Consider the following 144,179-nt stretch of genomic DNA (forward strand, 5'->3'; position numbering starts at 1 on the left):
CCGAGATGGCATAAAACTTTATGTGGTAGCTCGAGCAATGACTTCCTCAGCCCCTGGTCGAGGGAGGGATTTTTCACTCTAGCATTCACCTTATCTTATCATGGTTGCTAGTTAGGGCTTCAACCTGATGCTCAAGAGAGACAAACCTACCTCCCCGATTCCAGGATCACTGCGCCAAGTCTATGGGCATAGAATTAGCCTAAGGTTGGGAAGATGAGTCCCGGTGATCCATAGACTATTCTGGCGATGCAAGGCTGGGCACAGCGGTGGTGGTCTAGGCTTTCTTTCTCCCTTTCACCATTGTTAACTTCATATAGGTGATGAGAACGACTTTTGATGTCGTTCCCATAGACGATGCCAAACTGTTGATGTAGAAATCTGAACGTCCTTCATAGACTATTTGAGACCTGCAAGAGAAGACAATAATGGAGACCCTGGTCGCTGCAGGGGACCCTCCAATGCCAAAGTCAAATAAGCAAGTTAGGTCTAGTAGAACGTAAGGTTTTGGGGTATTTATGGGTTGGATTGTATGTACCTTTTACCATTAGGATGCTCCTATTTATAGGTGAGAGAAGGTGGTGGCGCAAGTGGTGGTCTCCCTATTTAGTAGGGATGTATTATAGAGGGATTTGAATCTTAGGAGTATCGCAAGGATCTTCCGAGATCTACAGAAGATCTTGGACAGACCCGTGTTGTAGTGGTTTCCCGAGATCTTAGGCTAGATTCTCGGATAAAGTCGGTTGAAGCTAGGTCGGGACTAGCAGCCAGGTTGGAACTAGTAGAAGTGCATGGTGGGAGGCCGAGATGGAGAGTCGTTCCGAAGAGGGATTCAGCCGACCTAGGTTCTCGCTGTCAAATTCCTCTCGGCTTCGTGTAGATTACCGATTTACCGATCTGCCTTTGGAGATAGCGTTGAAGGACCGAGGTCGAGCTCCTTTCTTGCTCAGATTGGGGATGGGGCCAAGCTCTTTATCATAACAGTTGTTGACTAACCTCATGGCACACATGGATGTCCAACCTGACCTTATCTTATTGGTCAGTCCGTTTTTACCCATAACATAATTTATTGTTTAGTTTATATTTTATTTGAAAGCTTGTGATGAAATTAAAGTAGAAAGTTGTGTGAGAGACCTAATAGCAATATTGGATTTGGAGTTTGAATTTTATCAAGCTGAGTTTAAGATTTAAGTTAATTTTACTTGCTTTAAATGATTAGATAATGGTTTGGTTTAGATGAATGATGATTTGGAATGTCAAGTTGAGAATTTGATGAATGAATATATGAAACTTAATTTCCACTCAAAACTCTGGATCAGGGTCACCATGCTCAGATTCCAAATTTCGTAGCGTAATAAAATTTCTCATTTTCCTTGTCACTTCTCAAATAAAATTGCATTCTAATTCACACATCCTAGACACATCAAAAGTACACTCTAAATCTCTTACATATTTAATTATGCAATACTTTCTTCTTGTCTATCTTCTTTACTTTATTTTGTCTATCTAAGGTCTTAGACTTTGCGCAATAAGGCTAAATACTGTTTATCTTCTCTTCTTGCCGACCCAAAGTCTTAAATTCCATGAAGCACAACTAGAGACAATAAAGATAAAACTTTGTTGAGTACCCTAAAAAAAAACTGTAAAATCTCGTAAAGACAACACATCATGCAAGTGGAAAAGTGTTCATAATACCTTCATTTTTCGTAACCACGGTCCTTACTCAGAATCTACAGTTGTAGGCCAACCATGAGAGTCACTTGAGTTAGGGAATCTTACAATTGCTCGACTTTTAAGCGATTATATGGTTTCCAGCCGGCCATAGATTCCTAGCTTCATTTGGCTAGTAGTAACTCCAAATCAAATGCACTTTTACGTTTAAGAACCCCACATTTAAATCAAACCAAACCTCAACGACACAGAAAGAAAGCCAAGGAAACGAGGGTATTCCATGTGTCTTCGCATGCGGGATGACGTTCACAAGGCATGTAGAGACGTACGGATGACCGAAAACTTAAAGGTGGTCATTCTCCCCGCTATACATGGAAAACAAGCACAAGAGAAGCGTGCACATTATATTTTCAAAGACGTATTTGACGCCATGGTGACATCTATGACATATGTCTAGATATGATTAGTCACACGCGCCTGAAGATTGCAAAACAAGGTGTTAAGAGAAGGAAATCGTTTTCAATTGGAGATACACTCATATATGGAGGTATATTGTGTAGCTGGCCCATTTAAAAAAAGAAACATATCAAGCTAAAGCCATTAACTTGCCAATTACTTATTCTAAAAGCCCATAAATCATATGTAAGGCCATCGCCTCTCCAAAGTGGTATAGAATAAAGAGCTCTGAGCCATCGACAATCCAAATCAAACAACTGTTTTTAGCTCAACGATGTTTATCTTTTATCTCTCATGGGCACTTAGCTTAGCCTAGCTTAACTTAGTTTAGCCTCTTCTTTTTTGTCCGACATCATGCTACAGCAAGTTTAGATTAATTGTCTTAATTTAGTTTACTCCCTACTTCTATCTAGCACATTGTTACAACAAGTCGGTTTAATTTAGATAACATCCCCAACCTTATCATGGAATCCCCTCTGAATCCCTAAGTCCTTTGTGATTCCTCTGTCATATCCTATTGACTAAAACCATGACCACAAGGACTTTTCATGATCACCCAAGTTCGAAAGATTGTCCCGTCCATGATCGTCTCGTGTGCTCGAATAGTTGTCAATAAACATTTCTACTTTATTTTCTTTTACCTGCCAATTGTGCTATAGCTACATCCATATTAATACAATTGATATTTAGCCTTTAAATTCGTGTCTTAATTTTCTTAACTTATTTTTATGGACAAACAAGACCAAACTATCAACACTGTGATAAACGTATGTCTTTAAGATAAAAGAAATTCATAACTATTCCTTCACAAATTACCTAATCTCCTTGCTTATTAGTTATTGGGTAGTCAACTCAATTTTTACTGCCACTAACAAATTCCATATAAGTACTCAAACATGCATAAATAAGGTTGTTCGTTTCGCGCATGTCCTCGTGTCTGATTTGAATAGCAATAGTAAGCAATAGATGGACGGTTACAATAAATTGTCCAACATCCAAAATTCAATGTACTCGTTGTGCATCGCGATGATCTAATTGTTATGATTGAGGCGGAAAATAGAAAATGAAACACTTAAAGATAGGCTTAAGGCGCGTTACGATGTCACTATTTTTAAGGTGATATTCGCACCCTACTAGTGATTAAACCAATTTGCAAGAGGGTTACAGTAACTCTGCCTCCAAGATATAATAATTCTCTTCTCCAAGACCGAAGAAATGTAGGTTTTGGCCTGTAAAACTAAAAAACTGCACCCCGAACATACTTTTACAACGTACACCCCTACCTTCTGTGTTGTTGCAATTTACCCCCTGAAAATTGTTTTCAATTTACTTCCTAAAAAACTGTTTGCAGTTTGGCGCCTAAAAATTGTAACTTTTCAAAAACCATCCAAAACAAAAAATGGAGAAGAAGAAGAAAATGGAGAGGAGATTGTTGGAATTGTGTTTTCAGATTGACCCAAAGATGGGTTTATATAAAATCACAAGAGATGCTTAAGACCCTTTTCATGAAAAGACATATTTTTCCATGGTGTCTTTTCAACAATGGCATCCCTCTATTTCAAATCTAAATGATGCTCCCTTTACCAAAAGGCACCACCATTCACAAATGAATAGTCACCAACAATCACGAAAAGCCACAAACCTTATCCTAAAAGTTCTTTATATAAATTAAAATTCTTTTCTTCTTATTTTGAAAAAACTCAACAATCCCCCACTATTTTTCAAAATACAAAGGTCGTGGTATGTAAGGAAAATATGTACATACGAGAAGGTGTCTTATGAACTTAAACCTTCACTTAGTGTAAACAAATCAAAGTTGAATCAGAATTCTTAGTGACTATGGTCTTGAACTAAGCATTCTATATGACACAACCGGATATATTACACACACATATATTTCAATTGCCATGTGTTCTAAAAATTATAGCACATTAACGGCCTTGTGCTCTGTCATGGATTCATGAGTTCATGAGAGTAGTCAAAACTCTCAAACATCAGGAAGCGACCCCACTTCCAATACTCATATAGGTGAGTCCTTATGAATACCCCTTGTAACTATAGTACCCTTGAAAGGATTCATTAAGAGTAGCAGCTCATCCTCCTTTTTATCATTACAGGTACCTAGCACTATACATACATCCAGGAATGAGACAAATAGAAAACGTACAGTGCTACTTCAGACACTTCCTGTGATGTACTTTACCCATTGAACCTATTAAGTTAGGTTAGGTTTCCCTCAACCGGTGTCTGTGAAATTGACTTAAGTCTCATTCCTCTTGATGTTCTGCTAACAACATCCCTTGCCAATCCCTTGGTGAACGGGTCCACTAGATTATGGATAGATCGTACATACTATATTGTTATAACACCGTCACCAAGTAGTTGGCACACAAAATTATGCCTTAGACTAACATGTCTAGATTTTTCATTATAAGTCTTGTTATATGCCTTTGATAGTATCGCTTCACTATCACAGTGGATAGACACCGGTGGTAAAGGCCTTACTAATAATGGCATTTCTAATAACAAGTTTCTTAACCATTCTGTCTCTTTACTACTAACCGCCAAAGCTATGAATTCAGATTCCATGATAGATTGAGATATGTAAGTTTACTTCTTGGATCCCCAAGAAATGGCAGCTCCTTTAAGTGTACAAATTCATCCACTTGTAGACTTGGATTCATTAGAATCAGTGACCCAACTTGCATCACTATACCTTTCAAGCACACTAGGGTAACCAGAAAAGTGTAAACTATAGTTAATTATTTTTCTTAAGTATATGAGTACTTTAAAGATAACATTTCAATGATCTAAACTTGGATTACTTATAAACCTACTCAATTTACCTACTGCAAAAGTAATATCAAGTCGAGTAGAAATCATAGCATACATAAGACTGTCAATCACCTTAGAATACTCTAACTGATATACAATACAGCCTTCAGTTTTAATTAACTTAATATTAGAATAAAAAAGAGTAGAAACTAGGTTTTTATCATAGTGATCAAACTTTTTAAGTATCTTTTCAATATAATGTGATTGAGATAAGGTTATATCATCATTTTTTCTTAATAACTTGATACCTAAGATCACATTAGCTTTACCCATATCTTTCATGTCAAAACTAAATGATAACAAAACTAAATGATAAGAATCTTTTAGTTTTATTTATAACTAATAAACATATACCAAAGATTAACATATTATTTACGTAAAGACATATAATTACTCTTTTATTATTAGAGAATTTTGAATATAAACATTTATCAGATTCATTAATCTTAAATTCATATGAGGTGACTACTTTATCGAATTTTTCATGTCATTGATTAGTTGTTTGTTTAAGTCTATATAGCGACTTGATCAATTTAGATACTTTATTTTCCTATTCTGGAACTATAAAACCTTCTGGTTGTTCTATATAAATGTTGTCATCGAGGTCACCATTCAAAAAAGTTGTCTTTACATCTATCTGATGGATTTCTAACTTATACAAGTTAGAGAAACTAAAACTCAGATAGTTGATGTCCTTACTACAGGAGCATAGGTATCGAAAAAATTAATACCTTCTTTTTATGTAAATCATCTAGCCATTAATCTGGCCTTAAATTTTTCTGTGGTTCCATTTGGTCTTAGTTTTCTTTTGAAAATCCATTTACAACTTATTGGTTTTAATCATGGGGCAGATCAACAAGTTTCCATGTTCCATTTTACAATATAGAATCCATCTCATCGTTTATAGCTTCCTTTCAAAAAGAAGCATCCTGAGATCTAAGAGCATCATCTATTTCGGATCATTTTTTATGTTATATATCAACATGGTTTCTTTTGTTATGTTATCTTTATCTCCTTCTATTAGTAGAAGGTAAAAGTTGGGTCCAAAAGATGTAACTATTCTGATAATCTTGGTCCTTCTGGGTTCTATGTCATCTTTATCAAGACTGTTGATATCTTTATCAGGTATCTGAGAACTACTGTTTGTATTAGGATTTTGAGATCTTATCTCTTTTCTAGTTATAAAAGAGAATGAGTTTTCATAAAACTCGGCATCTTTATATTCTATTATGGTGTTTACCGGGATCGCATAATTAGATTCTACAACCAAAAATCTATAAGCCTTACTATTTTGTGTGTATTGTATGAACATACACTCAAGATATCTCAACCCTATCTTGAGTTTTTTAGGCTTAATAAGCCAAACTAAGGCTCTACAACCCCATACCTCGAAGTATGAAATATTAGGAATCCTATTCTTCCATAGTTCATATGGAGTCTTATGATTCTTAGAGTGAGGTATCCTATTAAGGATATGACAAACAGTCAATAGGACTTCTCCCCAAAATCCTGAACTTAAACCTGCATTATTTAGCATAGAGTTTACCATGTCTATAAGAGACTATTTTTTTCATTCTGTTATCCCATTTTATTGGAATGAATCGAGAGTTATAATTTAGTAAATTATACTATGAGTTTTGCAAAACTTCAAAAATTTCAAGGATAGATATTCTCCTCCCCTGTCCGACCTTAGAATTTTAATCTTTCGGTCTAACTGGTTCTCAACTTCTGCCTTGTATATCTTGAATTTTTGTAATGCCCATCTTTATTCTTTAATAGGTATACTAGGGTATAACGGAAGAAATCATCTATAAAGGTTATGAAGTACCTTTTTTCCCATCTTGTTATTAAACTACTCATTTCACATATATCACTATAAACTAGGTGTAAGAGTTGTGATTCTTTTTCCACCATTGGAAACGGTTTTCTAATTATTTTAAATTGTACACAAATACTACATTTGTCATTAAGTTTTGTATACCTAGGAATTATATTTAGATTAGGTAAATTATCCATACTACGTTAACTAATATGTCCTAATCTAGCATGTCAAACATAATGTGAATCAATCATATAAACGGAAGAAGAATTTTCATTCATAAGATTCAACTTGAATATTCTATTGGATACATATTCCTTCCCTATATATACTCCATTTTTAGACACAATCAATTTATCGGATTCAAATAGGAGTCTGAATTCAAACTTATTCAGTAGATTAGTTGATATAAGATTCATCTTAATATACAGTACATGCACCACATCATTCAGAGTAAGGACTTTTTTGAAAGTTAGATTAAGATGTACCTTTCCTTTTTCTACAACCTTGGATGTGGAGGCATTCCCCACATATAGTTCTTGATTATCCCCCATTATTTCGTAGGAATTAAACATGTTGTAATTTTTACAAACATGTCTGGTAGCGCCAGAATCTACCCACCATTCAACATCCTTATTCACCATATTAACTTCAAAGATGACAACTACCAGATTCATATATTCCGTCATATTGACTTGTCATTTCTTTTCTTACATTTTCTTTTTGTATTTTAGACAGTCTTTCTTAAAGTGACCAGGCATTTTGCAAAAGAAGTATGGACCCTTCTTAGATGTATTCTTTTTGAACCATTGGTTATTAGGTTTGATCCTATCATCTTTCTTGAAATGTAGTTTCTCTAATTCCCGATTTACACTATTCTCAATTACATTAGCGTTACTTAAGGCATCCTGTTGTTCTTCATTTTTGTCACGAAGCTTAGATTTTTTTTCTATTTGAAGAAATATTAGGAGGTCCTCTAAGGGCATTTTCACTTTTTTTTTTCTGTTTCAATGATTTTCTAGTATCCTTCCATTTAGGTCGAAGTTTAGTAATAATAGTGGATACTTGGAAGGGGATTCGTCGAGATTAGTGCCATCGGCAATAATCTGTTGGATGATGACCTGTAACTTATGTACTTGATTAAGGACACGTTTTTTATCCAACATTTTGAATTCTAAAAACTGACTTATAAGGAATTTTTTGTTACATTCGTCCTCTAATATGTATTTGGTAAGCAGCGCCTGCCACAAATCCTTAGTAGTCTTCTTTTGACGGTAAACAACGTATAACGAGTTAGGAAGAGCATTCAAGATATGACATTTGCATAGGTAGTTATTACGCTTCCAATTTTGTCTCTTTTGAATTTGTTCTAATGTATCATTGTCAGATGGTGGTGAAGGAGGATCTCAATTGAGCAAGTGATCTAACTTGAGTGATGTGAGGAAGAGATGGACCCTCGATTGCCATCAAAGAAAATTTGGGTCGTCGAATGGTGTAATTCGAACAAAGTTAGGATGACCCATAGAAGATGTCATAATATCACCTTAAAATTGTTATGATTGAGGCAGAAAATAGAGAATGAAACACTTAAAGATAGACTTAGGGTGCGTTACGATGTCACTATCTTTAAGGTGATATTCGCACTCTACTGGTGATTAAACTAATTTGCAAGAGGGTTACAGTAAATTTGCCTCCAAGATATAATAAGTCTCTTCTCCAAGACCAGAGAAATGTAGGTTTCGGCCTGCAAAACCGAAAAACCATACCCCGAACACACTTTTACAGCATATACTCCTGACTTCTGTGTTGTTACAATTTACCTCCTGAAACTGTTTTTAATTTATTGCCTGAAAAACTATTTGCAGTTTAGCGCCTGAAAACTATAACTTTCCAAAAACCATCCAAAACAAAAAATGGAGAAGAAAAAGAAGATAGAGAGGAAATTGTTGGAATTGTATTTCCGGATTGACCCAAAGATGAATTTATATAGAATCACAATAGATGCCTAAGACCTTTTCATGAAAAGACATCTTCTTCCATGGTGTCTTTTCAACAATGACATCCTTCTATTTCAAATCTAAATTATGCTCGCTTTATCGAGAAGCACCACCATTCATAAATGAATGATCACCGACAATCACCAAAAGCCACAACCCTTTTCCCAAAATTATTTATATAAATTAATTTTTTTATCTTTCTTATTTTGAAAAAACCCAACACTGATCATTACAAAGGCCAGTGCCTTTTAGGATATGCAAAATGAACGTCATGGATATTACACACGATGGTCCACGGCATCAACCGCCCCGATCAGCTACCATGTTTTTCAAGTGTACCACAGGGAGGGAAATTCATACATCTCATATTCAGCTACCTGCGTATTACTTGCAACCAAACTCGGGACCATGAGCTTAAGTCTGGTTAAATCCCACGCGGTTTTGAACCCTCGATTTAACTGCAGTTTGATAGGACCACGATCTCCAACCGTTCATCGACGGCCACATACATCGGATATGGGATTCTCAAACCGCGTGAAGAACTTTTCTTCGCCGGACGCCAATTGTGTAGTGAGGCGCTCGCCATCATTACCGTGAAAGACTATGTGGGACCCATGTGAATTATGTGTTTTATCCCCGCCGTCCATCTGCTTTTAAAAGATGATTTTACGGCGTGGAACCAAAATTAAAATATATCCAAAGCTCAGTTTTCGATCAAGCTGATACTTGTGTCCCCTTCATCTAGGTCTGTGTGGGTTGGATGGCAAATAAATATCACGGTGGGCTTTAAGAAGGTTTGAAAGATGTACGTTATTTTCCTTACTTTTTTTTTTTTGTAGTGTGCCCCACTCGACATTTATATATACTTTAATTTTGGTCTCATGCATTAAAATAAGAGTGAAAAACGGATGGATGGCTAGGATAAGACATATACATCACGTTGGGCCCCACAAATTTTTCACGCCACAGTAAAGACCGGTGGGCGCCTCTCTACGCAATCAGCTTCCTTCTTTGCCGCCCTCGTGCTCCTCCAACGTGGCACTCACGCAGTCGTGCTTTCACGATCGCGGCTAGGGAAGCGGACGGTATACTTGCTCGCGTGAGACATCGCAGCCTGAAGACAAACATCTCACACGTGTATTCAATATTGTCCATTAATCAGTAAAGTCTCAATGTAAGAACTTTATTTCCTAATAATCATAGTGATTTTCTAATCTTAATGGCAAGCATGGTAAAACATTCCCAACGGTCCAGATTCAAAGTATAAATGTATCCTAAGTGAATCGATATTAAGCTCTAATTTTAGATCACAGTATGGTCACAGCTTTATTACCTGATGAGTGGCCCTGATCTTGCACATTGGACGTGTATCTCTATGGCCCGGGCTCATTATCTCAAGCGAGCGAGTGCATTTAGCATTTACTAGCCGGATTTCGCCGTCCAGGTGCGGTTCCACGTCTAGAAACGCCACGTGTCGTTCAGAAATCCGTGCCGGACGTTTTGGTCCCCATCGGAGAAAGCAAGCTGGTAAGCTTAACCCAACGGCAACTTCTTGGATGCGTCATCGCAACGTGCCCGACGGATAACGGCTGAGGTCAGTTTTATCAGCCGAAAGGGTTTTGCCAGAAACATCCCAACGTATTTTCATAAGATACGTCGGATCTATAGCCGTTGGATCTGGATCCATGTTCAGTGATCCAAACTGTTCACGAGATGGGCCTAACCTTCGACGGTAGAAGCCTGATAATCACACTCTGGGATTGGAAAACATCAGGACTTTGATCACGTTACATTTTTCAGTTGAATATGAACCGTCTCCTTGATAGTTCCCTTGTGGCCATTGATTTGAAAGTTCAAAGATTTTCCAATCTTAAATACTTTTGAGGCAGCCCTCTTCTTTATTGTATTTCGTCGAATCAACGGTTTGGATCACTGAATATGGCCGCAGATCTAACGGTTATAGTCGTAGTCCCGACAAATTTCCGGCTGAAATACCATAACCCATTTCAGATACTACTTATTTTTAGCCGTTTCCATCGTTTATTCCGAGAATGCCCTCATCCGTTGTTTGGATAGATTTGTCCCGTGATGGCTGAATCTTGCAAAGGGGACATGCATTGCAAAGAGGCGATCCGGTGTATCCGAACGGCTACTTCGCAGGCTTATAAGAAAATCTAGCCGTTACTTTCCTTTATCATTGAATTCCAACCGTCAATCCCCGTTTTCGGTTGTTACCCATTTGAGGGGCATCACTGGGATGTGCAGTGGGACGCGGATTAGAGAATTGAATAGCGAGACTCGCTGCTGAAGTGACGTCACCAAATTCTTTGGGACTCGCCATGATGTATGTGTTGTATCCACACCGTCCATTCATTTGGAGAGATCATTTTAGGGCACGAGACAAAGATACTTTCAGATCCAAATCTGGAGTGGAACCCACCATAGAAAACAGTAGGGAGAGTGACGCTCACCGTTGAAACCTTCCTAAGGTCCATTATAATATTTATCTGAGATCAAATGTGTTCATAAGTTAAGACAGCCATGAAAGAAGGGAAAACACAAATTTCAGCTTGATTGAAAACTTTGGTGGTCCCTAGAAAATTTTAATAGTGGGCGTCACTCTCTCCACTGTTTTCTATGGTGGGGTCCACTCGAGCTTTGAATATTACTAATTCTTTGCCTCATGCCCTAAATTGATATCTCCAAATAGATAGACGGTGTAGATACAACACATTCATTGTTTTTTTTTTAGCTTGTTTGTACACCCCACTTCAGTTCACACTTCACTCTTAGCCACCCCGGAAGAGGATTGGCTGGTGTACCTCACACCAGCTATATAGCTTGCTGTATTGATGTCAGCAAGTTCCGTGGGTCTGACCAAGAGGCATGTGTTATATTCAAACCAAGAGGTATGTGTTATATCCAAACCGTCCATCCCTTTGGCAAGCTCGTCTTATGGCTTGAGACCAAAAATAAGATAGATATAACTACCAAGCGAACCACACTGCAAAAAGAAGTGGGGGATTGAACGTCTACCATTGAACCCTTTTTGGGGTCATGAAAGTTTTAGATCAATATGAAATTTATTTTTCCTCTTCATTCAGGTCTTTACATTATGGTCGGCCTTACGAATTGTTTAACGGTGAAAATCATTATCTCCATTGCTATTTTCAGTATGGTCCAGATGATCTCTGGATATGATTGATTTTTTGCATAATTCTCTAAAATGATCTCTAAAAATAGATGAACGGTGTAGATATAATAAATACCTTACTGTGGGGCCCATGTAACTTTGATCTCCTTTGAACTGTTCGTACAACTCGGAGCTTGAGGAGCGTCAGTGCTCGTCTTTGCACCACACGTACCTATAGCAGCTATATAGCTAGTGTGTGGTACACCAGCCAATCTGCTTCCTAGCCACCCCCACTAGGGATCGATACCAAGACCTCGGCGTTGAAACGAGGTATTTTTCACTAAGTCTACCACTTGAGCTATGGATCAGGGTGTCAAGTCTCGCTACTTAACCTGTTGGTAGCTAATCCGCGTCCTCGCAGGTGTAGACACCCCACCTCAGGCTCATAAGTTGACTGAGTTCCAACTAATGGATGGTCAACCAAATTTCAACTAAAATTTCAATTCCAAATCCTAAACTTAACCCAGTCAACCTAATCTTCAACCTTAGGAACTTAAAACCCTATAATCTTAAGTAAGCTCGATGAGTCAATTCACCTAATCAACTCACTAAGTCAAGTTGCTCGGTTAGCTTGGGATGTCCAAAAGCCTATTCAACTCACATACTTAAGCCCAAAATCAAGACCAAATTAAAGGAAAAAAAAAAACCAAGCCCAAAAAAAGCACCATACAAAACCTCAACATAACGTCCTTCACAGCAAAGCCTCCACACATTTGAGAGAAATTGTCTGCCGAAGCAAGAAGTCTAAGTGGGGACCGGAGTAGCCACGACGCCGACGCTACCTTGTTGCTGGCCACGTGTCACTCTCCCTCTTTAGGGTGGGGTCCCTCAAGCATGTGGGATATCCCTTTTTCAGACCCTAAGTGTGTGGTTGAGGTGTATTTACTCTGATGCTCATCTCCTTATTGAAAATTACCTTTTTACCACCTCATCCAACTCATGAGATGATGCCATGTTAAAATCTTCAATCATATCCCTTCAACTACATTTTGCTCTTAGGACTACCGATAATTACTAGAAAATCTGGTTTGGAGGATATAAATAGCCCCCTCCCCTTCTCATTTCAAACATCCAGAAGCATTCAGAGAAGCATTTATTCCCATTTTTAAATATCCCTTCTAGTCCCCTTTCATCCCTCCACCAAGGAGAGTGAGAGAGAGAGAGAGAGTGTGTGTGTGTGTATGTGAGAGAGAGAGAGAGGGAGAGAGAGAGAGTCTAGCCCTGGTCTAGCCTATCCTAGCCAAAACCTGAGTCACCTAAATTCAAATTTGAGTCACTCGATCTAGCCTTGCGATAGTACCGTCCATCCAACCGTTAAAGCTTCAATCAGTTTCATCAAATCAGAGCATTAGCATTTTGCAATATTCATCCACTTATCAATCCCCTTGCTCCTCAAATATATCAACATTAGATTATATCCCATCATTTTCTCATATTTAATTAGCTAACATATGCTCTGTGGCTTGCCGATATAATCAGAGCCGGCCCACCAATAACCTTAGCCAGTTAGTCGTCATTTTCTCATATACATTGCATTCCATCATTTTCTCATATCTAATTGGCGGGCATATGCTCTGTGCCTTGCCGATATAATCAGAGCTTTCCCACCAGAAACCTTCGCTCGTTAGTTGTCGTTTTATCATAAGCACCAATATAGCATCGAGCATCCCATATATTACATTTTTACATATTTTGCACCCTACACTTGGTTGATTCAAATGTATGCTCTACGGCTTGCCTATATAATTGGATCCTACCCATTAGAAATTCAGACCAATTACTCATCATCATCATTGCATTAAATCACATCTCCTGCACGTGAGAACTAATCGTATTCCTCAGAAATTAGTCATATCTTGTTAAGTAAAGACCGTACATTTATATGGCAAAGAAGATCCTTAACAGCTTCCCTCTCTGTAACTGCAGTCCCTTACTTGGAATCTCTGTAACGCAAACTCAAGAGTCATCTTAGGGTTAAGGATCTTCGGATTCTCAATCCTAATCATTTCTATAGAATCTAACAAACCGTAGGATCGAAATAATTGGTTAGTGACAACTCTGGTCAAATATAACACCTTCTTACCCCAAAATGAAAGCTCTCGAACGAGACAACCTATGGAAAAGCGAGTCAATCTCCCATCAACCTAGGAATCCTCCAAACGTCCATAAAATGGCAACTCTACTGGGGATCAACTAGTCACACTAGTCGCGACTCGACTTGAAAAGCAAGATCTTACAAATTCTTGAGGAATACCAATTCTCACATATTAACATCTACATCAACATTTGCATTAACATTCAATCCAGAAAACTAAAAATAAAAAATAAAAAAATTATGCCTCTACAAGTCAGGTGTCCTTAAAAAAATCTCTCTTATCGCAACATAATCCGTACTAGATCACAAGTGGCTATGGATAACCACAAGTAAGATGTTTAACACTTCCACGTTCTCGATATCACAGAAGCTTAGCTTACCTAGCTACAGTAGGCAGAAGCCGCATCGATGACCTACATCCAAGAATTGGCATAAGGTGTAAAAAAATGCATGAAATGCTTCAGCAATTCATGAAGGTGCAAGCCACCTCATCCAGAAACCAAGCTGGTCCAATTCATCAGCAACAACAAGCAGCTCATAGGCTCTTTCTAGCCTCTAGTTCAAATCAAGCACAACCATCGGAGTCTGCACAAGACCACCGACACCAACCAATGCAACCCTCGACCATGGGGCACTTCTTTCAGTACCCTCCTATAGCTAGGAGTCAATCTTAAAATAATCCCGAAACTGGGATTCCTAGTTAATTTCAGAATAGCCTCGTAGCCAGGGTTTCCAATTAATTTCCAGCCAACCTTGCAACCGAGGTTTCAAATCAATTTCAAATCGATCCCGAAAACATGATCTCTAATCAATTTCAGAACAGCTTCACCATTTTTAGCACATCCCGCAACCGAGATTTCAAATCAGCTTCAAACAGATCCTACAAATAGGGTTTCTATTCAATTTCTAGCACATCCCGCATACGGGATTTCAAATCAGTTTCAAACTGATCCTGCAAATAAGATCTCCAATCAATTTAAGAACAGCTTCACAGCTGAGGCTTCCAACCAATTTCCAACACATTCGACAATCGATATTTCAAATCAGTATCAAACCGATCTTACAAACAGGGTCTTCTGTCAATTTCCAACACATCCCACAATCGGGATCTCAAATCAATTTCAAGTAACATCTTCCGTGACCATACGCCTAGGGACAACATCAGTGTCAAGCCTAGTTTAATCAACGAAATGTGGTAAATATCCAACAAGGGGGTCACTTCCCATCATCTCAGCCTCCCCCAATCGGGAATACTTTTCAATTTCAATTTCCCACAAATGGGAACACGGTTACATTTCAACATGCTTCCCTCATGGGAGCCATAGGATTGAAAAAATCGATTACCATGCTGAAGAAACGAAACAAGCCTTGCCGCGAGAGACGTCGGACCCTCAAATGAGCCACACAGAAGCTCTAAACTATGCATAACCATCTTCAAAGACAACAAGAGGTCGATCTCCCCTCAACGAAATTCAGGTACTTATGTCCCTTTTCAGATACGCAAGTACCTCAGAACTTCAAAGTACTTGAATTGAAGAGATATGATGACAACGATGTCCTATGACACATCTTAAGGCATTCTGTAGAGAACTGAATGCAGTAACAAGAAATGAATGAGCTCTTAGCCACCTATTCTAAAAATGTTTGAAGGGCGATGCCTTGGATTGGAGCACTTGGATTGTCACTAGATTACGACCTACAAGCAACTCTCACAAGCGTTATCGATAAATTTTCCTACAACCTCAACATGGCTCCTAGGAGAGCAGACTTGGTAGCCTTGAGATAAAAAAGATGACGAAACATTATCTGCATATGTAGGGTGATAGCAAGCAATGGCCACTAGAATGTGCACCCTAATTGATGACAATAAGCAAATCTCCATGATCGTCCGTTCAACGAATCCAGGCATCTCTAGATATCTAATTCGCATCCGTATACAAACTTCACTTAACTCATCTGCGCTGGAGAGTAAGTAGAAGTAGGAATATGCGCGAGGATGATTTTCCCATGGCCTCATTAGGCCACTCCACCTAAACAATACAAGATTGAAGGAAGACCTGTAGGATACGTGAACAGAAATGGTAACAGTTCCACCCATCGCCCAACAGAAGCAAATAACATCATTGAAATAGCTTAAGGCACCCAACATGAGCTTCAACAAGGACGTCAGGAATGCCAACAGTACCATCCTCAGCATCAACAGAGATATCAACCACCACCTCCACTGCAGGAAAACCTACAACCACAACCTCTACAATAACAACAGTAGCAACAACAACCTAGAGGAAATACCCAGTAACCCCATTAGAACTGGTAGATGAACATGGATTTTAGGAGTTTCACTCCACTCACACAAACATGCAACTAAATCATGGCAACGTTAGTATAGAAACAAGTCCTCACTCCCCTGCAACCCAAACCACATTCAAATCCTTTACCGCTGAACTACAATGAGAATAAGTACTGTGGGTTCCATCAAGGCCGAGGTCACTCAACAGTAAGATGCTTCTCCCTAAAGAATGCAATCCAAGATCTCATCGACAGTCGGAAGATCTCTATCTCAACTCCTGGGATTGCTCTAGTGGTTCCCACAAAAATTCTTCAAAATCCCCTACCACAACATCAATCGAACCCCAGCTCATTAAGCGGTCAAGCCATCAACTTCATCGAAAAGGAAAGCATCAATTGTTTCTTCACTCCTTTACGGTTTATCCATGCCATCTTAGAGGATCACTCAAATGCACCATTGTTCATGCAAGGGGCATCCCAATTTCCTCTCCCAGGAACTAACCCAGTCATCCTTCAAGGGAGAAATACTCCCTATTTCCCATCACTATCTTCAATCAACCATTGGAACTGGTGATTTTAGAAGGTGCACCTGTTGAGGCACAAAAAATTATTCCATCTCATGGCATGTCCATTGCATTGGTAAGAGAATTCCATGGTGCGGATCCTTCCCAGGGTTGTGCACTCCTTATTTTGGTAAAAATGAGTGAATGGGGGTATTTTGGTAAAAATGAGTGAATGGGGTATTTTGGTAAAAATGAGTGAATGAGGGTATTTTAGTAAAAAGGAGCGGATATGGTTATTTTGGTAAAAAGGAGTGGATGGACACTACTTTGTATTAAGGAAGAAGTGAGTGGACACCACTATTTAAGGAAGAAGTTGGTAAACACCATTGTTTAAGGAAGGAGGTTGGTTGTTGCCTTAAGGAGAAGTGGTGGTGATCATCATGGTTTAAGGAGGGGAGGAGCTTGGGAGGCCTATAAATACCCCCTCCCATTCCTCATTTGGACAAGAGACAAGAGGGAGACAAGTAGGGAGAAGGAGTAGGAGAAATTCATCCGTCCAAAGTGTTGTGCACTGGAGGGGGTGTGCGGTACACAACCCATGTTCCGCACAACACTTCTATGGGATTTGCGCACAATGCCCACTTCCACATTCAAAGTGTGGTGCGCCACTTATTATGGGAGGTTGTCCACATTCAGTCTTTGTGCGCCACTTCTTATGGCCTTATGTCTGAAGGAACTTCATTGTGAGCCACTTCTTGTGGCCTTATGTCTTAAGGAACTTCATTATGCACCACTTCTTGTGGCCTTATGTCTTGAAGAACTTCATTGTGCGCCACTTCTTGTGGCTTCATGTCTTAAAGATAGCCTTTGCGCACAACCACCTTCAAGAGGAATTGCGCACAATGCTCTTCCAAAGGGACTTTGTCCCAACGCCACTTCTTTCTCTCTGTTGTCTTGACTCCCTCCATGTTGCACACACCGACTTTCTAAGGAGCATGTTGCGTACACCACTTCCAAAGAGATTTGCGCACACCCACTTCTCAAGGGATTTGCGCACACCACGCCGTATGGACTTACACACATTCACGTCCAAAATTGGCTTTGTTCCATGCGCCACTTTTCTCTCTCCCCTTGTCCTGAGGAGAGGCTTTTTATGTCTTAATGGATACTCCATGCACCACTTCTCTCTCCCCTTGTCATGAGGAGAGGCTTTTCATGTCTTGATGGATACTCCATGTGCCACTCCATGCGGAACAATGTCCAGACAAGAGGTTTTCGTTGTCTTAACAGATGCTCCATATGCCACCTCATGAAAAAGAAACATGTTCGCTCCACAATTCAAGGGATGTATGCTCCACATTTAAAGGGATGTGCGCTCCATATTTCAAGGGATGTTTGCTCCACAATTCAACGGATGTTCGCTCCACATTTCAAGGGATGTGCACTCCACATTTCAAGGGATGTGCGTTCCACATTTCAAGGGAAGTTCGCTCCACAATTCAAGGGTCGTACGCTTCACATTTGAAGGAAATGAGAAGTACAGAAAGAGAATTGCAAAAGAAAGAAGAATCTGTTCGTGAGACTAGAAGGATGAATGGAAAGACGATCAAGGCCTGTCATACAACCAAATTAAGGGCTTCAAGTTTGTACAACCTTTCTGCCTTGGCGATGAACATCAAAATTACCATTAGACTGTCTTATCTTTCATTCATTGCGTTGCATTGATTGTACTCTGTTTTCAGAATCAAGGGAATGCGAGGATGTAAATGAACTCAGAATGAATAGATATCTTGTGATCATTGTTCTCTCACTCTTTCTTTGTTATCATTGAATAAATCCCCCAAATCAAATGCATTTGTTTCTTGTTTGAAACAAAATGACGACTCTACTGGGGAATTCTTTTCAATGATAACTTAGAAAATATTTAGAGAACATTTATCACTTTTTGGCATCGTATAGACCCCAAAATGGTGACTCTCAATGGGAACATCCTCCCCTTCATCTCTAAAGATAAAGTATAATTTTATTTAATAAAAATAACTAACACTCTGTTCTGAATGACAGTATACCGTAATGACTTTTCTCTCAACTAACTTAACAGGAATTAACACTCCATTTAGAAGATTCCCAGATTGTTACTATGGAAAGCACTAGAAAAGGTCAAATCAGTTGCGATCAAGGACCGACATTGTCAGGTAATGTTCGGAATGATTTTTGCTTCATCGTTAGCACAACAAGATGATAAAGGACGGATGATGGTAACATCCAAAAGTTGAAGGGTTCGATCCTCTCTTACAAAGAATATCATCTTACCAAGTCTGGATAACAGGTCGATCATGCGCAATACTACGAGGCGCAGTTTTACTTCACTCACTCAGTTCATCCTCTTCGACGGCATCAGTAATACAGTTTTCACTTTCTCCTTTGATATCAGAACATTCGAAGTGTGCAAGAAAATAGGAAATCAGTACATTCGAAGTCTTCACTAGAAGAGCATGTTGTTGAAGAAATCCCCAACTTTCCAACAGTGACTACCATGAACAACAGTAAACTTTAAGGAAAGTCTTTAGATGAGAAGTTAGTGCGACTAAATTGGCCACTGCTTACCAACGAGAAGACGAATTAATTAACAAATTCATCAACCAATGGAGAACCCTGGGGGCATCGTGTTCCCAATCCGACAAAGAAGAAGAATATTTCAAGATTTAATTATAAAAAATTGCAATTTGAAAGGAGTCAAGGTGAAATTGTTCAACTCGCATATGGATCGGCTATTTCAAAGTCTTAAGAGAACAACAATAGATGACAGAGGCCATTCGCAATTTAACAGAGTAGAAGAGCAAGTAAAGTTACGTATAGAATGCATAAAACTAGACATTACATTAGAACTCAGTGATTCGAATATACAGATCTTTCAAGATTTAATTATAAAAGTTGGTAATTTAGAAAGAATGAAAGTAAAACGGTTCAAATCTCATATGAATTGGCTATTTAAAAATACTAAGAGAGTGGCAACAAATATTGCCAAAGAAAGAAAAGCAAGATGAAGAATCGTCAAAATGAATGAGAAGAAATTGAGAGAGAGAGAGAGAGAGAGAGAGAGAGAGAGAGAGAGACAACATGGGTGGTTCTACCATTGAGAAAGTAAAGAAAGGGCTCCGACAATTCAAGGACTATGGCAAATATACAGTTGAAGAAAATGATATACTTTATACAATGAATCAATTGCTAGCTATAGAGAAAATCAAATTGCTATGGCTAAAACATTCGAAGGAAAGAAAGCAAAGAAGGAAAGATATGTATTCTACAGAAGATGACCGATGATAGTAAAATTGTCACGAAGAAGATATATGAAATAAGAGAGAAAGTAATGACATATGATCCCGATTGAAGATATTCACTCTATAAGAGAACGGACGAGAAGAAAGCAAGACAAGTATATTCATCATGGGGGTAAATTTTCATCAATATACCTTCCAGTTCAGCGCAATATATCATCCCTAAATACCAAGAAGATTCATAGCATTTTGACTCAGAAGATTCACGACGTAATTATTCAGGGGGCAGACAAAAGCATACCAAATATGTTATCTTTGAAGATAATTATGGTTTTGATTTCAAAGATTATTAGTATAATACTTCAAAATCAAAAGGGGGCAAGATAAGCAGAATACCAAGAAGACCAAAGTTTCAGAAGGCCAAAGTCTCAGAATGCCAAAGTCTCGGAATGCCAATGCCTTATACCCCGTTCCATACATGAATAAAAGGTAGACTTTCAGGCATACCATGCAGATGAAAATAGACTTTCAAGTAACCATATCAAGCAGATGAACAGTAGCTATTTTGCCATCACCATATCACTGACGCAAGAGACTTCCATTATCAAATTATCGAAATTGCTATCGTCACCAAGCTAATACATTAGTCTAAACATGATATGGATGTTCTCAAAATAACAACAGCAAGGGCGATAGATCAATCATTGGTCTGTTATCTTTAATTTTCGATTTGTTATCTTCAACAAAGCCTATACGATTAACCATCACGTCTGCGACAGTAGTTTATCATTTAAGGCAGCGTAGCCAAGCCCTATACGGCCAACTACGCATAAGACCTATATTATTCGGGACAACAGTGTGGAGCCAGTGGCCCTAAAAAGCCCATATAGGCCACATCACATGTATACCCATGCGGGCAGCGGATGGAGCCAGCGACTAAAAGCCCTAAAGGCCAAAAAGTCATAAAATGGTCAGTCACGCGTGAGACTAATGCTGTTTGTGAGCTCTCAGACAGCGTCATAGACGAGGATGAAAATACCCTCCCACGAATGGGTCCGAACTCACAGACGAAGAAAAACAGGGAATAGAATAAGATCCCCTAGATCCCTGGTTTGATTTTAGTATTAACTCATGAGGAAGGGCTTAAACCTACTCATTGATGGACCGACGGCCTTAGATTTGGTACCAAAGATAGCCTTGTGTGCCACGTGAACTCTAGAAATTTACTGTGGCCAACCCTATGCGTAAATCCCACTGAGTTCACGGCTCCAATAGCTTCACTGGGCCCCTCTGATGGACCGCGGTTTATGAACTCTTCGGTCACAATAAGTCCAAAGAATTTACAAGAGTTAGAGAGACTATTCGCATAAGACCTGACTCCAACTACTTATGAGTGTAAAAAACTATGATTTGTTCCACTACTCAAGAGCCTAAACTGTGTGAAGTGCCCAGTCCAGTCAAGTCAAGTCAAGTCCAGTCAGTAAAGTTAAGTCAAGTCTAGTCTAGTCAAGTTAAGTCAGTAAAGTCATGTCCAGTCAAAGTATGGTTAGTCAAAAACATGCTAGCTCCACTGCTCAAAAGCATAAACTATGTGTGCATCAAAATACTACAGATATATATATATATATATATATATATATATATATATATATCACTTTAGATATGCTCAAATATGCAATTGCCTGATGAAAATCTCATATATTGATTAAACAATATACAAAAATGCATTTCTCTTGAATCAGGTTCAAATTACAACAACAGCAAATGTCATCAAAATATTAGCAGTTCTCTATTTGAAAGTTCAAATCTTCAGGATACACTACTAATCTTTAACTACAATATATCTATTCTTCTGACGAGAGCTGCGAGGTCTTTTTGCCTTCTTGATAATAAAGAAATATTATCTCACAAAATTCTCAAAGGCAGCAGAGAATAAAGTTAGCGAAGAATTATCACTCTTCTAAACCATTTAAAGATTCAAATATATTCTTTGGATTCGCTAAAAAGACAGCAAAGGTTATCCTTCTTTCAAGAGTACTAGCAGATTTTATTTCATGAATATTATCTTCCGAAGAAATCTTTATACAAAGATTAGCCCGGAGAGGGGGCATGATCTGATTCTTCAAAGTAATATATGCCTTGGTCTTTCTGGTACTTTCTTATGTGTGGCGAGGAATCCATATGGTATAATCTACTAAGCAATAATCATGCGCTAAATAATATTAATGAACTTATTCACGCATTCAATTATAAGAAGCATGAGCTAGATAATTACAACTGAGAATCATGATGCATGATTCAGTGAGAACGTTCAAGAGTTGCTTATATATCAAGGCCCAATTATATGGTCTGATGCCATAATTTCTTACTGTTCTAATGACGACATGACAAGTCTCTGAGTACTGAACCAGATGAAGATAAAGAACAAATGATTATCAAAAGAGATGGAATCATTATCAATAACTTCTATGGCTTTTGGAAAGCTATTTGAAAGAAGTCTTATCTATTTTTCTGAATCGGCAAGTGACCAAGAAAAATACACTCCTAGCCAGTTTATTAAGAAATGCAAAGGAGTACAAACTAGAAAAGACTTAGTGACTGAATCTCTAGAGCCAAAAATGACATCACCGAAAGCATGATATAATATAATGCGAAGCACGATGACAAGCGCAAAGAGAAGAACACTAAATATTTATCAAATTGCAAATATTAAAAATATTCTAAAAAAAAAATTAAAATATACTTCATGAAGCTAAATTGGAAAGTTATGATATCTAAAGATACTAATTCCAATTAATTTAGCAAGAAAGATTATCATTCGAAAGCATGAATTATGCAGATTACGAATAAAGGAGACAATCGAAGAGATTGTTACACTAGGAGCAACATTAAAGAACAACTCCCTAGACACAGTGTCATGCCCCAAACTTGAAAATCGGATTCACAGGAATCCCGATCGCCAAATTCGGTGCCGACAGCCTTCGTAGTACCCCATTTTCGGCTCCTAGCGCCCATATGCCAGGTTCCGATCCTGGGATCCTACAAGGAAGATTTTCCACCGTACATTTATCTCGTAAGAAGCATAACCACAAGTTTACCCAATTCATAAAAAGCAACATCATCATCACATATCCACTAATATAAACATTTAAATACAATGCTGAAAGGGAAATACATATGTCAAAATCAAAGCTCCAGAAGTCAGCTACATGCTCCAAGCTCCACGCTACTACAACCTAACATCACATGCACGCATCTATCGTGCATAAGCTTATAAAAAGCTTAGAGGGTGGTGTAAGTGTGTGCATAAGGTAATTGTCAAGTATTTGATATAATGTCATAATCATACAATATCGAAAATACTGGTAAGTTCATGAATCATACGATATCAGAGTAAGCGAAAATGAGTCAATCAATATCAGGATACACGATACAGATCAAATATGCAAATGAGGAGTCATAAAGAGCCAAATATCAGATGTCGATGATGCAATGCAATATACAATTCCTGATGAGTTCACGTATAACGTCAGCCATACCTAGACTATATAAATATAGAAACACAATAATCCAAAATGCCATATGCCGCGGATGTAATGCAATATGCGATGCGAATGGAATGACTATGCTAGAGTGTGAGTCGGGATGATAATACATGGTATCGCAGGGTATGGGGTCCATCACAAGGGACTTTTATCCAAACCAGTCCCATACCTAATTTGGATAGTCAGACTCAATGTGGTAAACTCTTGATCTCAGGTTAGTCGCGCGCCCCAACCAAAATCCTAGCCATTACGAAGGTACACGTAACAAATAGTTGCGCACCACCAGCCCGAGTGGATAGTGAATGAATGAATGAATGAGTATGCAACGCCTGCTCCACAAATCTATACTGTACATCTCTGGGATCATCACCAGGGTCTAGTACACTCTACATGCAAATCGCCGCCCACTGACGCACGACCATGCAAGTGGAAGAGACCTCACTATCCACCTGACCAATAGTCAATCAATATCTACCCGGCACGTCAATAGTGGACCCATTCACGAGCTGGTCAAACTCAGCCTATCTATGCCCCCTACTCTCGGGCGGGTAAGGCCACACCCCCTCCTAACTGATCACGACATAGTGTGAGACGTGGTCTCCTGGTATTCGGCACTCGGGCACTCATATATCCACTCGGTCTCAACGTTGGGGTGTCTCCTGGCCACGGAGGTTTAGGGACTTTCACCCATGGACATCCAAAGTGCCCAGATGCTCAAACTAAATATTTTTGGTGTCCTATCTAGCTATCTACGACATGCCTGTGGAGGTTACGGCCCTGATGTCGCTAGGGCGTACAGTAATCACAACACACAATGCAAGATACATGAGTTATACAAACCAGTCATACATCAATCCTGTGCATACCGTGCGCTCATGTGAGATAACCTCTGCCTATTAGGGAGTCTCATAACAACCTACCCAATGAAATATGCAATGGTCAACTACATCTCATAACAAACATGCAGATGATGCGTATATGCATGTATCATAATGCTATGCAGTCACATACTTATAATCAGTACCAATAACCGGCCTCGATAATTAGCATCGACAATCAGCCTCAACAATGTGGACATATAATCAGCATTGCCCCCAAGGAGTGGCCATATAGAGCCTAACGTATAGTGGACCCATGGCCTCACACAAGGATCAAATATACCACACCATGGGCCTCACTCACGAGCTTAATACACATCACGATGAGCCTTTTACATAGACCTAACATACATCATAATGAACTCCTTCGCCTGGCCCTCAAATGCATCATGATGGGCCTCATCACATAGGCCTTATGCACATCACATTGGGCCTTAAACACGGACTGAATACACTTCACAACAGGCCTCAAATACGGGCCATATATACATCACATTGGGCCTCGACAATCGAAATTGGCAATCGGCCACGACAATCGGAATCGGCAATCGGCCATGATAACCAGCCTCGATAATCAAAATCGATAATTGGTCACGACAATCAGAATCTACAATCGGCCACAATAACCAGCCTCGATCGATAATCGGCCTCGATAATCGAAATCGACAATCGGTCATGATAATCGCCTCAATCGCTAATCGGCAATTAGCCACAACAATCAGAATCGGCAATCGGCCACAATAATCAGAATCTGCAATCGGCCACGATAATTGGAATCGATCGATAATTACCTAACCCAAAGGCCTAAGGGAAGGTCACATGAGAACTTTCAACCATCATTACCTATCAATGTGGGCATTTAACCATCATTGTTCTTACAATGTGGACGTCAAACCATCATTGCTCCTAAGGCGTGGCCACTAAAACATCATTACATACATCGTGGTGGAATCTCACAACGCAATGGGCCTCATATACATCACAGTCAACCCACACAAAGGCTTCACATATGTCTCATTGGGCCTCATATACCTCAAGTGGGCCGCATCATGTGGACCACTCCAACGGGTCAATCATGCATCAAATGGGCCGAATTAAAGGGGCCGATTCAAATGGGCCGAATCAAATGGACTGATTGAATGGGCCGAGTCAAATGGGCTGAGTCAAATGAGCCGAATCAAATAAGACAAATCAAATGGGCCGAATCAATTGGGATGATTCAAATGGGTTGAATCAATTGGGCCGATCAAATGAGCCGAATCAATTGGGCCGATTCAAATGGGCCGAATCAATTGGGCAGAGTTAAGTGGGGCAAGTCAAATACACCATGCATCCACTGCTAGGGATCATTATAGTGCAATAAAAAAAATGAATCATATCCAAAGGATCATTTGGACCATACCACAAATGGCAATGATGATAATGATTTCCACCGTTAAACTCCAATGGGCCCACCATAGTCTTTATTTTCCATCTAGTCTATGCATAAGGTCACAAAGACCTGATCTTAGCGGGAAACAGATATCATATTGGTCCAAAATTTCTGTAACCCAAAGGGGTTGTGATGGTAGATGTTCAATCCCACTGTTTTTGCAGTGTGGTCCACATGATACTAGATTTGTCTTATTCTTAGTCTCAAGCCTTAAAATTATCTTTCAAATTGGATTGGATGTTGCAGATACAACAAATGCATTATGGTAGGGCTGTGCATGGCATGGGAGATGGGTCCCAAATCCCATGTGTGGAGGATCCACACAAATCATCCAGCCAGATGGTTGAGGGTTTGGATCCAATACATAGATCATGGGTGGGGTTCCACCCGTCCAGATTTACTGGACGGTGTGGATAAATTCCACAAACATGGCCCACCACCCACTGATGCATGTACAGTAGTTGTACATCAAGGGTCTCACTGTCCTGAGGTGGGGATAGTGTGGATCATGCCACGCTGGCCACACAGCCCACGACAATACAGCAACTATTTAGCTGATGTACTGCACTGGCCATTCGGTCATCAATGTCATGCCCCAAACTCAGAAAATGGGCTCACAAAATTCCCGATCGCCGAATCCGGCACTGACAGCCTCCGTAGTGTCCCATTCTAGGATCCCGGTACTCGCATGCTAGATTCCGATCCCGGGATCCTACAAGGAGGATTTTCAATATAATTTTTTTTATAATGGAGCATAACCACAAGCATAACCAAGCCACAAAACAACATTACCACATATCCACTATATTAAAAACTTTTAAGTACAATGCGGAAAAGGAAATACAAGGTGATCAAAAAGCTCCAAAATGATCAGATGCGCGCTCCCACCTCAACGCTGCTGCTGTCCAATGACACCTGCACGCAACGGTCGTATATAAGCTTACAAAAGCTTAGAGGGTAGTGTAAGTGTGTGCGCAAGGCAAGCGCCAAGTGTATAATATCAGAGTAATGCAGAGATATGCAGTAAGTCCATGAATGCTATCAGCTGTACCAAAGCTATATGATGTAAGGTATGAATGCTATCGACCATACTAAGGCCATGCGATGTGAGGCCTATGTAGCCGAATGTCATATGCAAGATGTAAAGTAAGCATGTCAGTCCTCATCAAGTACACATATCAGTACAGTTCCTCTCTGGATATCACCGGGGTCTAATACACCTCACACTGACTGCCTCCTCCCTAGCTGCACAGTCAAGCAAGTGGAAGAGACCACACTATCCGCCTGACCAGTAGTCTGCTAATACCTACCCGGCTCATCGATAGCAGACTCATTTACGAGCTGGTCAAACTCAGCCTAGCTTATAGCCCCCTCACTTAGGCGGATAAGGCTACACCCCCTTCCAACTGACCATGACACAGTGGGAGACGCTGCCTACTGATATTCGGCACTGGGGCGCTCGTGTATCCACTTGGTCTACACGTTGGAGCATCTCCTGGTACCAAAAAGGTTCTGAAATTTTCACCCAAGGACATCCTAAGTGCCCACAATGCTAGAGCCAATATTTTCGGTATCCCATACGACCATCCACGATGTGCCTGTGGAGGCCACGGCCCTGATGTCGCTAGGGCGTGCAGTGAATCACGACACACAATGCGAAATGCATGAGTCACACCGTCAGTCATGCAGCAATCTTGCGCGTACCATATGCTTATGTGGGGCACTCATCTCATAAGGAGTCCCGTAAATGTCTGAGCCCAACGGCTTGTGCAATGATCAAACATTCCTCATATCAAGCATACATATGATGCGTATGGGCATGAATCATGGAGATATAGTAAGCATGTTACAAAGTGATGAACCATCAACAAGTATGGGCCCACCAATGGGCCCTAGGGAGAGTTATAATGTGGACATTTAACCAACATTATTCTTACAACGTGGACGTCAAACCAACATTGCTCCCAAGGCATGGCCCACCATAAAATATCATTACACAAACCATGGGGAAATCACACATTGCAATGGACCCTAAGGACATCCCGTTGGGCCTCGACCCATGGTCCTTGGATACATCAAATGGGCCACATCATATGGGCCTTATATAAATCAAGTGGGCCACATCAATGGGCCTTATGTACATTGCAATGGGCCATAACCCCTGGGCCTTGAAATACATCACAATGGGCCTTAACCCATGGGCCCTAAATACATAACAGGTGGGCCCTGCATATGGGCCTAATATACATAATAGGTGGGCCTTGCACCTGGGCCTACACCTTCCAAGAACGTCATGGATGAACAACACATAACTCATGGTATGGCCCACCATCTAGATCATGGTGGACCACAACAAATGGAGGGCCGGAGTAGGTACAATATATACATCACGTGGGGATCCAGGACCGTTTCCATTGGATGGACGGTTTGGATAACAGGTTAGCTGCACCATCCAGCACTGGATGATGCAGATAATACCATACAGCATGGTGTTGTCCTCATAGTGGCCCACCAATAAAATATTATAAATATATTATATATTATATATTATGTATCCTCACTGTGGTAGCAAACTGTCCTTACTCACAGTCCAGATGGATCTGGACGGTGTATACACTATGATAAAGGTGGGTCCCATGTAGCAGTGGCCCACCACAACAATTATATAATATATAATATAATTTATTATATGTATAATATACATATATATATATATATATACATATACGTGTGTGTGTGTGTGTGAAGCCGTATAGTGGCAGCGTCTAGCGTCCAGAGACGCTGGACGGCCTGAATGAAAGGAAAAATAAATTTCATATTAATCCAAAACTTATATGGCCCATAAAAGGGTTCCAAGAGTAGACATTCAATCCCACAGTTTCCTCTGACGTGGGCCATTTGAGACTTGGATTGGCCTGATTTTTGGAGGGGGCCCACTGCTGGAAGTGGTCCACCATATGAACGGATTAGATGACAAATATACATCATGGTGAGGCCCACAGCTGGAGCCGTGGGTCCTGCCTACCGTCCGCCCGCCGCTGGCGCAGGCGCTGCATGCACCTCTGACAGCATCCGCAGCAATGCTACTGTTGTATGTATTTTTTTATTTTTTTTATTTGAAAAACTTAAATTTTTGTGGTTTTTCAGAGGTAGGGCCCACATCTGCTGAATCCAGGTCCGCCAATGGATTCTACCATCCATAACAAATCCATCAAGCCCAATATTGGGCATTTTTCGGTGTGTAGAAAAACTAAGGTGAGTTTCAAAGGTGAAAATCACTATTTTCAAAGGTGTGGCCCACCAGAAAGTTGGATCAGCCCAATTTTACGGCTCAACGCCTAAAATAGCTCGAGGAAAGGGATTGACGGCGTGGATTAGAATCATACGTCAAGGTGGGGCCTACACAAGTGGTCCACCAAAATTGTTAAATCAAATGATATTTCTATTTTCCTAGTTTGGGTGCACACGTTGGGCCCTGCTCAGGTGGGCCACCAAGGGTGGATGGTGTGGGTACAACACACATAAAGTGGGCCCCCACCTATGGATCACTTGGATAAATATATGCCTTATGGTGGGGCCCATCCAAGTGGGCTACATGGCCACATCATCACATGAAAAGAAATGAAAAAAAAGAGAGGGAGAGAGAGAAAAAGAGAGTGGGACACGTGTGATGGAGGGACCCCGGCACTATGGGCCCTCCCTTTCATAATTTAAAACATACATCAAGTGAGTCCCAACACATGTGGGCCCACCAAATCAAGGATTCAACGGTGGAGATCCTTTCTCCACCAAATGTAAGGTCTAGATGACCCTATCCATACATGGAAAATAAACATCATGATGGGGTCCATGGAGAATGGCCCCATCATGGAATGATCATGAGGATCAAAGTGGTCCATCGGCCACATCAAGGGTCCAAAGTGAGATCCATACTATCAATCGGTAGGCCTCACTTGGCCCATCATCAAAATGTGAAAAATCTAGCCTAATGAGCACCCACCATCGATCTTCTTGGTCTGTTGGAAAGCCGATCTCCTTGTGCTTCACTTTTATGAAGGGAGATGAGGTTTAAATGGCTAAGATGAAGGTTAAAGGGATGGAAAAGTGAGCCACACAAATCACATTTTTCTCTCCATGGGAAGGCTTGGATGTGGGATTTTCCTTGCTTGGGACTGTGGGTTTGAGAAATGAGAGAGAGAGAGAGTAGCTTAGGTAGGTCATGATTACTTGTAAGAGAGGGTGGCTAGCAATAAATGCTTGTAAGAAGGGCTAGGGGTAGGGTGGCTAGCCATAAGTGCTTATAAGAAGAGCTAGGGGTAGGTAGGGTGGATATAGCTAGGGTAGGGTGGCTATAGCTAGGGTAGGGTGGCTATAGTTAGGGTGAGGTGGCTATAGCTAGGGTGATGTCATCCATCACCCTCATGATTACCTAGAGATTGGTGCCACATGGGATGGGTGGGTCCCGCAATATGCAATCCATGGCCATTATAATGCACGGTCCACATCTTATGATCTAAGCGTCGGGTTGGCGCACGAGATGCGGCGTTGGAACCGCGGCGACGGTGCGGTCGCAATGGTACATAGTTCGGATAAAGCTAACTCAAATCTACAAGATATGGCTTAGGATTGCCCACAAATATTGATTATCGGTCGCAGGTTGCCAGAATTCGACAGGGATCGCGGGATTCAACGGAATAGTACGGACTAGGATACGGGTCTTATAATCAATAAGGGTGGGTCCCACATGAGTGTGGTCCACCAAAATATCACATTTTAATATTATATTATATTATATACATTACATGCATAACAGATGGCAGCCTAGACCCACTGTCCAGGTTCATCTGGACGGTGCAGATTTTTCATATTAAAGGTGGGTGCCACGCACGTGGCCCACCTCCAGAGGGTTTAGATATACATGTAATATAATATAATGTAATATATTATAATATAATATATTATGTTATAATATAATATAATATATATATAAACTTTAAATAGTCACCATCCAGAGGGTCTGATGCTCTAGACGGTGCAGATCTGATGCATATGACATGGTGGGTCCACACGTGTGGCCCACCTCAATGCACTAACACTACATATATATTATATATATTATTTAAATATTAGTATCTCTCTCTTTTTTTTAAGCTAGCTGGATATTACACTTCCACCGTCAGTTCAGACTACACTGTTAGCCACAGCCCACTGTCAGTTCGCACACTCCACTGATGATATGGATTCAACACAGGCATCATGGTGGGTCCCATATGGACGTGGCCCACCTGTTTGGATCGACCTAATATTTGTATTTTTCCTTCCGTCTAGGCCCGCTAACGGACTGGATGGTGTAGATCTAACACATCCATCAGGTGGGTTCCATGAAGGTGAACGGCTTGGATAAAATATATACTTCATGGTGGGCCACACACACACACACCATCCTTAGAAGAGAGAGAGAGAGAGAGAGAGAGAGAGAGAGAGAGAGACGGTGGGATAGAGGGACCCCGCCACTATGGGCACCTCTCTACATTGCATACATCGATGTGGGTCCCACAAGTGGGCCCTAAAATTGAAATTAACGGTTGATCACCCATCTATCGGCATCCTTCTTTAGCTCCTTAGACTCCTATGCTCCTTGCCTTCAATTTTGATGGAGGTAGATGAATTTTTTATGGTGGGGATGAGAGTTTTTTGGGTGGTAGAGAAGTGGGCCACACTTGAGTTGCTCTTGGAAACTTGGGGAGCTTGGACGTTAGATTTGTTGCTTGGGAGAGTGTTGGAGAAAATGAGGGAGAGAAAGAAGTGATGGGATGATATGGGATGGGTGTTGTAAGGAAATGATGGTTAGGGTATGGGCTTAGTTGAAAATTGTGTAAAAGAGGGATGGGTAGGGAGAGAGAGAGTTGACTTAGGAAAAAAGAGTGATAGTTGTTTGTACTTGAGATAGGGTGAGGTGGCATTGAGGTAAGGGTGGTGTACTTGACTTGATTTGATGTGACATATTGTAAAGATTCTCTCGAAATAAGCAACGCGCGACATTTTTTCAGAATGAACGCAGGCCCACATCTCCTGGCCCAGATATCGGTTCGGTGCATGAGTCACGGCGTTGGAACCGCGGCAATGACATGGTCGCTAAAATACAAGTTTCAGGTCGAGCAGACTTTGGTATGCAGGACTCACTTAGGATCGCGCACAAATGTCGGATACAAGTCGAGAGTTACCGAAATTTGACTAGGATGACCGCGGAAGCCTACAGAACAGTACGGTATAAGATACGGGTCTTACACATGGAGTTTAGAGAAAGAGTCACCGGAGTTGATCAATAAGACCGTTACAGCAGCAGCAGTATTAAAAGATAGTTCTCTGGTCAAGTTACTTAAAGATGAAGTCGCCTCAACTGTTACAATGACGGGCTTCAATGGAAAGAGAATTTTATCCTCTCTAGTGAAGCATCCACTTGATACTGCTGGTAGGCGGCATTCAAGTCTTTCATCCGAACGCGATCATTTAGTGTTTTGTCCGAACGTAATCATTCAGTCTTCCGTTTGAGTGTGATCATTCAGTCTTCCGTTTGAGTGTGATCATTCAGTCTTCCATACAAGCATGATCATCCAGTCATTCTTCAATTACAAGACATTCGGTTCTTCGGACAGACAACTCTTCTTTGTTAAAGCAACTACGTTTCATTGAGAATCCTTCTCTAAAGCAAAAGGATTTTTGTGTGAAAGAAGATCGATCCTCCATTTGATTTCATAAATCAATCAAAGAAGGATCGAAGGGGCATCTATTGAGGTATAAAAAAATTTCATCTCATGGCGTGTCCATTGCATTGGTAAGAGAATTTCATGGCACAGATCCTTCCCAAGGTTGTGTACTCCTTATTTTGGTAAAAATGAGTGAATGGGGGTATTTTGGTAAAAATGAGTGAATGGGGTTATTTTAGTAAAAATGAGTGAATGAGGGTATTTTGGTAAAAAGGGATGAATGAGGGTATTATGGTAAAAATGAGTGAATGAGGGTATTTTGGTAAAAAGGAGCGGATATGGTTATTTTGGTAAAAAGGAGTGGATGGACACTACTTTGTATTAAGGAAGAAGTGAGTGGGCACCACTATTTAAGGAAGAAGTTGGTGAACACCATTGTTTAAGGAAGGAGGTTGGTTGTTGTCTTAAGGAGAAGTGGTGGTGATCATCATTGTTTAAGGAGCGGAGGAGCCTAGGAGGCCTATAAATACCCCCTCCCATTCCTCATTTGGACAAGAGACAAGAGGGAGACAAGTAGGGAGAAGGAGGTGGAGAAATTCGTCTGTCCAAAGTGTTGTGCGCTGGAGGGGGTGTGCGGTGCACAACCCATGTTCCGCACAACACTTCTATGGGATTTGCGCACAATGCCCACTTCCACATTCAAAGTCTGTGCGCCACTTATTATGGGAGGTCGTCAACATTTAAAGCCTTTGTGCGCCACTTCTTGTGGCCTTATGTCTTAAGGAACTTCATTGTGTGCCACTTCTTGTGGCCTTATGTCTTGAAGAACTTCATTATGTGCCACTTCTTGTGGCCTTATGTCTTAAAGAACTTCATTGTGTGCCACTTCTTGTGGCCTTATGTCTTGAAGAACTTCATTGTACGCCACTTCTTATGGCTTCATGTCTTGAAGATAGCCTTTGTGCACAACCACCTTCAAGAGGAATTGCATACAATGCTCTTCTAAAGGGACTTTGTCCCAATGCCACTTCTTTATCTCTGTTGTCTTGACTCCCTCCATGTTGCGCACACCTACTTTCCAAGGAGCATGTTGCGTACACCACTTCCAAAGAGATTTGCGCACACCACGCCGTATGGACTTGCGCCCATTCACATCTAAAGCTGGCTTTGTTCCATGCGCCACTTTTCGCTCTCCCCTTGTCCTGAGGAGAGGCTTTTCATGTCTTGACGGATACTCCATGAGCCACTTGTCTCTCCCCTTGTCCTGAGGAGAGGCTTTTCATGTCTTGACAAATACTCCATGTGCCACTCGATGTGGAACAATGTCCAAACAAGAGGTTTTTGTTGTCTTAACGATTGCTCCATACGCCACCTTGTGAAAAAGAAACATGTTCGCTCCACAATTCAAGGGATGTGCACTCCACATTTCAAGGGATGTTCGCTCCACAATTTAAGGGATGTTCGCTCTATATTTCAAGGGATGTTCGCTCCACATTTCAAGGGATGTGCGCTCCACATTTCAAGGGATGTTTACTCCACATTTCAAGGGATGTTCCCTCCATAATTCAAGGGTCGTGTGCTTCACATTTCAAGGAAAATGAAGGAAATGAGAAGTACAGAAAGAGAATTACAAAAGAAAGAAGAATCTGTTCATGCGATTGGAAGGATGAATAGAAAGAAGATCAAGGCCTGTCATACAACCAAATCAAGGGCTTCAAGTCCACACAACCTTTTTGCCTTGGCGATGAACATCAAAAGCGTCAAAATGTTGTCAAAATCACCATCAGACTGTCTTATCTTTCATTCATTGCGTTGTATTGATTGTACTCTGTTTCAGGATCAAGGGAATGTGAGGATGTAAATGAACTCAGAATGAATAGAATCTTGTGATCATTATTCTCTCACTCTTTCTTTGTTATCATTGAATAAATCCCTCAATTCAAATGCATTTGTTTCTTGTTTGAAACAACACCCTCCAACTTCGAACCAGTCATTCTGCAATGGGCACCCCAAGCTACAAATTGGTAGTCTTGGAGGGAGGTTTCTCCCCCATTTCAATCATCACTCCCACAAATTCAACAAGAGGTAGCTAACAGAAGAATACATCAGGAGTCGGTGGTCTTGGAAAAGGGCACCCACAATATATGAGCCAGCTGTCTTATAAGGGGTAGCCCGAGCAATCACCAATAGGTCGCTAGGGGCACCTTTCCGTATGTTGCATGAGCTAGCTCATGACAGGAGGCCTCCCCATCAACTTCCGGTAATGGAGAAGAGACCCTTCTTCATCCTATGACAGCCTCAGACCACAAGTGCAATTAAGCCAAAGCCTCACCCTTATATCATCTATGAGGATGAACCTCACCATATCCCATTTAGCATATGCAACCGAGTGATCCTAAATGTAAGAGCTCCATATAAAGAACAGACAATGATCATCCTCACAGCACCTACACATTTAGCAACTCCCAAAGACCAGTGACACTTAAGGAAAAGGAGCCTCTACGCTACAAGTTGGTCCCTTGGCATTATTTAGAGTGCAACAAAGTTAAGAACCTGAACCTTAACAAATGTTGTGTTCGAAAAGACAATGGAGACTCTAAAGGCGTTATGTTAGGGCCAAGACAGGAGACAACATACGATGTAACAACGTAACTCAAGATGATCCCAGAACAGATTTTTTTATGGGAACTGTTATGCACATCACGGATGCACTGAAAGTTGTTTGCCAAAACATTGATCGATGCTCATATTGCCTCGAACACTCCGTCGTAGATGATTGCGCTAATGATTAGGCATCTCCTCGCTCCCAGGGCCATCACCTTCATAGATGATAAGCTTTCTCCTGAAGGCTGAAATCATGGAAGGTCTCTCAATATCACTCGCGGTATGAGAACCTACGAGTTTCACTGGTCCTCAACAACGAATCGAGGCTAAAAGTGTGCCCTCTCAAAACTGTAATCTACCTCAAAATCAAATCATCATCTTTCCCGTTATGTGACATGAGCATTAGAGCCTTTAATAACTCTCACTGAACAATGGAGGGAGAACTAGATATGGAGTTACAAATTGGTCTAGATATCTTGATTATCACTTTCTAAGTCTTGTATATATCTGTCCTTCAACATGTTACTGGGAAGGCCATGGATTCCCAAAGTCAGAGACATCCCTTCTACTCTCCATCAATGGATAAAATATATCTTGGATAACATGGTAATATTTGTCCTGGCTGAATCCGAATTTATCATTCCAAGTTACTACAGTACACAAGAACTAGACGTCTAGGTCATTGACCTCTAACATTCAGTAGAAGACATTTATTGCCATAGTTTCAAGATCAAGACCGTGAATACAATTGCCAATCCATCACCGATAAGTGCCGAGTATGTCTTCTCACTGGCAGAGCAACAAAGCTTCAAGTACCATGCAAAGAATCACTTTAGGACAATGGTAGTAGAGATAACCTAGAACAAAAGGAAGTGAGGACTGGGATACAAGCCTGCTCTTAAAGAGAAATGGTGGAAGAGGAAGTTTTGATGCATGTCAATCAACTTTGTCAGACCTAGGTCTTCTTGCAATGAGAAAACATCAGAAGGATTGGCTGCACTATATAAAGGCCTTCCTTTGTGCCTTAGTGAGGCTCTGTGGCCTCATATCTGGTGGAAAATAATCCTAGGGCCAATGGGGAGGGAACTGTCTACATTAGAAGAAGAAGAAGTATCAGACCAAGAGCAAGACCAAATGCAACACCTCTACGATCATCAAGATGCCTTGATACCTATCATCACAACCACTTTAGCAATCAACAAGGGGAACACCCTGCCTGTCTTAGCTTCAATCAATCGAGGGGACAACCTCCCCACTCTAGCAATTATCCAGGGGCACACCCTGCCTGTCTCAACATCAATCAATCAAGGGGACAACCTCCCCACTTTAGCAATCAACCAGGGTCACACCCTACCCTTCTCAGCATCAATCAATCAAGGGGACAATCTCCCCGCTTCATCGACCAACCAGGGGCACACCCACACCACTTACACCATCAGCTACACCAATGTTATCCAACAACAACCAGGGGTAGAAACCCCCATCGTCCAGTCACAGGCACGACAATCTAATCTATTAGACCAAGAAGGGAAACTGTCCAGCCCTGAATTGGTCTGATGTTCAAATCCCAAAGCAATACTAGATTGCAGAGTCGGAAGAGCTCTAATGCACGGTAAATGATTCGGGAAGAAATAAGTGTAGCTAAGATCCTGAACCCAACCTAGGAAAAATTGAAAATGTGGCTAAACCATTAATTGAAGTGCGAAATTATGCCCAAGTGTCCTATAGGGGGTGAATAGGACTTTTAAAAAAAAATTATGCCTATTGAAAACTTAAATTGCCTAACTTAAACTATTTAACAATCAAGGCAATTTAACTCTACAGCTTCCAAGCCAATAGAGGGTCCAATCATATAGACTATGAAAGATATGCAAATAAGCAACTAGTCTATAGAGATAGTGTATATGAGTGTGTGTGGGATTTTATTCCTATCAATCCTAAACATTCATCTGATGATGCATTATACTTAAACATTAAACCACATAAGTATTATCAAATAAAGGCGCAAAGACAATCCCAAACACAATCATATATAGTGGTTCGGCTACTTGCCTACTCCGCTCTTAGTTGGTGCACTCAACCCATGAGTGTACTGGATTTCACTATCTAATGGTTTTAAATCAAGTTAACTAAAAACCTTTACAACCTACACAAGGTTAAACTAAAGAGCCTATATAAGGCAACCTTAGGTACCTACACAAGGCAATTTTATGCCTAGATAAGGACACTTCTGGGAGCCTACACAAGGTAACATATATGCGTATATAAGGTAGTAGGCCTTACATAAGGACGCTACAAGTATTCTCCCATCGGAGGCCTACGAAAGGTCTTAGTGAGTTTGACAACCCAAACTCTGAATCCCAATCCTACGCAAAGAAAGGGCTTCAGACGCAATGGACTCTAAAACTTACTTATAAGTGAGTGAGCCCTTTTTCAACACATGTTGTTGAAGATCTTCCTAGTGGAGAAGAGTCTTCAACTCCCTTGAACCGCAACTGATTGTAGATGCTCCAATAGAGGTATTAAGGTTGTTGGGTTTAAGGTTTGCCTGATCTACTCTAGTTAATGATATGCATTTAAGATCTAGAGAAGATTCCCATAAGCTAAGCCTTTAAGGATCACATCACAATGAATTACTATTATGGAGTGCTACTAGATGATTAATGAAGGCCGGAGTTCATTCTTCAATCCAAGCTATGAATATACCAATAAATGCCTTTAAGCCTGGTATTGAATGATGAACTCCTACGAAAAAGAGGACTTAGAGTAAGAGTAATAACTCAAGTAATTACTCTCTCAAAGTTTTCTTCAATACTCGCTCAAAAATCCAAGAAGCAACCTAAGTGTTTATATAGAGTCAAATCCCAATGATTAAAAAATGGGTAGAAATATGTCGTTGTCGATGCCATCGAAGGTCTTCGATGCCATCGAAGTTTCCTTCGATGTCATCATACCTTCTTCGATTGCATCGACTCTCTACACTAAGGTTTTCAAATAAGTGCAAGACAGATTCTATCCGATGCCATCAAAGGGCCTTTCGATGTCATCGAGAGATGGCTTGATGCCATCGGGATTTTTCTTTGTAAATATCACTAGGTTGCTAGTCATATTGAGCATGTTTTTTATGCCATCAAGATTTGAATCTTGATGTCATCGAAAGCATTTCAAATGCATCAAGAATAATTAGATTTTCCTATGAAATTACTCTGGCCAGTTGGTTCATATTTTGATGTCATCGAACAGTCTTTCGATGTCATCAAATTTGAATTTCGTTGCCATCGAATGGCTTTTGAGCCATCGAAAATATATAATTTTCCTTGTAAGCTTGCTGGACAAATTAGTTCTCTTTCGATGTTATCGAACTGTGTTTGATGCTATTAACTAACTTACTTCGATGCCATCAAAAGTGGTTTGATTACATCGAGTATACTTTAGAGTATTTTAAAGCTTGCTGGAGATATTAGGCCTTATATCGATTTCATCTAAATGCATTTGATGTCATCAAAACTCACATCGAATTGTCTTTGATTCCATTGAATATATCCATGTTTTTCACTGTTGGTTGCTGGACTTGCAAGGCTTTGTTTCGATGCCATTGAATAGGTGTTCGATGTCATCGAAGTTGTCTCAATTGCACTTTGATTACAATTAACAAACATGGAATTTTCCTATTTTGCTTCTATCTCCATAGGCTTTAAATGAACTCTAATATAAGCTTACTAAGGGTTTAACAAAGATGATTTTGGACAAGTTTATATGTATTCTAAGTGGGTCATTTACTTGATAGGGTTTGGTTTGGGAAGTGAGACTTAATATACATGTAAAATACACTCAAACTTCTTCAACTTGATACGTCTTAGTCTTGTAGTCTTCATATGGGGATCACTTGACACTAGGACTCAACATTCACGTATATTGACAAACAAGGGAACTTTCAATCTCCCCCTTTGTCAATTACATGACAAAACACCTAACAAACCCTAGGCAGTACATACAACTCAAGTTTTATAGAATTTCATTGTTACAACTCGACTATAGACATATACAAATAAAGTTCTTGATGCTCGAGTTGCTGACTTAAGTTGTTACTCCCCATAACTTCCTACATCACCATTAATCCACAACAATTCACACCTAATGGTGAGAGTATAGTTCTCCTCCTTTTTGTCAGTCATTAGAAACTGGTTAGTAACATAAACAGTATGCCAACACAACTAAAGTTGGAGAATCAATCACAATTATGCATAGTCGAAGATAGATTAAACAATCACCTAATTTGAAACAATAGAATTAAGGACAAGAATTATGTGAGAAACAACAAAGCATGCCATGTATATATGTGTATCAAATGAACTACCCAAAAATGGCATGAATATCCACCAAATATCCAAAATCAACATCCAAAAGACCATAAGACCAAGTAGGGCACAAATATCCCCAAATAAATACAAACAACAGACATATGATCACTGATATATAAAGGAAGCTCGATTAGATCGGCTAGGGCAACAAAAAGATAACTAGTGCCTCAAGCCTAAGACACTGACTGTGCATCGCTGAACTGGATCACTAGACGGAAGGACCATCCTCCCAAGGAGCTATATCATCTCGCTGGCACATGAACGCTACAAGGATGTCCTGAGTGGCCCACTCTACTCTTGCAATGGTGCATTGTATAGTCTCGGAGGCATGCTTTAGCAGCGTAAGATGCTCTCCATGGTCGTCGAGTCTCAGCAGGATGGACTCACGGTGATCGCAAGATTGCACCTGTTGTCTGGTGCATGTGTCGTGAGTGCACAAGAGTTCACAAGCTGGGTGAGGATCATCCTCCGTAGGGTAATCTGTCTCTGCCACCTCTGTCTCTGCCGCTTCCATCTCTGCTTCCTCCGCCCTAGTCTCTCCATGAATATCATCGTCATGAGGAGCAGGCACCGAAGTGGATGCGGTCATATCCAAATTCATCCTTTTGATGTTTAACTTGGTGAATTTAGGAGGAAGTCTAGGACAATTGATATTAGGCAGCATGCCCACTTCCCGGGATAAGAGACATATAATGTGTGGAAAGGGAATGATGATGTCTCGTGTACCCTAGTCGCACACGCGAGCTGATCTAAGGTGTTAGGAACCAAGCATGATGACTCCTAACCATGTGTTTTGAAAAAAAAAAATCATTGAAAAACTAGTTAAAAAACGTATATAAAAAGGGCTACGTATTGAAAAAAAATGGGAGAAGTGAAAAAATTGTCCATAGAAAGACTGGCATAGAAAAAAATTTGATGTATGGATAATAATAATAATAATAATAAAATAAAATAAAAAAATAAAAAAACTAAGGAAGAAATGATATTGTGAAAATTGTGGATGATTTTTTTTTTTTTTTTGAAAAATGGTAAATTCTGAAGGAAGGGTTGATTCATGAGCTTTGGTTTATCTGTCTACTTTTGGTGATTGTGAGTTTTCATTACTATAAAAATTGAATTTTTAATATGTGTTAAGTTAGATTTCACCATGCACAATGAAACTCAATGTTTTAGATATTTCACTTGAATAACTAATGATTTGAACCTAATTTGGTTATTTCCTAAGTACTAGTGTCTAGGTTGTTAATAATTTCAAAGTTTGTGTGCCTTAAAACTCTGTTATTGATTGCCTTAAGGATTACTGAAATTTACAGAATTAACTCTTTTGAAAAGAATTTGATTGGGAATTTGAAAATCTTTCACATGTTTTGCTTGGGACTAGCAAATTTCTAGTTGGATTGTGTGTTAAAACTTAAATATTGCATATTTATCCTCTCACATGCATTAGTTTCCCATGCATTTAAGTGTTTAATCAATCTAATTAGATATGTTTCTACATCCGAGGTGATTTTAGAATTAAAGTTGAATGTATGCAAAAAGTGGTGATTTAAAGCCCAAAAGAAGTAGATATTGAAGAATGAAAGAATGGAGCATGAGAATGAAGATTTGAAGGGTTAAAGATCCAAGGAAACAAAGAATCAGAGCAAAGAGTTGAAGATCAAATGCATCAAAGGAGAATTGAAGGAAATTGGCACCTGTCGATCCCATCGATAGGAGCGACAATCCCATCGATAGGCCATTAATAGGACTTGATGCCATGGAGCCACATGTCGAGAAATTTCAAAATTTTTATATTAGTTGTTGGGTAGTTCCTTCAATCTCATTGAAGACACTTCTATCCCATTGAGAAAATTATGAATTTTGAAAGTTCATTTTTGGACACTCTTCGATGCCATCAATTGCATCTTTGATCATATTGATAGGTCTTTGATAGGTCTTGATCATATCAAAGCACCTATTAAAGAAGACGATGACTACATAAATGTGTAAAATTTCTAAGGTGGTGTGAAAGTTGGGTTGCTAGAAATATAAATAATGATCTCTATAATTTCCTTAAGCATCATTCAAGGGTTTAGAAGGAAGAGATTGTGGAGATGAAGCTCTTCCAATGCTGTTCTTTTGTCCAATTTTCAGTTCTAGTTTGATGTTTTCGCTTTTTTTCTTTTGTTTTATTTAAGATGTTAGCCATGCTAGGCTAATCACTTAGCTGAGTCTAAGGGATGAACCTCTTGATAAATTTTGATATTTAATTCATTCTCAATTCAAGTTATTGGTTTTGAATGTTAAATTGTAATTTTTGTTTATATTGATTTCATTGATTAAAGAAGGAATTGATATGTAAGATTGATTGATCTATTGTTAACTCTAAGTACAATATATACTTTGGATGCTTGTGATTGGATTTATACATTTATCTTCCAATTAAAATGGATTGAAATCTAGTTCCAATTGATTTATCGACTTGATAAGATGGATTAAATTCAAATTTTGTTTAGTGGGGATTCTTGGATCCTTAGTTATTTTTAATTATTATTTAAATCTATTTTTCTTATGCTGGATTAAAATCCCAGACCACTTGATTAGTTCTAATTGTGAGCTCAACCCAATTCCCTGTGGATCGACCTCAGTCTTACCAAGTTATTACTACTGCACAATCCTGCACTTGAGATTATTCAACACTTATGCCCCGATACATCGGTCCTTTCGAGATTTTGGATCGAGTTGGATCCGTAGTGTATCACCTCACGTTGTCGCCAAACTTAGCAAATGTAAACAATGTCTTCCACATCTCCATGCTCAAGAAGTATGTTCCAAACTCATCTCACGTCATTCGGTGGGAGCATATCGAATTGAGGGAGGACACCCCCTATGTCGAGGAGTCGGTCCGCATTTTGGATCATAATGAAAAAATTTGACTCACTTAAACAATCCTTCTGATTAAGGTTTTATGGTCATGGCACAAAGAGGAAGAAGTGACCTAGGAGTGGGAAACAAAGATATAGGAAAAGGTATCCTCACCTATTAGTGATGTTACTTAAGTAATCTTAGAGAATGAGATTTTCTTTTAGGGGAGTAGATTGTAATACCCTGACCCTCTAATACTTGAGACTAGGATGTCCTCGAGCATTACCCTAGAATTTATTATTATTATTATTAAAGTGCATGTTCGTACTTTCTCTCACATGTGTTCAAAGACCGAAAACTTAGAGAACTTGTGAATAAAACTTGAATCCAAAAAATCCAGACCTTGATAATACCTCGCATGCGAACCTTCCTTGCTAGAATAACTTATAGAAATCAGAAAGTGAGCCTTAGGAACCTTCACAAGACAAGGAAGTACTATGTTAATTCGACCGACAACAGTCGTCGGTTCGACCGATGGGTCATGTAAGTCACTAAAATCTCACACGATTTAGTGGAAAGCTTGAGGTATAAAAGCCCTTTTTCCTCTCATTTAGGTATCCCACCAAAACCCAAGATTTTTAACAGAGAAAAAGAAAAGAAAAGGGAAGATAAGAAAGAAAGGGAGGAAAGAGGTTTGTCAATTCAGGCCACTCTTCTCTAAGGTCGGGGGTGAGAGTTGCCCCGGAGTCTTCCTCGGCCGAAAAAACTTTGGTTGGGGCCGGAACCACCTTCCTTCACTAGGTAAGAGGCCCTCTAGCCTTGCTCAAGCGTCTTTCTCTAATTTCCTAGTGTTGTGAAGCTATTAGGGTTGGAAATCATCTGTATCCCTCCAAATCATGGAAATCTTAACATTAGGGTTTGCATATGTAGGGTTTTGGGTCTCGATTGTTGGTTGAAGCGATCCATTCTCTTGTGAGAGCCACTTTGGAGGGTGCTCCATAAAGGCTTTGGGTTTGCGAATTGGTCTCGGGCTCCCATTTGCCGAATCAAGTCAAGAATTGATCTATTTAGGATAGATAAGCCTGTAATCCCTTGTTTAATGTTTAATTAGTTTCAAATCTAAGTCATTAATGGTAGGTCCGTACTATAACTTAGGTTTGGACCTTTTCCCCTAATTTCTTACACATAAGCTGCGCTTGAGTTGATGAATTTTCACTCTAAGATGAAGATTTGCTCTTTAAGCTTGTCAATGACATTTTTTTAATCTTGCAATAGCTTTAACATTAAATAATCACGATGATTAACTCGTGAATCATGCAGTAATTCTTGTGATGTATATTATCTATGCTAATTTTGAGATTTGTTAAAAGAGCTCTTACCCTTGAAACTCTTTGTAGAAACACATAACATTCTTAGCCATTTTCATAGGTTAATTCATAAATTTGCACTTCTTAAAATGTTCAATCACTTAAATATAATCATTGCCTTATGAGATGCATATGGATTTGATTTATAACATGCATTTATGTAAGTTAAGCTTGATTTATAAGGTCGTATGCATCTTTAAATTTGTACCTTGAACTGTTGGGAATCTGTGGATGAATTAAATGGAATTGGTCATAGAGGTATTATCTACATAGTTTATTGTGCCCTAGTTGGCTTTATTGGGTTAAATTCATTTGTTATGTCCTTGAATGGAAATATATATATATATATATATATATATATATATATTGGTGATGGTGATGGTAAGGTTTACTTGTCAGAGTGAGGTTGACCACTAGTTGTAGAGGTTCTATTAAATGGATTATTTACAATTCGGATTAATAAATATTGGATTAATCATGCATACATAGCATGCAAGCATTATCGCGTGGCGAGATACTGTGGTAGCATGTACCTAAAGGTATTTTTGTTGGTTCCTAATCCATCATTTGGATGACCTTTTTTGTGCTAGCCGTTATGAACTACTTAGTTTATTTTCACTGGCAGCTAGCCACTTTATTTGTGAGCTAGATACTGTGACAACATTTAGTTTACTTTCGTTGGTTCATAGTCATCATTACTAGAGCTAAGCAAAATCCGACCCGATCCGAACTGAACTAAAGGCCTGGATCGGTGTGGATCTAGTAAGACCACTCACATCCGATCGTACATTAGATCGTGGTCAATCCGGACCGATTCGATCCGAGTGGATCTGATCCGACCCGATCCGGTCCTATATATAAGTTTTTTACATATATATTCTTTTTTATTTTTCACTACCCATCTCAAACCGAACTAACCCTAACCCCTCTTTCTCTATCCGAAGGAGGTGCTGCACCCACCCATCTCTCCTCCTTTCTCTCTTGATTTCCCTCTTCTTCTTTCTCTCCCCCTTTCTCTCCTTCTTTCTCTCCCAATTTCCCACATCTCCTTCTTTCTCTCCCTCTCTCTCCCTATCTTGATTCAGCCCAGTTCGAATCGACTGGACAAACCGAACTCAATCCGACTCGGTTTGGTTTCCCAGAACGAGTCAGACTCGGTTCGGATTAGGCTAGCAAGGATTCAGATCGAATCGAGTCAGCCCTGCTAGACTCGGTCCCGGATCGAATCGGGTTCGGGTTAGGTTCTTGAAAAATCGGATCGAGTCGAATTGGACCCAATTTGGTCCGACTTGACTTGATGCCCACCTCTAATCATTACTATGGGTGGGTAGCCATTTCTAAGGCATATACCTAAAGGTATTTTTGCTGGTGGCTATCCCCAAATGCGAGTGGATGTGCATCCCCAAGCTGATATGCATCCAAATATCTATACATTTAAATAAGTTAGCATGATAGATTGTATTTGTGTGATATGTTTTCCTTTGGAACTATACTTGATTGATATGTTGATTATAAAATATTGAGGGAATTTTTCATTGAGTTGGCCATTCATCCTTCAATTTTCAATCGTATAAATGATGCAGGTGTAGGTCACGGCAACAATGCGCTTGAGGATACTTCGATGGGGAGCAGCAAGGAGTTGGCCGATGAGGAGCAGATTGCTAGTGTGGCTTAGCTTTCTGATCTCAACCAATGTGCGGCTAGTTCTTCTCTTTTAGACGATTTTTGCACCTTTAAACATTTAGTCATTTGTGGATTGTACAGGCCTCAACAGTGGGCATTATTTTGGATTATATTTTTGGATGATAGCTCTGATATTTCCTGTCTAATTATTTTACTTACCTTCGATACTCTCGCTGTTTGGATGACGTTAATCTGATTTATGTGAATGATAATTTAACTATGAAAGCGTGCGAATTATACTCACGTATGATATCCCGTGATGTGACACACAGGTTTTCATAGCAAGAGTATTATACTCGAGCGGTAAAAACCAAGGCATTACAATATTAGAGCTTGATAATTATTATGGTGAATAAGCACGTATAATTATGTGTATTCGTGCAGTTAACTATAAATCTTTATTTCTAAATATAATAAAAATTTATTCAGTGAGAATATATACATAAATGAGCACTCGTGTACTCGCTCTTTTGCAAAAATTGTCAAATTATTATATCACCTAAAAGGGTTGCTAATTCCCTTTAATCATAAGCCACGTGGATTCTTGTAACTCTTGATATGACTCAATCAAAATTGCCATGTTCACTTATTGGATGTGGGGCACAAATCACCTTTGAGATTCCATATGATGTGATGATGCGTTTGCATGTTCACTTTAGCCCGCATCCGACAAACCCACATGATACTTTTTCATTAGAGAAATTTACAACTGTACGACCCATTCATGCCCATTTACATTTCTAAGCCCACTTCTTTTTACCTCAGCGACAATAATCCAATACATACGGATGACTTGCCAAAGGTCGAAAATCACCTACTTTTTGAGAAATGTGGTTAATGGTAGTTGAATTTTTATATGGCTACGGATAATAACCGTAGCCATAACCGTAGCCTTTGCCTTTTTGATATGTCCATTGATATATATTGATGGTACTTCAATATGTACTTTGATATGTATCGAAGGAATTTCAATACGATCAAAAAAGGTCCAAAACTATCCAGCGAGTTTGCCTCAAAAATCCTACAATTTTCGAAGGTGATTTTACCTATAGCTACAGATTATAACCGTAGCCATAACTGTGGTCCGTGCCAGTCTATGCAAAAAAAAAATTTTAATTTATTTATTTTTTATTTTTTTAAATGGAGAACTTTATTCTTCCTACAATTTTCTCTAATACATATTTATATAAATATGTATATATAAGCATATAAAAAAATTCCTCTTTTTTTTCGTTTCTTTCTTTATTCATTTAACAAGAATATCTTCTAAACCAAAATTAGTTACTTGACGTACCCTATAGGATTTTGGGGTAGGAGAAGCTACTTTAGCCAACCAACCTGGTTATTTTTCAAGATTCCATCAGGTCGATGGTCAAAAACTCATTTCATTCACTTCCTAGTCAATTTCAATCAGTTCACGGTCAATTTCATTCATTTCATTTACTTCGCGATCAATTCCATGCATTTCACGGTCAATCCCGGTGATTCTCCTTCACTTCATGGTCAATTCCATGCATTTCACAGCCAATTCCCTTCACTTCACGGTCAATTCCATGCATTTCATGATCAATTCCCTTCATTTCACGGTCAATTCCATGCATTTCATGGTCAATCTCGGCTATTCCCCTCTACTTCACAGTCAATTCCATGCATTTCATGGTCAATTCCCTTTACTTCACGGTCAATTCAAAGCATTTCACAGTCAACTCCCTTCATTTCATGGTCAGTTACATGCATTTCACGGTCAATCTCGGCGATTCCCCTTCACTTCACAGTCAATTCCAAGCATTTCACGGTCAATTCCCTTTACTTCACGGTCAATTCAATGCATTTCACGGTCAATTCCATGCATTTCACGATCATTTTAGACGATTCCCCTTCACTTCACAGTCAATTCCATGCATTTCACGGTCAATTCCCTTTACTTCACGGTCAATTCCATGCATTTCACAGTCAATTCCCTTCATTTCACGATCAATTCCATGCATTTCACCGTCAATTCCAGCGATTCCCCTTCACAGTCAATTCCCTTCAATTTACGGTCAATTCTGTGCATTTCACGGCCAATTCCCTTCATTTTATGGTCAATTCCATGCATTTCACGGTCAATCCCAGCAATTCTCCTTCACTTCACGGTCAATTCCATGCATTTCACAGTCAATTCCCTTTACTTCGTGGTCAATTCAATGCAATTCACAATCAATTCCCTTCATTTCACAGTCAATTCCATGCATTTCACGGTCAATCCCGGCGATTCCCCTTCACTTCACGGTCAATTCCATGCATTTCACGGTCAATTCCCTTTACTTCATGGTCAATTCAATGCATTTCACAGTCAATTCCCTTCATTTCACGGTCATTTCTAGGCATTTCACGATCAATCCTAGCGATTCCCCTTCACTTCACGGTCAATTCCATGCATTTCACGGTCAATTCCCTTTACATCACGTTCAATTCCGTGCATTTCACGGTCAATTCCCTTCATTTCACGGTCAATTCCGTGCATTTCACGGTTAATTTCCTTTACTTCACGGTCAATTCCGTGCATTTCATGGTCAATTCCCTTCATTTCACGGTCAATTTCCTTCACTTCACGGTCAATTTCATGCATTTCATGGTCAATTCCCTTCATTTCACGGTCAATTCCATGCATTTCACAGTCAATTCGGCGATTCCCCTTCACTTCACGGTCAATTTCATGCATTTCGCGGTCAATTCCCTTTACTTCATGGTCAATTCAATGCACTTTACAGTCAATTCCCTTCATTTCACAGTCAATCTCAGTGATTCCCCTTCACTTCACGGTCAATTCCATGCATTTCACGGTCAATTACCTTTACTTCACGGTCAATTCAATGCATTTCACGGTCAATTCCAGGCATTTCACGGTCAATCCTGGCGATTCCACTTCACTTCATGGTCAATACCATGCATTTCACGGTCATTTCCCTATACTTCACAGTCAATTTCGTGCATTTCACGGTCAATTTCCTTCATTTCACTGTCAATTCCACACATTTCACGGTCAATTCCGGTGATTCCCCTTTACTTCACAGTTAATTCCATGCATTTCATAGTCAATTCCTTTTACTTCACGGTCAATTCCGCGCATTTCACGGTCAATTCCATGCATTTCACGGTCAATTCCGGCGATTCCCCTTCACTTCACGATCAATTCCATGCATTTCACGGTCAATTCCCTTTACTTCACGGTCATTCTATGCATTTCACGGTCAATTCCCTTCACTTCATGGTCAATTCCCTTCATTTCACGGTCATTTCCATGCATTTCACAGTCAATTCCAGCGATTCCCCTTCACTTCACGGTCAATTCCATGCATTTCGCGGTCAATTTCCTTTACTTCATGGTCAATTCAATGCACTTTACGGTCAATTCCATGCATTTCGTGGTCAATTCCCTTTACTTCACGGTTAATTCAATGCATTTAACGGTCAATTCCCTTCATTTCACGGTCAATTCCATGCATATCACGGTCAATCCCGACGATTCCCCTTCACTTTACGGTCAATTCCCTTTACTTTGTGGTCAATTTAATGCATTTCACGGTCAATTCCCTTCATTTCACGGTCAATTCCATGCATTTCTCGGTCAATCATGGTGATTCCCCTTCACTTCACGGTCAATTCACTTTAGTTCACGGTCAATTCCGTGCATTTCACGGTCAATTCCCTTCATTTCACGGTCAATTCCATGCATTTCATAGTCAATTCCAGTGATTCCCCTTTACTTCACGGTTAATTTCCTTTACTTCACGGTCAATTTCGTGTATTTCACGGTCAATTCCCTTCATTTCACGGTCAATTCCATGCACTTCACGGTCAATTCCAATGATTTTCCTTCACTTCACGATCAATTCCATGCATTTCATGGTCAATTCCCTTTACTTCATGGTCATTCCATGCATTTCACAGTCAATTCCCTTCACTTCAAAGGTCAATGCCCTTTACACTGTCAATTCCCTTCATTTCACGGTCAATTCCATTTATTTTACGGTCAATTCCGGCGATTCCCCTTCACTTCACGGTCAATTCCATGCATTTCGCGGTCAATTCCCTTTACTTGACGGTCAATTCAATGCATTTTACGGTCAATTCCCTTTACTTCAGGGTCAATTCAATGCATTTCACAGTCAATTCCCTTTATTTCACGGTCAATTCCGGTGATTCCCCTTCACTTCACGGTCAATTCCCTTTACTTCATGGTCAATTCAATGCATTTCACATTCAATTCCCTTTGCTTCACAGTCAATTCCGGAATTGACCGTGAAATGCATGGAATTGACTGTGAAATGTAGGGAATTGACCGTGAAATGCATTGAATTGACCATGAAGTAAAGGGTATTGACTGTGAAATGCATGGAATTGACTGTGAAGTGAAGGGGAATCGCTGAAATTGACCATGAAATGCATGGAATTAACCGTGAAATGAAGGGAATTGACCGTGAAATGCATTGAATTGACCATGAAGTAAAGGGGTTTCACCGTGAAATGCATGGAATTGATCGCGAAGTGAAGGGGATTTGCCAGAATTGACTGTGAGATGCATGAAATTGACCGTGAAGTGAAGGGAATTAACCGTGAAATGCATTGAATTGACCGTGAAGTAAAGACAATTGACCATGAACTACATGGAATTGACCGTGAAGTGAAGGGAATTGACCATGAAATGCATGGAATTGATTGTGAAGTGAAGGGAGTTAACCGTGAAATGCATGGAATGACCGTAAAGTAAAGGGAATTGACCGTGAAATGCATGGAATTGACCATGAAGTGAAGGGGAAACGCCGGAATTGACTGTGAAATGCATGGAATTGACCATGAAATGAAGGGAATTGACCGTGAAGTGAAGGGGAATCGTCGGGATTGACCTTGCAATGCATAGAATTTACCGTGAAATGAAGGGAATTAACCGTGAAATGCACGGAATTGACTGTGAAGTGAAGGGAATTGACCGTGAAATACACGGAATTGACCGTGAAGTGAAGGGGAATCACCGGGATTAACCGTGAAATGAAAGGAATTGACTGTGAAATGCATTGAATTGACTGTGAAGTAAAGGGAATTGACCGTGAAATGCATGTAATTGACCGTGAAGTGAAGGGGAATTACTGGGATTGACTGTGAAATGCATGGAATTGACCGTGAAATGAAGGGAATTGACCGTGAAATGCATTGAATTGATCATGAAGTAAAGGGAATTGACCGTGAAATGCATGGAATTGACCATGAGGTGAAGGGGAATCGCCAGGATTGGCCGTGAAATGCATGGAATTGACCATGAAATGAAGGGAATTGACCATGAAATGCATTGAATTGACCGTGAAGTAAAGGGAATTGATCGTGAAATGCATGGAATTGACTGTGAAGTAAAGGGGAATCACTGAGATTGATCGTGAAATGCATGAAATTGATTGTGAAATGAAGGGAATTGACCGTGAAATGCACGGAATTGACCATGAATTGAAGGGAATTGACCTTGAAATGCATGGAATTGATCGTGAAGTGAAGGGGAATCACCAAGATTGACTATGAAATGCCTGGAATTGATCGCGAAGTAAATGAAATGAATGAAATTGACCACGAATTGATTGAAATTGATCGTGAAGTGAGTGAAATGGATTGTCGACCATCGACCTGATGGAATCTTGAAAAATAACTATGTTGGTTGGCTAAAGTAGCTTCTCCTACCCCAAAATCATATTGGGTACGTCAAGTAACTAATTTTGGTTTAGAAGATATTCTTGTTAAATGAATAAAGAAAGAAATGTAAAAAAGAGAGAATTTTTTTTTTATATGCTTATATATACATATTTATATAAATATGTATTAGAGAAAATTGTAGGTAGAATAAAGTTCTCCATGTAAAAAAAATAAAAATAAAAAAATTAAATAAAAAATAACAAAATTTAGCATAGACTGGCCGGACTACAGTTATGGCTATAGTTATAATCCGTGGCTATATGTAAAATCAGCTTTAATACGTATCGAGAACTCTTCGATATGTATCGAAAATTGCAAGATTTTTGAGGCAAACTCGCTAGACAATTCTAGACTCTTTTCGATCATATTGAAAGACCTTCAATACATATCGAAATACCTTTGTTACATATCAAAGGACATATCGAAAAAGCAGGGGATACGGCTATGGCTACAGTTATAATTCGTAGCTATAGAAAACCCCTAGCCATAAGTTCTGGTTTATTTTTATTTTTATTTTATTTTTTTTGCTGTTGTAATCTCCACTGCTTTTTGTGGGTCCTATTATGAGGTATATGTTATATCCAAACCGTCCATCTATTTGGCGAACTCGTACTAAGGCTTGAGACGAAAAATAAGGCAAATATAACTATCAAGTAGACCACGCTGTAAAAGGCGGTGGAGGATTGAATGTCTACCATTGAAAACCTTTTAGGGGTCACCGATGTTTTGGATCATTATGAAATTTGTTTTTCATCTTCATCCAGGTCTTTCTGGCCTTATGAATAGATTGGATGGAAAATAAATATTATGGTGGGCCCTACAAAATTTTTAACCGTGAAAATCAACTCTTTGTGGTGTGGTCCAATTGATGTTTGGATATGATTCGTTTTTTTTTATAATGCTCTGAAATGATCTCAAAATATGGATGAACGTTGTGGATATAATAAAGATATAACTGTAGGGCCACGTAACTTTGATCTCTTTTGAACTGTTCGTACAACTCGGAGTTCAAGGAGTGTCAGCGCTCGTCTTCGAGCACCACCGATCCGCTTGAAGGAAAAAGCAGGGGCATTTTCAACCTTTGACAATCCGTCATATCTGGGGCTTATTCTTGAGAGGTAAAAAGAAGTGGGCTTAAAAATGTAAATGGGCCATATATAGGTCGTACAGTTGTAAATTTCTCTTTTCATTGGGCAGGCATAAACCAGTAACAAGCAATTCTTTCTCACTCATGGTCTTCATATCATCAGGCCACCCAATTAATGGTCTACAACCCATCAACAAATGCCGACTCCGTGGTTTTCAATGCCCCTGACGTGACGGAAGAAGTAGCCAGAGTACGTTGCCATTTATCACGTCGGGCTCACCCAATCATAGATTGCAAGGTCATTTGCCCTTTTGAATGTGTGATCTACATCGAACGGTGATGAGTTATCCATGGTGAAGTTCCGTGACTAGCATCTAACACTCATCCCAGGAGAATGTACTGCCTGGGAAGTAGGGTTCGCAATGGGTCTCGTTGGCCGTAGTTTATGCCCCACCCACTTCAAAGAAGGATTTTGGCATAACTAAATGAGTAATGAGTTGGGTTTAGGTTACAAATGGTTGATTGGTTAGATAAATAATTCAGGCTTAAAGTTGAACCCAACCCAACCCATGTAACTTATCAATGTGTGCGCCAGGTGATTTGATCCAGCCCACCCAAAACTCATAAATTAATAAACAATAAGTAGGTACATTCACATGAAGTCTCGTGATGTCTGAGTGGCCAAGCGTGCCCTATTACAATCAAGTGGGTTGGATAGGTTCGGGAAGGGACCAAACCCGAGTTTGGGTGGGGTACTCAAGATACTTGGTTATGTTCAGGTTGAAACACCGTAACTTCGATTGGTTCAGGAATAATCACATGTATTTAGGTTTGACGTAGGGATGAATGTGATGAGGTCGATCACCATCTTCCTCAAGGATAAGTACTCCGAATCTATGGAGTTTTTCTAGATTTCTTACTGAAACTTCTCAAACCCATGAGAAAAGAGAGAAAGAAAATAGAAATAAATTCTAATAAATTCAAAATTTAATTGATGAATGAAATAAAAGAGTTCACAACCCTTTAAATAGGGATACTAAGCAATGGGAGAGAAATCAGAAACAAACTACCATTAAAACTCCTAGAATTCGCGAGTTACTATAAATAATAAGCTTACTATTTATAGACGGTCGTGATGTCTACTAGTGCACGAGGTTTTCGATTGAAAATAGTGTCCTATTTAACTTTACCAAGCTGTTCTCCTAATTATTCTAAGCCTTTTTTGCGTTGGGTGCAACTCTTAAAGCCCAACAGATGAAAAGTTATAATCAAACTAAAGCTTACTATTTATAGTAAAAACGGAATTAAAATAGGAAAACGACTATCGATGTAGGCGTATTTCGCAAATCCGGCTTGTGTAACCTGACATAGCGGGGTTGGGTGACTAAAGTAGCTTGTTCTACCCCAAAAGCATATATTTTATGGTCGATAACTCATTATGAATTGCGAGATACGTCCGATCTAAGGTATGATAGTTTGAATCACTTATGTCATCAACCAGGCCTTTTCTGATCCATCTTGTCCATGAAACTATTCGTAACCCACCATACATCAAGGTTGGGTTGGGCTTGTGAGTTGGTTGCTATTGAGGTCGGGTTGAGCTCCGGTTGGCCCTTAACCCAACTCATCCCAACCTGTCCAAGTTGTGCCACAAGGTAATGGGTTGCGGGTCGGGTTCCTGCGATTATTCGTTTTAGTAAGTTGGTTGGGCTTGGGCTGATCCTGACACAGGTCCAACTCGCCCATGGCCATGTCCCGACAACGCTATCCAGAATGCGGTATTCCACGACCCAAACGGACGGGGTGGGGGGAGAATTTGGTAATTTCATACCTATTTTATTTTATTTTTATATCGGATTTAAAAATAAAGATATTCCTTTATATCCAAATTCGCTGTCCAAGGAAGGTGTGAGAGAATGCGCCCGTCCGAGCCAGTCAAAGCAACCGTCGCTCCGCAGTCGTTTTCCAGACCCCAAAGAATTCCTCCTTTTTCTTTCCGGATTTTCCTTCTCATCAGATTTCGATCGTCGGATTCAGGTATATGTTCCTCTGCCCATGGAACCATAAATCCGTTTTGCGATTTCTGGCGTTGGATTTGGCTCAGAAGTGAGATTTCACGGAAGCTTCTGGTTTTTCTGTTTTGAAGGTTTTAAAGTTGACTTTGGTGTAGAGAATGAGGGCTTTAGGCGGAGATTAGGTTTTCGTTTTACGTCATTGTAGATTTTTTTTTTTTTTTTTTTGGTAGTTTCTAGCTTTGAATTTGGTCAGAAATGAGATTGCTAGGAAGCTTATGGTGTCTCTTATTATTATGAGGTTTTATGCTTTAATTTGGTGTTGAAATGAAGGTTTGAGGCGGAAATTAGGTTTTTTTGAGGTGAATGTAGATTTGAAGTATTTTTTGCAGTTTCTAGCATTGAATTTGGTCAGAAATGAGATTTCTCAGAAGCTTCTGGAGTTCTCTTGCTGTTTGAGGGTTTTATACTTGAATTTGGTGTAGAAAATGAGGGTTTTTGGCGGAAATTGGGGGTTCTTGAGGTGATTGTGGATTTGAAGTTTTTGGTTTGTTTGTTTTGTTTTGTTTGTTTTGCAGTTTCTTGTTGTCAGAAGTCTTCAGTCTGCTGCTCGACTGGTCAAGTGGACCGCTCGACTAGTCGAGGGACCACTGGACCGATCGAGGCCCGCTCGACTCAAAGTCCAGCGAGCTCGTTTTTTGGGTGTCCGTCTGGCTCGACCAGTCGAGGGTCTAGCTTGACTGGTCAAGTGGGTTGCTCGACCAGTCGAGGCCCTCCTTCGACTAGTCGAGGTTACGCAGATCCTGCGCGGACTACGTAAATTTGAGGCAGTTTCCGAACTTTTCCAAAGGAGGTGCATAAGTGGAGTTTTCTAAACTATAAATAGGGGTCCCTAGGGCTATTCTAATATATTCTAAGGCTTTCTAAAAGTTTTCCAAGGGTTCCTAAAAGGGTTTTAGGATTATCAAAGGGTGTAGCAAGGGTGAGATTCGAGGTTGTTCGAATCGGGTAAGTCCTCTCTCTTGTAATTTCTATTTCATAGTGGATTTCTTTCGCTTTGTGCCGTGGTTTTTTCCCACAAGAGTTTTCCATGTTAAATCTTTGTGTTCTCTTGTGAGTGCTTGATGTTATTGGATTTCTATCCTAGATCTAGATCCGTGTGATTCCGCAACACAAATCCCCAACAAGTGGTATCAAAGCGATTGTTGGGGCACATATCTGAATCTACAGGATTAGTATTAATGAGAAACGACAAGTTTGATATTGAGAAGTACTCAGACAAAAATAATTTTGAGTTATGAAAGGTTATGATGATTAGCCTGTTAACCAAGCAATGCGAGATTAAGGCTCTTGAGGAGCGAAAATCTACAATGAAAGATGATGAATGGGAAAACCTTGATAGTAATGCTTTAGCCTCTATCCGTTTATGTCTCACGGATGTGGTTCTTTATAATGTTTTGAGGGAGAAAACTGCAGCTAGTTTGTGGGCGAAGTTAGAGAACATTTATGTAAAGAAGTCCTCTGAAAATCGCCTACACTTGAAGCTACAATGTTATACCTTTAAGATGTCAGATGGTGGAGATCTAGAAGCCCATATCAGCAACTTTAATAAATTGATGTGCAAATTGCTGGATATGGAGGAAGTGGTCAAAGATGAGGAACGGGCATGTATATTGTTGAATTCTCTTCCTGTATCATATGAGTCTTTCAGGGACACGATGTGCACTGCAAATAAAACGTTAAGTGTTGACACCGTTATCTCAGCCCTTCAAGGGAAGGCTATGGGAAAGCTAAACGACGACATGGGAGCATCTTCCGATGCACTGATTACGAGGGGCAGAGATTCTGAGCGAGGTACAAGATCTTCAAGGCCTAGATCCAAATCCAAGGGCAAGGGCAAAAGAAAATTAAAGGGTTGGATTGTGGGTTGTCTGGACACATGAAGAAGGATTGTAGAAATCCTAAAGCGAAGAAAGAAAATTCGGCGGCTTCTTCCAAGGAGGCCAATGTTGTCACATCTGATGAAGAAACAAGTGGTGGTGATGTTCTGTCTGTGTCCATGATCAGACATGTTCACGACAATCATGCAGATGAGTGGATCCTAGACACAGGAACGCCATATTACATGACTCCTCATCGGAGTTGGTTTGCCAGTTACAGAGAATGCGATGGTGGACAGGTTTTTATGGGCAATGACAATGCCTGTAATGTTGTGGCTATTGGTACGGTGAGCATCAAGATGTTCGATAGGATGGAGCGTACCCTGACTGATGTCAGGCATGTTCCTAATATGAAGAAAAGTCTGATTTTTCTTGGTGCACTCGAGGCTATAGGGTGCAACTTCACCGGTATTGATGGTGTCCTTAAAGTTTCAAAAGGGACACTTGTGGTTATGAGAGCGTAAAGGTACGGAAACCTTTAAAGGTTGATTGAGAGCACTTCGGCAGGTGGAGCGGCAGCAGCTATTGCAGACTCCACGTCTCTATGTATGTGGCATGCTCGTTTGGGCCACATGAGTGAGCGGGGCATGAAGGTACTTTCTGATTGATGTTTGATTCCAGCTTTTAAAAATTCTGATTTAAATATATGCGAGCATTGTATATATTGTAAACAATCTAGATTGTCTTTTAAATCTGGAAAACATGTTTGTAAAAGAGTGCTTGATTATGTGCACTTTGACGTATGGGCGCTATCGCCAGAAGTTTCCATTGGGGGTCGTCATGGTTTGTTTCATTCATTGATAACTACTCCAGGAAAGTTTGAGTTTACTTTATGAAACGTAAATCCGAAGTTTTCACCATATTCAAACAATGGAAGGCAATGGTGGAAAAATAGCCAGGGTGAAAAATAAAGGTTTTAAGGACTGACAATGGTGGAGAATTTACTTCCACTGAGTTTAATGAGTATTGCAAGGATGAAGGGATCATCAGGCACAACACTGCGCCACATGCTCGAGCAAAATCGTGTGGCTGAGCGAATGAATCGGACTCTCTTGGAGAGGGCCAGATGCATGTTAAGTAATGCTGCGTTAAGCAAGGACCTATAGACTGAGGCCGTTAACATGACTTGTTATTTGGTGAACTGGTCTCCTTCAACGGCAATTGAATGTAAAATTCTAGAGGAAGTATGGAGTGGTTAGAAAATCGACTACTCAGATCTACGCATATTTGGTTGTGAGGCTTATTCTCATGTACTGTCAGTTGAGAGAGATAAGTTAGACCATAGAGCCAAAAAGTATATCTTTGTTGTCTATGACATTTGTGTGAAGGGTTACAGGTTATTCGACAAGGTCACACGCAAGGTCATGACTAGCTGTGACGTAAGATTCAATGAAAGCTCCCTATTTCTTAAAAAGATCAAAAGGAGTAAGAAGAATCAGAAAGGGTGATCGTAGACATCCAGATTAACACAGATAATACTCAGGCTGAGACAGATGCGAAGACAAAGGTACATGATCAAGTGGAGTAGCCACCTGTGAGAAGGAATCCACTGCGTGATCGCAGGTTACCGGCAAGATACAGGGACAACTCTAATATTGCATATACTCTCATTATAGATGAGGGAGGACCCGTCTACTATTTAGGAGGCTCTTGATGAGCCTGATGCAGAAAAGTGGAAGGTGGCTATGAACGATGAGATGGATTTGTTGTACAAAAATCACACGTGGGAGCTGGTGCAGCTTTCTGTGGGCCGAAAAGCGATCGGATGCAAGTGATTATTCAAAATGAAACATGATAGATACAAAGCTAGATTGGTAGTGAAGGGTTACGCTCAGAGAGAAGGAATCGACTTCACAGAGATATTGCGCCGGTGGTTAAGCAGATGTCTATCAGATTCGTGTTGGCACTGGTGGCCCAATACGATTTCGAGCTGGAACAAATGGATGTCAAGACTGCATTCCTGAATGGGGAGTTGGAAGAGCGGATCTACATGAAGAAACTCGAGGGCTACGAAGGTAAAGGGGCAGAGAAAAAAGTTTACAGGTTAATGAAGTCGTTGTACAGCTTGAAACAATCACCTAAGCAGTGGTATAAAAAAATTTGATTCTTTCATGGTGAGTCAGAAATTTACTCGGAGTGAATACGATCACTGTGTTTATTACAAGACACCGAGTGATGGAAAATTTATCATCTTAGTACTGTATGTTGATATGTTGATCGCCTGTCATGATATGTTTGAAATCAACCTACTGAAGATTCAGTTATCAGGGACATTCGAGATGAAAGATCTGGGGGCTGCAAAGAGGGTTCTCGGCATAGATATTCATAGAGACGGGAAGAAGAGCAAACTTTGGTTATCACAAGCAGAATACCTTGAAAAGGTGTTGATTAAGTATGGGATGGACCAAGCAAAGCCGGTGAGCGTTCCCCACGCGGCTTACTTTAAGCTTTCCTCAGAACAATGTCCTAAATCCAATGAGGAAAAGCAGGTTATGTCTCATATGCCTTATTCGAATGCGGTTGGCAGTTTAATGTATGCCATGGTCTGTACGAGACCGGATATTTCACAGGCAGTTGGTGTTGTAAGCAGATACATGTCAAACCTCGGCAAGCAATATTGGGAAGCGGTGAAATGGCTACTTCGATACGTTCAAGGTACGAAAGACTACGTCTTAACTTTTGAAAAGACGGACAAATTTGATAGGGTATGTGGATTCTGACTACGTAGGCAGTATAGATTCTAAAAAGTCTACTTCAGGATACTCGTTTGTACTAACGGGTGGAGCAATCAGTTGGATGTCGAAGCTTCAGTCTGTGGTGGCTCTTTTCACGACATAAACAAAATATATGGCAGTGGCGGAAGCATTTAAAGAAGGTGTTTGGTTCAGAGGCATGATAAATCAGTGGAGACTTTAGCAGGAGGTCGTGCCGGTTAATCGTGATAGCGAGAGCGCTATCAATTTGGTTAAAAATTCTATTTATCACTCACGTACTAAACACATTGATGTTCGTCACCACTTTATCCGACAGGTGCTTGAGGAAGGAGGCGTAACATTGGAGAAGATTCACACTAGTATGAATCTAGCAAACAAGGTATCCCGTATCGGTATCGGTTGGTGTAACGGTGCCCTCCGAAACTGATACGGATACGGGGGTAACGGCGCAAATTTTTTTCCCAAAAAAATATGAAAAAATATGGATTAAATCCGGAATATTCTAAGCATTCCAAATATGCATTCATTTATAAATTGGAACATGTTTATGGTGGTGTAACGGTCTACTCTTTGGTGAGAAGTTGTATCGGACTATCTGATGAATTTATGAACCAGATAACCTGAATTTGACTACAAAATTCATATATTTAATTTTCTAACTATCTACTATCAATGATAGATATATTAGAATGAATGTAATATGAAAATATCTTATATTTAGGTGTTTGCAATTATTTTTGAGGGCCAAAATTCATGCGTAAATAGAAAAAATATAAAAAAATATAAAATGGCACCCCAAATATGTAAAATACACATTAACATGTTCTACTATGATTAACACATCATATGGCATCATTAAAACAACAAAAGAATCATTAAAAAATGATTTTTCGAATTTTTAAAAAAAGGGCCGAAATAAATGCGTAAATAGAAAAAAAATATAAAATGGCACCCCAAATATGTAAAATGCACATTAACATGTTCTACTATGATTAACACATCATATGGCATTATTAAAACAGCAAAAAAATCATTAAAAAATGATTTTTCGAATTTTCAAAAAAAGGGCCGAAATAAATGCGTAAATAGACAAAAATATAAAAAAATATAAAATGGCACCCCAAATCTGTAAAATGCACATTAACATGTTCTACTATGATTAACACATCATATGACATCATTAAAACAACAAAAGAATCATTAAAAAATGATTTTTCGAATTTTCAAAAAAAGGGCCAAAATAAATGCGTAAATAGAAAAAAATATAAACAAAATATAAAATGGCATCCCAAATCTGTAAAATGCACATTAACATGTTCTACTATGATTAACACATCAAATGGCATAATTAAAACAACAAAACAACCATTAAAAATTGATTTTTCGAATTTTAAAAAAAGGGGCCAAAATTCATATGTAAATAGAAAAAATATAAAAAAATTATTAAATGGCACCCCAAATCTGTAAAATGCACATTAACATGTTCTACTATGATTAACACATCAAATGACATGATTAAAACAACAAAACATACGAATTTCTGAAAAATGGCCCATCAAGCTTTGATTCAAGAAAATCCGTTATATAATGTGTTTTTATCTCAAATACCTAGCCAAGGTTGGTCGAAATTAGTAGTAGGAGTGAGAAACATTTTGGAAACAAGAGGTTTCAAAAGAACAGCAAAAACCGAGCTTAAAATGAAAAAAAAGTTACCGTTATTCGGCCGATACGGGTACAAAATCGGGTAACGGCCGATACGACCTCGAAATGCTCACCAAGGTCGTTCTTACAGAGAAGTTTAAATACTGTGTAACTTCTCTAGGCTTGAAGATGGTGTAAAAAAAGGACAGAGTGTGCACGAGAAGCGTTGATTGAAGCTATGATATGATGCAGAGATAAGAGAAGAGGGCAATAAGATACACGGTTGAAGATTGAAGACTTGGTGGAGATTGTGTTAGAAGTCTTTAGTCCGCTGCTCGACCGGTCGAGCGGACCGCTCGACTGGTCAAGGGTCCACTTGACCGGTCGAGGCTCGCTCGACTCAAAGTCCAGCGAGCTCGTTTTTTGGGTGTCCGTCAGGCTCGACCAATCGAGGGTTAGGCTCGACCGGTTAAGTGGGTTGCTAAACCAATGGAGGCCCTCCTTCGACTAGTCGAGGTTATGCAGATCCTACGTGGACTGCGTAAATTTGAGGCGGTTTCCGAACTTTTCCAAAGGAGATGCATAAGTGGAGTTTCCTAAACTATAAATAGGGGTCCCTAGGGCTATTCTAATGTATTCTAAGGCTTTCTAAAAGTTTTCCAAGGGTTCCTAAAAGGGTTTTAGGGTTACCAAAGGGTGTAGCAAGGGTGAGATTCGAGGTTGTTCGAATCGGGTAAGTCCTCTCTCTTGTAATTTCTATTTCATAGTGGATTTCTGTCGCTTTGTGCCGTGGTTTTTTCTTGCAAGGGTTTTCCACGTTAAATCTGTGTTCTCTTGTGAGTGCTTGACGTTATTGGATTTCTATCATAGATCTAGATCTGTGTGATTTCGCAGCACAAATCCCCAACATTTCTAGCATTCAATATGGTTAGAAATGAGATTTCTCGGAAACTTCTGGACTTACTATTGCTGTTAGAGGGTTCTAGGCTTGAATTTGGTGTAGAAAGTGAGGGTTTTAGTCGGAAATTAGGGTTTTTTGAGGTGATTGTAGATTTGAAGTGATTTTTCACGGGTTTCTAGCATTGAATTTTGGCCAGAAATGATATTTCTCAGATACTTCTAGAGTTCTCTTGCTTTTTAGAGGCTATAAACTAGTTTGGTGCAGAAAACAAGTGTTTTTGTGGGCAGAATTTAGTTTTTTTTTTTTCTTCCTTTTTGTTTTTGCAGTGATATATATTTGCAGTGATTTTTCACGGTTTCTAGCACTGAATTTGGTCAGAAACGAGATTTCTCGGAAGGTTCTGGAGTTCTTTTGCTGTTTGAGGGTTTTATGCTTGAATTTGGTAAATGAGGAATTTAGGTGGAATTATTATTATTATTATTTTTGAGGTGATTGTAGATTTGAAGTGATTTTTTCCATGGTTTCTAAAATTGAATTTGGACAGCGATGATTGTTTTGGAATTTGGACAGAGGTAAGTTTTCTTTTATTCCAGTAGTTTGGGATTTTTTTTCGAGTTTTGGGTTTTGAGGGTATTTATGGCTTTGAGGTGAAAATCGGTTGTCAATGCTTCTCAGATACACACAACTGATTTGGTATAGAAAAGGCCAACAAGCAGGCCCCCTATCCAATTTGCTTGTGGTTTTCCACATTGTGCGAAACAGTTGGCGAAGCGAAAATGCCTATTCCATTTTGAATCACCAAACCAATCCCAATTCGGCGTGTTTCCAAACGAGTCCTGAATTATCCACTAGGATTAAATCAATATTTATTATCATAGGGATATTTACTTGAAATTTCCAAGAAACTTGGAATTAGACAAAAGACCTCTTGAGAAGAACTTTTGTAGCAAAAGTAGTTGTACACGTCAATTGGAAGGGCAAAAGACACATTTTCCTTCTACTCCCTTTTTAACTATTTTGAACCTTTTGGTACCAAATGGTTAAAAAAGTACACCTTCCTATACCAAACGATTCTTAAAAATAGTTCAGCTTTCTGTACCGAAAGGTTCTTAAGAATAGATCAATTGAACGGTTTTAAGAAAACACAACCTTCCAGTATCTAAATGATTTTAGATTTTATTTTCTTTAAAGATATCTTTTGGTAGCAAAATCCTTAAAAGGTTTTTCTTTTGGAATCCATTAAAACCTCAAATTTTCTCTTCTTTAAGTAAATCTTCTCTTGAATTTGGCAATCCCTTAAAACCTTTTCCATTGGTGGGATCCATTGGAAAATAAAACTCTTTTCGATTAATGGGACTCATAGGTTGAGCTAGGGCTTGAAAATGCAAGAAATAATTAATTACCTAAAGGTATGCTTTTTTCAAAAGGATTTTATTAAAAAGAAAAGGCCCAAAGGGCAACAAAGAATATACAAATGCTCAAGCCGGAGAAAGAGATGAAAACAAGAAACCCAAAAAATAAAGAAGCCAACTCCAACACATCTCTTCCCTAGTTGATCCACTTCGGTTCCGAAAGCGTCGGTTATTCCTCTCTCGCAAAGAGCCTAAAAGTTGGCCAAGAAAGCTAACCTCCACATTGCCCTTCCTTTTTCTTGAACCCGCCTCCATGCCATGGAAGAAAGAAGTCCTTGATAGTAATGCAGGGGCATTTTCACATCGGGCTCGAGTGGGGTTGCTTGTGGGATGTAGGGGCGCACTACGGGTGGGCGGGGCCCACGGGAGAGGTCTCGTGTTCGAGATTCCTCACCGGGGGTGATTAATGCGCATTTCACACCGGGCTCGAGTGGGGTAGCCTGTGGGATGTGGGGACACACTCGGGGTGGGTGGCCCATGTGATTTGGGGCCCACGAGCCCACGAGGGTGGTTCGACCGATGTATTAACCCATGAGATGTGGAGCCTGGGCTATGAGATAAAGGGATTAATTCGCCATACTCTAATAGTTCGTGCTTTTAGAGCAAGTGGTTAATTGTCCTGCATCAAATTGATATCAGAGCGGGAGGTTTCGTGTACGAGACTCTTCACCGGGGGTGATTAACGCAGGGCTCGAGTGGGGTCTCCTGTGGGATGCAAGGGCAGACTCGGGGTGGGCGGGGCCCACGGGGGAGGTCTCGTGTTCGAGACTCCTCACCGGGGGTGATTAATGCGCATTTCACACCTGACCTGAGTGGGGTAGCCTGTGGGATGCAGGAACACACTCGGGGTGGGCGGCCCACGAGCCCACGAGGGGGGTTCGGTCGAGGTCCTAACCCATGAGATGTGGGGCCTGGGCTATGAGATAAATGGATTAACTCGCCATAATCTAATAGTTCGAGCTTTTAGAGCAAGTGGTTAATTGTCCTGCATCAGATAGTCCCCGACATCACCCGTTAAACTTTGAAAAGGTCAAAGAGGCACTCTCGCACTACTTTGGTGAAAGGGCCATGAATGAAAAAGTGATCAATCGACACCGCACCATATTTCTTCCCACCAAGCAAGGGCAACTACATTTGGGGGGAGGGGGAACCATAGTACCACACGAAGTCTGTGATGATGGCCATGCTCACCGATGATTGGAGATCAAACTGTAAGAGCAAACATAATGTGTCCTTGCATAGGGTGGAAGTCTTGGAGTTGGGCCAACAACTAACTGAATTCTTCTACCTCCTCATCTATGAAGTTCCTTTTGCAAAGGGGTGGGCCACCTGAGAGGGAGAAGCATCGAGTGATAGAGATGTCGGCGGCCGTAGAGGGCCTAGCTAGCCTTGGGAACTCGACATAAAGTGGGCCCTTTCCAAGTCAAATGTTTTCCCAGAAACGAACCCTTCCCCATCCCCAATGGAGAAGCAAGCCTGCTCCATGAATTTGCTTGCCATACAAGCAACTACCTTCCATATGCTAGACGCCCTATATAAAAATGATTCCCTAGCCCCACCACCCTCCTTTCTTGATATCGTATTGCTCACTCACAGTTCTTCATAAACTAAGCTCCCTTCTTTTATTCCAAACCTCCATATCCATTTACTTTCCCAAGGCAATGTTCATGTGGTCTAACTTTCTAATACCTGATGGGGACATCATGCGCACACGCACGCCCCCCTACGCATGTGTGCAAGGAGAAGGGCCCCACCATCGATCTGGATCGATGATGACGTCTAGGGAGGGTCTCCTAGTTATAGGACTGCGTTTTGGTTCGTTGGAGTGGACCCGATAGTCATGTGAACCCCACCATGGGTTCTCATGATTGTGGCCCACTATTCTAATTAATTTAGTACTTTGGGTTTTGCTTATTATTGTTATTAGGAATATCATGGACGGTTTAGATTGCTTTGATTAGTTGTTATTTTTGATTACTTCGTCTTCAAGTAATAGGTTGAGCACATAGCGCGAGTTTTGGGGTATAGGGTTTTATTATAAATAGGCACCCCTTGTAGTCTTTTTTCCTCAATGAAAGATTGAATAAAATTTCTGTATTTTCATGCTCCTTTCTGAGTTGTGAAAGCCTAATCAGGTACGAAGCCCTCCCTTCTTCGAAGGGCTAACTACCGTGGTGTGAAGCCACACCCATCCCGATTCGCCTCCATCTCTACCATCAATATCCACCATCTCCTACGACCAACCAATCATCAAATCCATTATCCTTTCGCAGCGATTCTCTTCCTACAACAGAATTTCGGAATTTGGCCCTGTAGGGGGGCTAAAATTTCGGCCAAGCACTGTGTTCAAATCGATCATCCGTTTGGCCTGAAACTTGGAGGGAAGGTGGCCCACCCCTTGCCGACCAGGGCCAAGCTAGCCTTTTTATTATTCATGGGTCCCACACACGTGCGGGCCACCACCAGCACACGTGTGTCAGGCAGGTTTGCTGTCCACACGTGCGGAATCGGTTCCAGGTTCTCTCTTTCCTCTCCTTCATTCCTCTCTCACCTGATTTCCCTAACCCTAACCCTAGATTATTCAAAATCTCTGTTTCCATGCCCTTTTTAAACCCTAGTGTTCCCCGAATTGAAATTTCTGAATCCCTTGGATTGAGGGAATTATTTCTGTGCATGTGTGGATGAATTTACCCCCTTTTGATTCTTGTTTGGTTTATAATTTTGATTGATCCGGCCCTAGCATGTGTAGGCCTGGATCCGCATAAGATTCCCCTTGATTGAGTGTTTGAACTTTTTGTGTGGGATGTGGAATTTTGTATAATTGTTTCTAAGTGTATTCTAAAGCCTGAACATCTTGCACATCATACTTGAATTTCACGTCTTGCATCAAATTTGGTATCAGAGCTTAGGGTTCTTGTAGGGGAATGCATTGCATGTTTAGGGTTTAGTTTATTTGTGTCCATTATGCATCAAGTATCATCATATAGAGTTATTTAGAGGTCCATAATTTTTGATATAGGCTGCTGAATTTTCTGCTATTAGAAAATCCGCATATCTTTTTGCTGGATTTTTTGTTGACAGATATATTTTTTTTTTTTGGGCAAATAGGTTGCTGGAAATTGAGTAGTATTGTGTCATTTTCTCTATGTAAAGTCCTATAGGAGCATTTAGTCCTATTTAGGCGCATATAGTGGTAGTAGAAGGTTCTTAGATTGAGTTAGTAGTTGTATGCCCACACGTACGGGTCATGATTTTGGCTTGCACCCTACACTAAACATGGAGCAATTGCAAGAATCAATGAACAAGTTGACCCAGCAGTTTGAGTCTTTGGGTAGGCGCTTGGAACAACATATGGACCAACGCTTTGAACAGCTTGATGTGCACATTACCCAACTAGAGACCTCCGCGAGGGCGAACCCCACCATTGGGGAAGATGCCCAATCTCAGGCAAGTGGTCAGGAGGATAAACCAAGGAATGGAGGTGGCCAATGAATTGGTTATGAGCGCACACCCGTCCACCCACCCTGTGAGGGACATCAAGACCACTATGACCTCGATGCGCAACTTTTCAAAGGAGCTAGAGTAGATGCCCCCACGTTTGATGGCCACTTGGACCTTAAAGCTTTTCAAGATTGGTTGGCAGACATGGACCACCTTTTTGAGTGGTACGACATGTACGGCCTTGTGGCTAGAGAGTGCACCAGAGGCTAGTGTATAGTTACCCACTGAGGCCATTCTGGTAGTTGATGAGTTTCGTGATATCTTTCCTGATGATTTTTCGGATGAGTTCCCCCCTATGAGGGATATACAACACACCAGGACGTAGGACATCGTACTACCTATAGCCGAGTTTGCGTTTAATAGTTCTGTCGATAGGTTCACAGGTTTAAGTCCTTTTGAGTCATTACTGGTTATAAACCTAAGAAACCTATTGATCTTGTCCCTGTGTCACCGTCCTACAGGCCATCAGAGTTTGCAGTCTTTTGCGATTCACATTCATTCATGGCATCAAGAAATCAGGCAGAAGATCATGATTAGTAATGAACATTATACACTTTCTACAGATCAACATAAATGTTTCAAGGAATTCAATGTAAGGGACTCTGTGATGGTCCGCATCAGGCCAGAGCGGTACCCTCAGGAGCCGTTCGTAAATTACACGTGCGTAGTGCTAGACCATTCAAAATTATAAAACGAAACGGTCTTAATGCGTATGTGGTAGATCTTCCACTCTCCATGAGAATTAGTTTCACATTCAATGTGGAGGATCTAGTTGTATTTCAGGGGGCCACTGATGCATTGTCCAGCCTTTCGCCTAACCATCCTGATTCTTCAGACCTTTCCCTTATTTCATGACCCCCTCTCGACCCATCTTCCCAGCTTATACTTCCCATACCTACCCTTCCCACACCTGGAGAGGAGATAGAGGATATTCTGGACCATCTGATAATATTGACGTCAGACGGCATATTTTAAAAGTTCTTGATCAAGTAGAAGTCACACTCAGCTTTAGACAGTACGTGGCTCGCTGAGGAGGAGCTTCAAAGACTTGATCCTGACATCTTGGAGTAATTCAGGAGTTTCGTTTCGCCAGTGACGAAACCTTCACAGCTGGGGAGAATTGATGGGGTCATCACGCGCACACGCACGCCCTCTTACGCACGTATGCAAGGAGGAGAAGGGCTCCACCATCGATCTGGATCGATGACGACGTCTAGGGAGGGCCTCCTAGTTAGAGGATTGCGTTTTGGTTTGTTGGAGTGGACCCAATAGTCATGTGAACCCCACCATGGGTTCTCATGATCGTGACCCATTATTCTAATTAATTTAGTACTTTGAGTTTTAATTATTATTGTTATTAGGAATATTATGGATGGTTTAGATTGCTTTGATTAGTTGTTATTTTTTATTACTCCATCTCCAAGTAATAGGTTGTGCACAAGGCGCGAGTTTTGGAGTATAGGGTTTTATTATAAATAGGCACCTCTTGTAGTTTTTTTTCTCAATGAAAGATTGAATAAAATTTTTACATTTTCCTGCTCCTTTTTGAGTTGTGAAAGCCTAATTGGGTGCGAAGTCCTCCCTTCTTTGAAGGGCGAACTACCATGGTGCGAAGCCACACCCATTCCGATTTGCCCCCATTTCCTACCATCAATATCAACCATCTCCTACAACCAACCAGTCATCAAATCCATCATTCTTTCGCAGCGATTCTCCTCCTACAGTAGAATTTCGGAATCTGGCCTTGTAGGGGGGGCTGAAACTTCGGCGAAGAACCGTGTTTAAACCGATCATCCATTTGGCCTGAAACTTGGAGGGAAGGTGGTCCACCCCTTGCGGATCAGGGCCAAGCTGGCCCTTTTCTAATTCGTGGGCCCCACACACGTGCGGGCCACCGCCAACGCACGTGCGTCAGGCAGGTTTGCTGTCCACACGTGCGAAATCGGTTCTAGGTTCTCTCTTTCCTCTCATTCACTCTTCTCTCACCTGATTTCCCTAACCTTAACCCTAGATGATCCAAAATCCCTATTTCCATGCCCTTTTTGAACCTCGGGGTTCCCCGAATTGAAATTTCTGAATCCCATGGATTAGGGGAATTATTTCTGTGCATGTGTGGATGAAATTACCCTCCTTTGATTCTTGTTTGATCTATAATTTTGATTGACCTGGCCCTAACATGTGTAGGCCTGGATCCGCATAAGATTCCCCTTGATTGAGTGTTTGAACTTTTTGTGTGGGATGTGAAATTGTGTAATTGTTTCTAAACTAGTGTGTTCTAAAGCTTGAACATCTTGCACATCATACTTGAATTTCATGTCCTGCATCAATACCTGTTCCACCTTCTTCGTAAAGTTTGGACACTTCTTTGCCCTCTAACAAGTGAAGCTTCCGGTTTTCTGCAGCATCTTACCAAAGGAAATCCCTTTGCATTTTCATCTAAACAAAGGCATGAAGTATAGATGCAAGTTTGACAATGCAACTTTGATGAGCATATTCTTGTTGCCCAACAATAAATGTCTGCTTTTCTAGCTCAACGGCTTACTTTCCATTCTTTCGATAACCTTGTAATGTAGGGGCATTTTCACACCGGGCTCTAGTGGGGTGGCCTGTGGGATGTAGGGGCACACTTGGGTGGGCAGCCCGTGTGAGGCGGTATCGATGTGGTGTGGGGCCCATGAGAGGGGTTTGGCCGAGGTCCTAACCCATGGGATGTGGGGCCTGGGCTATGAGATAAAAGGATTGATTTATCATGCTCTATCAGTTTGAGCTTTTAGAGCAAGTGGTTAATTGTGCTGCATCAAAGTGGTATCAGAGTGAGATGTCTCGTGTTCGAGACTCCTCATCGGGGATGATTAATGTAGGGGTATTTTTACACTGCGCTCGAGTGAGGTGGCCATGGAATACAGGGGCACACTCTGGATGGGTGGCCCGTGTGAGGCGGGCCCCACTCATGTGAGGTGGTACCAATGTGATGTGGGTCCCATGAGGGGGGTTTGGCTGAGGTCCTAACCCATGGGATGTGGGGCCTGAGCTGTGAGATAAAGGGATTGATTCACCATGCTCTATCAGTTCGAGCCTTTTAAGCAAGTGGTTAATTATCCTGCATCACCTTGTCTCACACGTAGTGGGAGGCCAAGATACGTCTCCATCAAGGTTCCGATGCGGGCCAAAGACCTTTGCAAATTTCACCACCTCCTTAGGCATACGTCCTAGGAGTTCACTAAAAAGATAAAAATTGAGATTCTTTCTGATGCAGGACATGAAATTCAAATATGATGTGCAAGAATTCAGGCTTGAGATCACGTTAGTTCAGAAACAATTACGCAAATTCCATATCACACATGAAAGTTCAAACATTCAATTAAGGAGAATCTATGCGGGTCCAGGCTTACATAGGCTAGGGCTGGAACAATAAAAATTATAAGCCAAACGATACTCAAAGGGAAATAGAATTCAGCCACACATGCATAGTAATCAACCCCTAATCTAAGAGATTCTCAATTTCAATTTGAGGAACCCTAAGATGAGAAAAAAAAGGGGAAACAAATTATGGATAATGCAAACTAGGACTAGGGTTATGAATCTAGGTAAGAAAAAGGAAAAGAGAAGGAAATCCTAAACCTGGAATAGATCCCGCTTGCGGGCAGCGGGGCAGGGTATCAGTGCACGTGCGCAGTAGGGGGGCCGCACGTGTGGAGGAGGCCTGAATCCCAAAAGGGACTTCTTGGCCTTGGTCGGCTAGGGGGGTCTCCAAACCCTCCAAATTTAATGGCAATCTGACGTACGGTTGAGGCGCGGTGCTTCGTCGAAGTTTTAGTCCTCCTGCAGGGCCAGATTCTGGAAACTGGCTGTGGAAAGACAAACAGTTGCAAAACAAATGGATTTGAGGCGAAGATGATCGAAGGATAGATGAAATAAGATGGAGGGGCGGATTGGGATAAACGTGGCTTCGCACCACGGTAGTTAACCCTTCGAAAAGGGAGGACTTTGCACCCACTTTAATCTCAGCCCTTCGAAAAGGGTGGGCTTCTCACCCACTTTAATTTTTCCATAACTCAGAAACTCAGAGAGCAGAAAAACCACGCAGGAATTTTTATTCAACTTCAATGAATCAAAAGAACTACAAGGGGTGCTTATTTATAGGGAAAACCCTATACCCCTAAACTCGTGCCATGTGTGCAATCTATTACTTGGCGATGAAGTAAATTAAAATAAAAACCAAACAAAGAAATCTAAAGCGTTCGTGATGTTGTAAATAATAACAATAAGCAAAACCTAAAATATGAAATCAATACGACGAATGGGCCATGATCATGAGATCCCATGATGTGCTTTTCTTGACTATTGGGCCCACTCTTTGAATCAAAACTCCGTCTTCTAACTAGGAGGCCCTCCTTGGACGTCGTCATTGAGCCAGATCGATGGTGGGGCCCTTCTTCGTACGTACATGCGTAGGGGGCGGCGTGCATGTGCGTGGTCCCCATCACTTTCACTTAAGGAAGGTGGCTATTTAACCATCATGTGGCGAAAGGTTAAGCATTTTTTAGAATGGTTTGGTACTGAAAGTTAGTGTTTTCTAGAACCATTTGATAATGAAAGGTTCAAAATATGAGAAGTGGGGCTTTGTATGTAAAAGGGCTGCCGTTAGGCCCTTCTTCCTAGCTCTTTTTTTTTTTTTTGTGTGCGCGCGCGCTTTGATGTTGTTCTGTCTCTCTGCTCGCGAATGTTAATAAAATTTCGTTACTTTTCAAAAAGAAAAAAAAAAGAACAAAAAAGAAGAGAAAAACTTTGATACTTTGGTAGTGTGATGTATGATATGCAGGCACTTAGAATATAGACCAAAAATTGAACTGACCAAATTACGTTTCCCAATTTATATCATGAACAAAAAATTATGCTTATTTGATTATCTGACCATCACATTGGTGGACATTTATTGGACGTTTAAAAATGAAAAATATGCAATGGTCCTATTTTCATAAATAAGTGTCCAGAATTAGAGGTTAGAATTGTTCAACTTATCCAATCTTGGGAATGTGACTTAGCAATGGTGGGTTCTAGAATTTAGTCAGTTTAACTCGATTTAATTTATGTCACATTTATAATTTCTGAGTGCTCGCATATCAAGTGTCCTCATTATCATGTAACTCTTCCTTATATGTTTTCTCCATATGTAAGGATGCAAAAAAGGAAGAAAAAAGTGTTTGTTGCCCTTCCAACTTGTTTGTATGAACCCCTTTGTTGCAAATTATTTTCTAGAGTTTCTTTTTAATTTAAAATTCATAATTTCTTAGGATTTTTTTTTTTTTTCATTTAAAAATTCTATTATATATAGTTTTGATTTTGGCAAAGAAATGTGATTTCATGAACAATTGTGCCCAAAGCTTTTTTCTTGTTCTTGTCTACCGTTTATTGTTGTTAAGGACTTGCAACATTTACAAGAATCCATTTGATTTTTTTTTTTTCTATCCATAGTTGGTGTGATGATTTTTCCTTTCTTGGTTGATCCTGATGCAGGGTTGTGGATTGAATGCAAAAAATAAGGTTTTCGTTGGTATTTCATTTTTGCTTTGATTTAAAAGAGTGGAGTTGGGGATGAAAGTTTTATTATAAAATGGATTCTGCAAGGAGCTGGTTTCATAAATTCCAACCTAGAGGCAAATTGAAACCTGGGACAACGAAAAACAAGGAAACGGAGAATGGGAAGGATGTGCAAAAGCCTCCCATCGACGAGGCACCTTCAAATATCACAAAGCAGAAGGTTGCTGCTGCGAAACAGTACATTGAGAACCATTACAAGTCTCAGATGAAGTGCTTGAAGGAGCGGCAGGAGAGGTATGTACCTCCATTTTATTTATTTATTTATTTAAATATTTATAATCTTGTGAAATGGGTTTAAAGAAATTTTGGTTTTGGATCATGCTAGAAAACAACCCAACTTTAGACGCACATCATAATCTGCATTTTTTTTTCCCATAATGTCAAGTTGGCATATGGAAGCTTTTGTTTCCAGTTGCGCCAAATGATTAGATAAATCAATATATGGGTGACAGTTGGGCTGGGCTAGCCTGAATAGGCTTGGGTCTAGTCTACTGAGGATCGGGTTTGAGGTAGATGTTTTGATCCATGAATTGGGCTTGGCCTAGATTTGGAATATTTAGTTATTAGTATATTATTGCTTAACAGTACATAGTAGGAAAGGGATTGGTATGGTTTGGATAAGGGCATGATTTGGGCCTCGTCCCAGCATGGTGAGCTTAGCGGGTTGTGCTGAGCAGGCTTGGCCATCTTTTCTTGCAATGGGCTATACATGGGCCATTTGACTTTGGCTGCCAGTGGGCTTGGATTAGATGTGGGCATGGGTCCTCCTTGTCCCTTGGGTTGGACATGAAGAAGCCCTAGCAATGCAGGCCACATCTGTGCCACAAAAATTTACGACCTTGATCATCAACTGCCCTACAATTTTAACCATCAAGACTGTGTGTGGATCAACATTTGTGATCCTGGTGTATCAAATGCTTTGTTTGTCAAACAACCATTTACTCTAAAAGCTTAAGCTGTCAGAGTGTGGTGTATCAATGTATATCAAGGGACTTTAGGACTTCAACACCCCCGGACGTGCGGGGTGGGAACTCCGCACGGGGTGGGAGAATAATATATTAGCAAGGCATATTTGCTGCTCTCGAGATTCGAACATAGGACCTTCCGCTTTGGTACCAAGTAGAGAATGATTTGATGATAATAATATGAAGAAAAGAGGAGAAGATTGCGAGAGGAGGAGAGTTTGGGAAAGATATTGTGTTAGGCTTGCTTGCCCTAACACACAATATTTTATTATAATAGAGCATATAGTACACCGCAAGAGAAGAGGAAAGTGTGCACATGCACTTACACTAAAAGGGCCACTAACCACATACACATGACACTAGCATTCTCTATATTGTTGTCAAATAGCATAAGCGATTATATGCGACTCAAGGGGCCTGTGCCCATATGCGATCACCATCACACATCCCTCCAAAAAAATTATATTTTTTCATCGCATAAGCAATCACATAATCACATAAGTGATCGCATATGCCATCGCATAATCGCATATGCCATGGCATAATGCCTAATGGTCATAAAATTGCATATGCTACTATGGCATATGCGATCTATGCTTCCAACATGGCATATGTGATCACATGTGACAACATTGATCAAATGTGTTGTCAACTCAAGGTCCCACCAGCCTCATTTCAGAGCAATGCATCCCTGAGCTATTGGTCCATCAAAATGTCATCTAGATGGGCCCTCATCCCAATATCTAGCATATGGGGTACTCCACATCAACTTATATGCAACAAAAGCAACATGTCACATGGACTTTTGGTGGATTGGGATGTTGGAAAGACGGGCCTTAATAGTAGTGATCACATGACAGTCACATCACAACTCCACAACATGAAAAACCTACAAAGTGGTGGGCATTGGAAGCTTGAGAGTGTGAGGAAACAAGAAGACCAGATGGCTTAAAACGCCCCAACATGTTAAGGTCACCAGTCTTCATAATTAACACTTCTCTACCCCAAAAGGATTTCTCACTCTTTTGGGTTGGTGCCAGGGTGTCCCGTATCCGTTACGATACGGCCGTATCGGCCGATACGTAACGGTAACGGCCGACACCGTTACGCGATACGGGGTTGAAACGGGCACCCCCTGATTCTGTGACCGTAATAGCTGTTACGGGGCCGTAACGGCTGTTATGGGCCTAAAGAAAATAGGAAAAAAAGAAACATTCTTTTTTTTTTTTTTTTTTCTTTCTTTTCTTCTTCTTCTTCGTCTCCTTCTCCTCTTTCTTCTCGGACTGCTGCGGCTGCGGCTGCGGCCGCAGCTGCGGATTCTTCTTCTTCTTCTCTCTCTCTCTCTCTCTCTCTCTCTCTCTCTTCTTTTTCATTTCCGGCATCGAAAACGGAATGGAAATAGCGACGCACTTTTTTTTTTTTTTTGTGTTCTGCGGTGCACGCTGAACAGTGCACTTGCACTGTTTTGTTACACGGATCCATTGTAATGTTTATTTTCCATCTAACTTGTTAATTGGGTCACACTGACGTGGATGAAGGGAAAACACACATGTGAGCTTGATCTAAAACTTTTGTAGCCCCCGATAAATTTTTAATGGTGGACGTTTAATTATTGTTGTTTCTTATGGTGCGGTCCACCCGAGCTCTGGATTTGCCTCATTTTTGGGCTCATGCCCTAAAATTATTTGGCAAAATGGATAAACGATGTGGATATAACACATTCATCACAGTGGGGCCTAAAAAACTTTGACACTCGTGTGCTACACTTCATAATCTGAGTCCCGCCTAATTCGGGCCTTTAAAAAATTGTACACGAGACATGTATTAACTTAAAAATTACCAATTAAATTATGAATTGTAGTTGCTAACTCATAATGCCAAAATCAAATTGTTTGAATAGTTTTAATTGTTAATTTGTGCACGCTTATTTTTTAAAATAGGTCCTTTTAATTTTTTTCATGATTAACTATCCAATAAATGTCCACCAATTCATAAGTGGGATAATGTCAATAAATTGCATGTAGAGGTGGGCATCGGATCGAGTCGGATTGGATTCGGTCCAACTCGACCAGGTTCGAAATTTGTAAAGCCTGACTCGAACTCGTTCCGATCCGGGTCCGAGTTCGGGTCATCTAACTCTAATAGATTCAAACTTCTGCTGGCCTGAATCGATCCGAGTCTGACTCGGTTAGGAAAACCGAGTCGGATCGGATTGGGCAAGGCTTGAATCGTTCGTTTTTTCCAACGGTGTAGAAATCATTATTATCAGTGTTTCATATGGTGCGATCTACTTGATTATTGAATTCACTTAAAATTTAGTATCAACCCCTTAAATGATCTGAAAAAACTGATGGACGGTGTAGATAAACCAAAAAAATTCACGATGGCCCCACATAATTTACTCAGTAGAATAAAAACTACAGCTATGTAGCTTCTTGAAGAAGCTTTACACCAGAAATATAGCTTCTTGGAGAAGCTTTATAATTGCTGTTGTAGCTAGCACCAGCTAGCCTATGAAATCGGATTGTGTACTGAGTTACTCAAGTATGCTCTTATCGTGAGTAAACTCAGTTGGGCCCACCGCGAATGCATGTAGTTTATCCACGCCGTCCATTCATTTTTTTAGATCATTTTATGGGTTCAACCCAAAATTGATGCATATACAAAGCTCAAGTGGGCCATACCACTGGAAAAAGTGGAACTATTGATTTCAACGTTGAAATTTTTTTAAGGCCCCCAGTGATGTTTATTTGTCATCCAACCTGTTCATAAGATGAGAAGGACATGGATGAATGGAAAACACAAATATCAGCTTGATCTAAAACCTCTGTTGTCCCCAAGAATTTTTCAACGGTAGATGTTCAATTCACACAGTTTCCGGTGGTGTGGTCCATTTGAGGTTTGGATATAATCCATTTTTGGGATAGAGACCTAAAATTATGTGTTAAAAGAAATGGACAGAGTGGATACAATGCATGAATGACACAGTGGCCCACGGAGTTTACTCAGTACGCTTACCATACTGAGCTACTCAGTACGCAATCCGCTTCCCTAGCCGATAGCTGCTCTTGGTACGTGTCGTGCGAAGACAGCACTGACGCTCGATCTCCGAGCTGTGAGAACGGTTCAAAGGAGACCAGAGTTACATCTTACGTGGGCCCCACAGTGATGTATTTATTATATCTACACCGTTCATCTATTTTTAGAGATGATTTTAGAGCATTATCCAAAAAAATGAATCATATGCAAAGATCATCTGAACCACACCATAAATAGCAATAGAGATAATGATTTTCACCGTTAAAAAAATTGTAGGGCCCACTATAACGTTTATTTTTCATCCAATCTGTTTATAAGGTCATGAGTACCTGACTGAAGAGGAAAAACAAATTTGATATTGATCCAAAATTTATGTGACCCTAAAAAGGGTTTCAATGGCATACGTTCAATCTCCCACTAGTTTTTGAAGTGTGGTCCAGTTGATGGTTAGATCTGTCTTATTTTTTGTCTTAAGCCTTAAAATGAGCTGGCCAAATGGATGGACGGTTTGGATATAACACATACCTCGTGATCAGACCCGTTACACCAGTCGATCCGGCCAATCTACTTTTATCAACTTCGGGTGTGACCGTTGAGACACAGCCTGTAAACAGCTGTATGCACCTGTTACGAGTACGACTCTCTCTCTTTCGAATAAAACTATATACCATTTCTCAGTATATATTTCTCTCCAACAGAGAAATGCCATGAAGCTACAAAACCTAACAACAAAAAAAGAAGGATTTGATCTATCAAAGGACATCTACCTAGCCTTCTTCTTACCTTCTTCTTCAACAGAAATAGAGAGGCAGATATAGAGAGAGATAGACAGATATAGAGAGATAGAGTTGGGCGGGGCTTTTTGGCGCTGAACGAAAAGCCTAGGCGGTGAAACTTTTGTTTAGAGATTTATTTACATCCGGGTCGGGTCGGGTCGGTTCGAACCATTTCGGTTCGAGTTTTCGGATCGGTTCTGTCTGGATACACCTCTATCCAAACCCAAACCGAAAAACGATCGGATCTGGATTGGTAAACTCGATCAGGGCCGATCTAGGTCGTTGGTTTTGTTCGGAATGGTACCGAGTCAGGTCGGATCGGGTCGGATCCACCGGATCGGGTCCAACATGTCCGCCTCTAATTGCATGAATTTGAGGCTGATTTGGGGCATGGATTGGTCCTCTAAGTCAGCCCCAAATTGGCAACTCCATCTACTTGAATTTAATTTCATGTTTTTAAAGAACTATTGGGAGAAATGATATCAAATTGTTAAGTATATAAATTATATATTTAGAAAATTAAATATATGAATTTTGTAGTCAAATTCAGGTTATCTGGTTCATAAATTCATCAGACAGTCTGATACAACTTCTGACCAAAGAGTAGACCGTAACACCACCATAAACATGTTCCAATTTATAATTGAATGCATATTTGGAATGCTTAGAATATTCCGGATTTAATCCACATTTTTTCATAATTTTTTTGGCAATTTTTTTTTTTTTTTTTTTTGCATCATTACGGGCCGTTACGCCCCCGTATCGCCATTACACCCCCATATCCGTATCGGTATCGGAAGGCACCGTTACGCCAACCGATACTGATACGGGACTTGGTGCCAACATTGGGTAAATTAACATTCACGTGCAAGATGCCCCAAGGTGCGCCCTGCAGCTTGACTGATTCTGCACACGACCTGCCATATCCATCTGTTTGGCACCCCAACATGTAGATCAGTTCTACCTAGGAATGGTGGCCCCACCTGAAACAGATGCAAGCTATGGGTCCCATACATTTCTACCAAAGTGGGAGCCCATCTTCTCTCACAAGCATGTCGTTCAGCCCCCCAAAAAATCAGCTACCCATTCCCTAGAAATCAGGTGCTTCCACACCCTTACAAATCAAGTTGGCACTCTGCAAAGCAGGCTCCCTTCACACAACAAATCTGGATGTTTGTAGATCCCACACAATCTGTAAGTTTTTATTAGTTTGATGCTGTTTTTAGTTTGGTTTGCAGTTTTTTTTCTTATTGGTGGATAGATTGATAGCTATGGTTTTGATTGGTTTTTAGAATTTAAGGTAAGTCTTGTTGGGTGTTGAGGCTTGGGAATGAAGTTGATTCGTTGAGATAACTTGTAAACATGTCATTAGCTAGGGTTTAACGAGTTATGGGTGATAAAAGATCTCTCTTGGAAGAGAGAAGTGATGCTATGATTTTTGTTTATTTGAATTAATAATTGCAACTAGGGAACAAAGCTGAAAAAAAAAACAGATGCAACAAGGGGCATTGCAGGATGGATGATCTAACCTAGAATGATATAGAAAAATTAAATAACAGATTAATTAGAGCAATGAAAACACAACATCAAGCTGATCTTTCAGAAAATTTAAAAATTCAGCAATGTAACATGTTCGAATTCAAGCCACACGACAGTCCTGCAATGTAGGTCCAATAAAATACCAAATAATCAATATCTATGGAAGGTAGGACTTTCATCTAAGCATAGGGATTGTTCTCAATTCAAAGGTGTTCACTTGGTTGTGAGGGTATGGGAATCGGATTTTGGAAATTAGGTTTATAAGTAGGGTTATGGGGAATTAAGGTTTTGAGAAATAGGGTTTTAGGGTTAGGGTTTTAGGAAACTAGAGTAGGAAATTGGGTTTTAGGGATTAGGGTTAAATAGGAGAAGCAAAGGATGAGAGTGAGGGTAAGGCTGACCATATGTACAGTTATACAAGTCTATCTGTACGGTTGTACAGACAGGTGGGTACGGCTAGGTATGGCCGTACAACTGTACGATTAAGGGGGGGATGGGTCGAGTGAAGGTTTAGGTTGAAAGTGTAGGGTTTGGCAGAAGGACAAAGATGGAGGTAGGGATTGCTTGTTGAAGGAGAAGGAAGGAATGAGAATTAGAAAGAAAGAGAAATAGAGGAGTGAAGAAATACCTTTTTGATGGAAGAGAATGAGAGAGAAGGATAACTTGGAATCACTCCAATGGCATCACACCAAATCATTCCAATTGTAGGAGGTTTTACTTCATCAAAAAGTAAGAGAAAGAAGAACTTTATTTCATATGCTCCATCATGGGTTAGGGTTTGGACGTCCGTGCCTTATAGTCTCAGGAAAGACTTCTTACAAAAAAAAAAAGGCTCTTAGATAAAAAGTTTCACATAAAGACGCTCAATAAAAAAAAATTCTTCCTAACTCCCTAAACTCAGCAAAAATATAAGCTAAAAAAAATAACAAACATATAAACAGCCAAATAAACTAAACTATTTCGTGGCCCATGATCAAGATGTTCAATGACAACAATCCAACGGTCAGAATAGTCCAACTAAGTAGCCTACATGCATCTTCCTAGTATGGGGCCTTCAAAGATGCATAATCATACATGTGGGGTCTTTAACCGGCTGAACACTCGAATTGGGTCCATGGGGCCATGTATGCATCACCTAGCCATAAAGAAACGGGAGCTTGCCTCCTCCTCTGGTATACTTTGACTGGTGCTCGGATGTGCTCATCATGTTTCCCTCACTAGCTTTCTCATGGAAAATTTGTTTTTCTTCTTGATTTCCCTAGCATGTATGTGTTATCTCTCTCTGTTGGTGCATTTCTGAATGGATACCCAATCAGTCTGTTTGGGACCGCGTTTGGCTAGTGTTAGCCCAGCCTAGTCTGGCCCAATTTTCAATATATTCCTTTTCCTGCAATGTTCCATTTCCATACACTATGGGGAGTGGACCAAGATGCATGCTTAGCTTTTAGTCTATAGAATATGTCACCTGTATCCAATCAATTTCAAAATTGCCAATATATGGCATAGAAGTATGGATTTGACAGTCTCATTTCACGATATAGTATTTAATAGATTCTGAAACTTTTTCAAAGGTTGCTACCTTATAATTGCCAGTGCGAGCATCCTTCAAAGGATGCTCCCCTATGCTTGAGAAGCCCTGAATTCCATCCGCCGGACCTTGCTGATAGATTTGGCAAGAACCGAATGTGTTCCATAACATCATACATGGGGTGACTAGCTACCAATACTGAGTTTTAAAGTTAAAACTTTTGCTAGAGGCGCTTGGGTTGTCCAAGTACATGTGCATCAGTGATTTAATGTACTAAAAGAAATGCTGATACTGGATGGTTTTGTTGGTGTTGCTGGCCTTGCAACAAAAATCTAATGTACCAAAACATATTCTTTCTGCCCCTCAAGTCATTGCAGTTGGATTGAACTTCTTCCGCATATGCTTCGTTGTTAGGTGTTCAGTTCAATCTCATGTTGTTTTTCAAATAGGAAGTACTATTTACCTTATTTCTTTGTAAATATTCTTTCACTAATATCAGGCGCTGGATCTTGGAGAGGAAGCTTGCTGATGCTGAAGTTTCTGAGGAAGATCAAAATAATCTTCTAAAATACTTGGAGCAAAAGGAAACTGAATATATGCGTCTTCAAAGACATAAAATGGGAGTTGATGATTTTGAGCTCCTGACTATCATAGGGAGGGGTGCATTTGGGGAGGTCCTCTCTCTCTCTCTCTCTCTCTCTCTCTCTCTCTTCATATTGCTTGTAATTTCATTAATTTCGATTTACTTGGAAATGTATGAAGTAATCCAAATTTAGTGAATTAAAAGTTCATTAACTGTGAATGTGCATTTTATTCTTCTTTCAGTTGACTGTTTAAATGCCCTAAGTAGATAATGCTCCTTATAATCTGAGATGGTTCTCGGAAAACTTTTATTCTTCTGCTGCATCTGCTGGGCAGTTCTTTGTGATATTCATTTCCTTTTTGTAAGCCTTCAATTTAACTTTTTGGATTTGGGTAGAAGTCATTGTGATGTCTACTTTTTATCTTAAGTCTTAACATACTTATCCTGTTACCTCGATAAAGTGTAGATTTCCTTGTCGTTCATAGTTTCATGATATATCTACAAGCTATGTCAAATATTCTACTCTTTAAAATAGAATTTCCATGCTAGATCATACTAGAAGGATTGGAAACACTGTTAATCAGTACTGAATGTGATTTTTAAACCGTTCTCGTCAATGGAACTCTGATGTTCTGTTCTTCAAATGTGCATCTTTATTATCCATCTAATCCTTCATATGCATTGTTTCCTTTTCATCTCCTTCCCTCTCTCATTAGATTACAAATTTGACATCCTATTTCATACCATTTTCTCTGAACTGCTCTGACCAATTAGATGGCAGCTATCATACCGTGTTTTTATCACCACCTTCCTAACTCTTAGCATCGTTCATGAATTCCATGATTGCATCAATCCACTTTGCAGTTCAGTTATGTCCAAGTTGTGGTGTCTCCTTCTTTTGGAGGTAGGATGTTGTTTACCTCTAATTTCCCATCACCAATCAGCATCCCACTGATTAAAATTAACTTCTATATTTTTATTGCATCAACTCCTTTGATTTTTGTTAGACCTTTCTTAGGCATCATCTTCCTGATTCCTGAGAATTTTCACTAGCTTGCTGGGGATCATGCTCCTATTTCTTACAACTAAAGCCCGCACCCACTTTTTAATGGTGTACTGCTATAAAAGGAGCTATTGTATATGCTAATAGAGTGATATGTATTTACCTTGATTTTCCACTTCTGTAGTATATCTGGAAATGTAATATGTTTGCCTCAAAGTCTATGCATCTTGAGTTGGAGAGCATAGGTGATTGTTTGTGTTAGATATATTTCATACAGGTACTGTTGTTTTACTCAGTTCAGGGACTTTCAGTTTGACATATTTGTTGAAAATTATGCAGGTGAGACTCTGTAGAGAAAAGAGCACGGGCCATGTATATGCAATGAAAAAATTAAAGAAGTCAGAGATGCTTCGCAGAGGCCAGGTATTGCATTATCTTATCTTCTGTTTTTGCTCATGTATTTTTCTCTTTGCTGATCAGATATGTTGTTACTTTCTTTAGGTGGAGCATGTTAAAGCTGAAAGAAATCTCCTTGCTGAGGTTGACAGTGCCTGCATTGTCAAACTTTACTGTTCCTTTCAAGATGAGGAGTTTTTGTATCTCATCATGGAATATCTTCCTGGTGGAGACATGATGACGTTACTTATGCGCAAGGATACCTTGACAGAAGATGAGGCAAGATTTTATGTCGGACAAACAGTATTAGCGATTGAATCAATTCACAAGCACAATTACATCCACAGGTTCGTGCTTTTTTTTTTTTCCAATTTTTTCCTTTTCCATTAAATCTTCTTGGATGCTAAGTTACATTTGAAGGGATTTCTGCACCTTCGTCAACATGGAAATTTTGTTTCTTCTTACAGGGATATCAAGCCAGACAATTTATTGCTCGATCGGTTTGGCCATATGAAGCTTTCTGATTTTGGCCTGTGCAAACCATTGGACTGTAGTAGTTTTCCAAATCTTAGCGAAAATGACTTTGGAGTGGGAAGAGATTTGAAACCTTCATTAGAGAGTGATAGGCGGTCAAATGCACCCAGTACACCCAAACGCACACAGCAGGAACAGTTGCAACATTGGCAGAAAAACAGGCGAATGTTGGTAAGTTTGCTCTCTGTTCTGTCCTCTCTTTGTGGTTTGCTACTTCCAACCCTTGGTCGTAGCGGCTTGATGAGATGAAAGTTTTTTCAATTGTGTAAAGCCATGAATGTGCAGTACAGTTAGTAGCTTCTAGAGATTGTAGGATTTGACTTTTGTGCAAGTTTATCTTTAAGAGAGAGAATAATGAAATAAACTATCCAAACATGCACAAAGTTGTTCACCAAAATTCACTATTTAGAAATGGAAACTTGTTTGGGAGTCGGCCACTGGTTGATCCGAGTTAACATGCCAGGTCCACACCCAACTTACGTTCTACAAGTTGATGAAATCTGATGAAGTTTGAACATAGATAATTTTGGCTGTTCAGGTGCCAGATCCCATTGTTTTGTGCGTGAGTTTGGTGTATGCATGGGCATTCATGCATTCATGAATGCCATATATGTTTGTTTGTTATTGTATATGTTTCTGCTTGCTGTTTGTTTGTGACTTCATATATTTATGATACTCTTCCACGCACTTTTTCTTCCAATTTTCAAGTATTGGAGGATCTTGGTTACAATTATTGAAACTCTTCTTTGAATTGCAGGCTTATTCTACTGTTGGCACTCCTGACTATATTGCTCCAGAAGTTTTGTTGAAGAAAGGATATGGGATGGAGTGTGATTGGTTCGTATGTTTTATCTCTGACTAATTTTAACTTGCAATAGTTTCAATTCCCTAATCTTGATTTTCTGATAGGTGGTCACTCGGAGCAATAATGTATGAGATGCTTGTGGGTTATCCTCCATTTTATTCTGAAGAACCAATGTCAACCTGCAGAAAGGTATGTGTGCAGAGCAAATCAGCAGTTCCACTGGTGTATGGACCGCTGATCAAAGTCTTAATGTCAGCTGGTGTTTACAAGATGTTTTCTTTAGATCGACAACCCTCTCAAAAATCACTTTTGTGGTTGCAATTAAAAAACTGCCATTGAATAGAAAACCAAAATTTCACAAAAATTTGTTCTCATATGTCCTCATTTCACGCTGGTATGAAGAAAGGAGTCAAGAAATGCTCGCTTAATCCACGATGGAACTTATCAAATCAGTGTGATATATCTTTATCAATTATTTAGGTTGGATGGATACGAGAATCCAATCTGGGAGATTTTGAGCGCCCACTTGTCCCATCTCAAGGCTTGAGCACACTGTGCAGTGCATACCTCAACTCAAGGAACATACATCTCAGCTGTTAAATTAGCACTTTGCCTTTTGGCAATGGTACAGGGAATTAATTCTACTATACCTCTATGTGATATTTCTTTATCAACTATTTAATTTGTTTATATCGTGCAGATTGTGAACTGGAGAAGTCACTTGAGATTTCCTGAAGAAGCAAAATTGGCACCTGAAGCTAAAGATCTCATCAGCAAACTGTTGTGCAATGTAGAGCGGAGGCTTGGTACTAAAGGAGCTCATGAAATAAAGGTTGCATTTTTTAACTGTTGCTGGTGCTTAAATTATAACTCATTTATTTGGCTCCTCAAATATTCAAAATGAGTTTCTGACACTCTTAACTGACTTTAGGCACACCCATGGTTTAAAGGCACTCAGTGGGAGAAACTATATCAGATGGAAGCTGCTTTTATACCAGAGGTTAATGATGAGTTGGATACTCAGAACTTTGAAAAGTTTGAGGAGGTATGGCATCCTTTCTGTTTATTAGGTGGCATCCTTTTCTTATATTCACGGGACTTAGATTTGATTAACTAAATCAGCTTTCATATCCCAAATTAGTATATATATGTGATATTTGATAGAATGATTGTAATAAGTCTGTTAAAATATATACTTCGGCAAAAAAGAGGAAATTCCGAGCCTTGGGTAGGCCACAAATGCAAGGATCACAAACAAGCGACTCACTAGCATTTTTTAACTGTCCATTTAGATGTCCAATGCTTGGATGGCTCAAGTCATTCTATTGATGTGATTTTTGTGTTGCAGTCAATAATTGAATTGTTTTGGGCTATCATCAACGTGCCATGTATCTAGTGGATTAGTAGCCTAGAGACACCTTTGTTACATATGTGACTCTCCCACCCTTACAAAGGAGGCAAAAAAGGCATTTCCTTTGGATTACTCAATAATCTCAGCATTTTGCTGAGATTTCAAAACACACCAAGATGGTAGATTTAAAATACCTCCGATTCCATTTACCTCCAAATCCAAGGAAACCAAACACGAAAAGCAGCTATTTGGATTTGAAATACACCCATTTACCACCAAATCCAAGGTGCCAAACGGGGTGTAAGGTTTCACTGAAAAATCCACCATTTTCCTAAAATCTCCTTAATGTCTCCATTAGACTATGATACACTAAACTATGCATGCCATATTTCTCGATGTTTGCCACGATATTTCTGTATCCAAGGGTGCAATGCCAGTACTCCGAACACCGCAATAGACCATTGCAGCCCCTGGCCCTTAGGAGGATGCTGGGTTGGATATCAGTCACATTTGACACAGATCTGGATAACAAGGTACAATTGCACTGCTATTTAATGGTGGAAATCTTTTTTAATCTCATGGAGGATCATTAATGTTGGATGGTGATTCATGCAACACTCTTTTCCACTTACAGATGCTCCCTTCCATGGAGTCATTCTTTAAGTTTTAATGTTCAAGGAATGCATATTTTTAATGGTCGAAGTATGTATTCTCATCAGTTGGAGGTTTCTTTTCATCAAATCTTGGGAGAAGCTAAGCGCCTTCTTGATTCCTTGACTAATGATGACATTTCTTATCCTTCTCTATGTATTGGTGATTCAAATCCATTGCCTTAATGGATTTTTGTATATTTTTCCCTATGGGCCTCTTGAATACATTTTTGTTATCAATAAAAAAAGACAGATTCAGCACCACCTCTTCATGTCATCTCACCAGGGATCTAATGATATCTCACCAAAATAAATCTCCATTTGCAAGAAAAAGATGAACAAGGCTTTTATTCTTTTTCATCATTCATCATAATATATGAGAAATAGCACAGTTCATGCTGAAAAGAAACTCTAATCTAACAAGGAAATTCCAAAATAGCCATGCGCAGAAGTTAAATGACAATTATCCCATACAGTTATTTTAGACAATTCTTTTGCTGAAGAGGACAAAAAAGGACCAATATTCAATAACTACCCGACATATCAAGAGATTGCCCACTCCATATGGTCATGAAGGTCCCACATGTGTGGTCATGTTGGGACCACATATGGGATTGGGAGTCGGATTGCATGAATTCCCTCAGCTTGAAAAGGTACTTGTTCATGAGTTAAAGCCAGTAAAATGCACCACGATTTGCCTTTGTAGCGCATTTTCTTCAGCGTTGGAGTCAATTGACGATGAAAGCTAGCAAGCCTAATTGACTTCTTGCGCATGGGAAGGCATTGTAAATCACACCACCCTTCTCGTGCTTAGGGGTGACAATGGATATTGATGAGCACATCACTTGTACGTATTAGAGGAGGCGGGCCACATCGATTTCCCTCTGGTTAGGCGAGTATCTGTGATCGTGTTGAAGAACCCATGTGCATGTGCGAGCATCTGGAAGACTCCACACTGGGAAGATGCACATGAGCTGCTTTATGGGGTGTGATTCAGATCGTTGGATTGGAGAGACACGACGATTGGGCCATTGGATCGTATGGATTGCATGATCGGGCCATTGATCGTTGATCGTTGATTGTCCACATTAGTTTTAGACTTTATCATCTTTTAGGATTTAGTTTTTGATTATTTTATATTTGGACACATTATGAGTGTTTTGGTTGATTTTATTTATACTAGGGCTATTTTTGTTAAGATTCAGAAGACGGGGATTATTGTAATTTTTGAAACTTCTTGGATCTATAAAAAGAGGAGGGGTGTGTGACTTCTCTCCCATTGGATTTTTTGATCTAAAAAAGAGAAATTCTTGCTTTCTTCTTCAATCTTCATACGATTTGAAGATACTTCCATGCGATTTGGAAAGAAGATTGGTGCGAAACTAATCTTCATCAACGGAAGTGCGATGTCTCTATTTATCTCCACACCATCTTCTCTTTTCTTCCCCATTTAGGTATTTTTTTTCAGGTTCTTCATTCTCCCATCCTAGATATTCATCTTCTCGCAAACCCAACTTTCCCATACTCATCCACAATCCAAACTCTAACCGACCTAAACCCATCCATCCCATGCCACACGTGTGACCGTACGACCATACGTGTGAATCCCAACTTGCCCCCTTTTGGCTTTCCATCATCATTATATCAAAACCTTTCTTCTATCCTCGAAACCCTAACCCTAAACCTAAAATTCCTAATTTCCTTACTTTCCTAAATTACCCAAACTCTAATTTTCACCCTAGGTTGTATTAGGTTTTCTATTTTGAAATAGACTACACCCTATGCTAATTGGATGTCTTTACATCCATTAGATCCTAATTTCTTGTTATTTAATGATCTTGTGTTACGATGTTGGTAGCTTAGGCTCGGATTATGCATGTTCTTTTGATTTTTATGATATTTGTGACGATTATAGCGATGTTTGTGTTTTTTTTTGTTAAATATCTTAATTCAGCTACTTGATCTCACATGTTATTTGATTCATGCATCGTTCCTGCATCAGATATCCATTTGCTTGATTACATGTCATATCTGACCTAAGAAAATTAGATACATACATGGGATTTTTACCCAATTATCCAACTTCTAAACGGGCCGGGTACGGATATTACCATATTTGTATCTTCGTACCTAATCACCTAGGGCCTTTTTTGTAATTTACCTAATTAATAATGTCTTCAACTAAAATATCAAATACTGAAATATAATAATATCAGATTCTATGTTTTTCATTGACAGAGACATGGATGATGAGATTGATATGGTGGTGGTTGTTGATGATTGGCTTTTATCTTTTTTTCAAAGTTAGTTTTTATTTAAATGCTCTATGATTGTAGCTTGATATTACGGTAAATTATGGTATAAAAATTGTTATTTTTTACTAGTTTATTAGGTATTTATTTAACATTTTTTTTTCTATTTCTAAATATTTTTGTACTAATTCTGTGGCGTTTAACATAGGTTTTAGTTTTTTTCATTAGATATTAGTTGAGCATTTGATTACCCGACTATCTAACTTATTTTAATATATCCGCATCCATATCCATATTTGACTATTTTCAAAAGGGATAGATGAGCTATGGGGGGTGTGGAATCCCTTGCATGTAGTTCCACACACACACACACACACTCACTCACTCACTCAATGCTTGTCACATGTGGGAAATGGGAAATGGGGTGAGGATTGACAAAACTTGGTTGATGACAGTCGATGATAGTGCCCGTAGTATTCAAATAGGCCAAATGCATGTCACAGTTAAGTGGTTCAAGGGGAGCTTGATGATAGGGATCAACTGTCATCCTCAAGTCAAGAGTCTGTTGTGAGAGAGCTTCTTGATGAATCTTCAACCTCTCGATGCCTAGGGTTGGGGTTGGGTGGATTGACGAAGGCGTCTTGATGATGATGACTAGGCGATGAGTTACAGCCTAGCGAGGAGGGTTGTCTCTATATACAGATGATATGACAAGTGGTTGCCACATATCCTCCGCAATTATTAAGGGCGGTGAAGCATCAAACTGTTGATCCTTCGAGAAAGTGATGGCGCAACGAGGTCAAGGAGCGAAGGCCATCTGTCTCACCTCCTGCATCACACTAATGTGCGCCGACACACTTGTCAACCTCAGGGACCCTACACAGCCTAAGGCAGGTGATGAGGCAATCTCTGCCATAGGCTCTCTACAGGAGACTGTCTCTAGGGGGCCACACGTTGTCTCCTGACGAGGAGAGTGGACTCTCTCTTTTGATGCATCTTCTGAGAGTGCCACCCATCCCGCATGCCTCCCAATGGCAATGAGATGGCAGGCTAACAACCTGGAGCAATGATTTTATTGCACGAGTCCTTCTGGAAGGAGGTCAGCGGTCCCAACTCCTGTTGACCTCGAACATGCTCTTGGACAATTGTTGACTTATGAGCCCCACCAAGACAATTATCTCCTAGCAGGGTAATCTCCGTTGTACATGTCACCAAAGGTGGCTTAGGTGCTCCGCGAGAGCACCTAAAGGAAGCTTCTTCATCTCCCTGCAATGCTCCTTTGACTATCAATTGGGCACCATAGTTGTGAACCAACCTTCTATCCTTCGACAAAAGAGTCCTGAAAGTTCTCTCTATCCCTAGCTATGCAAACGAGGATTTGGACTTTGTCTACTGACTTAGGCAGAGGATCCGAGGTCTTCCTCTCAATGTAGATTCTGGCAAACCTAAGCTCTACTCATTAGGCCATTGCTGGATTGATGTTTATTACTTCCCCCAGGCATGAGCCTATTGCCAACCATGCTTCCTCAAACCAAAGCTCCAATGGGAAATTCTAGAACCTCACCCAAACATCTGAGTTGTAGAATGGCAATCGATCCTCCCACTTGGAGATGGAAGGAAGAGGGCCTTCCCTGTAAAGATGGATGGCAATGGTGATTCTCTCCACATTCTTCGTTCGTCTCAAGGAGATCCAAATCTCCGATTGAGAGAGGGGTCTTAGGATTTTGTCTTCCGCTCCCAAACTGTGGCTCAATTCTAACCATCTTTCCAGATCTATGATGGATGACCCGTGCTTGAGTGAGGCTACTAGGCTCCATTGTAGAGCTCTCCATGCGTTATCGATAAGCATGAGGAGAGCTTTCTTAACCGGACCTTGTGGGATACTTGCAAGAGCCCATCTGCTGCATCTCTGGGATACTTGCCACCACAACCTCCGTGAAGGATTTACGACTTGCCTTCTCACAAGGTGCCAAATCTATCATTGATTTTGGGTTCGTGGCTTTGGCCCATAATTGCTGATGGTACCAATTGTTGGGATCTGCTAGCGTTCCTTGTCCCTTCGTTAATGGGTTGAGATAGGGCCTAATTGAGCCTTCTGCCAAAAAAAAAAAGAGAAGAAAAGAATAAGAAGAAGAGAGGCGGCTATTAATTCCTTCAGTTGCTCTAGATAGCTCCTTTCAGGTGCTCATTCTGACAAAGGCAAAGGCTTAGATAATCGTCAAGCAAGGTGTCTCGTATTGGTATCGGTTGGCGTAACGGTGTCCTCCAAAACCGATATGGATACGGGGGCATAACGGTGATATGGGGGCGTAACGGCACGTAACGGTGCAAAATTTTTTTTTTTGCCAAAAAAATATGAAAAAATATGGATTAAATCCAGAATATTCTAAGCATTCCAAATATGCATTCATTTATAAATTGGAACATGTTTATGGTGGTGTAACGGTCCACTCTTTTGTGAGAAGTTGTATCGGACTGTCTGATGAATTTATGAACCAGATGACCTGAATTTGACTACAAAATTCATATATTTAATTTTCTAACTATCTACTATCAATGATAGATATATTAGAATGAATGTACAATGAAAATATCTTACATTAGGTGTTTGCAATTATTTTTGAGGAATTTCTCGAACATACCTGTGCACGTGACTATGATAGTGTGATTCCTGTCTATGACCTGTCATCCTCAAGTCAAGAATATTAAAAAAAAAAAAATAGTAGTGTCTGATATACTCCCCTGCAACTTGATTAAGGATTACTTAATTGGTTGTCAGGGGAGCTATTTTAAATACAAGTTCGGCAGTGTTAAGTGTATGCATGGCTTCTTGCAATAATACTGTTGTTAGTTGTTTGCTGTAAATACTTACCTTAACACAAATATATACTCACAATCACAAGTCACCACCAAAATGAAAATTTGCTTTTTTATGGTTGCTCGACCTCCACATCATTGTCATTGTCATCATCAGGCTGAGGCTGTCCAATAGGTGTAGGTGCTGCATATCCATAATATCCAGTGCCAAAAGGAAATACTAGATCAACGAAACTAGAGGATGACTAAACCTGACTAGGTAACGACTCTGACCCGGAGTAAGGATATCCACCAGTGCCCGTCGAATAGCCATACTGGTGCCCATACTCAGGTTGTTGAGAATCTTGAGATTGAGAGTGCGTCTGCTATGATGAGTAACTTGGATTTGGATCTGGATATTTATAATCATATGGATATTGATCGGGAGGGCTACTCCAACATGAATGTGATGGAACGGGCTCAGTATAACCATCATAATTCAATTGACCATGAGAATATCCATCATAATAACCAAGACCATGAGCCTGCTGATGTTCCGGACCTCCCGGACCCGGTGCACCACTAGATGTACCCACCTCCTGTTGGCTGTATCGTGACTCGGTACACTTATAAGTCCGACCTTGTGTACCACCTCGTCGATGTTCATCGACATTGTGATCTGTAGACGGCTATATAGGGCGCTGAGCAACACCAGAAGTGCCAGCACTAGTGGCAGGGGGGTCATCGTCATCATCCGACACGGTCACGCTACCACTGCTCGTACTCTTTTGTTGATCTTGAGCCGTATCCGTACGTGGCATAAACGCTGCCCCTCTTACTGGGTCCAACACATCTGCACGACTCTTGTTGCGCTTTGCGTATTTCTGGGTCATCAATTTCCAATTCTTCACTATCTTCTTCAATTTGCTTTTCCCTTGTTTGCAACCAAGGTAGAAGTGGGTCATCCTCATCGTAAATATTGTCCAAGTTTATTGGGCAGTAGTATCCGTCATCAGCAGCTGTAGTGCTCCTATGATGTCGTCGCATTCTTCGTTTTATATTGTAGTGCATGAAGACAAGTCTATTAATATTCTAGTCTGCAATCTATTCTTATTCTTTGAATGAATGAGCGCAAAACAACTTCAATTCCTTTCGTAGCTAGAGGAAGATGTTGTCTGGCTCAAAACTTTTACTGCAATTTTTTGGAGAGCCTTTGTACTCTCTCCGAAATTAATCCACCATTCGGCCGGTTGCAATCTAGATACTGCATGCTGTGCAAGAGCATCTCCAAAGCTACCAAGGCGATTTCCAAATGTATCTAATTCATTTAATGCCTTTATTTGCAGATCTAAGTCAGACTCTAATCTCTTTATCACATTTTTTAGCCCAACACGAACTTCATGATCCGCAACAAATGATTGGGCATATCTATACCTAGGATTTAGGTTGTAACCTGCTGCATGAAGATCGTGATGGAGTTCTTTTGTCCATCTCTTGTCGATCATTTTCCAGTAAGTCTCCCAACTTCTACAATCACGTTGAATTGCAAACTTTGCCTTATCCATGACATCATATAGGAAGCCCATGGTAGGTGCTTCATCGGATTCAACAAGACGGAGTACCCTCATTAGTGGCTCTATCACCTTTAGGATCGCCTTGACATTCTTCCAATATTTGTTGTCTCGTATGGTGTTCGCAACTTCGACCGGTGTCTCTAATGTCTTCTTCCCATGTTTTGTGTTGAGTAATTCTCGGGAAGCGAACATCTCACTCAGCTCTTCCCTATGCTGGAATAAACTCTCTAATGCTATAAAGTTTGTTGCGAATCTAGTTGCCGCAGGCCTCAACAACTCTCGTCCTTTCGTGAACTTTCTCATTATTGCAACTATTTGATTATGGTTGTAAATAAACGTCGTCACTTCCCTTGCCCTTTCGACCATTTTCTTAACATTCTTCTTCTTCCCAATATCTTCCAATATAAAATCAATACAATGGGCAGCACATGGTGACCAAAAAAGATGTTTTCTCTTATCCATCAACATATGTCCTGCAAGCTTATATGTTGCTTCATTATCTGTCACAATCTGCACTATATTCTCCTCTCCAATCTCGTCCACAACTTTATCCATTTGTCCATTAATATAAGTAGAATTTTTTGTTGCCTCTAAGGCATTAATTGACTTTTGGTATATAGTTCCTAAGTGGCAGTATACCATGAAGTTGATCATGCTGTGTCTGGTTGGGCCAGTCCAACCATCACACATGATTGTGCATCCTCTGGTTTGCCATATAGGTTTAAAGGTAGCCACGTATGCTTTCACATCCGTATACTCTGCATCTGTCCATTTCCCCCTAATCTCCTTAGCCGTGGGAGCTTTTATTCTTTCACTTGCTTCTGCTGCTGCATCAATTACCACCTGCCAATATGGAGAATTGGCTGCGTTAGGAGGTATGTTGGTATGTATAAATAACTTTGCCGCTGCTCTACGTAATTTCTCAACGGAAGTTCTACTCTACATTTGTTTTATCTTCTTTTGTTTAGTTAATTCTTTCCTAAATAGGATTGGATCAATAGAGGGTCTCCTAGGCTTATTTACTTCTTCATCCAAACGTATAGGGGCATCACGTGAAGATATCTGTTGTCGGCTCCCAAACATACGTCATAACCCACCAAACCTACCCCCCCACCCCCACCTGCAGAAGTAGTTGCACTTCCAGTTGCACTCCCACTCCCACTCCCACTGCCCCCCCTGTATTACGCACTGACCCATGCGTGCTAAACATGCGGCGACGTTCTTTTTCTTCACGAGCTAGACGCAAGCTCTCTCTTCTAGCTATAGTAAATTCTCGATCTGAATCTTCGTTAGAATCAATAATATCTTCATCACGAATGCCCATATATTCAGGACCAAACACTTCCTGTCGAGCTGCATCCAAAATATCATATTTCTTCTTTTGTACAGCAGCACGTTTACCCTTTGACTCATCCAAACTACCTTGCATTAAAAGCATTATCACTTTTGGTTCTCTACTACATGGCGCAACTTGACCCTCTCGATGTGCCAAATGTTGTTTGAGACGGGTAATTCCACCAGTCACTAGTCTATCACAATACTTGCACTTCATTTGGTGCCTAGTACTACCAACCGTCTCACAATGTTGCCATCCAATATTATCACTTGTTGTTGGCCAGACCCAGACATTTCTTTAGGTTTAGGTAGATACTAAATAATTAGATATGAGTATGAGTGTATGACCTATGTTAATAAAGATGATTTTATATTCTAACTAAACCCTAAGAAGCTCCAAGGCAAAACCTGTCCAATATAAGCAAATAAAAACATAAAGTCACTAATTCGAAAATAGAAAAAAATTATAAAATGACACCCCAAATCTGTAAAATACACATTAACATGTTCTACTATGATTAACACATTACATGGCATGATTAAAACAGTAAAACAATCGTTAAAAAATTATTTTTCGAATTTTAAAAAAAAGGGCCATAATTAATGCGTAAATAGAAAATAATATTAAAAAATTATAAAATGGCACCCCAAATCTGTAAAATGCACATTAACATATTCTATTATGATTAACACATCATATGACATGATTAAAACAATAAAACAACCATTAAAAATTGATTTTTTGAATTAAAAAAAATGGCCAAAATTCATGTGTAAATAGATAAAAATATATAAAATGGCACCCAAAATCTGTAAAATGCACATTAACATATTCTACTATAATTAACACATCATATGACATGATTAAAACAGCAATACAACCATTAAAAATTGATTTTTCGAATTTTAAAAAAAATGGCCAAAATTCATGCGTAAATAGAAAAAACTATTTAAAAAATATAAAATGGCACCCCAAATCTGTAAAATGCACATTAACATGTTCTACTATGATTAACACATCATATGGAATGATTAAAACAACAAAACAATCATTAAAAATTGATTTTTTGAATTTTTAAAAAAAGGGGCAAAATTCATGCATAAATAGAAAAAAATATTTAAAAAATATAAAATGGCACCCGAAATCTGTAAAATACACATTAATATGTTTTAATATGATTAACACATCATATGGCATGATTAAAACAACAAAACAACCATTAAAAATTGATTTTTCGAATTTTAAAAAAAAGGGTCAAAATTCATGCGTAAATAGAAAAAAATATTAAAAAAATATTAAATGGCGCCCCAAATCTGTAAAATGCATATTAACATGTTCTACTATGATTAACACATCATATGACATGATTAAAACAGCAAAACATATTAAAAAAAGTATAAATACGTATTTTTGACAAATTTCTGAAAAATGGCCCACCGAGCTTTGATTCAACAAAATCCGCAATATAATGTGTTTTTTCCTCAAATATCCAGCTAAGGTTGGTCGAAATTAGTAGTAGAAGGAGTGAGAAACTGTTTGGAAGCAAGAAGTTTCAAAAAAACAGCAAAAACAGAGCTTAAAATGCAAAAAAAAAAACTTTTCGTTTTTTGACCGTTACGGGCTAGCCGTTATGGGTCAGTAACGGCCGTTACGCCCGTAACGGGCCCGTATCGGCCGATACGGGCACAAAAAACCATAACGGCCGATACGACCCCGAAACGCGTATCGGCCTTCACCGTTACCGTTACGGCCGATACGTAACCGTTTGGCACACCTTGTCGTCAAGCCCCTAACGCGAGGGATGACTACCTCCTTGACTGTGCCGAAGTAAACAAAAACTCTTGAGAAATGGAGGTCCATCAATTCTTTTGAGAATTTGTCGACGTAGTTGTGGGGAAGGTTCCCAGAGGATTTCGAAGGTGGCTTTGCAGATGATTTCTTTGCTTCTTTCTCCTCCTCTCCAGCTTGGCCCATTCCCCTACGAACGCATCTTTCTCTTTTCGACAGAGAAGTTATCGTGGCCTCTGATTTTCCCTTTTCCCTTTTCTCTTTGCCCTTTACTTCATACCTCCGCTCCGACGAAGAGCTCTGTTAGAGAGAATGAAGATCTTACTCTCCTTGAAGGCTACATCGTTCTGCTGTTGAACCCTACTAGTTTGTCGGAAAGATTTTCCATGGTGATATCGGGGATCTCGTTTCAGCGAGCAGTGACTGGAGTCTCTACTTTGGGGTGTTCTCCCTCAAAACGAGACTCGAGAATCCCTTCATTTTCTTTGTCCTTCTCCTTATCAGGGTGCCCTGCCTCGGGATTGGAGTCGAGAAACCCTTTTTGTCCCATCCTTTGTAACATCGTGACCGTGAGTCTTTACCCAGGGATCGGTGATTTTCGAAATCAGGCATTACTTACATTATTTATTCATATTCAACAAAAATCAGTTTATAGGCTCAATTTAAATTCCCGTGGGAAAATATTTTTGTTGGAATTTTCTGTTTTTTGGTGCCCATGCTGCAGCACTACTGTTGCGGGCAATTCAGTTTTCCACACCTCTTCTTGGTTAATTTGGTATTAGAACAAGTTTTTTTTTTCCTATAGGTACTTGTTTACCATCAATTCTGTTGTTCTAAACTTGATTTTAGCAAATATCTAGTTTGAATCTCTATCTGCCTCACTCATTCAGCAGCCATTGCTGATTGCTAGAACTTACTGGTTGGCATTGATTTGCTGCTTGTCTATTTATAGTTCTGCTGATTAGTGTTCTACTTCTGCTCATATCGCAAGTCACAAATCTGCTCTCTCCCTCCAACTAGTCTTTTAGTCCGTGTACCAGCCCACCCCTTACGAACCTAATCTCTGCAACAACATATTCCTACACTTGTTTCCACCAACCAATTGTTACCATCAGTACCCAGACCTGTTAGGCTGCTTCCTCCTCTTCTCACCAGTCCCCTTCCTATCCACATTAGCTTCCATCAGATCATGTCAGCCACGTTATGTCCACACTATCTCACTTGTTTTCACATCAACCCACCACAATCGACATTGTGACCCCGCCCACTGTTCCTCCATGTTGGTTGTAATGTGGATATGTTTGCTTGCGGAAGGACATTTAGGTGCCGATGCTTTGTTTGAAGGATGACAAAAATAGATGAGAGATGTCATGACTGGTGTTCGAAATATCGGTATCACATTACATATCACATCCTTGGGATACAAATATGTATTGGTTATCGCACGGGATATCGTTTGTATCGGGTAATTTATTGCACTTTTTGGGAAACATGGGGTAACATTGGGAAAATGGTTGAATTTTTCAATGAAACTTCAGGGATTGTTAAAAAAGACCTTAATACACACTTTTAAATCATAACCTCTCAAAAAAGAAGTGCTCATGATAGGTTTCTCTTGTATAGGGTCTTAAGCTATGCGTTGTCTAACTAAACTAATGCAACTATATTCAAATTGAATGCATAACATTTAGAGTAAATGTGATAATCATTTCATCAAACACTCTTAAATACTTCGAAATTAGCCTCAATTGACAGTTGGTTGAAGGGAAATTTAAAAAAAAAAAAAAATCAATAAAATTTAATTAAAAAATGATTTTTTTCTCCAAAAATTGTCAAAGGCTTAACAAATGAGTAGATCAACCCTCATACATGCTTAATTTCATGTTTGGAGTGCAACATTGCAAGCAATTTGGGAGAAATTGGGGAAATTTTGAAATTTCCCCAAATTTCCCCAAATCAGACCACCTACACTCAAATTTCGAATTAGAGTGTGCGTGATGATCATTTCATCAAAAACTCCTAAGCACTTTGAAATTAGTCACGTAGTTGATTGCTAGTTGAAGGAAAATTTCGAAAAAAACATGGAAAACATGATGAATCAATGGATATCTAAATGAAAGCTCAAACTCCATGAATTTTCATGCAAAACATGAAGAACCAATGGATTTATAACCATTTGACACTGATTTAACATAATTGATCGATGGATGAGTCTGCAGATGGATAGACATATGAATCTACTCATTGTTCAATGGGTGAATCTGCAGAGGATCAATTGGCAGAGCAAAGGATGGGTCCACTGGAAGATACTAGTGTCTTTCAAAGCAGATAAGTAAACACCAATCGTTCCACAACGATCAGGATGAACAGTTCGAAGTTCATGTGTGACTTTGTGGAGGATCACTTTGCGCATCTGAGGACAGGTTGACTGGTAGATCGACATATCTAATAAAATTTGAACTCTTTTATAGAAGGTGTAATTGATTGGCGATATTTTGGTGAGATTTTAAGAAGAAATTGGTGTATGGCTAGGGTTTTGATGTGCATAAAGCAAGTGGCTATGTGATGTGCTTTCTTTTTCCCATTAGTGAGCGAATGAAAGCTTAACCAAGGAATACAGAAGCTCTCTAAGTTTCTTATTGGTTACATGGGACCCATAGTAAGCTTAGGTGTCAAGTAGAGGTGGCATTAAGAGGTTTGGGTCGTGATGCTGGGTCAGGGCCAGCCCAGCCTGACCAGATTGTTTAATCGCTCCAAATGGCAGTCTCGGTCCAAACAAGCCTTTGATATCAGGTCTAAGCTCACTCATTAGCATCATTAATAGGTCTCTTCTTGAGCTTGGGTGTTGCTTCATAGAAAATTATGCAAAACTTAGGTCTGCCCCAGCCCACTTTTTAATTGGGTTTTAATATCAGGCCCACACCCAACCTGTGGGCCTATATTAGGCCCAAGCTCAATGCTTATGTGGCAGGGACTTGAAACCTAACAGGTTAGTCCATCCTATTGCCACAACAAAGTCATTTTTTGCTTGGGTCTTGGTTATGTTAAATACCTTTTGTGTCACACCCGTCCTTTCTAGTTACTGCAAAATAAGGAAACATAACAAGAAAACATAGCATCTTCTCTTTTGCTATTTTCTTTGAAATTTATTTGGGTCAAGTATTAAATATGAATAGAAAGATTACTCGTAAAGGAAATAGCATTACACGTCGAGTTTTGATTCTTTTATATCGATACACGCTTGTAGATGTCATATGGCTGGATTATGGATGAATATACATTAGTTTTCTCTATACTATGTTAAGTGATTGGATGTTTGATGAGGGATTCTTCACATGTGGTGAAACTCCATAAAACAGTATTTTAGAGACTATTACTAGGTCTCCACTTGATGGTGCAACTCCCTTGTTTATCATTTGAATCGACTCCTAGTTAAGAGGTGTATATGATATTCTTTTCACTCTTCATGTGGGGTTTTCACATCCACTTGTTATTTTCTACTCATATTCAACAAGATATCAAGTAGAGGCTCAAGATTTGCAAATAAAGGGAGATTTGGTGGAATTTTCAGTTTCGACCAATTTTGTCAAAAATGTTATCGTATCACAAATCATAATAGGGGTTAAATCATATCGAATTGCAAATTGTAAGATTTTTTTTAATGATTTTCTTGAAAATATGAAAAATATAAATAAATCAGGAAAAATTAAAAACTTCAACACTATCATAACATGGTATTACTTAAAAATTAAATGATTCTTATCTATCCTCTTTTTTTTTTTTTTTTTTTTTTTTTTTTTGTTTTTCGTCTTTTGAGAAATTTTCCTTAAAAAACATATAAGAATCCTTTAATAATTTATGTTCTTATTACCTTTCTTGAATGTGGAATCTCATTGCAAAAGCGGCATTTGATTTTGTAGACCGATGGAAAAAGATATTTTGATTTCTAACCATCATTTCACTATATATAAGTTAACATTATCGTAACCATCCATAAAAACATTCCAGATAAGTCGTACCTCAATTTAGTGTTTTGACCAGTTAAGAAGCAAGAAATCATTTTATAAAAAAAGCTCTACGATTTTACATTGAAGAGAATATGTATAATTTAATCTCTTGTAAAGAACAAAATAAAATAATTTACCTTTTCTAAACGATTTTTTTTTTTTTTTTTTTTGGAAAGCTTTTTTCTAAACGATTCTTATATCTCGTTGTGGGAGACACTCTTTCCAGAATGCTTAGTAAAGGGCAGATGGATGGCATCATCAGTGGCTTTAAGATCAAAGGCATGGAATCCCCTATTTCTCATATCCAGTTCGCAAATGACACCCTCCTTTTCTATGATGCAGACCTGGAAAAAGTTAGCAACCTTCGTAGTACAGTTCGTTGTTTTGAAGCGGTTTTGGGCCTAAAAGTGAACTTGAAGAAGTCGAAGATGTTTGGCGTTAACATGGACGAGGAAGAAGTTGGTGATTTTGTTGCCTTTTTCGACTGTTCTTTGAGAAGTCTTCCAACCATGTTTGTGGGTCTGCCTTTATGTGTGGGCAAGCCACCAAAGGTTCTCTGGGATAAAGTCATAGATCGTTTTGAAGCTTACTTAGCCAGATGGAAATGCAGATATCTATCATTGGGGGGTCAATTAACCCTTATCAAAGCAGCGCTCTCAAATCTCCCCGTATACTTCATGTCTCTATTCAAATGCCCGACTTCGATCTTGGCGACTTTGGAAAGATTAAGAAGAGATTTTCTTTGGCATGGGAAGGAATTAAAGAAGAAATTCCACCTGGTTGAGTGGAAGGAGGTATGCTAGCACATTCAAGAGGGGGGTACAGGTATCAGAGATCTCAAATTGATGAACAGGGCCTTGCTTGGGAAGTGGCTTTGGAGACTCGGGTCAGACGATCTATCATTATGGAATACTCTGATCAAATGTAAGTATGGTCGATCGGCTGGCGGTTGGTGGACTAAGGAGTCCTCTCGATATAGAGCATTCGCTTTGTGGAGAGATGTGCTTTCTACTCAGACAGATGTTCGTAGGCGCGTTCACCACTCTATAGGCATAGGTGACAAGGTCTGCTTTTGGGAAGATATCTAGGTGGGATCCTCAACCTTAAAAGACGAATTTCCAAATATATAACGCCTAGCTCCAAATAAATCTGTTTCAGTTGCTGACTGCTACTCCACTCTTGGGAATGTCACCGTGTGGAATCCTCCCTGTCGTAGGAATCTCTACGACTGGGAAACCGAAGAACTGGCTTCATTACTCGATCGTATTAGCAACATCAAACCAAATCAGTCCTGTGCAGATTCGCTCGTTTGGAATCCAGACAAAAAGGGCATCTTCTCGGTGAAATCTTTATATCATTGTCTCAGTAGGAAAAATGTTGCTAAAGAAGAGATCATGACAGATAAAAATTGGAAATATAAAGTTCCCCCAAAGATTGTGGTGTTCGGATGGCTGATGGGCAAAAGGAAAGTTCTAACAGTTGACAATCTGAGAAAAAGAGGAATGATAATTACCAACATTTGCCTATGTTGCATGGCCCACGAAGAAATGGTAGATCATCTGTTTATTCATTGCCCATTCTTCCACCAGGTCTGGTCAGCAATCTTATCCTCTTTTCACGTTTATTGGGCCTTCCCAAATTCTACGGATCGTCTGATTTCAGCCTGGCATGGCATTTCCTTGACAAAAATAGATCCACGGCCTGGAGAATGGCCCTTTTGGCAGTGTGGTGGGCGGTGTGGGAAGAAAGAAACGGGAGATGTTTTAAAGACATTTCTAAGCCAGTGGATTCCATAGTCAAAAGAGTCTTCCATTATATTATAGAATGGGCCTGCTTTGTGGTTAATTTAGAGAACTGTAATCGGTTTCCTTTGTGAGGGTAAAGCAGCCACTATCCCAGCAAGCCTCTTTCCTCTCTTTTTCCTTCTTTAATGAAATCGTTTTGTTATTTGTCAAAAAAAAAAAAAAAAAAAAACCTTAAAGCCCTCACCAATTTAAAAACATAAAATGAAAGCCGAGTGAAGCTTAAAATAGAAGAAAACAAGTATAATTTGAATCATAAATCATAGGAATCCAATCATAAAATCATAGGATTCATATAAAATGGAATTCAAATTGTTTTTCTTAAGATTCAACTCAAATTGTAAAGTGTGAATCGTAAATCGTAGGATTATGACAACGCTGGTTTCGGCATCCATACCACACCATATTTGTTGTAAATTGAGTTTTCCACATGTTTCTTGCATCACTACCTATCGGCTGCTTCAATATCAGTGGCATGTAGAAGGATCGAGCAATGATATACTTATCCATTTGTCACATTTTCATATTTCTGGAATCTTTCATGGTAGGAAAACAAGTTTACATGAAGATGTTGCTACTTTGGCTGTGGAATGGTTTGATTCAACACTGTAAATTGTGGATGGTAGCATTTGTTTTATGTGGACTGATTAGTAATGAATTGAGCCTGAACTTCATGTGGATCAATGGGGTAAAGACCTGAATATTATGTCCAGTGATTATTGATATTTGTCCCACAAACATTTTAGTGCACTATTTCTAGTCTATATCCGTTATATTATGAACTTATGTTTTGTGTTTGTTCTTCTTGGTGAAATCCTTGAATTATATCAACCATTAACATTTTATCAGCTGCTATAGCGAGTTCATAGAATGAATTGCACCAGACAAAATGACAAATGAAAATGCAAGCTGAAGCGTTTTTATGCTTTCTCATCCATGAAATTGGTTTAGCCCCCATCTCTCCCCACCCCCCCCTTTTCTTTGGGGAAACAACAATATATTCGAAAAGACTGCAAAGCAGGAAAGAATACAACACAAAGACTTAGAGAAAAAGAAGAAAGAGAGCAACAAAAGCTGCCTACACATGAGGAACCCATCCCAACAAAAGGTTAATGATCTTCCAAATCAGCTCATCAACTGAAGAGTATTTGTCCTGAAAGCAACGATTGTTCCGCTCTTTCCAAATAGTAAAAAAAAACTGCCATAATGAGCAGCCAACAAGCTTTCTTCCCACCTTTCGACCTTCCAGCGCCTTGTCAGCCCCATAACAGACCTTCCACCGTCCCCGGCATTACCCAGGCCATGTGCATAGTGGAAAAGAAGCACTTCCAAAGTGTCCTAGCAATGGGACAGTGAACACCCCCGTTTTTTTTTTTTTTGGAAGACACGGGGTGTCCCCACCTCTCTTTTTGAAGTGATACTAATCCCTGCGGATACATGCAATCACCCACAACCATGTGTATCGGGTAAAGCCAAGGAGGGGAATCGAACCCTCACCTATAGGGAGAAAACCTATGGTGAAGACCATTCGCCCAAACCTCATATATTTTTAACCTTTATGCTCTGAAATCAAATTATGTTCTGTGGGGCATCTAACCTTGAGGAGCCTGTCTCTCCTTGTATCTATATGCATTGGACATTGTTACACTTTGTCAGGATAGGGAAGGGCATGTGTTTCCCTGTTTTAGTCTTCCACTCTTTCCATTTTCAGTCCAATGTTATCTTCCCAACAAGGCACATTAGATGTCTGGACATGTTAGTCCTGTATCTTGGTGGAGTCTGTTTGTATTATCATCTTTAGCATTTTCAATGTTATAAATTGCTTTCTGTTGTGAATGCAGTCAGGGACTCAGCTGCAAACTTCGTCAAAATCAGGCCCATGGAGGAAGGTGAATTTTGCATTCTGTCTTCAACTTCTACTTTTGCTTCGTGATGTCTTGCATTTATCTGATGTACATATTGTGCAGATTTGTACTTGCCATTTTCCTTTTTACTCAGTTTCTTTTGGGCATTAGCTCTTAATTTATGTGCCGCACACTAAAGAATGACTTTATGTGAAACGTCTGGTCAATCTGATCCTTGGGATGCACCATTGTTTGATGTGCATACTGTGCTTTTGAGATTCTGTGATGGTGGTAGTAGACTTTCATGCGTGACGTATGAGTAATTACATGATCCAAGGATATGCATACCGTCCTTGGGTTTTCAGTGTGTACAGGCCCATGGGTTGGTGATCTAGAATGTTGATATGCTGGGAGCCAGGGTAGGTGAACCGTCTCCAAAATCTCTTAGGCTAGAAGTTCCTAGCCATCCTAACTTTGGCATTTTCCAGTTGAATGTGGGTGGTTGCTGTATTTCCTTTCCTACACTGTTCAGAGGCCACTAATTGAAGGGTTGGATTCTTTCACTGTGGATGTTTTGGAGCAGGATCCATCTACTTGGGGCATGTCAGATTGACGGTTTGGATCACCCAACTATGGGCTGCCCAAGATACCATACCTAATGGGTCAACAATCATATAATTCCTTCTATTGGGTTCCCTTTATGCTCTCTGTGAAGAGACACCTCTTTGACTTGTTAACATTTCCAATTGATTTATCTTTCAATATTTTCACGACCTCATAAGCTGAGAACAGTCACTTTCTCAAGTAAACTCCAACCTTTTATAGATTGATCTGGGTTTGTTATAATGGGGCTCATCCAGAACATTGGAAATCCTAACAATAAGTTGAGATTTGTCTAGATGTATTCTTGTGATAGGTAAGTCTCTGAATGTTCCAGTGGATTTATCAGGATTTAATTGGATGGTAATGAGGTAACTGTAGATAATTACTGATTGACAAGGTCTGCCATTATTGATGATCGTCTGTATTTTTGGATTTTCACATACGGGAAATGCTCCATTGCATTAAGTGCATGGGAAGCTTCGTTTGTCATTGTTGCATTTAGAAAAATGGCTAGTCCAAAAGATTGATCTGAGCCGTTCATTCAGTCCCACCCGATCTTCTACATCTACCTTGCAAAACTCAAAATTCATGCCATCATGATCATTCTAACCATATGTTTATTGAAGAGTTTTTGCATAACCATCCATTTTGGAGCCATAGAATTGAATGTTAGCATCATCTAACATATGTGATTTTTTAGAAACATGAGAAATCCAGGTTGGGCCCAATCCGAGGAGGTAGATAAAAGAGTGGGTTGGACCAAATGGGTGGGCAAGATTGATGGCATGGATTGCCTAGTACACTTGGTATGCTGGAGCATTTCACCATACACAATATTTGTTTAATTGGAGGATTCATATTGGGGTTGTACATGTGCTATGCCCTATGCCATGATAGTATATGGAAGGGGAGTTACTTGATACATTAGCAGAGTATTGACGCTTGATACAAAAGCACTAAGAAATTCTCTGTGTTATACATTAGCTCAAACTGAATTGACTAAATTGTGGAAAACTCTGCTCTAAGTCAGTCCCAAAATCAGATTGGTTGAACGATCCTAACCTCTGATTCATGATCACTTGTTTTTGAAGTAGGGCCATCATATATTTTTCATTTTTGACCGTCCAATAGATGTCTACCAATCTGGTAATCAGATTATCAAATAAGCGTCACTTTTTGGTGGACGATACATCAAAACTGGGACTCATAATTTGCACAGTTTAATTTGACTTGTATGCCACATATGCAGTTTCTAAGTGCCTGCACATCATCCATTACACACTGCTAAAGTATCAAAGTTTTTTTTGCACAAAATTACAAAGTTGATAACCAATAGAGCACATATTTCTAAAATTCAGCAATTCGACTCAAAACATGGCCAAGTCAACTATCAAGGCTATGACAAGTCAACTTTTCTTTATGTGATTTTAAGCTGAGTTACTTTGAATCTCACTCATTAGTGTGAGTAAATCTAGAATTGACAAGACTTGTTAGGATGACTCAATGACTTGGTCTACCCAACAAGACTTGTTAGGATGACTCAAATGACTTGGTCTACCCAACACAACTCTTGGTGACTCGAGCCAAATCACTCGATATAAGTTATAAAAATAAAAATTGAGCAGAAAGTTTTGGACTCACAACCTCCAATACTGAGGCAAACACCTGTAACCACCATGCCATCTAACCTGCATTTGCTTTGTTTCACTATTTTATAGTTACTCTAATCTATAGCTATTTTAAATATATTTTCTTTAATTTTATTAAATGCCATGTCAAGTCGAGTGAATACCAGATGAAGTCTTCGTCGACTTGGCTGGAGACTGAGTCAAGCCAAGATTTTGGGTTTTTCAACTCTAGTGGAGTTGGGTCAGAACTTGCAAGAAAGATATCCAAACTAATGATCAATAAAAAAAGGTGGAAAAAAGGAGAAGGGAAGTGACTCAAGGCTGACATATATTGAAATCTGACATACAATTTGCAAATTGGTTTCCCATTCTTGAGCTTATGTTATTTAGGAAGGGCTTTGCTAAGTGCACGCGTGTGCAATAAAGCTCATGTACACGCTAAACGTGCCAGCATGGCACATAGGTGCTAGATCCAATCTATCCATCAGGTTGGTCCAACCTTCTCCATGTTTTCCGATAGGGCATCAACTTGAGCTTTATTGCACACGCGTGCAGGCTTATCATAGCCCATTAAGAAAATAACAAAAGTGAATACCTTTTTTAGCTGGCCTTCTGGCTCTTTCCTGATGATCTTCGGCTGCTCCTGCCTTCAGAGAGAGATCCTCTGTATAAAAACAATAGGAGGCTAGGTTAGCTGAAAGATGGTTGTCAGTTCAAGGATGCCTAGTGACCTTGCTTCTTCAGGGCATGGTAAGAAGGGGTAGGGAAAATGCCTCAAGCCATCGCCTGAGTACCCGTGGAGTAGGGGGTGGTGTTTATCGATAAACCTTTTGATGTCAAAAGTCAAACCATTATGTTGTTTGATATTATTTGTGACAAATGGAGTTTATTCAGGCAGCATAAGAATATTACTTGTTGGGTCCATAGGAATTCCTTTTGATCAAGTAGGAATGGATTTTGATATTTTGTCGAAATGGTTAATCCCATCAAAAAACCTTTACATCAAAATTCAAACCATTATATGGTTTGATGTGGTTTGTGACAAATGCGATTTATTCAGGCAGTATAAGTCGGAACATTCAGAGCGTATCCTTTATATGAGTTGTCATCTTTTCAGAGTCTGAACTTTGTTCATTTGGTAAAATAGGTCCTAAGAGAATTTTCTTGGAGTGAATAATAAATGTAATATACAATTTGTCATATAATCATGGTTACATAGATGTTTTTATGTAACATCCTTAACAAAGGGTATAAGAGGATTACTTGATTGCTGGCTTAGTTGGGCTTTTTTTTTTTTTTTTTTTTTTTTAAAAAATTTAAAATTCTTAATTTTTAATTTTTATAGGAGATTGAGCAATTCGTTCGGGGAATAATATATTTCATGATTTTTAAGCCATGATATTAGCTGGCGAGAGATTCGATTTACAATGTTCCCTCAATGTTGGTTGCTTGTAACTGTTATTTTATTTTATTTTTATTTTTTTACTACACACGCACACACACACCCCACACACACACGCGCGCACACCCCACACACGCATGCCGTGGGATTTCACCACTGGTGGGTACTCGAACCCTTGACCCGGTGTTGAAACTCCTGGGAGTCTACCACCCGGGTAAGAGTAAGGACCCGGGTGGTAGACTCAATGTTGGTTGCTTGTAACTGTTAATTCAGTTTATATTACCTTCTTGTGTCTTAGTATCTTTATGTAATCATTTACTTGTTGAGCGGCTAACGTGGTTACTTTTTCCTAATTCATACAGATGCTTCCTTCGAAGGATGTGAATTTTGTTGGTTATACTTACAAGAACTTTGAAATTGTCAATGACCATCCTGTGACGGGCATCGGTTCTCTCTCTCTCTCTCTCTCTCTCTCTCTCTCTCTTAACTCCATCATGCATATTGGGCCAAGCTTTTGTTCCTTCCGAGGCTGGATTTTGACCTGGTTGGGTGTCTGTAGAAAACTATGGTTTTCTCTGCCTTGACCCAGCCCATTGACAGTTCAATGCACTTGTACACTAGGAATGTGTGCATGCTCACTCCAAGCACATCCTGATGTGCATAATCATTGCATCATTTTTTAATTACTGTGTTATAATCTGGTGAAAGACGCATCTTTTATCAATCTGCTGACAGTGCTGTTATTCTTTCTTTGCACAGCAGAGTTGAAGAAAAAGACTAACAAGCCAAAGAGGCCGTCCATCAAGTCACTGTTTGGTATGATCCTCAATCAATCACTGCTGCACTTTGTTCTCCTGTAACCATGTTTTTTGTGTCCTGAAAATCATCCCCCCTTGCACATGGGCCATCACACAGAAACGGACACTGCTACTTCGGATAGGACACCCGTCCAAGGTAGCTTCCTCAACCTGTTGCCCACACAGCTGGAGGTTTCTGAAGGACCTGAGCCGTCGCCTCTTTATCAGCAGCAACCTCGCCACAGATAATAAACCAAGCTTCACCAATAACTGACGTAGCTGAAGCCAAAGAAAAAGACTGTAAGGGGGAAAAAGAGGTTACTGTGCTATTGTTGGTTCTACAATATACGCCGTATGATCCATCCCTCTGTCATCCAGATGAGAAAAGGGTGATAAGGAATTGTAAAGATGAATGCTAATGTTACTCACACACCTTAATCAAGGAACGCATGCGAGATTTGAGCCGATCATCTGATGGGCCCCACCATGGATGTGACTATCCCAAAAAACAAAAAACAAAAAACAAAACAAAAATAAAAAATAGGCCAGATTTTGTTAATTGAATGTGAACCACCTGTTAGCTTCCTTTAACTATCTATCCATCATTCCCTAAAAATCAGCATGGTCGGGTTATCTGATGGGCCAGAGATCAGGATGTGGTAAACTCCATGGTGGGCCTGGTTGATGATCAAATCCATGCTGTGTAAGCATGGGCCAGTAAGATTAGCATTCCTCCAGTTCGTAAATTTTCTATGCAACAGGGAGTTGAATTCACATGGAAAATGAGTTGAAACTACATGTAAAATTGCCATTATTCTTTTCTGCTTGGTTGATAATAAAAAAATTGAAATTAAAATGAAAAGATGATGGATATAGAGGCATGTGAAAGACAGATGATGGGAAAGGGACAAGCACTGTGATAGGGGGAGGTGATGGATGGATGATGAGGTCAATGAGCACTTTGAATAGGAGTGGAGGGTGCTTGGCTTTGTGGCTTTTTCTCAAAAGGGCTGTCGATGCATGGTCATGTTCTGCCATCTCAATCTCCTTCGCATCTTGCATGGAATTGCTTGGGAAAGTGCCATCATTCCAACTGAGAAAGAGACCTCCTGAGAGATCAGTGGTTGGGGTGGCCCACCCCACTTAGATTCTGGCTCAATGGATGGGTTGGGGAATGGACACAAAGCACGTGGTAACCACGCTCCAAATCATTACGATAGTTGTTGAACAATACTTTCAGCTGTTTTTATTTATTTTTATTTTTTATTTTTTTAATGCCATCGTGACTGTGGGGGCCCACTCAGTGGCCGGCTCTGATCTATTCGCAGGCCTTAAAGAGTTTCAATTTAGGAAGAGGATTAGGCAGTGTGCAAGTGTATTGTAGTTGAGTTTTTTTTTTTTCTTTTTAGCTTGTTAGTACACCCCACCGTCAGTTCACACTTTATTGTTAGCCACCCCCACCAGGGATCGATGCCAAGGCCTCGGTCTTGAAACGAGGTATCTTTCACTCCGTCTACCACTTGATCTATGGATCAGGGTATTGAAGTTGAGTTGGATATGTTAGTAATACTATTTGTTGGATGTGGGATCATTTACCCAATTTTTATATGTTTGGCCCTGGAAGACTTTTCTGTTTGGAATGTTCTCAGTCATCTGTTTCAATCTCTTTCCATTCAAGATGGCCCGTTTCCTTGGTCGTTATTTTGTGAACCAGTAATGGTAAGCCTAGGATCTTCCGATCTCATACTGATTTTCGAATTGGCCACCATTCGCTCTATATCTTATCAGATCAGCATGAATATAATCCAACTGACATAATTGCTGGGGTAAACTTGAAAAATACTAACTTGTGTCCCTTCTGGAAATTTTAGATCAGAAATGTTCACCTACAGCGTTGGACTAGTGTGTAACTTAACTGTGTAACATTTGAAGCAAGAGAAAAGTGGGTCACACCATGAAGATTACCTGTAGAGAAATTTGTCACAATCAGCTCATTGGGTGGGCTACGTACACGGTACATTGGTTTAAGGCCATTGGCTGTCCATTGATTTATTATTATTATTATTATTATTTGTGTGGTGTAGACTGTCTTATGAACGAACCATCCTAATTTCAGACCTGGGTGATCTTTATGATGTGGCCACCTTTTGCACGGATGCTATACACAAGTGACATGTTGGGGGAGAAAGAAAGCATGGCCAACTTGCAAGGGGGTGATTGAGGATATTTTAGTAATTTAACATGGTATTGTAGTCATGCAAAATTCCTAAGAAAAGATAAGCATATCCATGCACCCAGTTGCATTTGGACTCCTTAGCATCCACATCACCTATTAGGACCGTCCATTAGATCCATTCGGCGCCTGTTACAGAGTCTTATGAAAATCTTACTGATCTGTTGATTCAAACCATAGATTCAGTCGCATGCAAGAATGGACGGACAAGTTCGTTCGCAAAAAGATTGATCCGCCCACGGATGTTCATAACTACGGGACGTATGATATTTTCCCAATAATGGAGGAAGAGGGGTCTCAATGCAACAAACGGCTCAGATAGGCAGTTTTGATAACAATGAGTATAAATGCAACTAGTTGCATGGAAAGGTTTAAATACATTGAGCAAACTGAATCGTTTCTCCTTTGCTTTTATTAGTGGTAAATACCAGTCTAGTCGGAGTGATAGTGGTAGTACTGAAAGCGATATCATTTGTGATCGAATGGTGACCGACCTAGCCGAAAGGGGGCGGGTGTTGAATCATTGTTCAGGGGTTGTTTGGGTACAACTGAAGTGTGTTAGGTTTTTCACTGTTTAGTTGTTTGTATTGGGTGTCAATTTCCCGAGAGAGATGCATGGTCACCTGCGCACGTGTGCACCTTTGCACACGTGTCATGGACCCAAAATTCGAACGGTGGATGTGATGCGGCATCCCATGAAACCTCCCTAAACCAATTTTACCCAGATCCAAAACTCCGTGGACCATGGCAAAAAGAGATGTAAATCAAGGGAGGAAACTGTTTTCTTTTTACATAGCATATCAAAGTTTTGGATAAGGGTAAAAGTTTAGCCTGGAGTTTCATGGGGTATTGCATCACATGAACCGTTGAGATTTTGGGCTCAGATCAACATGAGTTCTCAAACAATTCTCATGATAGATTTTGGGCTCACACGACGAGTGATGAGTTCTCAAGCAGTTCTCGTGACAGGGTTTGGACATCTTTTCGCCTATATATATCGCACGCCCACCTCAGAACCTTTATAGGTGGGAACTTGTGCACACCTTTGAACATGTGACGTAAGCACAAAATCTAAATAGTCAACGTGATGCATTACATCATAAAAATCCAATGTTCAAATATTTGCCCGACATAGCAAAGGAAGAGGCAAATTAAGATAGAGGAAACTGTTTCGTCCCCATGGGCTTCTAAATCCCTCCTTTATATATATATATATATATATATATATATATATATATATGGGGTGCAGCGCCCTTCTTAGGTCAGCATCCGTGCACACCTTTGCATGAAATAGCGGTGAAGACCGCTTTAGTCGAAGTAGAGATATGTCAATATGTCTTGGGGAGGGGGAGGGGGAGGCTCACCTGCGCACCTTCTTAAGAGAGCACCCGTGCACACCTTTGCATGAAATAGCGGTGAAGACCGCTTTAGTCAAAGTAGAGATATGTCAATATGTCTTAGAGGGGGGTGAATAGGACTTTTTAAAGTTTTATGATTTATTTAAAGCCCTATTATACTAATCCTAATAACAGACATATATTAGGGTTACTCAAAAGTAACTCTACTGGCTTCCAAGCCCCGTAGAGGATCCATTAACAAACTATTTAAGAAGTAAACAATATTCAACTTAGTTTATGATGGATATGACTATGTAAGTGTGTGAGGTGTGATCACAAATATCAAGATATGAAAATATTAACGCAAGTCACATAAACAAAAGAATAGCAATCTCAAATACAGTTATTTTTATAGTGGTTCGACAACTTGTCTACTCCACTCCCGGTAACCGCACTCAACCCTTGAGTGTACCGGATTTTACTAAGGAGGTTTCACAGCTGTTCACCTCAAACCTAAGGTTTTAAATCAGGTTTACCTTCAACCTTTACAACCTATGCTGAGGTCGACTGTTTATGCTCTCACGAGCAAGGGTCAACACAACGCACCCACTTTTAGGTACACTGGCCAAGAATCTTCCACAAGACCCCAAGGTTTCACTCGGTTCACCTCTAACCTAAGGTTTTAAACAGGTTAACCTTCAACCAGATGTTTATGCTCTCCATAGACCAAGGGTCCACACAACGCACCCACCACGTACACTCCCGCTAGAGGCCTCCAACGAGGGCTTGAAGGGGTGAGAAACACCTAAGATCCAATCCTAAAAAGGAATGATCATAAGTGTCCTCTGGACTCTAATAACTTACAAATAAGTGGATGAGTCCCATTCAGCACATTGACGAAGATCTCCTCCTTGTTGATAAAGAGTCTTCGACTTCCTTGATCCACAACACAAATGATGTACCAACACGAGGCTTTGGGTTGAGTCAAGGTTAAAACAGAATCCTACTCTATAAAATATTTTCCTATAAGGAAGATAGAGTGGTTCCGATTATGCATTCAAGGCATCCCAGCTCAATGATTTGCCATTAATAGTTGCTGGAGGATCCTTGAATGCAGAAGTTCATTCCCCAATCCACTCTATTGAATATTAATGATGGGGGTGGATTGGAAGATGAACTCCCTTGAGAGAAAGAGCTTTAGGTAAATGATCTAAGGCTTGAAACACACAAAAACACTCATTTCTCTACCAGTAACAATAGACAAGCTCTCTTTAAATACACAGAAGGTTCCAACGGATATAAAACAGTCACATTTATAACAGAGTTCGATATCATCAAGCGGGTTCGATATCATTGAGCGTATACTCCCAATAGCATCGATGATCCGCTCGATGACACAAACTCAATGTCATATGCTTTTGAAACCTTTAGCCAACTGGTCGATGGAATCGAAACACTTGTCGATGTCATTGGATTTTGAACTCCGATTTCATCGATGAGAGGATCGATTCATCAATACTTGAAAGCGAGAGAGACTTGATATGAAATATTTCAAGTTTTTAAGAATGATTGAGGGACCATCGAGATCATTGAATTTTCAATGTCGATGATATCGATATCAGAGTCGAGGCATCAATAAATCCAGCGGATTTCTCATTAAGCTTGCTGGATAGTTTATGTCTTTGTTCGATGCAATCAACCTGGTACCGATATCATCATATTTGAATATCGATTCTATCGAGAGACCCCTGATCATAGATAAACCATCCTAAAATATTTTGCTGGAAGAACTTGACGCCCTAGATCGATCTCATCGAGAGCCTTCCGATATTATCGAGATTTAAACTTCGATGGTATCGAGGAGGCTTTGATATATCGATGCATATATGATATTCTTAAGGAAAAATAGGGGCACCGAAAATCTGTCTGTTGATATTATCGAGTCATCTTCGATGGATTCATGTGGATCGATACATCGATAAATTAGTCCAGAGTATATGCGATTGCTAGACACTTTTTGTCCTCTTTTTGATGATATCGTTTTAGGTATCGAGGACATTGACAGAGAAGGTCGATCATATCGAGATGTGTATCGATAAAATCGATAAAGTAAGAAAACTTAGAGATTTTCTAATTTTTGAAAAAGTTTTCCTACCTAAAAACCTTATAATGTTCTAACTTGTTTTAAAGGTTTTATTCACATGGTGTTTTGGGATATGGGATGTGAGGCTTTAGATTTACCTATGGCAAGCTTGCACACATCCGGTTGAGGCAGAGGCTTGAATTGATCTTCCTATGAGGCTCTATAGTCTGACTGACTCAACACATACGCTAATTGACAAACCAGGGCACGTTCAATCTCCCCCTTTATCAATTACGTGACAAAATACCACAACACCCTAGAACAATATCTAGACAAACACATCCTAAATTGTGTGTACATGCGTTTTACACAATTTTACAATTTCTAATGAAACCATGTACACAGCCTAGTATCTGCTCCCCCTAATTGCAAAACTCCCCCTTAGTGCAGCTGTTCCCCTATCACCTGCAACACCATTCAAGCAGATATACGATTTTCTAGTCGGGGTGTTTGAACTGTTCTCCCCCTTTTTGTCAGTCATTGACAAAGATATAGCAGTTGATATTGACTGAAGTGTGATTTATTTGGGAGAACCAACTTTCAAAGGAATATGCATATAATAGATAGATATAAGATGATTGAGTCAGTTTAATCAGACATCATTTGCAGCAAGTATGTATGCATATTAGACAGAATATAACAGTGATATAGCAGATAAAATAGTAAAAAAAAATCACATGCATTCCATATTAGATACTAGATAAACTAGGGGATCACATATATCAGAATGGCAGTAAAGAGGAGTGGATTATAATCAGCCATTTCTAAAATTATCCAAAACATATACTACCCCAGACAGCAGTAGATTCCCAACGAAATTGACAAGCCCACTCATGGGCACCCAAAATTAAACGTCAGTTCTTAACCCATCCATGGATAACATATACAAAAAAAATAAAATCTGTTTAGACGGTGCAGGTTAGTGGGCGATCACATACACTTATGAGTGCGCAGAACATCCAAAAAGATATCAATGTTCATACGCAGTAATGAGAGTGAAGTGTGTATGATAGCGCCTAGAGATCAATACTTATGGAGCCGAGGAGGATGGTGCCGTATCATCTCGTCGACAGGTGAATAGCTCGACTAACTGTTGTACTGTCTGCTGCACTCCTTGGACCATCCGTTCCAAAACAGTAAGTCTCTCGTGCACTGAGTGGATATCCTTCTGAATTGCCCTAATCCTGTCTAGTTTGAATTGTTTGGCATACCCAGGCGTTGACGTTGACGGTGCTTGATCGGGTCTAGGGGGGTTCATCTCCGACCATTTCAGTTCCTTCCATGGGAGCGTCGCTTGCATCTCCTACTTCTTCTGCTTGAAGCTCTTCCTCAGATGGATCCTTAGGGTATTTATGAAACTTCAAATCCATTCTTCGAATATTATTTTTGTTGAAGCTTTGGAGAGGAAGAACCAGATCAGTGGTCATTGGAAAGTCAATGGCATTGCAGACCATGTTTATGATCCAGGGATAAGGAAGATGAAGATCCCTGGATGTATGGATGGCGTTTACCAACTGATAGACAAGCAGAGTCGGAAGACAGATCTTTATCCCTTTGGCAATTGAGTACACTAGCATGGTCATGAAACCCGTGAGATCGGACCGATTGATACTTCTGGGATATATATTTGTTGTGAAGATACCATGTAGAACCCGAAATCTTGGTTCCATGTACCTAGATATCAATGCATTCCCTTGATACCAAGGGATGTCCCTACCATAACAAAGGTACTTAGTTACCATGGACCGAATTTCTACTTCTTCGAGATCCATTTCTAGGAGACCCTCAGGTGCCATTGTCAGACCAAGGATATTCGCCATTGTAGCAGGCGTGATCAGCACATCATCTCCATCCAGAGAGACCATGATAGACGGAGGGTCCAACATAGGTGAGTGACACGCGGCAAGGAAGTTGCGTGTCTGTTCGAGTTGGCATGGCCCACCGAAATCTAGAACAGGTAGCCAATTGATTGCAGCAAACAGGGGTTCGAGATTGTATGGCTTTAGACAATCTCTGTCTACCTTTCTCTCGTGTATGAGCTTCCTACCCGTGTATTTTGGTGGTCGTGAAGGTACTTCAGCCGGAGGCGGTGCCAGTGTTTCAGACTGGGACCCACCACGTGAAGTTTGTCGAGATCTTTGACGGGTGGGGGTCCCACGTTCCGGGGCCCTTATGCCTCCTTTTGAAGCAAGTACTTTTTGTCGAGTGGATCTCGATGACTCACCCGGACCGGATACTTTTCCTTTGTCTTTTCCCATCTGGACAAAGAGAGGATTTTGAGCAATTTGGGAAATAGGACAAAGTCCAACGAAAATACCCCCAAAAAAAATAACCCTTGATGATTAGAAAGGTATTACCGTATTTTTGGAACTTCTGGGGCTGTCTGACAATGTACTGAGCCGTCCAGTTGAGAGGAGCATGAAGGGAGGAGAAACGGAAACTTTGGAATAAAATCCCTTTTTCGCGCTCCACCGACTTATATCGAGCGGCATCTGTCGATATCATCGATCCTTGTTTCGATGATATCGGTATACTCTTGATCGATTTTATCGAGCCTGTCTTCGATATCATTCTCGACCATATGGCTTTTCACATTCCAAAGGGTTATCGATGATATCGACCCTTGATCGATTAATCGGGAATGATATATAGACAGTCGTATCTCCGGTGAATGATTTTTCATTTTTAGCATTCAGACGATTCTTCAAGTATACTGATAGAACTTCTATGAATCAATAGTATACCAAGCAGAATTGTGTACTATGCACATCAAAATTATAAACATTTGAATGTTTATATATACAAAAAGATTGAGGTAAGGAACCCTAGATATATCAATTGAAGCTCACCAAAATTGCATCATTTCAACAAATATCCAGATCTAGATGCATGACTTGGACTTGTTTTTCTATGCTTGACATTTTAGGGTATAGAGTTCAGTTTTTCTTTCACTATCCATTTTGGAATAGAATTCTTTACTGTGGTAGATTTAGTCTTTATCTCACCCACTTGATCCAATGACTCCTTCATTCTGTCTTTTCCTTTAAGTGGTGATGGATGAGTGTATTTCCTAGATGGACTTTTGTCACTTCGTATTTCTCTGGCTGGTGTGAATTTACCAATGTGATTTTGACTAGTGTTATGTGAAGTCCTTCTAGGTGTCAAGCATTCAAACTTATAATGACCCATATCACCACATGAATGACAAAGTGGAGAAGTTCTCATATTGCTACCTAAAGCAGCAAGATTTTCAGATGTTGGGGCTTTATTTCCAGTTTTCTTTTTAGTTTTCTCGTACCCTAGGCCACTCTTGTCTTTTCCTTGTATTCCCATCCCTAACAATTTTTCTAGTTTTTCACCACTCTGAGAAAATTTATAGTTTATTTCAGCAAATTTTTTAGATTTTTCTAAGTCAAACCGGAGTGTGTGATTCTCATTCTGGAGGTGACTATTTTCATCTTCTAATAATTCAATTTGTTTGATAAGCTTTGATGAGTTGGTTTTTAGGGATAGGTTGATTCTTTCCAACTTGTCATTATCTGAATAATATTGCTGCAGATCATTAATTAGATGTGAATTGATTTCCGATGTTTTGTCCAGATCTTTTTACAGCAGTTCCTTCTTGTTTTCAGAAATTCCAAGTCTTTTAAGAATGTTGATGCTATGAATATAAAGCTGATTGTAAGCATCTTGTAATTTGTCTTGATCTTCTTCTTCTTCTTCTTTTTCCATTTCCTCATTATCTGACGAAAATGATTCAGGGGCTTGCTGTTCTTTTTCGATTTCGGATTCACTGAGAATGATTGGAGTAGTGGAGACCATAAGAATTTTCAAAGATTTTTGGTCTCCATTACTCTCTAAGTCACTAGATTCTGAGTTTGACTCTCCTATATCATCCCATGTGACAGCCATCGCTTTGCCCTTAGTTTTTCTGTTTGGGCATTCAATAAACAGATGTCCATACTTTTGACAGGCATGGCATTGTGGTTCTTTGGTCTTTTTACCAAATTTACCCATCGAAGGTTTGTTGTCCACCCATCTTCCTCTGGAAGGTCGGCCACAATTCTTTTGGAAGAATTTCCTGAATCTTTATGCTAGTAAAGCCACTTCCTCATCTTCATCATCTTTTTCACTTCCACTGTCCTCATTTGTTGTTCTCTTTGAGGTTTTTAGGACAATTGTTTTGGATTTAGGGATTTGTTTGAAGTGTAGTTCAAAAGTTTGTACGGAACCTACCAGTTCTTCTACTTTCATTTTATCAATATTCCTATACTCTTCAATGGTTGTTACTTTGGGATTAAACCGTTCTGGTAGTGATCTCAGTATTTTCCTACAGATTTTAGATATCGGAACTTTTTCTCCCAATCCACCCATGGAGTTGCAAATGATGTTTAACTTTGTGAAAAACTCCATAAAGGTCTCATGCTCTTTCATTCTGAGACTTTCGAATTGTGAAGTCAGGAGTTGAAGTTTAGATCTCTTCAAAGTGCTTGTGCCTTTATGGGTTGTTTTCAATAGATCCCATGCTTCTTTGGATGTCCCACACATACTTATTTGATCAAATATATCCTGGGACACGGCACAGTAGATGGCGTTCATAGCTTTAGCTTTAGTAGTCTATCTTTGTTTATCGAACGTCGTCCACTTTTATTTTGGTTTAGGTTTTGAGATAGTTGTGCCACTGTCAAGTACAATTTATTCAGTTGGTGACACATATCCACTTTCAACTATATCCCAAACATCGTGATCCAAAGATCTCAGAAAGTAGTGTATCCTAGCCTTCCAGTATTCATAATTTGAGCCATCAAATATTGGAGGTCTAGTGACCGATGAGCCCTCTCCTTTGGCCATATTCCCAACTTCAGTCAAGTTCACTTTCTAGGTGGTGAAGCCCTTAAAGAGAGACTCGCTCTGATACCAATTGAAATAGCAGTGAAGACCGCTTTAGTCGAAGTAGGGATATGTCAATATGTCCTAGAGGGGGGTGAATAGGACTTTTTAAAGTTTTATGATTTATTTAAGCCCTATTACACTAATCCTAATAACAGACACATATTAGGATTACTCAAAAGTAACTCTACTGGCTTCCAAGCCCAGTAGAGGATCCAATCACAAACTATTTAAGAAGTAAACAATATTCAACTTAGTTTATGATGGATATAACTATGTAAGTGTGTGAGGTGTGATCACAGATATCCAGATATGAAAATATTAACGCAAGTCACACAAACAAAAGAATAGCAATCTCAAACACAGTCATTTTTATAGTGGTTCGACTACTTGTCTACTCCACTCCCGGTAACCGCACTCAACCCTTGAGTGTACCGGATTTCACTAAGGAGGTTTCACAGCGGTTCACCTCAAACCTAAGGTTTTAAATCAGGTTCACCTTCAACCTTTACAACCTACGCTGAGGTCGACTGTTTATGCTCTCACGAGCAAGGGTCAACACAACGTACTGACTTTTAGGCACACTGGCCAAGGATCTTCCACAAGACCCTGAGGTTTCACTCGGTTCACCTTTAACCTAAGGTTTAAACAGGTTAACCTTTAACCAGATGTTTATGGTCTCCACAGAGTAAGGGTCCACACAACACACCCACCATGTACACTCCCACCGGAGGCCTCCTACGAGGGCTTGAAGGGGTGAGAAACACTTAAGACCCAATCCTAAAAAGGAATGATCAAAGTATCCTCTGGACTCTAATAACTTACAAATAAGTGGATGAGTCCCATTCAGCACGTTGACGAAGATCTCCTCCTTGTTGATGAAGAGTCTTCGACTTCCGACTTCCTTGATTTGCAACACAGATGATGCACCAATACGAGGCTTCGGGTTGGGTCAAGGTTAGAACGGAATCCTACTCTATAAAATATTTTCCTATAAGGAAGATAGAGTGGTTCCGATTATGCATTCAAGGCATCCCAGCTCAATGATTTGCCATTAATAGTTGCTGGAGGATCCTTGAATGCGGAAGTTCATTCCCCAATACACTCTATTGAATATTAATGATGAGGGTGGATTGGAGGATGAACTCCCTTCAGAGAAAGAGCTTTAGGTAAATGATCTAAGGCTTGAAACACACAAAAGCACTCTCTTCTTTCTCTACCACCAACAATAGACAAGCTCTCTTTAAATAAGCAGAAGGTTCTAATGGATATAAAACGATCACATTTATGACAGAGTTCGATATCATCGAGCAGGTTCGATATCATCGAGCGTATACTCTCGATAGCATCGATGGTCCGCTGGATGACACAAACTCAATGTCATACGCTTTTGAAACCTTTAGCCAACTGGTCGATGGAATCGAAACATTTGTCGATGTCATCGGATTTCGAACTCCAATTTCATCGATGAGAGGATCGATTCATCGATGCTTGAAAGCGAGAGAGACTTGAGATGAAATATTTCAGCTTTTCAAGAATGATCGAGGGACCATCGAGATCATTGAAATTTGAATGTCGATGATATCGATATCAGAGTCGAGGCATCGATAAATCTAACGGATTTCTCATTAAGCTTGCTGGATAGTTTATGTCTTTGTTCGATGCAATCGACCTGGTACCGATATCATTGATATTTGAATATCGATTCTATCGAGAGACCCCCGATCATAGATAAACCATTCTGAAATATTTTGCTGGAAGAACTTGACGCCCTAGACCGATCTCATCGAGAGCCTTCCGATATTATCGAGATTTGAACTTCGATGGTATCGAGGAGGCTTTGATATATTAATGCATATATGATATTCTTCAGGAAAAATAGGGGCACCGAAAATCTGTCTGTCGATATTATCAAGTCACCTTCGATGGACTCGAGTTTCAAATATCAATGATATCAATATGTGGATCGATACATCGATAAATCAGTCCAGAGATATATGCAATTGCTGAACACTTTTTGTCCACTTTTCGATGATATCATTTTAGGCATCAAGGACATCGACAGAGAAGGTCGATCATATAGAGATGTGTATCGATAAAATTGATAAAGTAAGAAAACTTAGAGATTTTCTGATTTTTGAAAAAGTTTTCCTATTTAAAAATCCTATAATGTTCTAACTTGTTCTAAGGGTTTTATTCACTTGGTGTTTTGAGATATCGGATGTGAGGCTTTAGATTAACCTATGGCAAGCTTGTACACATCCGGTTGAGGCAGAGGCTTGAATTGATCTTCCTATGAAACTTTGTATCTGACTGACCCAACACAGTCACTAATTAACAAACCAGGGCACTTTCATTGCTCACATGTCATGGGCACAAAATTTGAATGGTCCATGTGATGTGGCACCTCTTGAAACTCTATGGGTCAATTTTAAGCCTGATCCAAAACTATAGTGGACCATAGCAAGGAGAAAGGCAAATCAAGAGCGGAAACTGCTTCCTTTTTCCATGGCCACCAGAGTTTTGTATCAGGTTAAAAGTTGGGCTTTTAAAGTTTCAAGGGGTGCCGCATCACACCGACTATTTATATTTTGTTCCCACGACACGTGTGCACAGGTGCTCACTTAAGATGGTGCGCGCCTGAGCATTCATCTGAGTCATGCTCACCTGCGCACCTTTGCACAGGTGTCATGAGTATCTAATCTGAATGGTCCATGTGATGCGGAATCCCATGAAACTCCAAGGGACAAAATTTCACCCTGATCTAAAATTCTGGTGGGCCATAGCAAAGAGAAATGTAAATCAAGGGAAGAAACTGTTTTCATTTTTCATGGCCTACCAAAGTTTTGGATCAATGTAAAATTGGGCCCGAGGGGTTTCATGAGGTGCTGCTTAACGTGGACCATTCAAATTTTGGAGTCGCATCACGTGGGATGAGTTCTTAAAAAAGTTCGCATAAGTTCAATAACTAATATGTGCAATATATATATATATATATATATATATATATATATATATATATATATATATATATATATATATATATATATATATATATATATATATGGGAAAAGTTTCTATATGCTGTCGAGCTTGTCGAGCTATGTGGTCCCACCGTGCTGCATGTCGAACATCTACCCCATCAGTCAGATGCACCATTCCATGGTGGGCCCAGGGCTTAAAAATCAAGTCAATTCGTGACTTGTGTGGGTCACACCATATATAAAAGTTGAGAGGGGTTACCCTCCATTAAAACATTCATAATCATTTATTGGGCTCACTGAGAATTGGTTCACAAATCCAACCCATCCATTATGTGTGTCCCACTTGGATGGGGGGTCAGACCAAGTTTCAGATGCATCCAAATTTTAGGGGGGCCCCACTAAGTACTTTTATATGTTTTAGGCATATCTTCACATGATTTTAGAAGGTATGGTCCACCTGAGTTCCGTATACGGCTGATTTTTGGGATATCCCATAATTTAAAGGGGACCCATCAAATGCACGGTGTTGATGTTTGACATACATCATGGTGGGGCCCACATAGCTTGACCTCATGGGAAGTTCCCATGAGCTCAACTGCATAGAACCTTTTCCATATATATATATATAGTAATGGTCTCCTACGAACCATACTGCAAGAAATTTATGTGCGAGCCTTCATGTAAGCCGTAAGATGAGGAGAGCGACTGGGATTCAGCTGCATTGAGAGAGGGAGAGTCTTAAAAAAAAAGACACTCTCTTACATTGACAAGAGACTCTTGGAATTGCAGGCGGATTTCACGTAAAAGCCTTTCGGTGGAAGATCATGTGCAAGGATTTTGTGTGGGGCCCACTGTGATGTTTGTGATAAATCTAACTCGTCCATCCATTTTTCGAAATCATTTTAGGACATGCGACCAAAAATGAGGAGGATCCAAAAATTAAATGTGCCACATGAGAGGAAATAGTTGAGATTTAGTGACCACCATTGAAACATTCATATGGCTACTAAAGTTTTGTATCGGTTTATGTTCCTAGTGTTTTCATTTCGTCTCAGTGAAAATGACATTATAAACGGTTTAGATGGAATATAAACATCAAGGTGGAGCCTACGAAGGTTTCAATGGTAAGCATTCCTTTCCCCATTGTTTCATCTCGTATGGCCCATTTGAATTTTGGATCCTCCTCATTTTGGGCACATATTGCGTCCTACCTCGGCCCATATCTAGCCCTGAACAGGCAGTTCTGTGGGTGTGCCAACCGTGATGTTTTCGTTTATCCCAGCCGTCCATCCCTTTTATCTTATCATTTTAAGGCATAAATACAAAAACGAGGCAGATTGAACACTTAACTGGACCACACCATAGATGACTCTTGCATTTAATGCAACTGTTATTTAATGCCTTGTGCATTTAATGTAACCAAGCTTATTATTTGGCATGGTCAACTTAAGCGTTTGGTTTACGTCATTTTTGTATTCATGCCTTAAAATGATAAGAGAAAAGGGATGGACGGCTTGGATAAATAGATACATCACCACCCACAGAACTGCCCGTTCGGGGCAAAGACGGGCAGGGGTAGGACGCAGTCCGCGTCCCCTCATTTTTTGTGTAATATCCTAAAATGATATCTAAAAACGAATGGATGGGTTGGATTTCACACAAAGATCACAGTCGGCCCCACACAAAATCCTTTCGCAGATCTTTGTGGGAAAGGCTTTAGTAGTAAATCCATGTCCCTGGGTTTGGGAAATGGACTGGCTACTCCCCCACCACTGGCCAATGGGGGGTGGTCAGTGCTATGTGGGCCCCACCATGATGTATCTGTTTCATCAATATCGTCCATCCGTTTTTCCATCTAATTTAAGGGGTTGAGCCCAAAATTGAAGCATATCCAAAGATAAAGTGGATCATGCCAAGGGAAAATGTGAGGATAATGATTTCCACCGTTGAAACCTTGTTAGGCTCCATAGTGATGTTTATTTGTCATCCAACTTGTTCATAAGATCATACAGACATGGATGAATGGAAAAAATAAAAATAAACTTGATCCAAAACTTATGTGGCCCCCAAGAAATTTTCAATAGTAGAAGTTAATTCAACTGTTTCATGTGGTGTGGTCCGTTTGAACATTGTACATACCTCATTTTTGGGATTAAGGCATAAAATTATCTGGGAAAATGGATGGACGGAGAAGATAAAATAGATAAATCATGGTGGACCTCACACAAGTAAGCAAAGCAATCTCCTTCTGTCTAAGAGGGAAGCGGATTGGCTGGTGTAGATAGGTGTCGCGCGAAGACAAGCGCTGACACTCCTCGAGCTCTGAGTTGTACTAACGGTTCAAAGGAGATCAAAGTTACATGGCCCCACAATGATTTATTTATTATATCCACATCGTTCATCCATTTTTTGAGATCAATTTAGACCATTAAACAAAAAATGAATCATATCCAAAGCTCAAATGGATCACACCAAAAATAGTAGGGACGACAATGATTTTCACTGTTAAAAAATTCATAGGGCCTACCGTAAAGTTTATTTTCCATCCAATCTGTTAATAAGATAAAAAATACATAGATGAAAAGGAAAAACAAATGTTAATAACATCAAAAATACATAGATGAAGAGGAAAAACAAATTTTAAAATGATCAGAAACTTCCGTGACCCCCAAAAGGGTTTCAATGGTAGACGTTCAATCCCCAATTGCTCTTTGTAGTGTGGTCCACTTGATCTTTATATCTATCTTATCTTTTGGCTCAAGCCTTAAGACGAGCTTGCCAAATGGATAGACATTTTGGATATAATACATACCTCATGATGGGACCCACAGAACTTGTTGACGTTAATACACCAGCTATATAGTTGGTGTGTGGTACACCAACCAATCCGCTTTCGTCTCGGAGTGGGACACAATAAGAGGTTGAGTAGCTGAAGTGACGTCACCAAGTTATGTGGGTCCCGTCATGATGTATATATTATATCCACACTGTCCATCCATTTTGAGAGATCATATTATGGAATTATCTAAAAAATGAGGCAGATCAAAAGCTTTAGTGGACTCCACAACAGAAAAAAGTGGAGAGAGTGATGCGCAAGGTTAAAATCATCTTAAGGCCCACTATATTGTTTATTTGACATCCAATCTGTTGATTAGGTCATATAGACCCATATGAAGGGAAAAAACAAAGATCAGCTTGATCCAAAACTTTTAATGCCCCCAAAATTTTTTTAATGGTTGACGTCCATTTAGCACTGTTTCATGTAATGTGGTCCACTTGAGATTGGGATATACCCCATTTTTGGTCTCATATCATAAAATGATCTAGAAAAATAGATAGACGACATAGATGAAACACATACATCACGGTGGGGCCCACATAGTACTGACCACCTGCCATTGGCCAGTGGCGGGGGAGTATTCAGTTCGTTTCCCAAACCCAGGGGACACGGATTTCCTACTAAAGCCTTTCCCATGAAAACCGCGTGGAAGGATTTTGTGTGGGGCCCACTATGATCTTTGTTTGAAATCTAACTCATCCATTCATTTTTAGATATCATTTTAGGACATTATACCAAAAATGAGGAGGATCCAAAATTCAAGTGGGCTATACGAGATGAAACAATGGGGAAAGGAATGCATACCGTTGAAACCTTCGTAGGCTCCACCTTGGTGTGTATATTCCATCCAAACCATTTATAAGGTCATTTTCACTGAGATGAAATGAAAACACCATGAACATAAACCGATACAAAACTTTAATAGCCATATGACTGTTTCAACGGTGGTCACTAAATCCCCAATGTTTCCTCTCATGTGGCCCATTTAATTTTTGGATCCTCCTCATTTTTGGTCGCATGTGCTAAAATGATTTTGAAAAATGGATGGACGGGTTGGATTTATCACAAACATCATAATGGGCCCCACACAGAATCCTTGCACAGGATCTTTCAACGAAAGGCTTTTGCTTGAAATTCGCTTACATTTCCAAGAGTGTCTCCGTGAGTGTTGGAGTGTCTTTTTTGGAAGACTGTCCCTTGAATCCCAGCCACTCTCCTCATCTCATGGCTTACATGAAGGCTCACACATAAATTCCTTGCGGTATGGTTCGAGCTATGTGGGCCCACCTTGATGCGTGTCGAACATCTACCCCATCAGTTAGATGCATCATTCCATGGTGGGCCTAGGACTTAAAAATCAAGTCAATTCGTGACTTGTGTGGGCCACACCACGTATAAAAGTTGAGGGGGTTACCCTCCATTAAAACATTCATAAATGTCCATCCACTCTTTTTTACCAAGATAACTCTCTTCACTCCTTTTTACCAAAATACCCCCACTCACTCAATTTTACCAAAATACCCCTATTCACTCATTTTTACCAAAATACCCCCAATCACTCAATTTTACCAAAATACTCCCAGTCACTCAATTTTACCAAAATACCCCCAGTCACTCAATTTTACCAAAATATCCCCAGTCACTCAATTTTATCAAAATACCCCCAATCACTCAATTTTACCAAAATAAGGAGTACATAAGCCTAGGAAGGATCTGCACCATGAAATTCTCTGACCAACGTAATGGACATGCAATGGAATATTTTTGAGCCTCAACAGAGCGCCTTATGTTAAGGAAGAGGTTGGTGATCATCACTATTTAAGAAAGTGGTTGGTGAACACCACTGTCTAAGAAAGGAGGTTGAAAGTTGTGTGAAGGAGGAAGTGGTGGTGATCACCACTGTTTAAGAGCTGTGAGCCTATAAATACCCTCTCCCACTCCTCATTTGAAGGGATGGAAGTCAGGAGAGTGTTGGGGAGAGAGAGAGTTGAACGGGTGAACAGTGTCTGTGCAACGGATGAACAGTGTCCGCACAATGGATGAACAGTGTCCGGGCAACGGATGAACTCGTGAACAGTGCCGCACAACTCGTGAATAGTGCCGTACAACAGTACTTATGCGATGAATAGTAGTTGTGCGGGTGAATAGTGCTACGCAGACCTCTACAGCTCCTTGCTCTGCAATTTTACGGGTTCCTCTTGGATCCGCACAACTCGTCTCCCCTGGAGATTGGATGAAAATGTGTTGAAATGCTGTTAAAATCGTCATCAGACTGCCTGCTATTTCATTTATTGCTTTCATTGATTATACTCTGTTTTCAGAATCAAGGGAATCCGAAGATGTAAATGAACTCAGACTAAATAAAACATTTTGTGATATCTGTTCTCTTATCGAATTCTTTGTTATCTTTGAATAAATCCCCCAAATCAAACGCATTTAATTCTTGTCGAAACAAAATGGCGACTCTGTTGGGGATTCTTTTCAATGATAACTTAGAAAATATTCAGAGAACTTTTATCACTTTTTGGCGTCGTGTAAACGCCAAAATGGCGACTCTCAGTGGGAACATCCTCCCCTTCATCTCTAAAAACAAAGTACAATTTTATTTAAATAAAATAACTTACACTCTGTTCTAAATGATAGGTATACCGTAACGACCTTTCTCTCGGCTAATGTGGTTGTCTACTTCGCATCCAATGAATTTCCACTAGAAAGCATCAGAGAAGATCAAATCAATTGCGATTAAGGACGGACAATATCAGCGACTACCATGAACGACACTTCTCCCTAAGGAAAGCCTTCAGATGAGAAGTTAGTTCGACTGAATCAGGCGCTGCTCGCCAACGAGAAGAAGAAGCAATCAATGAATTCATCAGTCAATAGAGAACCCTGGGGGCATCATGTTCACAACTTGCTAGAGTAGTAAAACAAGTCAATTTGAAAAGAGTCAAAGTGAAGCTGCTCAACTCTGATATGATTTAGCTATTTTAAAGTCTGAAGAGAAAAGCAACAGATATTACGAAAGAAAGAAAAGCAAAGTGAAGGGTAGTTAAAAGTAAAGAATCGAATCTTTAAATGGAGAGAACATCGACGATTTTACAAATAAGAAAGTAAAGAAAGAGTTCGGACAATTCAAGGACTACATGAAATATACATTTGAAGAAGACGACGTACTCCTTATGATGGCTAGCTGTGGAGACAATCAAATTGCCACGGATAAAGTATTAAAGGGAAATGAAGCAAAAAAAAAAAAAGAAAAGAAAAAAGAGAAAGGGTATTCTATCAAAGATGATTGACAATGGTAGAAATTGCCATGAAGAAGATATATGGAATAAAAGAGAAAGTAATGACATATGGTCCCGATTGAAAATATTCGCTCTATAGAAGAATAGACAAGAAGAAAGCAAGACAAGTATATTCATCATGGGGGCAAATTTTTATCAAAATATACCTACCAGTTCAGCAAAATATATCATCTCCAAATACTAAAGATGATTCACGACGTTTTGACTTAGAAGATTCACGGCATAATTATTCGGGGGTCGATGAAGGCATACAAAATATGTTATCCTTGAAGATAAATTACAGTTTTGATTTCAAAGATTATTAGCATAATACTTCCAAATAAAAAGGGGACAAGATAAGCAGAATACCAAGAAGGCCAAAGTTTCAGATAACCAAAATCTCAGATAACCAAAGTCTCAGGAATGCAAAGTTTCAGGAATGCCAAGTCTTAGAATGCCAATGCCATACATGAAGAAAGGGCAGACTTTCAGGCACATCAAGTTCAAGCATATTATATTTAAGTGCTGACGGTTATTGACAAATCAACAGCAGTTACCATTGCCATTGCCATATCGTTGACGTAAATATTATTCTATTATCAAAGTTTATCGAAATTGATATTATTACCAAGCTGAAACTCCATTCGGACCAAATTGTATAATATCATTAACAGCAACAGGGGCGATATATCAATCATTGATCTGTTATCTTCAATTATTGATTTATTATCTTCAGCTCAGTTATTGATTTGTTATCTTCAACAAAGCTTGTAAGATCAACTATCACGTTGGCGACAACAGTTTATCATTTAAGGCAGCCTAGTCAAGGCCTATACGGCCAACTACGCATAAGGCCTATCACTATCGCCATTCGGGCAGCAGTGTGGAGCCAGCGGCCTTAAAAAGCTCGTATAGGGCACATCACATGCATACCCATGTGGGTATTAGACAGAGCAAGTGACTAAAAGCCCTAAATGGTAAAAAAAAAGTCCTCAACAGCCAGTCACGCATAACACCCATGCCGTCATGCATAACACCCATGCCGTCTATATAGCTTTCTGACAGTGTCACGGGGAATGGATGAAATTGCCCTCCCATGAATGGGTCCGACCTTACAAATGAAGAAAACCCAGATCCAGGCTTGTTTCTAGTAGTAACTCATGAGGAAGGGCCTAAACCTACTCATTGATGGACTGACGGCCTCGGATTTGGTATTCGTAGAAAACCTAGATCCATGATTTATTTCTGGTAGTAACTCATAAGGGCCTAAACCTACTCATTGATGGACTGACGGCCTTAGATTTGGTTAAAGGTAGTTTGGTAAAGCCCTGCGAATTCTAGAGAGTTACTGTGGCCATCCCTATGTGTAAATCCCATTAAGTTCATGGCTGTGATTGCTCCAACTACTCAAGAGCTTAAATTGTGTGTTTCTCCACTGATCAAAGAGCTTAAACTATGTAAAGTGTCCAGTCAAGTCAAGTCTAGTATAGTAAAGTTAAGTTCAGTCAAGTTCAGTTCGGTTAAGTCCTGTCCAGTCAAAGTATGGTCAGTCAAAAGTGTGATTGCTCCAACTACTCAAAAGCATAAACTATGTGTAGCATTCAAAATGCTGCAGATACACATTTCACTTTAAATATGCTTAAATATGCAATTGCCTGATGAAATTTTCAAATATTGAGTAAACAACATACAAAAATGCGTTTCTTTTGAATTAGTTTCAAATTACAGCAACAGCAAATGCCTTCAAAATATTGGCAATTATCTACTCAAAAGTTCAAATCTTCAAGATCAATTAATATATTGACAAGAGCCATGAGGTCTTTTTGTCTCTTGCCTCCTTGATGATAGAGAAATATTATCGTATAAGATTCTTAAAGTCGACAGAGAATAAACTAGCAAAGAATCATCATTCTCTCTCAGACAATTTAAAGATTCAGATATATTCTTTTGATTCGTTAAAAGAACAACAAAGATTATCCATCCTTCAAGGGTATCAACAGGCTTCACTTTGGAAGTATTATCTTCTGAAGAAATCTTTATGCGAAGTTGACCTGATTTCGAGAGAGAGCATGATCTGATTCTTTAAAATAATATATGCCTCGGTCTTTCTGATAATTTCTTATGCGCGGCGGAGGGATTCATGTGGTATAATCTACTGAGCAATAATCGTGCGTTAAGTAGTATTGATGATCTCATCCACACATCTAACTATAAGAAGTATGAGCTGAACAATTTGTAACACCCTGAAATTCGGGGGTCGAGTATAACTCAGCTCTCAAGTTTCAAAACATCTCTTATGCAACATATGTAATGATGGATGTATGTTGTCTGTATGAGTGCATAAAACATGGAATAGATTAAGCCAAACTGCAAACATAATTCAGGGATAAGTGAGATTCCCAAGCGGAAGACTTAAAGAAATATATGTGAACACGTACAAGTCCTTGTGATATGTATGCTCTGCCAGGTCATAATTACAAGTGTTTGTTTTCAAAATATAAGTATCAAAATGAAATCATCTATTACAAAGAAAACCCAGAATCTCCGTAGATCAGGACATGGCTCACATGAACCCGCCTGAGAACTGCATAAAAGAAAACGCGTCCTCGTCATCCTCATACTCCTGCTCTGCCTCAGGGGTCGCATCATCATTTGCATCTAAGACAGAGTCTAGTTGGTGTTGAAACACCATCCCGGAATGTGGGAGTGAGTAATCAACTCAGTGGAACTATACAGTAAAAGTTAACATGTTATCAAATCAATCAAGCAGAATGATAAGGCAATACAATCAAACACGTCCTAATTACTCTTGTTAATGCAAAGATGTATGTAGAAATGATGCATGCTCTTACCTGTACTCCCTCAGCGTCTTCATCTTATGGTACGCATGACAACCTCCCGCAGTGCCAACGACGCCAAAGCATATGCAATGCGGTGCATGAACATGATTACCAAATTGTTATCAGTCCTTTTCATACAACAGGATTGGGAAGCTAAGGTACCTTCCTTATATCAATTCCCAAACGGTGATCCATTCTAGGGTCGCCAGTCCTAGATAATCTCATACGATCATATGGTTCTAGGTCGCTGCAAAGGGCTTGTCACCAATCAATGCATGCCTATCATACCTTAGTTACTACCCTAAGGCTCATCGCCTTAATACAGTATCAAGGTATGCTCGAGGTCACTATAAGGGCTCGTCACCAATCAATGTAGGCCGACAGCACGAATATAGTATCCCATACCATCGTAATCAGCTCACGAGTCTGGTGTGCTCACTGGTCACTACGGGGAGGCTCGTCACCCCAGCGTAGGCCGACAGCTCGACCACAGTATCCCATACCATCATGCCCGGCTCATGAGTCTTAGTAGATCTAGGTACAATGGTTAACGGGATTGCATTGGAAAGTTTAGCACCCTAGATTCAAACAATAGCATCCATACATGGTGTACATCCACCAGGACAATCGGGTTACCTGACGAGCTCGACTAGCATGAGCGCATGTTGAGTTGAACGACATAGAGTGCGCAAACACTCCGTGTGGCCAAACCACTGCCAACAACCCTAATACGACTCGGGTTCGTCAAACACGTCCTTCGTGGCGAAAACTACCTCGGCCACGAACTCAAGGTTTGTTACCGATTCCCTGGACTATTTCATAGTCCCAAACATCTTCAATCATAACAGATATTCATACTAACAATTTAGAACAGTAATGGATCAACAATTCTAATCATACAGTATGTGAGCATTTGATAATATTAACTTAACATGGATTTACACATAAGTAGTGCTTGAATTTAAACAACAAAGAATGTAAATTGCATGTAGGAAATCATACACACCAATAGGATAGTTGAGAATCTCTTCTCAACGCCCGTAAACAGGATAATATATTACACACTTGATCATTCAGACATTTCTACAAACACTTAGACTACATATTCCAACATACATGACGTATGTTGGTGATAACACACATTTGGACAATTCTTTTTGCCAAGGAGTTGACACACATACAACTAGCACAAATACACGACAATTAATCATGGCAAATACATGTTCATATTTTATACGTACACAATACTTTCTACATATACAAGGAATACACAAATCTCAATATATCTCATATATATCAGGAACGCAATATAAACATCGCATTTAGCATGTGAAATTGCACCCACAACAATAATAAACCATTAACCGACATTGAAAGCCTTGAAAACCTTAACCTATACAAATATAGTCTGCACTTTAAACCAGAAAAAGCGCAACAGATCTGATTCAGACGATAAGTCTTCGCCAACAGTGACTAGAAAACCTAAGGCATGAATAAAATGAACTACATCAACACTTAGACTATTCTAAGCTTTAAAACAGGCTAGGGTTTGATTAACTTACCCAAGAATGAACTTAGAATCGCCGGAATAACAATTCAGAAGTGATGGTTTAGGGACGCAGAATAATAGGGAAGATTCTCGAGATGATTCACCAACTTTTCTCTCGCTTTCTCTCTCTTTTCCTCTCTCTCTCTCTCTTAGCTAGGGTTAGAAAATTCGTATGGAATTGAGAGTAAGGGTTTTAAGGTCTTTATATAGGCCTAATATTGATGAAAATAGCCCCAGGGCCAAGGTATACTTAGGTTATGACCAAATCGGGTCTATTCCGATCCAATAGAGCACTTCTAGTGGTCCTTTCTCCATGTGCGGTCGGACTTAAGCTCACTGACCATGGATCTAGGTCAGGCTGAGTTTTTGTACCGATCGGATTTATAGATCAGCCGTGGCGGACCAATCTCAATTCAACAGTCACCGAAACTCGATCAGGGCCACAAGCACTATGACATGCCTGGGCCATCTTCCCTGATCTGAGGGTAAATTTGGGTCAGAATCCAACGGTCAGAAAGCTTAGAATCGGCGCACAAGCGACACGACTCAGATTTCATAAATACATATTTAATTTCTCACCTTTCTCACACTCTTTACTCCAGACTAAAGAAAATCGTCTCAGGCCATCATTTGGACTTAATTTTTGAGGTGATGGTCAAACCCAACAAGGTGATTATAATTGTCTAAGATCATCACTATCGGACTTTCGACGCGCGGTCCAGGTCTGATACAAAGTTTCCAAGTACTCCTGAGAGCAACTGGATTTAGCATTGAATCTTAGATTTTAGGGTAACATAGCGTTAATGATTCTATAGGTTTTGAGTCTTGCAGATCAAATATAAAGTGATTAGTGCTAATTTCAGAAGCAATTGAGTTTAGCGCTAATTAACCCACATTTTACTTCTAAGGAATTTGAGGTAGTACTCGGGTCTTTGCATGAAATTTTTCGGGTCATTACACAATTATAGTCTGGAAGTATGAAGCATGACCTAGTGTGAACATTCAAGAGTTGCTTCTATATCCAGGCCCAGTTATATGGTCCAATGTCATAACTTCTTACTGTTCTAATAACGACATGACAAGTCTTTGAGTACTGAACTGGATGAAGACAAAAACAAATGATTATCAAAAGAGATGGAATCATTATTTCTATGGCTTTCACAAAGCTATTATATGGGATTGGAAAGAAGTCTTATCTATTTTTCAGAATTAGCAAAGATCTAAGGAAAAGTCTATGCCTAGGAGCACAAGCTAGAAAAGACTCAGCAAAGAGACACAGCGGTTGAACCTTTGGAGCTGGGGATGATATCTCCAAAAGTGCGATATAATGAGTAAAGAATGCAATGTGAAGCACGATGACAAGTACAAAGATGAAATGATTAAATCATTATCATATTTTGAATATCATAATCAGCCTAAAAAAGAGGAGAAGCTTTCAATATATTTTAAAATTATCAATACTTCATGAAACTAAATTAAAAAAATATAATGTCTTGAGATACTAATTTCGATTAATTTAGCAAGAAAGACTATCATTTGAAAGCTTGGGTTATGCAGATCATGAATAAAGGAAACAATCGAAAAAGTTGTTGTGGTAGGAGCAACATTAAAGAACAACCCCCTAGATACAGAGTTGAAGGAAAAAGTCACCGGAGTTGATCAAAGAGAGCGTTGCAGTAGTAGCGGTGTTGAAAGATAGTTCTCTAGTCAAGTTACTCAAAGATGGAGTCGCCACAACTATTATAGTGGCAAGTTTCGATGAAAAGAGAATTTTATCCTCTTTAGTAAAACATCCAGTCGACATTGCTGGCTGGGGGCATTCAAGTATTCCGTTCGAGCGCGATCATCCAGTCTTCCGATCAAACACGATCATTTCAAGTCTTCCGTTCAAGCGCGATCATTCAGTCTTCTGATTGAACACGATCATTCAAAACTTTCGTTCGAATATGATCATTTCAAGTCTTCCGTTCGAGCGCGATCATTCAATCTACTAGGCAAGCATGATCATCCAGTCATCTTTAGTTGCAGTTCATTCAGTTCTTTGGTCGGAAGAAGATCGATACTCCATTTAATTTCAGGAATTAATCAAAGAAGGATCGAGGAGGCATCTGTTGAGGCACAAAAATATTCCATTGCATGTCTATTACGTCGGTCAGAGAATTCCATGGTGCAGATCCTTCCTAGGGTTGTGTACTTCTTATTTTGGTAAAATTGAGTGACTGAGGGTACTTTGGTAAAATTGATTGACTAGGGGTATTTTGGTAAAATTGAGTGACTAGGGTATTTTGGTAAAATTGAGTGACTGGGGGTATTTTGGTAAAATTGAGTGACTAAGGGTATTTTGGGAAAATTGAGTGATTGGAGGTATTTTGGTAAAAATGAGTGAATGGGGGTGTTTTGGTAAAAAGGAGTGAAGAGGGTTATCTTGGTAAAAAAGAGTGGATGGACATTGCCTTGTATTAAGGAAGAGGTTGGTGATCACCACTATTTAAGAAAGTGGTTGGTAAACACCACTGTCTAAGAAAGGAGGTTGAAAGTTGTGTGAAGAAAGTAGTGGTGGTGATCACCACAGTTTAAGAGCTTGGGAGCTTATAAATACCCCTTCCCACTCCTCATTTGAGGGAATGGAAGTCAGGAGAGTGTTGGGGAGAGAGAGTTGAATGGGTGAACAGTGTCCGCGCAACGGATGAACAGTGTCCGCGCAACGGTGAACAGTGTCTGCGAAACGGATGAACAGTGTCCGCGCAACGGATGAATAGTGTCCACACAACGGTGAATAGTGTTTGCGGAATGGATGAACAGTGTCCGGGCAACGGTGAATAGTGTCTGCGCAAAGGTGAACAGTGTCCGCGCAATGGATGAATAATGTTCGCGCAACGTTGAATAGTGTCCGAACAATGGTGAATAGTGCCTGTGAAACTCATGAACAGTGCCCGCGCAATTCGTGAATAGTGCTGCGCAACAGTACTTACGCGAATGAACAGTACTTGCACGATGAACAGTAGTTGTGCCGGTGAATAGTGTTGCGCAAACCTCTACAGCTCCATGCTTTGCAATTTTGCGGGTTCCTCTTAGATCCGCACAACTCGCCTCCCCTGGAGATTGGATGAAAATGCATCGAAATGTTGCTAAAATTGTCATCAGACTGCCTTCTATTTCGTTCATTGCTTTCATTGATTGTACTCTGTTTTCAGAATCAAGGGAATCCGATGATGTAAATGAACTCAGACTGAATAAAACATTTTGTGATATCTGTTTTCTCATTGAATTCTTTATTATCTTTGAATAAATCCCCCAATCAAACGCATCTGTTTCTTGTCGAAACAGGCTCATTGAGAACTGGTTCTCAAATCCAGCCCATCCATTATGTGTGTCCCACTTGGATGAGGGATTAGACCAAGTTTCAGACGAATGCCAATTTTCAGGTGGGCCCCACCAAGTACTTTATATGTTTTAGGCATGGCTTCACATGATTTTAGAAGGTATGGCCCACCTAAGTTCCGTATACGGCTGATTTTTGGGATATCCCATAATTTAAAGGGGACCCATCAAATGCACGGTGTTGATGTTCGACATACATCATGGTGGGGCCCACATAGCTTGACCTCATGGGAAGTTCCCATGAGCTCGACCGCATTGAACCTTTTCCATATATATATATATATATATATATATATATATATATATATATATATATATATTTGTATCAAATCTATGAATTTACGAGCGTGTGTATTTGGGATATCCACAAATTTAATAAATCTATATTTGACAAATCCGTACCTTAAAATCCTCAGCCCAAGCAGCCCCAACATTACGTGGGGAATGGAAAACCTGACACATAAGACAGAGTTTTAGATTTTTCCCAAGTTTATCCAAAAATTCAAGAGTATAGACCAAACAAAAGTTAATCCTTCTCGAATAAATATTTGGCGAAATCAAGCATTCCCATGGAAACAAAAAACCCTACAATGAATTCACCAGCAACAAAATAAGCCCTTAAAGATTTATTAGCAAAGTGTTTCTCATCATATAATTAAGTTGTACTTTTAATTTATTTACCATGTAACGGTTCTTCTTCTCTCTCCCTTCCTTCTCTATTTTTGTTTTTTTTTTTTTTTTGGACTCATTATTCTTTTGTGCCACAATACCACTGTCCAAACACAATCAACGCTTTACTTCTAAAGGGTTTGTATAGGTGAGATTTTTACCCAAACATGGTGGATTGTTTGGGTATGCAGCCTTATATGGACATTTGGTTGAATATATTGTGCAGTCACTTTGTTAGGAACTGACCAAGTGTTTGGAAAAGTGCCCAAAATCAACTGTAATATTACTAGAATATACACCCCACTCTGCAACTAAAAGCAAAGAAGCATTGATTTGTCATGTTAGCAAAGATAATTGTAGTTTTTTCATGCGACTCAAAGCAGGATGGAATGGGTGCGCCCGGTCAATGGCCACTAATTTTATTAATCATAATCACATATTAGATATCATTTTGACAGTTGATAATGATTAAAAATAATATTAATAACCAAGAATCACGATCTCTAATAGATAGTTATGATTATAGGCCAAAGGTTCTTTATTTCTAACTTAAGCTTGTTTAGATTTGGGGAAAGTGTGGGAAAGGAAACTTTGTTTCTCGCCAAACTTATTTCCAAGAAATTATGGGAAACGAATCTTTGTTATTTTTATTTTATTTTATTTTATTTTTATTTTTTAATTCCTAGAAAATTTAGGACATGTTTCCATTTTATTGTTTGGTCAAATGAAAAAAATTGGGAAAGTTATTTGCGTATGCCAAATTAACACATGACACACATAGAACACTTAAAGTTAGACGATAGTACTTGTGGCTGCATAAGCTTAATAGTGTCACAGGTAGGGGTGCTTGAAGTTCTATGACAACGAATGTGACATAATCCACATATTAGCACATTTTACACATGTGGGCACTTAAATATAGATGGTGGCATATGTGCCCATTAACACACATGGCATGTTGTCACATGTAGCATATATAGAGCAATTGAAGATGGACAATGGCACATGTAGGCGCTTTTGCACATGTGGGGCATAAGCGAAAGATGGACAATGACACATGTACCATACAAAAGAAGTTCAACAATGAAAAGTTGGCACATGTGAGGCACTTTGTATTTGTGAGGCCCAAGTGAAGATGGATGGTGGCACACATGCGACACAACAAAAGATGGACAATGGAAAGTTGACACTTGTGGCACATTAATTTGAGATGTTTGTACATGTGGGGCTTGTTGTACAGCACGCCAACAACGCTAGTGAACCGAGATCCAATCTCCAGTCTCACCCACAAACGATAAACAGAAAGAAATATAATCTAGAAGAAGAATCAAAGCATTTCAAACCAAATCATAATACAGGATATACGTGGAAAAATCCCAATAAGGGTAAAAAACCACAAATGCAAACTTCCACTATGAAGAAAACGAGATTACAAGCAATATACTAACCTTTTCCCTTTAGATGTATAAAGAAAACTCTTTGCCCACACTTTAGAATAACTTCCATAACCCCAGAAAAGCCCTAGGGACCCCTATTTATAGTTTAGGCAACTTCCCTTTCATACCTCTATGAAAACCGCCTCAAAATTACGCAGTTCGTGCAAAATTCGAAAACGAATCTGCGTAACCTCGACTGGTCGAGCAGGTTGCTCGAATGGTCGAGCGTACCCTCGACTGGTCGAGCAGGGCACTAATCGGTCGAGCAGCCCTGTCTAGATGTGGCTCCACATCTCAACAATTTCCCACTTGGAGACACATCACCATAAACCTTCGTCTTCTACATTCGGAGTGCACCACCTCCCCGTCTTCAAGCCTAAAGACCAATCAAAGCTGAATAGAGCTTCAACTTCTCCCGTGTGACCGCCTTGATCAGCATCTCTGCAGGATTCTCACTTGTATGAATCTTCTCTAGAGCAATCGATCTATCTTCCCGTAACGAACGTATGAAGTGATATCTGATGTCAATATGCTTGATCCTTGAATGAAAGGCTGAATTCTTAGCCAAGCGTATTGCACTCTGACTGTCACTGTACAGCTTGCAATCTACTTGCTTCTTACTCAACTTTTTAATGAAACCTTGCATCCATATCATCTCCTTGCATGCTTCTGTAGTTGCAACATATTTTGCTTCTGTTGTACTGATAGATACTATTTTCTATAACTGAGAAACCCAACTGACTGCAGCACTACCCAGAGTAAAGATATAACCTATAGTGCTTCTTCTGCTGTTGATGTCTCCTGCCAAATCTGAATCTACGTAGCATTATAGCTTGATTTCCGATCCTCCATAACACAACCCTACATCTGCAGTACCTACCAGGTATCTAAAGACTACTTCACAACTTTCCAATGTTCCTTCCAAGAGTTGTTCATGAACCTGCTAACAACTCCCACTACTTGAGCAATGTCTGGCCTCATGCTCACCATAGCATACATGAGACTCGCAGTAGCTAACGCACATGGGACTTTATCCATGTACTCCCATTCCTCCTGCGTCTTTACACCTTGCTCCTTAGAAAGTTGAAGTGGTTGGCTAATGGAGTGCTAACCGGCTTAGCAACTCCCATACTGAATCAATCAAGTACATTGGCTATCTACTCTGCTTGTGACAAAACTAATTTCTTGTTTTCCCTGTCACGCTTTATCCTTATGCCTAGGATTTATTTTGCAGCTCCTAAATCCTTTATAACAAATTCTCTAGACAGTTGTCTTTTGAGATCTGAGATATCGTTCATGCTTGATCCGGCCACAAGCTTATCATTAACATATAGAAGAAGGATGATGTACGACGTATCAAACTTCTTCAACTAGTAATAGTGGTCTGCATGACATCTCCTAAAACCGTTTCCCGACATGAACTGTCGAACTTCTTGTTCCAATGTCTCGAGGCCTACTTCAGGCTATATAAACTCTTCTTCAGTCTACACACCTTATTCTCCTTTCCCGGTGCCACATATCCTGTCGGCTGATGCATATATATCTCTTCTTCATGGTCCTCATGAAGAAAGGCTGTCTTAATATCTAGCTGCTCTAGATGTAAGTCCTTTGTAGCCACTATACTCAAGACCATGCGAATCATAGACATTTTCATCACTTGTGAAAATATTTCAGTGAAGTCGATACCTGCCTTTTGTTGGAACCCTTTCACAACCAGTCTAGCCTTATACCATTTCGAACCATCATGCTCCTCCTTCAGTCTGTAAACCCACTTCTTATGAAGAACTTTCTTACCCTTAGGTGGAGTGACTAGCTCCCATGTACGATTAGACTCAAGAGAGTCCATCTCATCATCCATTGCCTGCTCCCACTTAACCCATGTATTTGACTGTAATGCCTCTTCAAAACACTTTGGTTCACCATTATCTTTCAGCAGTAGATAATGTAAGGAGGGTGAGTATCGGACCGTGGGTCTCCTCTCCCGAGTAGACCTCCTCACAACCGGTGTCTGCGGCTCTGCCTCATAATGCTCCTATGCATGATCATCCTGTGGCGCTGTAACACCTATATCTGGTAACTCTTCAAACTCTTTGAATTCTTTCTCATCGGCCTTATTTTGCTGCACATTGTCCTTATGCATCACCTTTTCATTGAAGATTATGTCTTTGCTTCTGATGATTTTCTTGTTTTCTGTATCCCAAAAATGGTAGCCAAAATCATGTTGCCCGTAGCTTATAAATGTGCACTTCCTGGACTTCGCATCCAGCTTATTTCTATGCTCTGCATCAATGTGAACATATGAAGTGCAACTGAACACTTTGAGATGTGTAAGGTTGACTTCTTTTTCAGTCCACATTTCTTCCGGTAGCCCACCATTCAATGGTGCTGAGGGACTTCTATTGATAAGGTATGCGGCGGTATTCACAGCATCTACCCAAAACGTCTTGGGCAACCTCATGGTCTTGACGCACTCAAGAATAGTCCTGTTGATGTGCTCAGCCACACAATTCTGCTGTGGTGTCCCTTAAATCATTTTTTTGATGTTTGATTCCATTTACTGCATAATACTCTTCAAACCTTTTATCACAGTACTCTCTCCCATTATCTGATCTGAGACATTTTACTATTTTACCTGTCTCGTTTTCTACCATTACTTTTCACTTCTTAAATACATCAAATACATCAGATTTATACTTTAAGAAATAGACCCATAGTTTTCTAATAGCATCATTAATAAAAGAAATAAAATAATGTGAACCACCAAGAGATGATACCTGTGCCGGTCTCCACACATCAGTGTGTACAAGTTCCAACAGATGTGTCTTTGGAGCGCATCTTATTTTCTTGAAACTTACCCTCTTCTGCTTGCCATACATGTAGTCCTTGCAGAATTCCAAGTCAATAATAGCCTTCAGCCCTAGTAGCTTCCCTTTTGACAATAGCACTTTCATTGCTTTCTCACTCATACGTCCTGACCTTTGATGCCATAACTGCCCATTCACTCTAGTTGATGCGACTGCGAGTGAACTATACGATCCCGAAGTCACGTACAAAGTTCCTTCCTTCTTACCTCGAGATATCACTAAGGCACCTTTTGTGATCTTCCAGGAATCACTAGTGAAGGTCGTCACATATCCGGTATCGGCCAACTGCCCCACTGAGATCAAGTTCCGTTTCAAACTCGGTACATGTCTGCATCCTTCAATTTCAAAGCTGTTCCATCTTTCTGATTTATATGAACGTTTTCCTTTCCAACAATACTACACGGCTCATCATCACCCAGGTAGACTTTCCTGAAGTCACCTGACATATAGTTAAGTAGAACTTCCTTACACGAAGTGGCATGAAATGAAGCACTCGAGTCTATGACCCAAGACTCATTCCTCGCATCAAGAGACAAGATCAACGCTTCTGTATCACTCTCCTCAGATAGATTCACTGAATCCTTCCCGCCTTGAGAGCTTCCTTCATGTTTCTTAAGGGCCCTGCAATCATGTTTCATGTGCCCCTTCTTCCCGTAATGCCAACACCTGTCTCTGTCTTTCGGTCCATTGGACTTCTTCCTCGACTTAGAACGTCTGTGTTTATTGTCTCCTTTGTTCAGCGATCTTCCTCTTCATTTAACGTTTAGAGCATTCCCTAAATCCCCTGAAACTCCCGATGTCTTTTTTCTAGATTCTTCGCTGAGAATTAGGCCGGCCACATCATCGAATTTTAGTTTTGTTGACCCTGAAGAATTTCTCACGATAATTACCAATCCATCCAAACTGTCTGGCAAATTGGACAAGATCAGTAATGCCCTGACCTCTTCCTCAAAAACAATGCCAACGGATTTCAACTGGCTCGTGACTGTATTGAACTCGTTTAGATGTTCAGCCATGCTCCCAGCATCTAACATCTTCATGTTGAATAGCCGTTTCATAAGATGAACCTTGTTGGACACTGAGGGTTTCTCATACATCGTAGCTAGGGCTTCCATTAATTCTTTTGTGGTTTTTACCTTGGATATATTAAAGATGACACTCTTAGACAAAGAGAGTCGGATCGTTCCTAAAGCCTTCTGATCCAATAAAAATCATTCATCATTTGTCATCTTCTCTGGTTTCTTCTCCTTTTCTTCTAGAGGAATATAGAGGTCCTTCTGATACAGATAATCCTCCATCTGCATCTTCCAGAAGGCAAAGTTTGAACCATCAACTTCTCAATTCCAGTCTTCCCTTCTTCCGTTATCGCTCCCACTTAAACTAAACCAATAGCTCTGATACCAGTTGTTGCGCAGAACGCCAACAATGCTAGTGAACCGAGATGCAATCTCTGGTCTCACCAACAAACGATAAACAGAATGAAATATAATCTAGAAGAAGAATTAAAGCATTCCAAACCAAACCACAAGATGGGATATACGTGGAAAAATCCAAACGAGGGTAAAAAGCCACGGGTGCAAACTTCCACTATGAAGAAAATGAGATTACAAGTAATATACTAACCTTTTCCCTTTAGATGTATAGAGAAAACCCTTTGCCCACACTTTAGAATAACTCCCATAACCCTAGAAAAGCCATAGGGACCCTTATTTATAGTTTAGGCAACTTTCCTTTCGCACCTCTGTGAAAACCGCCTCAAAATTACGTAGTTCGTGCAAAATCCGGAAATGAATCTGTGTACAAGTCCAACAAAAGTAAACAAACTAATTAGAACTAGATGAAGAGGGAGGTGGAATGGATGGATCAATCTGGTGTAATCCCTTATTTATGCGTCTAAAATACTTACGCATATACTTCATTTGATTAGCTTAGGAAATTTTCAGTCCATCCACCTTCTCTTCCAGTGAGCGAAGGCTCTCATCAAAACCAGAAGGCTGAGAATCATGATCAGCCTCAATGTCATCAGATTCTAATTCATTAAAAATATCTTCCATATTGGCTTCAGTTGGTAGTGCATCTTCCTCTCCAACTTCTTCTCTAACCTCTCCAGCATCCCTATCAATTTGACTAGGTGCTAACTTCAAATTCATCTTGTTGATATTTGAATTGTTGAAAGGTAGATGAGAAGTAGGAGCTTCTTCAGGTGGCATGACCATAGAATAGTATAAAGCAAGAGTGGTCATCAAATAAGTGAATGGAATATTACTATGCCTTGGATGAAGCCAAAATTAGATTATGAAATAGCAGATTAATGAAGGAAGACACACCGAAGCCAGATACAACAGAAAGAAGAATACACACCATAAAGGTAGTTAGTTCGGCCTTATTACCAGATCTAGGGTATACATTGGAAATAAAAATGTGATGTAATACTTTGTATCTGGGCAATATCTGATTGGCTCGGAGCGCATTCCCTGAACTCCATTCTGAGTCCATAGTGCATACATTTCTGGTTAATAAACGTTTTTCCGACTCATTCAATTTTTCAGCTAATGTTGGAATAGGAATTCCTTCATCATTTACTTGAATGTTCATCAATCCAGAAATTAAGTGACGATCTACTTTATATGAATCTTCTCTAAACATGATAGTGAATGTCAAATCTTCAATAGAAACATCACCTATACATGCATACATTGCTGGCGCAATGGAGCGGTATGCCTGTCCGCCCCAATTCAGCATGTTATCCCATCCTACAGCAACAAGGAGGGGAATAATGTTGAATTGAACAAGATGGCTTGCATTGACAGTCCGCTCAACAATTATGTTGTGGAGATGGATATCCCACACATATTCTAGGTCCTCTTCGGGTGGTCAAAGAGTACACACCGGAATGGAATGAGAAGAAAATGCTCAAGTAGGTTTCTTCTTTGGTCTACCTTTCATTGCAATGGTAAACAAGAAAATGAAAGAAATGATTTAAGGGTTTAATACCCAGCAGATTTTTTAGGTAGAAAACCCAACAAACTGTAATGAAACTTAAAATAAAAGCAAGATTCAAGCAAGATGAGACCTAAAGAGCTTAAATCCAAAGGAAATTGAAAATGGACCACTTACTTGCATGAATCGAAGGTGGGTTCGATGGGTTAGAGAAGGGGTTGAGAGAGGAAGATGAAGATTTTGGAGAAAAAGTGATTTTTAACCCTAAAAGGGGTTTGGCCCACGCACCACCACTAGTCGAGTACATGCTTGACTGGTCATGCTACGACTGGTTGAGTATGTGCTCGACCGGCTGTGAGAGCACAAAAATGCATATATTATATTTTTTTCTCAAATTTTAAAATAAAATAAAATTACATAAAAATACACAATAGTACAAGCATGTAATCATGAACATTTCAAGAAGAATTACACATACCAATATCCAATTTTAATTTGGAAAACCTGTTTCTGTCAAGTGGTTTAGTGAATATGTCAGCAAGTTGGTTTTCAGTCTGCACATAGTCTAATGAAATAATTCTCTTTCACTAATTTCCTAATATAGTGATACCTAATGTCAATATGTTTGGTACGGGAATGCTGCATGGGATTCTTAGAGATATTAATTGCGCTAGAGTTATTGCAATATAGAATCATTGTGTCTTGCATAATCCCGTAATCGTTCAACATTCTTTTCATCCACATAAGCTGAGTGCAGGCATTTCCAGTTGCGATATATTTAGCCTCAGCTGTGGATAGGGATACAAAACTTTGTTTCTTGCTATGCCAGGAAACTAAATAGTTCCCAAAATAAAAGCAACCACCGCTAGTGGATTTTCGATCATTTATATTCCCAGCCCAATCAGCATCCGAGTATTTAGCTAATGGAACATTAGTATGAAGTGGATACCATAGACCTAAATTAACTGTACTTGCGATATACCCTATAATCCTCTTGACAACAATTAGGTGAGATTCCTTAGGTTCAGATTGATATTTAGCATAGATTCCTACGTTGAATGCAATATTAGGTCGACTCGCAGTTAAATATAACAGACTGCCAATCATTCTGCGATACAACCTAGGATCTACACTCTTACCTGTTGCATCTTTAGATAGCTTAAGAGTTGTACTCATAAGGGTATCAAAATGCTTACCACTTTCAAAACCAAACTTCTTAACCAAGTTTAGAGCATACTTGGTTTGAGAAATTAAAATACAATTTTTAAGTTGTTTCACTTGTAGACCTAGGAAGTAATTTAGTTCTCCAACCATGCTCATTTTGAACTTGGACTTCATCAACTCTGCAAACTCAGTAGACATGTTAGAACATGTAGAGCCATAGATAATGTCATCAACATATATGTACACTTTAAGTATGTGTTCATTATTTTTCTTAACAAATAAGGTTTTATCAACACTCCCCATAACGAAGTTATGACTTAGTAAAAACTTAGTTTCTCATACCATGCCCTGAGAGCTTGTTTTAAACTATAGAGTGCCTTTTTCAGGCAATGAACATGATTAGTGTATTAAGGGTCTTCAAAACCCTTTGTTTGTTCTACATAAACTTCCTCATGTAGATCACCATTCAAGAAAGCACTCTTGACATCTATTTGATAAATTTTAAATTTTTTGAAACAAGCAATGGATATGAATAATTTAAAGG

The 144,179-nt window shown here is 39.8% G+C and overlaps 1 protein-coding gene across 5 annotated transcripts; it reads left to right on the plus strand.

The window, feature by feature from the left end:
* Window positions 1–54,242: 54,242 nt before the first annotated feature.
* On the plus strand, window positions 54,243–107,944 carry LOC131248300 (uncharacterized). 5 transcript variants are annotated; one of them, XM_058248532.1, is made up of 14 exons: window positions 54,244–54,399; window positions 72,001–72,318; window positions 80,431–80,605; window positions 81,857–81,940; window positions 82,019–82,260; window positions 82,381–82,618; window positions 83,205–83,284; window positions 83,357–83,441; window positions 83,953–84,084; window positions 84,184–84,297; window positions 102,650–102,697; window positions 106,648–106,732; window positions 107,045–107,101; window positions 107,201–107,944. In XM_058248532.1, the coding sequence occupies exons 2-14, from the start codon at window positions 72,098–72,100 to the stop codon at window positions 107,329–107,331; spliced, it is 1,692 nt and encodes a 563-aa protein (XP_058104515.1). In that variant the 5' UTR covers window positions 54,244–54,399; window positions 72,001–72,097; the 3' UTR covers window positions 107,332–107,944. The 5 variants fall into 5 exon arrangements, with proteins under 5 accessions (XP_058104532.1, XP_058104524.1, XP_058104540.1 ...); XM_058248549.1 differs by lacking the exon at window positions 106,648–106,732 and having other exon boundaries at window positions 54,243–54,399; window positions 107,201–107,326; XM_058248566.1 differs by lacking the exon at window positions 72,001–72,318 and having other exon boundaries at window positions 54,257–54,399.
* The last annotated feature ends 36,235 nt before the right edge of the window (window positions 107,945–144,179 follow it).

Source organism: Magnolia sinica, chromosome 1 (genome assembly GCF_029962835.1).
Source record: "Magnolia sinica isolate HGM2019 chromosome 1, MsV1, whole genome shotgun sequence".
NCBI classification, from domain to species: domain Eukaryota; kingdom Viridiplantae; phylum Streptophyta; class Magnoliopsida; order Magnoliales; family Magnoliaceae; genus Magnolia; species Magnolia sinica.

Bases quoted from the DNA above. Each gene is read 5' to 3' on its own strand.
- LOC131248300 (XM_058248532.1), top strand. From the start codon at position 72,098: ATGGATTCTGCAAGGAGCTGGTTTCATAAATTCCAACCTAGAGGCAAA. The intron at 72,319-80,430 runs GTATGTACCTCC...CACTAATATCAG, and splicing joins TTGAAGGAGCGGCAGGAGAG to GCGCTGGATCTTGGAGAGGA. The intron at 83,442-83,952 runs GTATGTGTGCAG...TATATCGTGCAG, and splicing joins CAATGTCAACCTGCAGAAAG to ATTGTGAACTGGAGAAGTCA.